Source organism: Oncorhynchus gorbuscha, linkage group LG09 (genome assembly GCF_021184085.1).
Source record: "Oncorhynchus gorbuscha isolate QuinsamMale2020 ecotype Even-year linkage group LG09, OgorEven_v1.0, whole genome shotgun sequence".
Classification (NCBI taxonomy): Eukaryota; Metazoa; Chordata; class Actinopteri; order Salmoniformes; family Salmonidae; genus Oncorhynchus; species Oncorhynchus gorbuscha.
Genome location: NC_060181.1, coordinates 50,327,173 through 50,471,351, shown reverse-complemented (window position 1 = coordinate 50,471,351; position 144,179 = coordinate 50,327,173). Strand labels below are relative to the sequence as shown.

At 42.8% G+C, this 144,179-nt stretch overlaps 3 protein-coding genes across 11 annotated transcripts in view; all 3 read right to left on the bottom strand.

Moving 5' to 3' along the window:
* Positions 1 to 68,311: 68,311 nt before the first annotated feature.
* asmtl (acetylserotonin O-methyltransferase-like) lies at positions 68,312 to 81,646 on the bottom strand. Its single transcript, XM_046362665.1, has 15 exons — positions 81,533 to 81,646; positions 80,379 to 80,487; positions 80,000 to 80,131; positions 79,822 to 79,869; positions 79,664 to 79,728; positions 79,504 to 79,568; positions 79,227 to 79,335; positions 78,389 to 78,689; positions 77,969 to 78,208; positions 77,028 to 77,196; positions 76,673 to 76,854; positions 75,709 to 75,841; positions 75,347 to 75,487; positions 70,593 to 70,715; positions 68,312 to 69,729 (listed from the first exon to the last, which is right to left on the bottom strand). Exons 1-15 carry the CDS (start codon positions 81,595 to 81,597, stop codon positions 69,524 to 69,526), a joined length of 2,088 nt encoding a protein of 695 aa, XP_046218621.1. The 5' UTR covers positions 81,598 to 81,646; the 3' UTR covers positions 68,312 to 69,523.
* Positions 81,647 to 82,041: 395 nt separating this feature from the next.
* Positions 82,042 to 109,532, bottom strand: LOC124043741 (regulator of nonsense transcripts 3A-like). 6 transcript variants are annotated; one of them, XM_046362660.1, is made up of 11 exons: positions 109,295 to 109,532; positions 105,297 to 105,403; positions 104,829 to 104,911; positions 101,985 to 102,083; positions 101,416 to 101,526; positions 101,282 to 101,337; positions 96,881 to 97,039; positions 94,582 to 94,715; positions 92,555 to 92,852; positions 86,725 to 86,817; positions 82,042 to 83,782 (listed from the first exon to the last, which is right to left on the bottom strand). In XM_046362660.1, the coding sequence occupies exons 1-11, from the start codon at positions 109,433 to 109,435 to the stop codon at positions 83,615 to 83,617; spliced, it is 1,449 nt and encodes a 482-aa protein (XP_046218616.1). In that variant the 5' UTR covers positions 109,436 to 109,532; the 3' UTR covers positions 82,042 to 83,614. The 6 variants fall into 6 exon arrangements, with proteins under 6 accessions (XP_046218616.1, XP_046218614.1, XP_046218617.1 ...); XM_046362658.1 differs by having other exon boundaries at positions 104,829 to 104,935; positions 109,295 to 109,531; XM_046362661.1 differs by having other exon boundaries at positions 86,725 to 86,802; positions 92,567 to 92,852; positions 104,829 to 104,935; positions 109,295 to 109,530.
* Positions 109,533 to 121,184: 11,652 nt separating this feature from the next.
* LOC124043740 (cell division cycle protein 16 homolog) overlaps positions 121,185 to 144,179 on the bottom strand; it is a 28,452-nt gene continuing 5,457 nt past the window's right edge. For 3 of the 4 annotated variants that reach the window (XM_046362656.1, XM_046362657.1, XM_046362653.1), the window contains exons 5-18: positions 143,972 to 144,106; positions 143,400 to 143,559; positions 139,333 to 139,427; positions 138,781 to 138,914; positions 136,656 to 136,735; positions 136,506 to 136,555; positions 136,257 to 136,330; positions 135,910 to 136,035; positions 135,498 to 135,650; positions 134,393 to 134,456; positions 134,159 to 134,220; positions 123,403 to 123,538; positions 123,151 to 123,259; positions 121,185 to 122,046 (exon numbers count right to left, since the gene is read on the bottom strand). In XM_046362656.1, the coding sequence (XP_046218612.1) occupies positions 121,787 to 122,046; positions 123,151 to 123,259; positions 123,403 to 123,538; positions 134,159 to 134,220; positions 134,393 to 134,456; positions 135,498 to 135,650; positions 135,910 to 136,035; positions 136,257 to 136,330; positions 136,506 to 136,555; positions 136,656 to 136,735; positions 138,781 to 138,914; positions 139,333 to 139,427; positions 143,400 to 143,559; positions 143,972 to 144,106 (1,638 nt within the window). In that variant the 3' untranslated portion in view covers positions 121,185 to 121,786. The remainder of the gene's footprint in view (positions 122,047 to 123,150; positions 123,260 to 123,402; positions 123,539 to 134,158; positions 134,221 to 134,392; positions 134,457 to 135,497; positions 135,651 to 135,909; positions 136,036 to 136,256; positions 136,331 to 136,505; positions 136,556 to 136,655; positions 136,736 to 138,780; positions 138,915 to 139,332; positions 139,428 to 143,399; positions 143,560 to 143,971; positions 144,107 to 144,179) is intronic. The other variant, XM_046362655.1, reaches the window with a different exon arrangement.

Below are 144,179 nucleotides of genomic sequence, written 5' to 3'. Positions count from 1 at the left end.
ATCCGCCGTCATTGTCACAACCCCTATTACCAGCCTGTTCAACCTCTCTTTCATATCGTCTGAGATACCCAAGGATTGGAAAGCTGCCGCAGTCATCACCCTCTTCAAAGGGGGAGACACCCTGGACCCAAACTGTTACAGACCTATATCCATCCTGCCCTGCCTATCTAAGGTCCTCGAAAGCCAAGTCAACAAACAGGTCACTGACCATCTCGAATCCCACCGTACCTTCTCCGCTATGCAATCTGGTTTCCGAGCCGGTCACGGGTGCACCTCAGCCACACTCAAGGTACTAAACGACATCATAACCGCCATCGATAAAAGATAGTACTGTGCAGCCGTCTTCATCGACCTTGCCAAGGCTTTCGACTCTGTCAATCACCATATTCTTATCGGCAGACTCAGTAGCCTCGGTTTTTCGGATGACTGCCTTGCCTGGTTCACCAATTACTTTGCAGACAGAGTTCAGTGTGTCAAATCGGAGGGCATGTTGTCCGGTCCTCTGGCAGTCTCTATGGGGGTGCCACAGGGTTCAATTCTCGGGCCGACTCTTTTCTCTGTATATATCAATGATGTTGCTCTTGCTGCGGGCGATTCCCTGATCCACCTCTACGCAGACGACACCATTGTATACACTTTTCGCCCGTCATTGGACACTGTGCTATCTAACCTCCAATCAAGCTTCAATGCCATACAACACTCCTTCCGTGGCCTCCAACTGCTCTTAAACGCTAGTAAAACCAAATGCATGCTTTTCAACCGATCGCTGCCTGCACCCGCATGCCCGACTAGCATTACCACACTGGATGGTTCCGACCTTGAATATGTGGACACCTATAAGTACCTAGGTGTCTGGCTAGACTGCAAACTCTCCTTCCAGACCCATATCAAACATCTCCGAATCGCTTTCTATTCCGCAACAAAGCCTCCTTCACTCACGCTGCCAAGCTTACCCTAGTAAAACTGACTATCCTACCGATCCTCGACTTCGGCGACGTCATCTACAAAATTGCTTCAACACTCTACTCAGCAAACTGGATGCAGTTTATCACAGTGCCATCCGTTTGGTCACTAAAGCACCTTATACTACCCACCACTGCGACTTGTATGCTCTAGTCGGCTGGCCCTCGCTACATATTCGTCGCCAGACCCACTGGCTTCAGGTCATCTACAAGGCCATGCTAGGCAAAGTTCCGCCTTATCTCAGCTCACTGGTCACGATGGCAACACCCATCCGTAGCACGCGCTCCAGCAGGTGTATCTCATTGATCATCCCTAAAGCCAACACCTCATTCGGCCGCCTTTCGTTCCAGTACTCTGCTGCCTGTGACTGGAACGAATTGCAAAAATCGCTGAAGTTGGAGACTTTTATCTCCCTCACCAACTTTAAACATCTGCTATCTGAGTAGCTAACCGATCGCTGCAGCTGTACATAATCTATTGGTAAATAGCACACCCAGTTTCACCTACCTCATCCCCACAGTTTTTATTTATTTACTTTTCTGCTCTTTTGCACACCAATATCTCTACCTGTACATGATCATTTATCACTCCAGTGTTAATCTGCAATATTGTAATTATTCGCCTACCTCCTCATGCCTTTTGCACACATTGTATATAGACTCCCCTTTTTTCTCTGTGTTATTGACTTGTTAATTGTTTACTCCATGTGTAACTCTGTGTTGTCTGTTCACACTGCTATGCTTTATCTTGGCCAGGTCGCAGTTGCAAATGAGAACCTGTTCTCAACTAGCCTACCTGGTTAAATAAAGGTGAAATAAAAAATTAAAAAATAAATATAGGACCTGCCTCTCAATATTGGTAATCCAATCAAAAGACGTGCATGCACTACGCCTGCTAGCTGGCTCCTGTGTAACACTGGTGTCAGCAGGCGTACAATAGCCAACTCTAAAGCTGATTGGTTGACACTACATTTTCATTTCCATTCACTTTAAGCTACAAGCGCCCGCACTGTTGATTCTGAAGGCCTGAGGGCAGATTTTAGACCCCTGGCAACACATGATGGCTGAATACGATTGGATAAAAGATCTAGAGATGATATCTATCGTTGACCGTTTTTAAATGGGTCATTATCATATCCTTTTACTGTTCAATCTCTCTCTTCAGGCACAACCTAATCTGTCTCGCTACGCAACACTCTGGTCTTCTCTGATCCTGGTGAAAGTAGTGCTCTGTCCCAAATGGCACCCTGTTCCCTATGTAGTGCACTACTTTTTATCAAAACATTATGGACCTGGTGAAAAGTATTGCACTAGATAGGGAATAAGGTGCCATTTGGGATGCAGCCCAGGACCTTATCACTCACCTGTCTAAAGCAAATTCCTGCCAGTGTCAAGCATAGGATTGGATTTAAAGGCACTGGAGATGCGTGGGTCGGTCTACTGTCAGCAGGTCCTGGTGCCCCTACTTAGATGTCACTCCTGGAAGAAGGCTAGCTGAACCGCTATCACAAGACATTCAATGTCACTTCTAGAGAGCGCTAACATGCTAAATTGCTAGCACGGAGCATCTTAGGTCCTCAGTGACAAGTGACGTGCTATTATCTATCAAGGAGAGAAAGGAGAGAGAGAGCACTGTGTTGTCAAGTCTCTACATGTGTATCCATCACAGACGTCTGGGATCAGGCGGGTGTCGTGTTAAAAATGGTCCCTCATGAAGGTTTGAAATCTGACATGGCCGCATATACTTCCTGTATGGAGGATAATAGAAAAGCATCTTGGGAGAAGTCAGCGACGTGGCCAAGGGTAGGATTTGGGTGTTTTTGTTTTACATGTAGCTAAGCTACAGTTCAAACATAATTTAAGAGAATGGAGCGTTTCTCTATGATTCATGTATCCATTTATCAATCTTTCAATCAGAGGGCTTCCATTTTCAGGCTAGATAATCAAAGACACACAAACATGAACACACACAGAAGTGTGTTGCGCATGTGTTTGTGTGTGGGGTCGCTGACGGCAAAAATTCTGAGGGAAATAATAACCACACACAGCCACACCACCAAATCCACACAAAAAGAATCACAATGTTCGAATATAGCAAAATCAGTACAAAGCAACCCATAGAAACTCTAAGTGTATGGCTTTCTTGTCATAGCTGTATTTAAGGGCCTACTAGATTTAAGCCAGTGATTTGTGGGTCTCCCATTCCCCTTCAGGGTGCCATAGCAATGACAGAACACTGCAGCCCTACCTTCGCTAAAGCACTGTACAACACATGCCCTAAATAAAATAGCGTATAATACAGGCCTCACTAAGGAATAATCTACACCTGCTGCTGTATTCCCCCTAGCTCACTCCACTCTGAAAACACATGATTAGGTGCATCTCATTGGGGATGTTTGCACATATTATTGTTAATAATTGACGGATGCTTTTGCTTCTTGCCCCTACCTCATGTCGTTAAAGAGACAGATTGGCAGGTAGTTGCTGTGTGGTAGAAGGATGTTTACAGTATGTGTGTTTGTCTGTTGTGTGTGTTTGTTGACTCTGTGTGTGTTACAGCTACTGTCCTGTGATCTGTATCCTTCCACCTGCATTTACACGAAGCATACGGGTGCTGTAATTACTGTGTGCCGATAGACACCCCACTGAGTGTGTGTGGATGCGGTGGCTGTTGTTTTCTGTCACACTTTGTAACGCCTGCCGCAGGTCAGTGCACACCACTAACATCCATGGAAGAGCCCAGTAATTGCCGTGGTAACAGAGCTGTTTAGGGATTGGTCGTGGTCAAGGGTGAGGGATTATCCTGAAAATCTTTCCTGATTTAAATGGCTGCCTCAGCTATCTGCCTGCTTTGTTGGTTGGCCTTGAGGCATTCAAATTGACAGGATTCAAGTTTCTCACACCCCCAATTCTCTTGTCTTTCTCCCATCTTGTGCACTCTCAGTCCAAACCTGCGTGTCCATCTACTTACACTGTATCACATCACCCCTCTCTTACACCAGACACAGCTCAGAGCCACAGCAGGAGAGTGTATGTGTGTGTAATTAACTTACCTGTCTGATATCTTCTTGTGTGTTTACCTGCATGTCTTTGTGTGCATAAAATGGGCCTGTTGGCTGACAGTCTGACAAGGTTCCCCTTGTAAACAAACCTCAACAACTACCATGATCTGATCTTACCCACAGCATTGTGCTTTGAATTAGAATTAGATTGAATCCTCTGTCTGTCTCTTATTACACACACACACACACAGTCAGTACCTTTGCAGAATCTTAAGTACCTTATGCAAACTGTGTGTTTGTTGGGGAAAGCACAGGCAGAGCGCTGATGAGTGTCTCATTAAGGCAACACCAGCAGTACACACTGGGTATCGCATAATCAAAGCCTGGGGGTACGGATTAATTATCTGTTTGAATAGTGATGACATTTAAAAAATGTTCTCCTTAAGGCTCCCATCATCAGCAGATGAAACAAAGAGCGATACAGCTTGCGCAATCGGGCTCACATGTGTCTTTACATCTGTTCAGGATATTTCAATTTGGTGCTCAACAAGCTGAGACTCAGATTAAAGGACAATAGTGTGTTATCCTCTCTCACAAACATCTCTTCCATGGCGTGGTAATAGTACGTTGCTAGACAAGCAGCTCTGCTCCTGGAGAAAAGAAGCTAGCAGCTGTCACAGATGACACAGACTACAGTCACGCATGTGTCTCCTCTCCACGGCGGCTGAGGCAATGCCTCTCTCACATCACATGTATTAGTTATCGAGGAAGAGAGGGAGAAAGAGAGAGAGGGAGTTTTTGTATCGAGATTTGCTTGATATAAATATTTATGAGATGCTTTTCTTTTTAAGAAAGCATTGTCTTTAATGAACATGTTTCAGTATTGTTTCAGCATCTATACAGGTAATTTATAAGGTAAGGCTTCATTGGCAAACAGGGCTAGTTTGTAAGTGTGAATTCTTAATAATGATGAAAAAGTCCATCCTGCACAGCCGCTGCTGCACTGGAGTAGAGGGCGGCAGTAAGCCTAGCGGTTAGCGCGTTGGGGCCAGTAACTGAAAGGTTGCTAGTTCGAAACCCAGGGTGACAAGGTGAAAAATCTATTGTTCTGCACTTGATCAAAACAGTTAACCCTCCACAACAACAGCTCCCCAGGCATCCAATGTGGCAACCCCCCGCACCTCTTTCATTCAGAGTGGTTGAATTAAAAGCGGAAGTCAAGTTTCGGTTGGACCTTGTTTGCAATTGACCATAAAAATACATGTATTTATTTAAGACATTTCTGGAGCAGGGTATAATGTTCCATAGAATGACTATGTGTGTGTGTGGGCACTTGTATGTGTGTGTGTTCAAAATTGCAGCTAGGCTAAGCCAAATCCAACTAGGCTCGACCTACAAGCCAAATTCAGATAGGCTCGACCTACAAGCCAAGTCCAGCTAGGCTGGATTACAATCAAAGTCCAGCTAGGCCCGACCTATATTTCCGTACAGCTCACCAGTGATCCATAGAGAAAGCCTTTCATCTGCACTAGTGGCAATCCCCCATAAAAAAAGCCTCCCACAAAATCGAGACATTAAACTTTGTGTTTTTGAATTCAAACAGGATCCTAAGTCAAGGAGCTAAACCCAAACACAACACACATTAGACTTCCTTTGGATTTGTGTAACAAGTTTGTCTGGGTGTCTCCTTTTATGACCATGGTAGAACAGTTGGAGATACACGCTTGGTGAACAGATGAGGTTATAGATGAGGTTACAACCAATAACCAACGAATAAAAGGGAGATCAGCCTCGGCACTATAAGTCTGGAGAAACTCTATATTCTGTGTATTTGGGTGGGTGCATTAGCATAGAAAAAAAATACTATAGCTGTCAAGCTTTCACCCTGTCTAAGTTTCACTTTTAGGAGTGTCTCTCTCTATGCACACACCACACACACTGTTTGCAAGATATTCTTCCATTTGTCAGGGATGTTGGCAAACCTGTCACCCTCACAGAGAAAATCAAATGTCTTTATTTATTTGGCTTCTAAGTAATTAGAGGTGTTACTGTGGCGCCTCACCGTGACAACCCTTTCTACAATCAAGTGTCAGAGTGCGGAGAGCTAAGACATGCCAGAAGAGAACGCGAGAGTTCTCCTCTTCTAATCTTTAATGAAATTAAATAGGTGAGCACTGTTTTTCCCTTTTTTGCCCACCCCTCCCTCTCTCTCTCAAATATGTCAGAAAGTAAAAACATTGTGGAACAGCTAGGAATACATCTAGATAGCACGGAAAACATTTCCAATCAGGACTTCGATAGATGTTGGTCCTCAGGAATTGTTCAATTTGACTCACTCTGTACAAGTGAAGAAGGCACAGCGAAACACCAGTGCCAAGAATCCAATTGAAGGTATTTGTTTCCATGTCCAGCTATTTGGCAAAGACGAGACTAGATAGATATGAACGCAAAGGCTTAAAAGGAAATATGTTGATACTGTTGCCTCTTTTCTTTGACTAAAAATATTTGAACAGAGAGAGGAAGGCCTCTGCAGGGTTTACAGTATATTGAATTTTACAGTTTCACCCACATCTGTTTCACCCACTTGTCTCCACACACACACATCCCTGCATACACCAGGTGACAAAGTGCCGGTCTGTGCTTCAATTTCTTTTAACACTAACATACAGGTATGACGTGGTCAGACTCTGCTGGGTTTGGCCAGCAGTAACACACCTCCTCTACCACTAGACCCCCACGCCGCCCCAGAGCCCTGACAGGAGAGATATGACATATTAAAAACAGAGGACTGGAACAAAAACAACTTCCCCTTTTAAAGCTGCCTGTGTTCTACATCTCCCTCACACGACAGCTTCGGGGACAGTTTATGTGAGAAAGACAAAGACTTTGACACTGTCAGCTTCTGTCACTGATGCAGCAGATGGGTTGAGAGTTACAGTCATTGTTACAGCAAAGCCATACACAATTCATTCCCGCACCACTTGTGTGTTCTGTGCTGTCTTTGGCAGCTTGTAAAAGTGTGTGACTTGACTAACTCGTTTGTGCGACTGACTGAATGTCTGAGGGGTCTTATGATAATGAGTGCATGAGCCAGGTGGTAGGTTAGGTCTTCCCACACTAAAAGATTTCAATAATACATTAAACATTGCAGCTCCTGGTTGATTCACCAACATCATTGGAACGACAAGAGGAGCGGAAGAGCTTACTTTCACTTTAAGACAGCAAAGTCGAGCTTTGATACGCATTGACTATCCTAAGCCACCTAAGAGCAAGAAGAAGGTTGCTTTTCCGGGGCAAAGGGAGGATAATTTAGAGAGTCAAGTGTAAAGATGTAATCATCTGGGTTGTTGATTATCCTGATTACCATTATAAAGTAGCTTTTAAAGAAACATGACCGTGAGACATATTTACAAGGGTTGATTTATTAATCAGCAGCTATTTGTTCGAGCACACAAGAGATACAGTAGTAGAGGTATTAGCTTGGTTATACTGTTGTGTTAGGGAGAAACATACAAACAGTACAGTGGTGCAGAATAGGGGGTTCCCCAAAAGCTTCAGAGATAACAGGGATTTTTTATTTAAATGCATGATTTGCTGAGAGTTAATTGCCATGCAGGTGTTTTTTCCTGAGCAGCATACTCACAGAATGCTAGGTAGAACCAAGTATCAACAGTCTATCCATCACAGGCTGGAAGCTATCAAGCCTCGATTGGTCAATTACACATGCGATTTTGCCCGGAATTTGCATATAGTTCAGCTTCCCCAACTTTATGCATGCTCTGTTTACCGAGCTCCTCTTACTGAAAATTAATGGTACATCATTTTGTCAGCAGCCATCACCCCCAGTGGACCAGATATTGAGTACCGCATTGTTGGGAAAGAGCTTGTAAGTAAGCGTTTTACTGCACTGTTTTACACCTGCTCTATCCTGTGCACGTGTCACGTGACAAATGAACTTACCGTTTACCCCAATGTAAGGTTAGAGCTTAGGTGCCTGCAGATTGACTCTTCAAAGAGATGTTACCCACCACAGACTAGGTGGTTGTAAAAAAAATATATTAAAAAAAAGATGAAACATGGAGAAAAAAGGGAGAAAAAATATAGAATTATTTTTCCAGAAGCATGGTTGTAGTTATGAGAAGCTCAAATTAGTTACATTTGATGAGGTGATGGTATAAGGGCACAAGGCGAGACCCAGATGCAGACATGGGAGGCAGATGGTTTGAGTCTTTGATATTTATTATAATCCAAAAGGAGAATGGTCGTGGACAGGCAAAAGGTGAAAACCATTTCAGAGTCCAGGAGGTACAGAGTGGCAGGCAGGCTTGAGGTCAAGGCAGGGAGAATGGTCACGGTCTACAAGACATCTAGATAGGCTGGTACAGTCCAAAAACAAGCAAGGGTCAAAACCGGGTGGACTACCAGAAAGGGAATAGAAAACGCAGGCGCACAAGAAAAACACACTGTGACAGACGGTTTGATTTAGCCTGGATGACTCGTGACACGTGACTACACAGTGAGTCAAGAACGTAGAGAGGCTGGTGTTAGCAAAATTAGGTTTGATGATGATGTTATGGATGTTAATTATTTAGTTGTGTATTCATTAATACATTACACGTACTATGTCAATGGTAATTTTTCCAGACACTAATTTAAAAAAAATATATATATATATATATATATATATATATATATATATATATATATATATATATATATATATATATATATATATATATATATATATATATATATATATATATATATATATATATGCTGTACACTGAGTGTGTGTGGCTTAATAGTGGAAATATAGTAATAAGATGATCAAAGAATTTGTTCATTGGTTTGTCAATGTGGCAATACGCACTAGAGTATTCAGCCAGGCTCTTTCTATGTGCTGCTGTGTCCTACCCAATGATGTACATAAACCCTGGTGATGCTATGTATTGACCTATAAGAGGCTTTGAAGCCCCTGGTTGGCCATATTGGCACTCCCCCTTATGAGCGGTCCTCCATATCAATCAATCAAATTTATTTATAAAGCCCTTTTACATCAGCCGATGTCACAAAGCTCGATACAGAAACCCAGCCTAAAACCCCAGACAGCAAGCAACGCAGATGTAGAAGCACGGTGGCAAGGACAACTCCCTGAAAGGCAGGAACCTAGTTGGAAACCTAGAGAGGAACCAGGCTGAGGGGTGGCCAGTCGTCTTCTGGATGTGCCGGATTGAGATTATAACAGTACATGGCCAAATTGAAATTAATGGAATTCTACAGTATTTCAAATATATTTTTCAAGGACAAAATTATAACAATTATTTGTTGTTGTGGTGGGGAAAGTAAAATTAGCAATCTATAAAATTATACTTGAAGGAAGCTTTATAAATTCATTTTTTCAAATTGTATTTGTATGTTTAGCTCAAATAATTGAATTATAATTTAAAAGTATGCATTAACGTGTAATGCAAAATGTGGCAAAAACTATATAAATTAATTTATATAGCTTCCAACAGTGGGGTTGTGCTAAGATTGAGGCACGGTGGCTTCAACACAGTGCACCCCATTTAGTGTATAGATAAATCATTGGTCCTATCCCTCAATTTCCAGTGTCTATTTTCCTATTGCTCCAATTCATCAGTTACAGAGTTCCGGCATGGTAGAATTCCAGACATTGTCAGGATTCCCCTTACAAAAAAGATTCCAGTATTTTGGATGCAGTAATTTTTGGATCCCTTTTTCGTATCTGTACCAGATGGTAGGCATTCCGCAGGTCCAACTTGGAGAAGATGGTAGCCCCCTGGAGAGGCTCGAAAGCCGAGGTGATGAGTGGAAATGGGTAACGTTTATGAACAGTGATGTCTTTCAGGCCCGGTAGTCAATACAGGGTTTTGTCCTTCTTCTCCACAAAGAATAACCCGTCTGGAAGGACAGATACCCCCTGCAGCCAGAGAGTCCTCAATGTTTGTCTCCATCGCCTTGGTCTCCAGACCAGACAGGGAATAAAGTCACCACCGAGGCGGTGTAGTGCCGGGGAGAAGGTCGATGGCACAGTCATAGGGCCGAAGGAAGACGTCCCGGGGCAATGAGCGTGGCAGCCCTCTGCTGGGAGTACACGAGCTGGGCACCCCCAACACGGATGGCTCCAAGTGGAGGTAATTAGGAGAAAGTGCCAACCAGCCGTGGTGGCCACATAAGTGGAGCACTGTGGCACACCGTGAGGGACCGACACAGAGCCAAAGCTGAGAAGAAGGACTGAGCCAAACCTATGTGATTTTCTTTGTTATGTTTATTTATGACCTAGTAAAGTTGTTTGCTGACTAAAACCTCCCTGTCTCTGTGTTAATCTCTGCAAGCTCAACCCAACACCCCAAGGGTTACCACAATTATTAATAAAGTGACTAGTGATGCATTTATTAAAGTGGCCAATTATTTCCAGTCTGTGTATGTAGGCAGCAGCTTCTCTGTGTTAGTGATGGCTGTTTAACAGTCTGGCATTGGCATTGAGATAGAAGCTGTTTTTCAGTCTCTCGGTCCCAGCTTTGATGCACCTGTGCTGACCTCGCCTTCTAAATGTTAACGAGATGAACAGGCAGTGGCTCGGGTGGTTGTTGTCCTTGATGATCTTTTTGGCCTTCCTGTGATATCAGGTGCTAAAGGTGTCCTGGAGGGCAGGTAGTTTACCCCCGGTGATGCGTTGTTCAGACCGCACTTGCGGTGCAGTTGTCGTACCAGGCGGTGATACAGCCTGACAGGATGCTCCCAATTGTGCATCTCTAAAAGTTTGTGAGGGTTTTAGGTGATAGGCCAAATATCTTTGCTCCTTCTTCACCACACTGTCTGTGTGGGTGGACCATTTCAGTTTGTCTGTGATGTGTACGCCGAAGAACTTAAAAACTTTCCACCTTCTCCACTCCCTCTCCCTTCAATGTGGATAGGGGGGTGCTCCCTCTGCTGTTTCCTGAAGTCCACTATCATGTCCTTTGTTTTGTTGACGTTGAGTGAGAGGTTGTTTCCTGACACCACACTCCGAGGGCCCTCACCTCCTCCCTGTAGGCTGTCTCCTTGTTGTTGGTAATCAAGACTACTACTGTTGTGTCATCTGAAAACTTGATTGAGTTGATTGAGTTGGAGATGATTGAGTTGGAGGTGTGCATGACCACGCAGTCTATGGTGAACAGGAGGGGGCTGAGCATGCACCCTTGTGGGGCCCCAGTGTTGAGGATCAGTGAAGTGGAGATGTTTCCTAACTTCACCCCCTGGGGGCAGCCTGTCAGAAAGTCCAGGACCCAATTGCACAGGATGGGGTTGAGACCCAAGGCCTCAAGCTTAATGATGAGCTTGTAGGGTACTATGGTGTTGTATGCTGAGTTGTAGTCAATGAACAGCTTTCTTACATAGGTATTCCTCTTGTACAGATGTGATAGGGCAGTGTGCAGTGTGATGGCAATTGCATCATCTGTGGACCTATTGGTGCGATATGCAAATTGAAGTTGGTCTAGGGTGGCAGGTAAGACTAGTCTCTCAAAGCACTTCAGGACAGAAGTGAGTGCTACGAGGCAATAGTCACTTAGTTCAGTTATCTTTGCCTTCTTGGGTACTGAGACAATGGTTGGCCATCTTCAAGCATGTGGGGACAACAGACTTAGGGAGAGATTGAATATGTCCGTAAACACACCAGCCAGCTGGTCTGCGCATGCTCTGAGGATGTGCCTAGGGAAATCAACCAGCCTTGCGAGGGTTAACACTTTTAAATGTCTTCCTCACGTCAGCCACAGAGAAGGAAGGGGGAAGGGGCCGCAGTCCTTGGTAGCGGGCTACGTTGGTGTCACCGTTTCCTCAAAGCGGGCAAAGAATGTGTTTAGTTTGTCTGGAAGCAAGACGTCAGTGGCCGTGACATGGCTGTTTTTCTTTTTGTAGTCAGTGATTGCCTGTAGACCCTGCCACATACTGTACGTCTCGTGTCTGAGCCGTTGAATTGCGACTCCACTTTGTACCTATACCGACATTTAGTTTATTTGATTGCCTTGCGGAGGGAATAACTACACTGTTTATATTCCGCCATATTCACAGTCATCTTTCCATGGTTAAATGCGGTGGGTCGAGCTTTCAGTTTTGCACAAATGAAGCCATCTATCCACAGTTTCTGGTTAGGGTAGGTTTTAATAGTCACAGTCGGTACAACATCTCCAATGCACTTCCTTATGAACCCACTCACCGAGAATCAGCGTATAAATCGATGTTAATCTCTGAGGCTGCCCAGATCATTTCCCAATCTGTGTGATCAAATCAATCTTGTGTGTGTGTGGATTCCGATATGTCAGACCAGCGTTGAATAGTTCTTGTCACGGGCCCATCTTGTTTGAGTTTCTGTTTCTATGATGGTAGTAGCAAAATGTAGTCGTGGTCAGATTTGCCAAAGGGAGGGCGGGGGAGGGCCTTGTATGCATTACAGACATTAGAGTAACAATGATCCATTGTAATTGCCTGCTCGAGTGCTACAATCAATATGCTGGTCGAATTTAAGTAACCTTGATCTCAAATTTGCTTTGTTAAAATCCCCAGCTACAATAAATGCAGCCTCAGGATATAATTGTTTCCAATTTGCATAAAGTCCAGTGTAGTTCCTTGAGGACCGTCGTGGTATCGCCTTGAGTGAGGATATACATGGCTGTGACCATTACCGATGAGAATTGGTTACAGCCATGTATATCCTCCCACCATATGGTCAGCATTTGATTGGTCAGGTGAACAAAAGGAATGGAGTTCCTGCATGTTATGATTACACCATGAGTTGTTAATCATGAAGCATACACTCCTGCCCTTGTTCTTCCCAGTGGCTCTACCAACTCTGACAACATATCCCGAGAGAGCCATGTTTCAGTGAAACAGGGAATGTTACAATCTCTCTCTGGAAAGCAACCCTTGCCCTAATTTTGTTTATCTTGTTTACTGGAGACTGGACATTGGTGACTAATATACTCGAAAGCGGTGGGTGATGTGCACGCCTTCGAAGTCTGACCAGGAGGCCACTCTGTTTACTTCTTCTGCTGCGACGTTGTTTTGGGTCGGCCTTTGGGATTAGATCCAATGTCCTGGGTGGTGGTGCAAACAAAGAATCTGCTTCGGGAAAGTCGTATTCCTGGTCGTAACATTGGTAAGTTGATGTCGCTCTCATGCACACATGACTGTAAGTCGCTTTGGATAAAAGCGTCTGCTAAATGGCATATATATTTATATTATTATATATTATTTCCAATAGTTCTGTTGGCGCCATCTTACATCTTACGTCTAACCCACAGTCCAGTCAACAAGGGGATTGTGTCTCTGGAGCCATGAAAACCCCAACACAAAGGGAACCTGAAGGTATTCGATAAGTAGAAACTGGATCAACTCGCTGTGGTTGCCTGACACTCACAGGTTGATAGGAACTGTTATAGGAATGTGTTGAACAAGGCTTCCAGGTTCCTGGCTCTCTTGGCGGCCAACGTGCGGAAATCGAAACCGCATAGTCGGCCACGCTACAGGAGACTTGGCGTAGCCAGTGTAGCTTCTGAGCAGCCTCTCTCTCGGACAATGATGAATCAAACACTTACTTCACCTCTGCCATGAACTCCTCAAGAATTAAACAAATGGTGGCTTGTAGCTCCAACACCGCTGTAGCCCAGACGAGAGCCCTCCCGGACATCAGTGTTACAGTGGCTTGCGATAACAAGAAATAAGACAAAAAAACAGAAAACGTTGATCATGCATAACTATTCACCCACCCAAAGTCAAAATTTTGTAGAGCCACATTTTGCAGCAAGTCTCTTCGAGTATGTCTCTATAAACTTGGCACATATAGCCACTGGGATTTTTGCCCATTCTTCAAAGCAAAACTGCTCCAGCTCCTTCAAGTTGGATGGGTTCCGCTGGTGTACAGCAATATTTAAGTCATACCACAGTGTCACGCCCTGACCTTAGAGAGCCGTTTTATTTCTCTATTTGGTTAGGTCAGGGTCTGATTTGGGGTGGGCATTCTATGTTCTCTATTTCTTTGTGTATGGCCGAGTGTGGTTCCCAATCAGAGGCAGCTGTCTTTCATTGTCTCTGATTGGGGATCATACCCTTTTTCCCTCCTTCAGTGTGGGATCTTGTCTAGTTTGCACGGCAAAGCTTTTCGGTCGTTGTATTGTTTTGGTTTTTTCTCTCGCCGTAGTTGGTGAAGAAATGGTGCCTTTGCTGGATGACATGCCTTCAACAATCAAGTAGTTGACTTATTGTGGTATTCCTTCACAGCAGACACCAAACAAGCCAAACTTGCGAGGAGTTAAAAAGTAGCTGCATAAGGTCAGAAGGATGCACCTGCACCTGCAAACAACCAAATAATATTAAGATAAATTAAAAATAATTGTATCACCCCTGTTAATCTGTCTTTACGCCGCTCAGTGAAATGTACTTGCCTGCCTCCTATATATATATATTGTGACAAACTGGGCTAAGTGCTTGAGACGTGGGGGCATTAATTTTCTCCACAGATTCCTGAAGGAAGACAGCCCGACTCCACATACCTCTGTAAAATACATAAAAAATGTGAGATCAATAAAAGTAGTGCCAATCATGTTGGAAGCCAATTAAATAATGAAAATGTGTTTATGCTTTACATACCAAGTGTCGTCATCGATTCCTTGTAGAGATGCCACACTGCTGCACACTCCTGGTAATACTATTCATTATTATCTGCGTAGTTCTTAACCTCTAGCGTCGAGCAATCCCAGGTCCGGGAGCGTAATCATAGCCTCAAGCTCATTACCATAACGCAACGTTTCCTATTCATGAAAATCACAAATGAAATGAAAAATATATTCAAACACAAGCTTAGCCTTTTGTTAACAACACTGTCATCTCAGATTTTCAAAATATGCTTTTCAACCAAAGCTACACAAGCATTTGTGTAAGAGTATTGATAGCATAGCATTAAGCCTAGCATTCAGCAGGCAACATTTTCACAAAAACAAGAAAAGCATTCAAATAAAATAATTTACCTTTGAAGAACTTCGGATGTTTTCAATGACGAGACTCTTAGTTAGATAGCAAATGTTCATTTTTTCCAAAAATATTATTTGTGTAGACGAATAGCTCCGTTTTGTTCATCACGTTTGGCTAAGAAAAAGACCGAAAAATGCAGTCACTTACAACACCAAACTTTTTTCCAAATTAGCTCCATAATATCGACAGAAACATGGAAAACGTTGTTTAGAATCAATCCTCAAGGTGTTTTTCACATATCTATTCGATAAGTGGTGGCAGTTGGCTTCTCATCAGAAGCAAATGGAAAAATACTGCAGCTGGAGATTACGCAATAATTGCGACGGAGGACACCAAGCGACCACCTGGTAGATGTAGTCTCTTATGGTCAATCTTCCAATGATATGCCTATGTCACAATGCTGCAGACACCTTGGGGAAAACGTGGAAAACGTAAGCTGACTCCTAGCTCCTTCACATCCATATAAGGAGTCATTGGTATGAGGCGGTTTCAAAAAATGTGACACTTCCTGATTGGATTTTTATCTGGGTTTTTTCTGTAACATCAGTTCTATGGCACTCACAGACAATATCTTTGCCGTTTTTAAACGTCAGAGTGTTTTCTTTCCAAAGCTGTCAATTATATGCATAGTCGAGCATCTTTTCGTGACAAAATATATTGTTTAAAATGGGAACGTTTTTCATCCAAAAATTAAAATAGCGCCCCCTATATCCAAGAAGTTAATGAAGTTCACCAATCGCTGCAAATCCTCATGCTTCAGGTGTAAACTGATCTTTCTTGGGCCAGCTCTCTTTCTCATTGGAGGTATTAGGCCATTCTTCTTGTATGACTGGTGGAGAAGAGTCAGGTGTGTTCTACTGATGCTGAAAGACAAACTCCAGATACTAACGTTACACACACCTCATACATGTAAGTTAATGTTAGCTAGCAAGCCAGCCATCTAAACTCGGCTAACATTAGCTAGCTAACAGCAAGCTTTAACTTGGTATTTTGTTTAGACATGTAATGTTAACGTTAGCTAGCTAGTTCAAAAATAAACTAAAATCCCAATTCATAGAGTAACGTAACCATCGAACTCCAGCTGGCTAGCTAGCAGCAGGCTTTAACTAGCGATACAAACCGATTGTCATAGCTAGCTAAAGTTAACCAAAATAGGTTCAATGTTAGATTCTTACCCATATGGATGAAAGCTTCACGGCAGACTGCAGCCCCTTTTATTAAATAAGATGTCCTGTGTCGTTTCAGTTTAACTTGAACATGTGAGGAGTTATGTTTGGCCCGTTGTGTCAAGTCATTCTGGTTCACACTGACCGTGTGCAATGCCATAAGAATCATCAGATCTTTCTCCCTCTCTGTCACCAATGCCATGGTTGCCCTTAGTTTGAAGATGTAATCAGGAGACATGTGTTTTATACAACAGCCTTCTGTGTTCTCTTTTCGACTCCCATTTGTCTTCAAACTCCTTATCATTTGGTGCGGCAGGTAGCCTAGTGGTTAGAGTGTTGGACGAGTAACCGAAAGGTTGCACGATCGAATCCCTGAGCTGACAAGGTAAAAATCTGTCGTTCTACCCTAGATCAAGGCAGTTAACCCACTGTTCCTAGGTCATAATTGAAAATAAGAATTTGTTCTTAACTGACTTGCCTAGTTAAATAAAGGTAATATTATGTATATTTTTTAAATCATACCAGACATTCCACAGATTTCAAAACTCGGTCAACTTCTTCCATGACAGCAACACTGTTGATTGTAGCCATTTCTTCTGTATCACTGTCATCAGAAGACTCAAATGTTTTTACCTAAATCAGGGATTTCCTCGTCTGATTAATTTTCATTGTCAGAGAGAGTCAGCATGGCACGACCGTCCTACAGAAAGTAGTCCATCACAAATTTTTCCCACTGATCTTTGTTGATAGCGCCTCATAAATTCAGGGCAGTAATGTTATTGAGAGTAGTAGGAACATATTTTCAGTTTTCCATGGCTAACGTTATATCTTTTGAAAAAAACTGCAATAGAAAGGATTATCTACGCATTTCGACCAGCTCATTTTATAGACACAAGATGCTACACCGCAGACCAATCCAAACTCATCTCTCGGCATGTCCAGCCCACTCATTATCTCAGCCAATCATGGCTAATGGGAAGGTTGCCCCGTTTTTCTTTTGCTAAACCAACTAGGCTCGTAATTTAACAATTGTATTCGTATTTACAGATGGCATACAAGTTTGATATTAAGGCAAATTAAAGTTCACATGTTCGAGAAGGCATTTCTGCCAAAAAACGCATTTTGATCAAATATTTTTTACATTCAAACGGCTCTCCTGTAAAGTCGTGACTTCCGACATACACCTATTTTTCTGAATCGGGTCACATATAGATAAATATATGGCTTTGGCCCGAGCTAAGTGCAGGAGCAAACTAGCCCAACCTTTACATGATGTCAATTAAAACATTTAGAATATCACCTCATGCCCTGAATTGACATGTAATGACTGACTCTGTTTTCTACCAGTCAACATCACCAATGACTCTCTGTTTATACCTGCCAGGGAGGAAATGGAAGAATGAGAGGGTTGGTGGAACAGACATGAGGATAAGACAATGAACCGTACTGTCTCTGATTGTATCTTTGTTCATTTTCTCACATCTTTGTATCCTTCTCACACAATTTTCAAAGAGGGGACCCAATTGTTCTTCTACTCATGCCTCCTCCAATCATTTATTAGGAGGAGGAAAGACGAATTAGGACTAATATCTATTTTTTGTTTTGTTATTCTGTTATTCTTTCAGGTGATCCAAGAAGACCTGTGGGTTATTCCAAACAGGCCAAGAACTGGGAAGAGAAGAGAGCGCCTGAAGAGAAGACATTCAACTTTAGAACCCGATTGGTCCAGCAGTCTGTCAAGTGGTGGGAAGATGAACAGATTCATATACAAAGACCCAGTCTTCAAATTTGACACACCAGACCTACCTACCAACTTTAACCCTGTTGAAACTCCTGTAACTAACGAGGAGTTGGTGGAATAACGTTTCACCTTAATTTTGTAACTACCTTTAGTTGGACTAATGATGTTGTGGAATGTCATCAAAAATTGTCATGCAATCATTGGGGTTGTGTGCAATATGACTGCTGTGTAGACCACCCGGAAAAGCACTATTCTCCATCTAAGGGGTGTATTCATTCTGGTAAATTCATGGGAATAGAAATCAGAATGACTAGAACGGGCTTTGAACCGCTGACCCTGGTAAACTCATGGTATTGTCTTGAAATCAAATATTATTGTGGTTGCAAATGCTTTGTAAACAACAGGTGTAGACTAACAGTGAAATGGTTACTTATGGGCCCTTCCGAACAATGCAGAGAGAAAGAAAATAGAGAAAGTAAAACACATAATAATTAAAATAGTAAATACACAACTTGGCTATATACACGGTGTACCAGTACTGAGTTGATGTGCAGGGGTACGAGGTAATTGAGGTAGATATGTATGTATAACTAGGAATAAAGTGACAGTTAATAAACAGCAATAACAACGTATCAGTTAAGTCAGTTAAGAACAAATTCTTATTCACAATGACGGCCTAGGAACAGTGGGTTAACCGCCTTGTTCAGGGGCAGAATGACAGATTTTTACCTTGTCAGCTAGGGGATTCAGTCTAGCAACCTTTCGGTTACTGGCTGAACGCTCTACCCACTAGGCTACCTGCCACCCCAATCATGTGATAATTGAAAAAGTTTGTGCAAAAAGGGTCAGTGCAGATAGTCCGGTTAGCTATTTGCTGAACTATTTAGCGGTCTTGGCTTGGGGGGAAAAGCTGTTAAGGTTCCTGGTGGTTTCAGACTTGGTGCATCAGCATCGCTTGCCGTGCATGATGCAATAATTTCCATAGTCATGTAGAATGTTCATTCAAATCATGCTAACTGATATGGCTTATGCAATGGATTGTATTTTTTGTAATGTCAGTTGAGTTGATTCAACAAATCACAGTACAGATTGATGGGTACACTCCCTGCTTTGCTCCTCTGGGTACACTCACAATGGCCGTCAGTACACTCATTATGCCATCATTGTCTTGAATGGGAACACCCGTTCTATTCAACAAGGGGATTTGATTAATCTGGCCCGGGTAAGCATGTTTTGCACCAGATAAAAGTTTGATAGCCCATGGAGAAATGAGTAAGATTCTGAGGGAAGATCTCAGTTGCATATTCCTTGCATCCTCTCTCCACGTGTCCTTTCTCAAAACACATTGGATGAGAAAGACAAGCCAGGATGCGAAGAGTATGCAATTGGGATCTTCCCTGTGATTCACATGCAAAAGTGATTGCTTTTGACAAAAATGCTCTACCTTTCTTCCCAATGAAAACTATTTAGAAAAATCAAACATATAATTTATGTAAAAGATGTATGTTTCTGGATGATGCACCATGCTGCCTTGTTAACAACATGACCAAGTGGTGCTGCCTTGTTGACAACATGACCGCTCCTTCCTTACCGCTTTTACCCGTTCACGTCGGTGCTCCCGGCTCAGCATAATCAAATCCGCCAATTCTGTTTCTATTACCCCACAGTTCTCAAAACTTGTACCAAAATGGGTTTTCAATCTTAACCCAAACCTAGTTAAGCTCACTCGTTGGGAGTGAAAACCTACAAGACAGTTGCTGTCCAGGAACATGTTTGTAAATCCCTGGTCTAATGCTGAATGATAGTGTAAATGTAATTGTAAAAGGGTTTGTACAGACAGTGGAAAGTCAAATTCAAGTACTTTTTCAAGCACTAATATTCAATGTGTGTGTTGCTATTATACAACTGTTTCTAGTCGCCACTAGATGACAGTATATCGCCACAACCGTCATGAAAAAAACCCACCTTATTTACTACTCATCACTACCTTAAAGTTCTACTCAACAATACGAGTTTCACTACTTATTACTACATACATGAATGGTAAGTCAGAACTTATGATGTTGACTGGTTTCCTTATGTGAACTGTAACTCAGTAAAATGTTTGAAATTGTTGCATGTTGTGTTTATATAAAATCGTTTTTATGTTTAAATTGTCTTTCTATTTCAAAAGATTTGGTCCCACAGGCTGTCCCAACACATAATTACATGAAAGTGAATTGTAACAGTGGTGTAAAAGGCCTTCAGATGACTGTGAAATGTTGTGTGCTATACCCATTTGAAGAGAAACAAGTTATTAATGTGTTTGATAAGATTAAAGACTCTCTCAGGTGACCCAATTTACATTTTAGGAGACCCCACATGGGTCTCCTTGCTTACTCCAATGCTTCCTTTCTGTGCCTCCTTCATTGCAGCTTGACTCACCACTGTCTGTCTCACTATTCTCTATAAAGAAAAAATGTTCATTATGAGAACTTATAGCAGCCTATCTTTTGATTATAGCTAGCTAATTTCAGTCAACTGCTCCTGCTGGGGTCAGGCTCTGTACAACGTTAGCTTCTAACTTAATCATTTTAGCTATCTGTCTAATAGTCAAGAGCACTTGAGATACCTATCTCGCTAGACATCTGACTGAAATATCAGCGACTACCAGTTGCACACTCATTTTCAGAGAGTCGGGGTTGTTGTTTCAGTATGATATGTTACATAAAGGAATAACGACAGACACCAATGTCAGGTTCAATAGCCTTGTTTGTGCATTGTATGAATGGCAACAACTGGAGTCCCGGGGAACAGTCCGGCTAGTCGATTACCTATCAACTAGACTCCGTAACAGTTGTTTGGGGATGTCTGTTGACACCACAGGAATTGAGGGGTGTTAAAATAATTCCCACTGTCAGCGGCATCTCTGCTACTTGCCACTGTACATCTGGGCTGAGGTAGTTTGTTTCACCTCTCTGCCTATGTCGTGGGTGGAGTTTCCCGTTGGATAGAGTGGTGAATGAATGCGCTGTTAACAAGGCAAATCATGTGGAGTAGGCGAACATAACGAATGTACATGAATCAGTCATGATTCCCCTCATTCGCAGAGGTAGGCGCGATTAGAACTCAGATCATGAAGCCTTCTTTGCGTTGATCAAAACTGAGAACGCAATCAGTGGATAAACGATAATTAACAAAATAAAAAATGAGAGTAAACGCTATTTAAAAAATAAAAAGGTGCGTAAACAATGTTTACGTGCGTTTACCCTCCACTAAAATCCCTGTTTGGTTTGCAAAACCCATTCATGAACATCAATTGATTCTACATTTGCCCAGCATTTTAGCTATCGATGTGACGTTTGGCAGCGCCTAATCAGTCAGTTCTGTACCTCCCTGGCTGAGTGAAAGAGTGGATGCGAACCAGAGTGCGAAACACGTGAATAAATACAATTTCTGTAACAGGTTTTCAGTCAGAGACACAAGAAACAAAATGGTAGGAATTATGTTGCAGCTTCAGCATGGACAGCGCGGTAAACACTTGCTGTCCTGTGGTGCCTGCTCGCTGCAACAATGAGGAGAGTCGATGTGTGCCAGTCACAGACACTTACGGTAAAATAAAATAAAATACAAATGTACACAGCGTGTCGAACTGAGATTTTTGTGTTGTCTTGGACAGCACTAATAAACACACCAGTGTTGCTAACTATTTTTCAGTGAGATCCGCTATTGGCTCCTTGATTTGTCGCTAGAAGTCGCCTTGCTGCGGATTGTGTATTTAGAGGGGATTTCGCTAGTGGTTAAATGGGGAATTGGGTTTGCCAGGAAAATGTTGTCTGAGATGGCAGCAGTAACCAAGGTGGGCGAGGCTTAGCAAAGGGCTAATTACAGACTGCAATTACATATTGTTAGTTTAATGTAACTATGAATTATTACAATTAATTTATGGAACGCTGTTTGGGTCTTTCAGAGTCTAAGAAGTACACGTCAAATAACACGTTGACGTATCAAACAAGCTTGTTGACCAATCAGGACTGAATATGATTATACGTCACATAAGAATTTAACAAATTCCTACATTTTTTACGTAGTTATTACACATGGATTACACTATCACTCATATTTCGTGTGTCACAGCCATTGTGGTCCTTCTGTAGCTCAGTTGGTAGATCATGGCGCTTGTAACAGGGTTAACCACCCATCAGTGTATGCAAATGACTGTAAGTCTGGATAAAAGCAAATGGCATATTATTTATTATTATATTATTATTCACCGGGTGATTCACATTAAATCAGTTATAAAATATCTGTAGCAAATTGAGTTACAAAACCATGATGCATTAGTCTGAGGACTAAGATGTCTTGTTGCTTTTTTGTCCGAACTTCTTACATTTTCAACCCAAATTCTCATTACTGAAATGCGTCTGAATGAAATACTTAGGGTTTTCTTTTAAGATAACTGTATAAAACAGAAAATAAGTTGCCCAGGTTGGTCCCTCTGGGGGTTGAGGCAGCAGGCAGGTCCCTCTGGCGTCACCCCAGGTGAGTCTGCACCACTCTCATCCAGAGTACTCTGTTGTCCAACTGTTTGTTTTCCTGATTTTCCCCCGCATTCCCATCATAAGGCTCTCGTCGATTTATGATCCCAATTATCCCTGTGGCTAGACATTTCCCAGTGCACGCTCTGGATAGTCAACCATTGGGGTCCGGGCTAATCAGGGAAGCCACTATCTCCCTGGCCATGGTGACGCAGGGGAGTCACGAGGAGAGAATCAGTCTGTTTCTCATTGACTCTCATTGGCCTTCCCTGGTTAGCTCGTCATAACCCCACTATTTAATGGCAACAGAGGGCTCTCACGGGGTGGTCGTGAGAGTGCTCAGGGAGGTAGGTAGGGGTTTCCGTTGGTGCTACTACGGTGGAAAGTCCAGACCAGGTCTCCACTGTGCGCATCCCCCCTGAATATGCTAATTTGGCTCTTGCCTTCTGTATAAAGAAGGCGACTCAATTACCACCCCATTGACAGGGGGATTGTGCAATAAATCTCCTGGTAGACGTTGCACTTCCCAGGAGTCATGTGTATCCCCTGTCGCAAGCGGAGATGGTGGCTATGGAGACATATGTCTCAGAATCCCTGCATCAGGGGTACATTCGGTCGCCCACTTCCCCGGTCTGCTCGAGTTTCTTTTTTGTGAAGAAGAAGGATGGAGGTTTGCGCACGTGCATTGATTATTGAGGTCTCAATCAAATCACAGTGAGGTACAGTTACCTGCTACCTCTTATCGCCACGGCGATTGATTCAATGCACGGGGAGCGACTTCTTCACAAAACTGGATCTCAGGAGCACATACCACCTGGTTCGTATCCGGGAGGGAGATGAGTGGAAGGCGGCGTTTATGTTCCACCTCTGGGCATTATGAGTACCTCGTCATGCCGTACGGGTTGATGAATGCTCCATCAGTCTTCCAATCCTTTGTAGACAAGATTTTCAGGGACCTGCACATGCAGGGCGTAGTGGTGTATATTGATGACATTCTGGTATACTCCGCGACACACGCCGAGCATATGTCCTTGGTGCACAAGGTACTTCGATGACTGTTGGAGCATGACCTGTACATCAAGGCTGAGAAATGCCTGTTCTTTCAGCAAGCCGTAACTGAGCTAAACGACTACCGCCCCGTAGCACTCACTTCCATCATCATGAAGTGTTTTGAGAGACTAGTCAAGGACCATATCACCTCCACCCTACCTGACACCCTAGACCCACTCCAATTTGCTTACCGCCCAAATAGGTCCACAGACGATGCAATCTCAACCACACTGCACACTGCCCTAACCCATCTGGACAAGAGGAATACCTATGTGAGAATGCTGTTCATCGACTACAGCTCGGCATTTAACACCATAGTGCCCTCCAAGCTCGTCATCAAGCTCGAGACCCTGGGTCTCGACCCCGCCCTGTGCAACTGGGTACTGGACTTCCTGACGGGCTGCCCCCAGGTGGTGAGGGTAGGCAACAACATCTCCACCCCGCTGATCCTCAACACTGGGGCCCCACAGGGTTGCGTTCTGAGCCATCTCCTGTACTCCCTGTTCACCCACGACTGCGTAGCCACGCACGCCTCCAACTCAATCATCAAGTTTGCGGACGACACAACAGTGGTAGGCTTGATTACCAACAACGACGAGACGGCCTACAGGGAGGAGGTGAGGGCCCTCGGAGTGTGGTGTCAGGAAAATAACCTCACACTCAACGTCAACAAAACTAAGGAGATGATTGTGGACTTCAGGAAACAGCAGAGGGAACACCCCCCTATCCACATCGATGGAACAGTAGTGGAGAGGGTAGTAAGTTTTAAGTTCCTCGGCGTACACATCACAGACAAACTGAATTGGTCCACCCACACAGACAGCATCGTGAAGAAGGCGCAGCAGCGCCTCTTCAACCCCAGGAGGCTGAAGAAATTTGGCTTGTCACCAAAAGCACTCACAAACGTCTACAGATGCACAATCGAGAGCATCCTGTTGGGCTGTATCACCGCTTGGTACGGCAACTGCTCCGCCCTCAACCGTAAGGCTCTCCAGAGGGTAGTGAGGTCTGCACAACGCATCACCGGGGGCAAACTACCTGCCCTCCAGGACACCTACACCACCCGATGTCACAGGAAGGCCATAAAGATCATCAAGGACAACAACCACCCGAGCCACTGCCTGTTCACCCCGCTATCATCCAGAAGGCGAGGTCAGTACAGGTGCATCAAAGCTGGGACCATCAGGCCATCAGACTGTTAAACAGCCACCACTAACATTGAGTGGCTGCTGCCAACACACTGACTCAACTCCAGCCACTTTAATAATGGGAATTGATGGGAAATGATGTAAAATATATCACTAGCCACTTTAAACAATGCTACCTAATATAATGTTTACATACCCTACATTATTCATCTCATATGTATACATATATACTGTACTCTATATCATCTACTGCACATATGTCAGAGTCAAGGCCCGCGGGCCACATCCGGCCCGCGAGAAGGTTTTTTACGGCCCCTGGGATGATCTTGATTTGTTATTAGAACCGGCCCGCAGACCGCAGCAAGCCGGCAGCCCGCAGATCTTTTACACGCACCAATACTACATTTCCCACAATGCAACGGTGACGCACAGAGCAGTAGGCTGCTTCATTTCAATATTTATTGGCACAGCAGTTGTCAGCATCACAGTAAAATTAACTTTCAGATACCCATCAAAAATGGCAAAACGGAAGGTGGACACTGAGAACCGGGGGTTTCAAACAAGGTGGGAGTCGGAGTATTTGTTCACGGAGGTAGCTGGAAAACCTGTGTGTCTTCTGTGTGGAGAAAGTGTGGCGGTACTGAAAGAGTATAATCTGAGACGACATTATGAAACGAAACACGCGGACAAAAACAAGAATATGGACATGGAACAAAGGCTACAAAAGGCAGAGGAATTAAAACGAGGCCTCAAATCTCGACAGGCTCTGTTCAAAAAAGCCAAATCACAAGGCCAGGCTGCTGTCAAGGCCAGTTTTATTTTGGCAGAAGAGATCGCTAAATCAGCCCGGCCATTTACGGAGGGGGATTTCATCAAAAACTGCATGATTAAAGTTTGCCCAGAAAAAAGGCAACTCTTTTTAAATGTGAGTCTGAGCAGAAACACCATTGCCGAGAGAGTAGACCAGTTGTCCATCAATCTAAAAGAGCAGCTTGTGAAAAAGGGAAAAGATTTCATTGCATATTCCTTGGCTGTGGATGAGAGCACCGACATTTCTGACATTGCCCAGTTGTCAATTTTCATCCGCGGAGTGGACTCCAGCCTAAGCGTGACAGAGGAGTTTTTGGCTTTACGTCCTATGCATGGCACAACTACGGGGCATGATTTGTATGAAGAGGTGTCAAGATGTGTAAATGAGATGGAGCTGCCTTGGGAAAAACTCGTGGGTTTGACAACCGACGGAGCACCTGCGATGTGTGGACACAGGAGCGGACTGGTGGCAAAGATACGGGAAAAGATGCAAGAGGAAAACGCGACAGGTGAGCTGACAGCTTATCATTGTATCATACACCAGGAAGCGTTGTGCGGTAAAGCCTTGAAAATGGAGCATGTAATGAGCATCATCACGCGCACAGTTAACTTTATCAGAGCCAAAGGTTTGAATCACTGCCAGTTCAAGGCATTTCTGACGGAGTTAGAAACGGAGCATGGTGATTTGCCTTATCACACAGAGGTGCGATGGCTAAGCCAGGGAAAGGTGCTTCAAAGATGTTTCGAGCTTCGTGAGGAGATTTGTCTGTTCTTGGACAGCAAAGGGAAAGACACAACACAACTCAGAGACGAAATGTTTCTGTGTGAAATGGCTTTTCTGTGTGACATTACGAGTCATCTGAATGCAATGAACTTGCAGCTGCAGGGTCGGGATCGTGTCATCTCTGATATGTACAGTACAGTGAAGGCATTTAAAACCAAACTGACTCTGTGGGAGACGCAGATGCGGAAAGAAAATTTGAGCCACTTTCCCAGCTGCCAGACCATGAAAGAGAAGCTCTCTACCAGTGCGTTCCCGAGCGCACAGTTGGCTGATAAAATAGGTATGCTTGCCGCTGACTTTCGACGCCGATTTGCTGACTTTGAAGCACAAAAAGCAGGTTGGAACTGCTCGGTAACCCATTTGCTGTTGACGTGGAAAGCTCACCACCAAACCTCCAAATGGAGTTGATTGACCTCCAATGCAATGATGCACTGAGGGCAAAATATGCGGCAGTGGGTGCTGCGGAGTTCGCCCGTTTCCTCCCGACACAATGCCCCAGCTGCGCATCCAGGCTGCTCAAACGTTGTCTATGTTTGGCAGCACATACCTGTGTGAACAACTGTTTTCTTTGATGAACTTGAACAAAACATCACACAGAAGTCGACTTACTGCTGAACACCTCCACTCAATTCTGAGGATTTCCTCAGCTCAGAGCCTTACCCCGAACATTGATGAACTTGTGGAAAAGATGGGACACCACCAAGTATCACCCTCAACCTCAAACAAGTGAACATTACTGTGCAATCACATATTTAGAGTTTTTACTCAGTTCAAGTTTAAAAGTTAAAGTTTAATATTTGTTTTCACTGCATGTTACTTCTCCTTAAACAAAGTGTTGTTTTTGATTAATAGATTTTTGCACTTTATTTTATTGTATTTCAATCCAATTATATTTTTAAAATATTTCAGTTGAGTGGATGATAGAAAATTGCTATTATTGTTTTTTTCTTTGAAGTAAATTTAGCCCACTTTTGCTAAAATAGAAAATATAGGCTACTGATGGTGCCTTGAATACCGGTTTCTTTCATTTAATGTTCATGTTATGGGGATTTTTATATAAAGGAAATTTGTCTTTTGTGTCTGTTGAAAATTAAAGATTACTGACAGAGCCATAAGAAAATATTGCTTTATTTATCTGATCATATTGGAATATATTTGTTAGGTTTTCAGTAGGTTCAATTAGGTTCACTAGACTATATGCGTCATTTAAAAAATTTTCAATGAACATTCGAACAGTCCGGCCCTCGGCTTGTAGCTAAATTTTTTATTTGGCCCTCCGTCCATTTGACTTTGACACCCCTGATCTACTGCATCCTTATGTAATACATGTATCACTAGCCACTTTAACTATGCCACTTTGTTTACATACTCATCTCATATGTATATACTGCACTCAATACCATCTACTGTATCTTGCCTATGCCGCTCTGTACCAACACTCATTCATATATCTTTATGTACATATTTTTTATCCCCTTACACTTGTGTCTATAAGGTAGTAGTTTTGGAATTGTTAGCTAGATTACTTGTTGGTTATTACTGCATTGTCGGAACTAGAAGCACAAGCATTTCGACAGGGCTTTTGGGCAACTAAGGGCTCAGTTTACCTTGGCGCTAGTGCTGGCCCATCCGGATCCCTCTTTGTCGTTCATAGTGGAGGTGGACGCGTCCGAGGTGGGGATAGGAGCGGTGCTCTCAGCTCTCGGGTACACCACCGAAGCTCCGCCCCTGTGCCTTCTTCTCGAAGAAGCTCAGCCCGGCGGAGCAAAACTATGACGTGGGGGACCGGGAGCTGTTGGCTGTAGTCAAGGCCTTGAAGGTGTGGAGACATTGGCTTGAGGGGGCTAAACACCCTTTTCTCATCTGGACTGACCACTGCAATCTGGAGTACATCTGGGCAGCGAGGAGACTGAACCCTCGCCACGCAAGGTGGGCCATGTTTTTCACCCGTTTTGTTTTCGCCCTTTCGTACAGACCAGGTTCCCAAAATGTTAAGGCAGACGCACTGTCCCGGCAGTATGACACAGAGGAGCGGTCAATGGATCCCACTCCCACACTCCCCGCCTCTTGCTTGGTGGCGCCGGGAGTATGGGAGCTGGACACGGACATTGAGCAGGCGTTATGTGCAGAGCCCGCTCCCCCTCAGTGTCCAGCTGGACGTCTGTACGTTCCATCTGCTGTCCGTGACCGGATGATTGGGCCCACACATCACCCTCCTCTGGTCATCCTGGGATCGGTCGAACAGTGAGCTGTCTTAGTGGGAAGTACTGGTGGCCCACTTTGGCTAAGGATGTGAGGGTTTATGTTTCCTCCTGCTCGGTGTGCGCCCAGTGTAAGGGCTCCTAGGCACCTGCCCAGAGGTAATTCACAACCCTTACCCGTTCCACAACGGCCGTGGTCGCACCTGTCGGTGGATTTCATAACCGATCTTCCACCCTCACAGGGTAACACCACGATCCTGGTCGTTGTGGATCGTTTTTCTAAGTCCTGTCGTCTCCTCCCTTTACCCGGTCTCCCTAGGAGTCCCTGTTTACTCTTCCGGAACTATGGGGTGCCTGAGGATATAGTGTCTGATCGGGGTCCCCAGTTCACGTCGAGGGTCTGGATGACGCTCATGGAACGTCTGGGGGTCTCGGTCAGCCTTACCTCAGGTTTTCACCCCGAGAGTAACAGGCTGGTAGAGAGAGTTAACCAGGATGTGGGTAGGTTTCTGAGGTCTTATTGCCAGGACCGGCCGGGGGAGTGGGCAGCGTTCGTGCCCTGGGCAGAGATGGCCCAGAACTCGCTCCGCCACTCCTCCACTAACCTCTCTCCCTTCCAGTGTGTGTTGGGGTATCAGCCAGTTCTGGCTCCTTGGCCTCAGAGTCAGACCGAAGCTCCTGCGGTGGATGACTGGCACGCGGAGTAGATCATGTCCATCTTCAGCGCACCATGCTGCGCCAGAAAGTTGGTGCAGACCGTCACTGCAGTGAGGCTCCGGTGTACGCACCGGGGGACCGGTTCAGGCTCTCGACCCGGAACCTGCCCCTCCGCCTGCCCTGTCGGAAGCTAGGTCCGCGGTTTGTGGGGCCATTTAAATTCCTGAGGAGAGTGAACGAGGTATTTTATAGGTTACAGCTTCCCCCCGATTACCTCATTAACCTCTTGTTCCATGTGTCTCTCCTCAGGCCGGTGGTGGCTGGCCCGCTCCAGGAAGCTGAGGTGCGGGAGGTTCCTCCACCCCCTATGGACATCGAGGGGGCCCCGGCATTCTCCATTCGATCCATGCTGGATTCGAGATGTTGGGCGAGGGGCCTTCACTACCTCGTGGACTGGGAGGGGTATGGTCCGGAGGAGAGATACTGGGTTCCGGATGAGGATGTGTTGGACCCTTCTATGCTGCGGGATTTCCACCGTCTCCGTCCGGACCGCAGTGCACCTCGCCCTCCGGGTCGTCCCCGAGGCCGGTGTCAGCTTGCAGCTGAAGCCGCGCGTCAAGGGGGGACTTCACTGCTACCAGTTACGCACCCCTTAAATGAGCTCAAAACATAATCTCTTACCCAACATCATGAGCCCCAAATATTCTCAAGCTAAGCCATTCCTTTATTTGTTTATTGTTTTTTGTACGTTTTATTCAGCATTTACATTTGTGTTTGTGTTATTCTTTGTTTATCGTTCTATAACACTCTAAAGAATATAAACATCCAAACGATATAACATGTACATAATTCAAAAACATATTTATTAACATGTATGTATTAACTAACGCTGCAAAATGTACAAAATGTGTAAGAATATGTCAAAACAACAATATACACTGAACAAAAATATAAATGCAACATGTCAAGTGTTGGTTACAAGCATTTCGCTATACTCGCAATAATCTGCTGAACATGTGAATGTGACCAATACAATTTGATTTAATTTGGTCCCATGATTCATGAGCTGAAATAAAAGATCCCAGAAATGTTCTATATGCACTGAAAGCTTACTTCTCTAAAAGTGTGTGCACAAAGTGGGTTTACATCCCTGTTAGTGAGCATATCTCCTATGCCAAGATAATCCATCCACCTGACAGGTGTGGCATATCAACGGATTAAATTTCCTGATCATTACACAGGTGTACCTTGTGCTGGGGGACAATAAAAGGCCACTCTAAAATGTGACTTTTTGTCACATAGCTCAATGCCACAGATATCTCTAGTTTTGAGGGAAAGTGTGCAGTTGGCATGCTGACTGCAGGAATATCCACCAGAGCTGTTACCAGAGAATTGAATGCTAATTTCTCTACCATAAGCAACTTCCAACATCGTTTTTAGAATTTGGCAGTACATCCAACCGGCTTCACAACGACAGACCAAGGGTATGGCGTTGTGTGGGCAAGCAGTTTGCTGATGTCAATGTTATGAACAGAGTGCCCCATGGTGGTGGTGGACTTATGGTATGGGCAGGCACAAGCTACAGACAACTAACAAAATTGTATTTTATCAATGGCAATTTGAATGCACAGAAATACCGTGATGAGATCCTGAGGCTCATTGTGAGGCACAATTTTTTAAAGGTATATGTGACCAACAGATGCATATCTGTGTATTCCCAGTCATGTGAAATGCATAGATTAGGGCCTAATTAATTCATTTAAATTGACTGACTTCCTTATATGAACTGTAACTCAGTAAAATCTTTGTAAATTGTTGCCAGCTCTTATATTTTGTTCAGTATATAATATAACTTGTCCTTATTATTATTTATTGTACTACGGCAGGGTAGCCTAGTGGTTAGAGCGTTGGACTAGTAACCGGAGGGTTGCGAGTTCAAACCCCCGAGCTGACAAGGTACAAATCTGTTGTTCTGCCCCTGAACAGGCAGTTAACCCACTGTTCCCAGGCTGTCATTGAAAATAAGAATGTGTTCTTAACTGACTTGCCTGGTTAAATAAAAGGTAAAATAAAAATCTATCAGAAATAAAGAGATAAATAAGATTTCAAATAATCTATACAAGTGTGCAAAAAAGACAGTGTGCAAAATTTCAAGTCCTTTGGTTCAATCATGTCACATACAGTCATATACAGTACATCATTGGTACAAGCACCTCATCAGCACAATTTCAGTAATGTTAATTTGAAATGAAGATCTTGGTCCGTCCCTCACCAGAACACGTACGTTCCATTGACCTCCAAGTCAGGGTAACTCTGGAGGCCTAGGTCTGTTAGATGAGAAACCGGGTCAATATGAGTGGATTCTTCTTCAGCTTGTCCATCTTCCCTCTCTGCTTCCTCAGTCTTTGCTGTGCTGACAATTTCTATGTCAACTGTCTCACATTCCACGCTGGGCTCTGTGAAAGTACTGTGCCACTGCCAACAGAAAGGTAAGAGGTTAATTGAGGTACTGTAGGTCGCTACAACTCTTGTGCAACTCTGTAGAACTTAAACTCTATATGAATGGTGTTAAATAGATGTATTGTGAAGAATACCTTGTTCATTCAGGTTTTATGACTGCTTTACGTATACCCCTCAAAGTAAAGGTAAAGTAAGTGTTTACCAAACTATATTATCAACTATGAATACAACTTCAGTCTGTTACCTGAAACTGGTCCATACTGAAGAGAGTTTCACAGGTGTGTTTGGGGTCTGGAATGTGAGGTAGGAAGAGTCTTCTGACCCTGTTGGCAAACAATTTTTGCATTATGATTATATGTATGTATGACCTACTCAGGATCTACACAATTCTAAATTGCTCTTTAATTGTTAGCATATCATTGCAGAATAGAATAGACTTGACCACTTGCCTTTTCTGTGAGAAAGTGACTATCAGCAGGAAACAGATCAACAAAGGTAAAATGGTCACAACATAAACAATGGCATTTATCTCTGTGGCACAGGGACCTGTTGACAGAAAGAGTATGAGTATTTGAAAAAGTCATTTTAGCCTCATTCATCAAATATACTACTGTTCCCTTATTTTGTTAATGGGCTAAACATTTGACCTATGGTTAAATGTGAGAGAGTGAGAAATAAAAGGAAAGTGAGGGGGAGAAGGAATGGAACATAGAAAGCCAAAGGCAGAAAGAATCGCTCTACCTGTCTCGGTCTCATTTCTCCAGTATCTAGTTGGTGTCCATCCACTCCAAGTCTTCAGGTCACCAAACAGACAGTCGTATCTCATCCGTATCCTGAAGTAATATCTCCTCTTCCTGTCTGGCTTGTCCACCTGGTATGAGAACTCCTTCAGTACAACAACCTGTTCAGAATCAAACACAGTAATATACAGTGCATTCGAAAAGTATTCAGACTCCCTGACTTTTTCCAAATTTTGGTGCCTTGCAAAAGTATTCACCCCCGTGGCGTTTTTCCTATTTTGTTGCATTACAGCCTGTAATTTAAATGGATTTTTATTTGGATTTCATGTAATGGACATACACAAAATAGGCCAGATTGGTGAAGTGAAATAAAATAAAATAACTTGTTTAAAAAAATTCTAAAAATAAAAAAGAGAAAAGAGAAAAGAGGTGTGTGCATATGTATTCACCCCCTTTGCTATGAAGCCCCTAAATAAGATCTGGTGCAACCAATTATCGTCAGAAGTCACAAAACAAATTAAATAAAGTCCACCTGTGTACAATCTGTGTCACCTGATCTGCCACATGATCTTAGTATATATACACCTGTTCTGAAAGTCCTAAGAGTCTGCAACACCACAAAGCAAGGGGCACCACCAAGCAAGCAGCACTATGAAGACCAAGGAGCTTTCCAAACAGGTCAGGGACAAAGTTGTGGAGAAGTACAGATTAGGGTTGGGTTATAAATAAATATCCAAAACTTCGACCATCCCACGGAGCACCATTTTAACCCATTAATAAAAAATGTAAAGAATATGGCACCACAAAAAACCTGCCAAGGAAGGGCCACCCACGAAAACACAAGGACCAGGCAAGTAGGGCATTAATCAGAGAGGCAACAAAGAGACCAATAACCCACAGCAGAGATTGGAGTGTCTGTTCATAGGACCACTTTAAGCCGTACAGTCCACAGAGCTGGGCTTTACGGAAGAGTGGCCAGAAAAAGCCATTGCTTTAAGAAAACAATAAGCAAACACATTTGGTATTCGCCAAAAGGCATGTAGGAGACTGACCAAACATAAGGAAAATGCTATGTCTGGCACAAACCCAACATCTCTCATCACCCCGAGAACACCATCCCCAAAGTGAAGCATGGTGGTGGCAGCATCATGCTGTGGTGATGTTTTTATCGGCAGGGACTGGGCAGCGCTAAATACAGGGACATTCTTGAGGGAAACCTGTTTCAGTCTTTCAGAGATTTGAGACTGGGATGGAGGTTCACCTTCCAGCAGGACAATGATCCTAAGCATACTGCTAAAGCAACACTCGAGTGGTTTAAGGGAAAACATTTAAATGTCTTGGAATGGCCTAGTCAAAGCCCAGACCTCAATCCAATTGAAAATCTGTGTTATGACATAAAGATTGCTGTACACCATCGGAACCCATCCAACTTGAGGGAGCTGGAGCAGTTTTGACTTGAAGAATGGGCAAAAACCCCAGCGGCTAGATGTGCCAAGCATATAGAGACATACCCCAAGAGTCTTGCGGCTGTAATTGCTGCAAAAGGTGTCTCTACAAAATATTGACTTTGGGGTGGTGGATGGTTATGCAGGCTCAAGTTTTCAATTTTTTTGTCTTATTTCTTGTTTGTTTGACAATAAAAACAATTTAGCATCTTCTAAGTGGTAGGCATGTTGTGTAAATTAAATGATACCAACCAACCAAAATCTATTTTAATTTTGGTTTGTAAGGCAACAAAATAGGAATTATGCCAAAAGGGTGAATACTTTTGCAAGGCACTGTATTTGGGGAGTGTATGTAGTTTCTCCCATTCCTCTTTGCAGATCCTCTCAAGTTCTGTCAGCTTGAATGGGGAGCGTCGCTGCACAGCTATTTTCAAGTCTCTTCAAAGATGTTCGATCTGGTTCAAGTCCGCACTCTGGCTGGGCTACTCAAGAACATTCAGAGACTTCTCCCGAAGCCACTCTTCTATTATCTTGGCTGTGTGCTTAGGGTCGTTGTCCTATTGGAAGGTGAATATTCACCCCCAGTCTGAGGTCCTGAGTGCTCTGGAGCAGGTATTCATCAAGGATCTCTCTCAACTTTGCTCTGTTCATCTTTCCCTCAATCCTGACTAGTCTCTCAGTTCCAGCTGCTGAAGGACATTCTCACTGCATGATGCTGCCACCACCATGCTTCACCGTAAAGATGGTGCCAGGTTTCCTCCAGACGTGGCATTTGGCATTCAGGCAAAATAGTTCAATATTGGTTTTATTAGACCAGAGAATCTTGTTTCTCATGGTCTGAAAGTCCTTTACATGTCTTTTGGAAAACTTCAAGCGGGCTGTCATGTGCCTTTTACTGAGGAGTGGCTTCCGTCTGGTCACTCTACCATAAATGCCAGATCGGTGGAGTGTTGCAGAGATGGTTGTCCTTCTGGAAGGTTCTACCATATCCACAGAGAAACTCTGGATCTCTGTCAGAGTGAGCATTGGATTCTTGGACAGACCCCTGTCCAAGGCTCTTCACCCCCGATGGCTCCGTTTGGCTAGACGGCCAGCTCTAGGAAGAGTCTTTGTGGTTACAAACTTATTCCATTTAAAAATGATGGAGGTCACTGTGTTCTTTGGGGTATTCAATACTGCAGACGTTTTTTGCTAACCTTTCCGAGATCTGTGTCTCAACACAATCCTGTCTCCGAGCTCTACAGATAATTATTTTCACCTCATGGCTTGGTTTTTGCTCTGACATGAACTGTGGGACCTTATATGGAGAGGTGTGTTCCTTTCCAAATCATGTCCAATCAATTGACCTCAAGTGGACTCCAATCAAGACGATCATGGAAACAGAATGTACCTGAGCTCAATTTTGAGTCTGGATACTTATGTAAATAAGGTTTTTCAGTATTATGTTTAATACATTTGAGAAGATTTCTTAAAATCTGTTTTTGCATTGTCATTATGGGGTATTGTGTTTAGATTTATCAGATTATTTTTGAATAAGGTTGCAACGTAACAAAATGTGGAAAAAGTCAAGGGGTCTGAATACTTTCCAAATGCACTGTAATTCATATCTATTATCTGTTAGTATCAAAATAATCTGTTTCCACATATTTACGTAAGCTGGCAATGGCAAGATATCTGAGCCTCTATATTGGGTTGTTTTTAAACCCTTTGGCAGTGTGTGGGTATTTATATTTCTGTTCGAAACGTATGCACCTGTGACTGACCGTTTATTAGGGACTGAGAAAAATGAGCAGACAGCAACCTTCTGTTTTTATGGTAGCAACCATTTTCATTTCTTTAGCTATTATCCTACTATAGCTAACATGCGTCCTAAAATAGTTTCTCTCTGTAAGAACTTAGAAGAGCATTGAAAGTCCTGTACCTGCCAGTCCGTGTCACAGTGGTTCCTGTATTGTAGTGTGCTCTCATAGCAGTGGTCTCCTACTACACGGTTAGGGTTCCTCCACGACACAAAGACAGCATCAGAGCTGTCAGATAGGTCCAAACAAATTTTGTTTGGATTTATAGCTGGGGAAAAAATGTTGTCAGTCACTTTTAGGGTTATATAAAAAGGTTAAGGTCCCAAATAGCTTTAATACCATGGCGGATGAGGCTTCAACAGTTCAGTGTTATGGATAGGATCCGTAAGAAATAATTTATTAATTTAGGATATGAGAAAAAATGAATGCATTATTATGTCATTATGCTGTGGTTTGGCTATGCATTGTAAGACTTCATAACCATGTGTGACCCCCTAATGTCTAATTGTCATATGGTAATAATCCTGATAAATGGCAGCCATTTTTTATCAGTCAAAAATACCCTTCATATAGAGACAAAACATATATTATAATACATTATTAAAGCCCACCCAATTGTTGTTATTAAATAATTGCTTGCAAAAAAGTCAAGAAAGCCATATACAGTGCCTTCGGAAAGAATTCAGACCCCTTGACTTTTTCAACATTTTGTTAAGTTACATCCTCATTCTAAAATTGATTAAATCGTTTTTTCTCCCTCAACAATTTACACACAATACCCCATAATGACAAAGCAAAAACAGTTAGTTTTTTTATAGGGTGTGTGCTTTTATAGAGGGGTGTGTGCTTTTATAGAGAGCTGTGTGCTTTTTCATGCTCATTAAACCATTCAGTTACCACTCGTACCATGTGGATGTGGCAGTGGTGTAGAGTAACTAAGTAAAACAATGTTGAAGGGTTGTTACACATAAACTTACAACGATTGATGTCAAATATGGACCTTCTGGATGTCTGGGTGCATGACACGAACCCTGACATTCTGGTTCTCACAGAGACCTAGCTAAATGGCTCAATCATGGAGAACAACATTGAAATGGACATTGCAACATTTTCAGATGTGATAGGCTGACAAAAGAAGGGAGGGGTGGCTATATACAGTGCCTTGCGAAAGTATTCGGCCCCCTTGAACTTTGCGACCTTTTGCCACATTTCAGGCTTCAAACATTAAGATATAAAACTGTATTTTTTTGTGAAGAATCATTAGTCATTTAGGTCAACATTGGATCATTCAGAGATCCTCACTGAACTCCTGGAGAGAGTTTGCTGCACTGAAAGTAATGGGGCTGAATAATTTTGCACGCCCAATTTTTCAGTTTTTGATTTGTTACATTTGTTTTAAATATCCGATAAATGTCGTTCCACTTCATGATTGTGTCCCACTTGTTGTTGATTCTTCACAAAAAAATACAGTTTTATATCTTTATGTTTGAAGCCTGAAATGTGGCAAAAGGTCGCAAAGTTCAAGGGGGGCGAATACTTTCGCAAGGCACTGTACGTGCTACACTTGTAGCATAATGTTCCCTAAGTGTCACTATTCCCAACAGGTTTGAATGTTTGGTTATAGAGGCCTTGTTTGTACACACTTGTTTGTGGCAGGGATTTATCACCCCCCTTCTGCACTGGCGGATGCTGTTTGGCACTATCTTGGAGTATATAAAAACTTTTCTGTCATCTACATTATTGCCTTATTCTAAAATGTACTAAATTAAATTCCTTATCAATCTACACACAATACAAAGCAAAAACAGGTTTATAGAAATGTTTGCAAATGTATTAAATATGAAAAACATGAATACCTTATTTACATAAGTATTCAGACCCTTTGCTATGAGTCTTGAAATTGAGCTCAGGTGCATCCTGTTTTCATTGATCATACTTGAGATATTTCTACAACTTTATTGGAATCCACCTGGGGTAAATTCTTGTTGATTAGACATGATTTGGAAAGGCACATAACTGTCTATATAAGGTCCCACAGTTGACAGTGCATGTCAAAGCAAAAACTAAGCCATGAGCTCAAAGAAATTGTCCGTAGAGCACAGAGACAGGATTGTGTCGAGGCACAGATCTGGGGAAGAGTACTAAATAATTTCTGCAGCATTGAAGGTCCCCATGAACACAGTGGCCTCCATCATTCTTAAATGTAAGAAGTTGGGAAACACCAAAACTCTTCCTAGAGCTGGCCGCCTGACCAAGCTGAGCAATCGGGGGAGAAGGGCCTTGTTCAGGGAGGTGACCAAGAACCCAATGATCACTCTGACAGAGTTCCTCTGTGGTAATGGGAGACACTTCCAGAAGGACAAACATCTCTGCAGCACTCCACCAATCAGGCCTTTATGGTAGAGTGGCCAGACAGAAGCCACTCCTCAGTAAAAGGCACATGACAGCCCACTTGGAGTTGGCCAAAAGGCACGCAAAGGACTCTCAGACAATGAGACACAAGATTCTCTGGTCTGATGAAACCAAGATTGAACTCTTTGGCCTGAATGCCAAGCTTCACATCTGAAGGAAACCTGGCACCATCCCTACAGTGAAGCATGGTGGTGGCAGCATCATGCTGTCGGGATGTTTTTAAGCAGTAGGGACTGGGAGACTAGTCAAGATCAAGGGATAGGTGAACGGAGCAAAGTACAGAGAGGTCCGTGATGAAAACCTTCTCCAGAGCACTCAGGACCTCAGACTGGGGTGAAGATTAACCTTCCAAAAGGACCCTAAGCACACAGCCAAGACAATGCAGGAGTGGCTTCGGGAGAATAAATGTCCTTGAATGGCCTTGAATGTCCTGAATGTCCTGAATGTCCTTGAGTAGCCTAGCCAGAGACCAATCAACATCTCTGAAGAGACTTGAAAAAAGCTGTGCAGCTGACGCTCCCCATCCAACCTGACAGAGCTTGAGAGGATCTGCAGAGAAGAATGGGAGAAACACCCCAAATACAGGTGTGCCAAGCTAGTAACATCATTCCCAAGAAGACTTGAGGCTGAAATCGCTGCCAAAGGTGCTTTAACAAAGTACAGAGTAAAGGGTCTGAATACTTATGTAAATGTGATATTTCTTTCTTTATACAGTGGGGAGAACAAGTATTTGATACACTGCCGATTTTGCAAGTTTTCCTACTTACAAAGCATGTAGAGGTCTGTAATTTATATCATAGGTACAATTCAACTGTGAGAGACGGAATCTAAAACAAAATTCCAGAAAATCACATTGTATGATTTTTAAGTAATTAATTTGCATTATATTGCATGACATAAGTATTTGATACATCAGAAAAGCAGAACTTAATATTTGGTACAGAAACCTTTGTTTGCAATTACAGAGATCATACGTTTCCTGTAGTTCTTGACCAGGTTTGCACACACTGCAGCAGGGATTTTGGCCCACTCCTCGATACAGACCTTCTCCAGATCCTTCAGGTTTTGGGGCTGTCGCTGGGCAATACAGACTTTCAGCTCCCTCCAAAGATGTTCTATTGGGTTCAGGTCTGGAGACTGGCTAGGCCAACTTGGGACCTTGAGATGCTTCTTACGGAGCCACTCCTTAGTTGCCCTGGCTGTGTGTTTCGGATCGTTGTCATGCTGGAAGACCCAGCCACGACCCATCTTCAATGCTCTCACTGAGGGAAGGAGGTTGTTGGCCACGATCTCGTGATACATGGCCCCCTCCATCCTCCCCTCAATATGGTGCAGTCGTCCTGTCCCCTTTGCAGAAAAGCATCCCCAAAGAATGATGTTTCCACCTCCATGCTTCACTGTTGGGATAGTGTTCTTGGGGTTGTACTCATCCTTCTTCCTCCAAACACGGCAAGTGGAGTTTAGACCAAAAAGCTCTATTTTTGTCTCATCAGACCACATGACCTTCTCCCATTCCTCCCCTGGATCATCCAGATGGTCATTGGCAAACTTTAGATGGGCCTGGACATGCGCTGGCTTGAGCAGGGGGACCTTGCGTGCGCTGCAGGATTTTAATCCATGGCGGCGTAGTGTGTTGCTAATGGTTTTCTTTGAGACTGTGGTCCCAGATCTCTTCAGGTCATTGACCAGGTCCTGCCGTGTAGTTCTGGGCTGATCCCTCACCTTCCTCATGATCATTGATGCCCCACGAGGTGAGATCTTGCATGGAGCCCCAGACCGAGGGTGATTGACCATCATCTTGAACTTCTTCCATTTTCAAATAATGGCACCAACAGTTGTTGCCTTCTCACCAAGCTGCTTGCCTATTGTCCTGTAGCCCATCCCAGCCTTGTGCAGGTCTACAATTTTATCCCTGATGTCATTACTCAGCTCACTGGTCTTGGCCATTGTGTAGAGGTTGGAGTCTGTTTGATTGAGTGTGTGGACAGGTGTCTTTTATACAGGTAACGAGTTCAAACAGGTTGTCATTATGGGGTATTGTGTGTAGATTGATGAGGGAAAAATAACTATTTAATCAATTTTAGAATAAAATAACATAACAAAATGTGGGAAAAGTCAAGGGGTCTGAATACTTTTCAAAATAAACTGTATTTCACCATAATAAGATACGATATTTAATTCTATTATAATATGATTTGTAAACTTACCATGAAAAAGTACCATGATGATTTAGTGTCCATATAGCTGTTATATGAAATTTGCACTGCTACTAAGTAAGTTCTCCAGTATTTCACCTGCTAAAACCTCCCCCCATCCCAAGTTGGGTTGTTGTCCCAGGGACAGGCAGACCACCCCTGTCCACCTGGATCCTAGGGCCTTTGAGAAATGGGGACCCATCCTTTAAAAAGAGCACACAGTGCCACTCACAGAACAGAAGCAGATTAACTGCCAACATAATTTCCAACGCCCTCCTCGATTGTATTGTATACAGTTATTTAACAAATACAGCTATATATATTTAAAAAATTGGCATATCTTAATCTATTTCCACAATTAACACAATTATTCATAATAATGTAGACAGTTCATATGAAAGAGTTAAACATGCAATCCTAAAACCAGGATTGCCATTACAAAAATTACATTTTGGAAAGCAATTATTATTTTGGCGAACAACTATTGTGATTCATCCTATATCCAAAGACCATTACCCCATAGCAACAGATGTGGGATACACACACGACTCATACACACTCCCCACCCTTCCCCCCAAAATGACCACAAGCTCAGATGTTCAACAGATGTTCCATCCCCAAGCCCAACTGAAGAGAAGACTTGATGTGGAAATGAATATACAGTTGTAGCTGTTTGGGAAGGAATGCAAAATTGAGAATGAATGCGGAGATTTGATTAACCAATGTCAAGTCCTAGCTGATGGAGCTCAGATACACCCCTAATTACAAATCATTTGCAGACTGCAAATGGACCGCAAGAAGCCCAAACAGATACAATTTTTTTAACTTCTCCAGGCTAGGGTTATTTTTTCTCAATTTCCGCCTGACTGACATGCCCAAAGTAAACTGCCTGTTGCTCAGGCCCTGAAGCATGTATAATATAATTGGTACCATTGGAAAGAAAACACTTTGAAGTTTGTAGAAATGTTAAAATAATATATGAGACTATAACACAATAGATATCTTAGGAGGAAATCCAAAGAAAAACCAACTGGAAATGTTTTGTTTTTGAGAGACCAGCTCTTACAGTGGAAAGTATAGGGAAATAATGAAATATACCTCCCAGTATGCAATTCCTATGGCTTCCACAGTGTGTCAGCACTCTATGTTCAAGGATTCAGGCTTGTTTCTTCCAAAATTAGTAAGAATAATTTGTTTTAGTACTGGGACACACTATTGGAAATTCATGTGTGCGTGCGATGAAGACAAGATGTACCTGCTAATATCGGTTTCCTATTGAACATAATTCTTTCCGTATTAAATATTATAGTTTGATTACGTTGTAGGGTATCTGAGGAGTCAATGGAAACGTATTTTGACTTGTTTCAACCTCTTGGTGTTAGGGGGCAGTATTTTAATTTTTGGGAAAAAAACGTTCCCGTTTTAAACGGGATATTTTATCAGGAAAAGATGCTAGAATATGATTAATTGACAGCTTTGGATAGAAAACACTAACGTTTCCAAAACTATAAAATATATTGTCTGTGAGTATAACAGAACTGATGTTGCAGGCAAAAGCCTGAGGAAAATCCAATCGGGAAGTGCACCAGGTTTTGAAAGCGCTGCGTTACAATAACTCACTATTCTGCTGTGAATGTACCATCAACGAGCTTACGCTTTCTACGTATTCCCCAAGGTGTCTAAAGCATGACGTAGTTTTACGCATTTCTGTTGAAGAATAGCTGTAGGCGGCCACATTGCGTAAGTGGTCACATGGTGGCTCCGAGAGAGATTCTCGCGTAAAATACAGAGGTAGCCATTACTCCAATCGGTCCTAGTGAAAAACTAATTGTCCCGATGGATATATTATTGAATAGATATTAGAAAAACACCTTGGGGATGGATTCTAAACAAAGTTTGCCATGTTTCTGTCGATATTATGGAGCTAATTTGGAATATTTTTCGGCGTTGTGGTGACCGCAATTTCCGGGCGATTTCTCAGCCAAAGGTGAAGAACAAACGGAGCTATTTCGCCTACAAAAATAATATTTTGGGAAAAAATGGGAGTCGAGTGTGTGAAAACATCAGAAGTTCATCAAAGGTAAATGATTTAATTTGATTGCTTTTCTGATTTCCGTGACAAGGTTGCCTGCTGCTAGCAAGGCACAATGCTATGCTAGGCTATGATAAACTTACACAAATGCTTGTCTAGCATTGGCTGTAAAGCATATTTTGAAAATCTGAGACGACAGGGTGATTAACAAAAGGCTAAGCTGTGTTCCAATATATTTAACTTGTGATTTTCATGAATAGGAAGATTTTCTAGGAAGATTTATGTCCGTTGCGTTATGCTAATTAGTGTCAGATGATGACAACGGTCCCGTTCACGGGATGGGGTGTCACTACAAGTTAACAAAGTTTAGCGGTAGATTTTAGGATTCCTTTCTCTGCATGTTGAACAAGTGGATTACTCAAATCGATGAAATCGATGGTGCCAACTAAACAGACGTTTTGGGATATAAAAAATGATTTTATCTAACAAAACAACATAACATGTTATAGCTGGGACCCTTTGGATGACAAATCAGGGGAAGATTTTCAAAAAGTAAGTGAATATTTAATCGCTGTTTGTGAATTTATGAAACCTGTGCCAGTGGAAAAATATTTGTATGTAGGGCGCCGTCCTCAAACAATCGCATGGCATGCTTTCGCAGTAATGGCTACTGTACATCGGACTGTGCAGTTAGATTAATACGAATTTAAGCTTTCAACTGATATAAGACACTTGTATATACCTAAATGTTTAATATCCATAATTTTTATGATTATATATTTGAATTGCTCGCCCTCCAGTTTCACCAGAAGTTGTCCTGCTAGTCCATATTATGGCAAGAACAGCTCAAATAAGCAAAGAAAAACGACAGTCCATCATTACTTTAAGACATGAAGGTCAGTAAATCCGGAAAACTTCAAGAACATTGAAAGTTTCTTCAAGTGCAGTCACAAAATCCATCAAGCGTTATGATGAAATGTACTCTCATGAGGACCGACACAGGATAGGAAGACCCAGAGTTAGCTCTGCTGCAGATAATAAGTTCAGCCTCAGAGATTGCAGCCCAAATAAATGCTTCAGAGTTCAAGTAACAGACACATCTCAACATCAACTGTTCAGAGGAGACTAAAGGAATCATGGTAGAATTGCTGCAAAGAAACCACTACTTAAGGACACCAATAATAAGAAGAGACTTGCTTGGGCCAAGAAACAGCAATAGACATTTAGACCGGTGGAAATCTGTCCTTTGGTCTGATGAGTCCAAATTTTAGATTTTTGGTTCGAACCGCTCTGTCTTTGATAAGATGCAGAGTAGGTGAACCGATGATCTCCACATGTGTGGTTCCCACGTGAAGCATGGAGGAGGAGGTGTGATGGTGTGGGGGTGCTTTGCTGGTGACACTCAGTGATTTATTATGAATTCAAGGCACACTTTAACCTGCATGGCAACCACAACATTCTGCAGGGATACGCCATCCCATCTGGTTTGCGCTTAGTGGGACTATAATTTGTTTTCAACAGGACAATGACCCAACACACCTCCAGCATGGTTATGGCCTATTTGACTAAGAAGGAGAGTGATGGAGTGCTGCCTAAGTTGAGTTGAGGTCTGGTAATTGTGGAGGCCAGGTCACATGATTCCATGTGTTATTTCATAGTTTTCTACAATGTAGAAAATAGTAAAAAATAAAGAAAAACTTTTGACTGGTACAATACACTGAGTGTACAAAACCATTAGGAATGCTCTTTCCATGACATAGACGTAGATTGACCAGTTGAATCCAGATAAAAGCTATGATCCCTTATTGATGTCACCTGTTAAATCCACTTCAAATTAGTGTAGCTGAAGGGGAGAAGACAGGATTTTTAAGCCTTGAGACAATTGAGACATGGATTTTGTATGTGTGCCATTCAGAGGGTGAATAGGAAAGACAAACGATGTAAGGGCCTTTGAACGGGGTATGGTAGTAGGTGCCAGGGGCTGCTGGGTTTTTCAACAGTTTCCCGTGTGTATCAAGAATGGTCCACCACACAAAGGACATCCAGTCAACGGCAGGCCAGTGGTCAAAAGCAGGTCATTGATGAAAGGAGGCTGACACATTGTGCAGAGAAACAGACGGGCTACAGACAGTCAACTGACAGTCCAGTACATCACTGGTGCCCAAAGACCCATAAAAGAATGCACAACTCATCGTACCTTGACTTGAATGGGTTATGGCAGCTGACGACCTTATAGATTTCCACTTTCAGCTAAAATCAAGAAATCGCGGTTGCAGTGGGCTAACGAACGAAAACGTTGGACACTGGAGAATTGGAAAAACATTGCCTAGTCTGATGAATCCCGGTTCCTGCTGTTTCACGCTGATGTGAGGACTAGAGTATGGAGAAACCCACATGAGGTAGGTGAATACATCATGCCACCTGTCAACATTGCAAGCTGGTGGTGGTGGTGGTGTGATGGTGTGGGGTGTGTTTTCATGGCACACATTTGGCCCTTGATAAAAGTTGAGCAACGTTTTGAATGCCACAGGATATCTGAAAATCATTGCCAATAAGGTGCATCCCTTCATGGCAGCAGTGTATCCATCTGCAATTTTTTTTTCAGCAGGATAATGCCCCATGAGAGTGAATTCAGCTTAATGCAGTGACCTGCCAGGTTACCAGATCTCAATCTAATTGATCGTCTGTGGGATGAGATGGAACAAGCTATTCAGAGTAGTGATCCACTAGCACTAATGTAAAGGATTTGGGGATTTTTTTTCACCCAACTTTTAACCAAAATCTAAAGACATGGTGACATATTTTTGTTGATTTCATATTGAATTCATGTTAGTTGACAACTCAACCAAATGTAAATCAAAACTAGACATTGAAATGATGTCTGTGCCCAGTGGGTGTCACTTTGTAATCATGAACCTTTAATAAATAAACTTTTTCATTGTACATACCTGTCTCTGTGGCTGTGTTTGCCTTGGGATCCTAGAACTCTGCTGCTTTTGACATACATTTACGCTAAGTGCAAATATTATTTGTTTTCTTTCAAATATTTTGAGCATGTTGAGCATTGCACGTTTGGGACTATTGCATTGATTCCATTGCGCTGGGCAAGCTCAATCAAGCACAGAAAAGATACAGTATTTGAAAGAAACTGTATGCTATTTGAGCACAGGTATGCAATCCGCGATCATGAAAGAGAGGGGGAAAGGAACGAGTTTTGGAAAACAGACTTGTGTATTTTGTTTGGAGATGGTTTGCTGTGGCAACCTGATATATTTTGCAGGTAACTCATTTTGTGTTAACTACTGTGCACATTATTCCTAAAGACCATAGCTGATTCTTACCATGGCACAGTATAGAGTGGCACCAATGTGTGAATAGTTTCATCATAAAATGCTAATTATGAACGGTAACCTGATCATTTACAGTAAAGCACCTCTTACCTTCTCTAATGGACTTTTGATGATCTAATGGTATTCTTCTTTCTTTGGTCTTCTTTGGATGGTCTTTCCTAGCTTCGGAGCAGAGCACCAGCATAGACAAGAGCCAAGCGAAGAGAGCACTGGTACACATGGCATGCTACCCTAAAAAAATATCCCTACACATACACAACACTCCACACACCTGCCCCCCTTACTCTGCAGATAAACACTCCAGAACCCTCTGTATGCAGGCACAAACACGTGAAGGCACCTGCCCTCTGCTCCTAAAAAAACTCTATATCCTGAACGTTAGATTCACAAACACACACTCAAAATCTGAGCTACTGTCACTAGTCCCCACAGAAGGACACAGTCTCAGCTACTGAAGTCAGTGTCAACCACATCAAGACACCTCCACCTAACTCAGAGGTGGCTCATATTCTGACGTGTGATGCCTCACCAGTCAAATGTCATATTTAATATTTTCCCATGCCTCCCACTGCCTTCCTGTAGTACCCATGATGCTACAGTGTATTCCTGCTCTTCTGCCTATAAAAGGGCATCCGTACCCACACACAGGGGTCTCCCCAGATACTTGATGCCCACCTTGTTACCCCCTATCAAAGGCCGGTAGTAGGGGAAAAAATGTGTTAGTGTTAGAGGTAAACAAAGGCACAATAACCTTGCAGTGATTCGACGTGTGACGAGGCTCTCTTCTTCGCTCACAAATACCAGTATTAGGGGCAAAATGACCCCTCAAAATTAGGGGTCAACGGGATAGGACACAAACCATTTTGATTTCATATTGACGCTTTGTTGTATCAAAGCTCCCCTAACTTCTTCTCTCAAGATTTTCAATCACCTGACCTGAGCAGACTGGACAGTCTGCGAGTGAAAAGTTTGCTCTCCATCACAGCACCACTGATATGAGAGATATCGCTGTGGGAGTGACTATAGAATGTTATGGGAGGGAACCTACTGAGTAAAGTATTTGTTATTTACTTTTTGAGAATCAAATGACTGCAAGGCTTGGTTCAGGAACTTGTGGTGTGCTAGCAAAAGCATTCCCCTTGGCCTCAAAGAGAGACAAAACTACAGGCCCTACCATACTATGGCTTCACTGAGGAGAAGAATGACTACACCCTTTAAATCGGTGGTTGATGTGTGTTGCGCTTGTGGGGAATACTATCCCAATAAGAGTTACAAACACAATATCTTTAATGCCAAGATGTTGGACCGATATGACAGAGGTGTACAAGACAAGTGAGGGAAGGTGTTGTAGAATATGATTGGTTGGTAGATTTAGCCGATTAAACCAATTCCTATCATGGCAGGAGTTTCACAAGTCTTTCTTATTGGCTAACAAAGGCCAAGTCTGACGCATTGGTCCACCAGTTTCTCCTCACAATTGGGGTGGAAGTGAGTCTGGGAACAAGATTATCGATATGCTAAGATTCCATTTTTTGTACAACCTCTAATATATATGATCGAATTCACAGCTAGGCAATTTTTTAAGAAGCTATTGTTCCTCTGTGGCTAATTATAGACATTTTCATGATGTAGTAGGCTATTCTAAATTATTTCATTTCTTTCTGAACAGATAGCAGTAACTCTATAACTTTAGCAAATTTACTTCAATTTATCACGGGTGCTGCAGCACCTCCAGAACCCTTCACGCGGCTATGATTCTATAAGGAAATAAATGATGAAGTGCAACGCTGTAGAGATGAGAGTTGTAGGCTCACGTCTATCACAGCATAGAGAGATCATAAAAAGTGAATCTCAAATTGGTTCTGGAAAGAAACAGTCCAAAATGGAGAGGTGCAGGATCCAGCTCAAATTAAGCACTGGGAAAAGCGCAATTGCACATTCAGGTGACACCTTCTCAGTATGGATGAGTAGTATGTTAGTATTTGTTGCTTACTGCATACGTTTTCCCTAAACAGTATGTTCTAAATAGTATGTAGCAAAATGAGTACACAGTATGCAGTTTAAATAAGTAGTAGGCAAGACCAATTTCAGACACCACCACTGTGAAATGGCTGCACAAGCAGATGCTACCTACAATTGTGCCCAAAGCTGTAAAATCACTAAGGCATTTTTATCCTAATGTGAATGAGTATGATAGTAATCATACATCGACATAAAAATAATCCTTATCCTCTTCAAAAAAGTATTTAAATGTTTTCAATTATGATTTTTTTGTTCCATGACTGATAACACAATGCATGTTCACCCTGGCCACCCATTCTCAATCAAACCATCAACACTTGGATGGAAACCAAACAATTCCAAAGGCGCTTGTGATCAAATCAACAAGAGGACAACAATGGAAATACATTTTTAAATGTTTTTGTGTTATCCTCAAGGAATTTTAAATGCATTGCATGTTTAGTTTTTTTTGGTCAAATAAAAACATTTCCCCACAGTTTCCACAGCCACTAATTACAGTTGACTCTGTGACATGCAGGAGGCTGAGTGTGAACCGTTTATCTCCACAGCCCATCAGACAGTTCTGTGAACATCTCACCTCAGCCAGACAACAACATTACTTAGAAGCTGTCCCCAGTATTAGGAGGAGGAAGAGGGGGGAAGACAGAGATGATAGCCAAGCTCTCGTTCTCTCTTTCTCTCTCTTCCCCTCTCTTCCCCTCTGTAGGATGGGGGCAAGAGGTGTGTCGCAGTGCTCTAGTCATATCAGTTGTGATATTTTAATGTGGTCTGGAAATGTGCCTGTTGTGTTAATGCATGTACTTAGCATTTGACTTCTGTGCATTTAACTTCTGTTTGGTAGTGTTGAGGATATGTAGATCTGTGTTGCTGTAACAGAAACCACTACATGGTATTGCAAATTTTCAAATTTGACTTCTCTGGGGTCATCTATGGGAATTGTCTTTTTGGGCTAGATTTCAGCTAAACTACAATACTGGAGCTAGCCTGTAGATGCAGTGGAAAGCGTGCTTCCAGACCCGAACCCTGGGGCCTTCCTTGCACGCTACACTTTCTATTACACACTCACTGGCTACTCTTAGTTTTCACACTGGACTGTGAATCCAAACCAAAACATACAAACAATTGTGACAATTTAAAATACCCAACATTTTTTTCCAGTTCAGCACCCCTGTCTCAAATAATAAACTAATCATAATCGTCCAAAAAGATCTCAATCAAGTTGAAAACAATTAAGAGCTAGGCTGGAACAAACACCTGCACACCAGGGCTGCAGTTCCTCAGCCTTGACTATCTACTCATGCTACTCCTGGGCTAGGCTGTGGGTTCGGGATGAGAGGCGTCAGACACTCACAGACAGAACAGGTCAACGTAGGGAGGGGGAAGGAAAGCAAAGAGTCAAAGAAAGAAAACGGAGAGGATAGGTAAAGTCTTTGAATCCCGCAGACTTCCTCTCCTCCTCCACTGCATGCATCGTCTGGGAAGAGATTGGAGCCTGTGGTGAGAGCAAGGTAAGACAAGGCCTGTCAGGAACAAAGCTCCAAATTCACATGATGTGTTTAGCGAAAAGGGTGAAAGAGAAAATGAATCAAAGCTTTGGCAGGATAAGAGACGACGGAACAATAAAGACAAGGCATTTGCCGTGGGACCAGCAGGAGATGAACATCATTAAGTTCTCTGGGTGGGTTGGGGGTTAAAAATAGTATGGGGGTTAAGAGCAGGGGTCAGCGTATCACAGCGAGAGAGAGCTACTGCCTCGTCTGTTTTAACCAGCAGCATTCTGTTATCTGTGGCTGAGGGCCACCAACTTCACTTGCACTTGCACAAAAACAGATTCACAGTGCACTCCGTAGCCAACATAAATATCCCACTCAACACAAACCACATAGGCTAAGTTGTCTATTTGTTTTGTGGTATGCGAAGGGTTACGAATGTTCTTGTGAATTATTTGAAAGGAAATTACATCCTGCCAGATGTAGTAAAAGAATTATGTTCATACATGTAACTATAGATTTGAAAAGCAGAATATTGTTGCCTATTGATGTAGTTCTCTGCATACACAGTAAAATTCACCATATTTGATAGAGATCAGATTATAATCATTGTCATGGGAACAGTGACGTCATGACAACTTGTGTTTAGTGTAATAGTTCCACAGGTGTCAACCACAACCCAGACCTCAGGTTCCTCTCAGCAGACAAGACGGAGCTCGAGTTACAATATACGTCAAAAAAAAGAACAAAAAAAAAGCCTAGAACAAGTCATATCTGTTGCTGTGTTTCCTTCCGTTATTGGGGGAGGACTTACATTTTTGGCAAAATATCCAGAAAAAAAGACTAATGATACAATGCTTTCAGAAAGTATTCATACAGCTTAACTTATCCCCTTTTCTGAACAATCTCCACACAATACCGCATAATGACAAAGTGAAAACATGTTTTTAGAAAGGGTAACAAATGAATTGAAAATTACATACAGAAATATCTCATTTACATAAGTATTCACAACACATTGCTATTGATCCTTCTTGAGATGTCACAACAACATGATTGGAGTCAACCTGTGGCCAATTCAATTGTTTGGACATTATTTACAGTATAATTGGCTCATTCATCCCCCTCCTCTCCCCTGTAACTGTTCCCCAGGTTGTTGCTGTAAATGAGAATGTGTTCTCAGTCAACCTACCTGCTAAAATAGCGCTAAAATAAAATTTGGAAGGAAACACACGTGTCTATATAAGGTCCCACAGTTGACAGTGCATGTTAGAGCAGAAACTATGCTATGAAGTCCAAGGAACTGTCCGTAGATCTCCAAGACAGAATTGTGATAAGGCAAATATCTGGGGAAGGGTATGAATCAATTTCTAGTGTGTTGAAAGTTTCCAAGAGCACAGTGGTCTCATCATTTAAAAAAATATGCAACTACCCAGACTGCCTAGAGCGGACCATCCGACCAAACTGAACAACCGAGCAAGAAGGACCTTGGTCAGGGTGACCAAGAACCCAATGACCTCTCTGACAGAACTGGAGAACAGAAGGACAACAATCTCTACAGCACTTTACCATTCTGGCCTTTATGGGAGAGTGGCCAGACGGAAGCCACTCCTGAGAAAAAGGCACAGAGCATAAGGCAAAATGTTCTGTGATCTGATGAGACAAACATTTTACTGCAAAGCACCATGTCTGGGGGAAAAAACAGGCACAGCTCATCACCCGTCTAACACCATCCCTACGATGAAGCGTGGTGGGGGCAGCATCAGTGCAGCAGGGACTAGGAGACTGGTAAGGATAATATAATAATATAATAATAAATAATATATGCCATTTAGCAGACGCTTTTATCCAAAGCGACTTACAGTCATGTGTGCATACATTTAACGTATGGGTGGTCCCGGGGATCGAACCCACTACCCTGGCGTTACAAGCGCCATGCTCTACCAACTGAGCTACAGACCGATAGATGAATGGAGCCAAATACAGGCAAATCCTTGATGAGAACCTGCTTCAGAGTGAAAACGACATTAGAATGGGGCATAGATTTACATTCCAACAGGACAATGGCCCCAAGGTTACAGCCAAAGCAACACATAATAAGAATGTGAAAGTCCGGGGCCCAGCCAAAGCCCAGACTTGAATCCCATTGAAAATCTGTGGAACGACTTGAAGATTGCTGTTCACTGCCGCTCCCCATCTAACTAACAGAACCTGAGAAAATCTGCAAAGAATGGGAGAAAATCACCAAATCCCGATGTGCAAAGCTGATACAGACATACCCATGATGACTCAAAGCTGTAATCGCCACCAAAAGTGCTTCTAAAGTATTGAGTCAGGTTTAACTACTAATGTAAATGAGATATTTCTGTGTTCCATTTTCAAAAAAGGTAATTGTGATGTATGGGTAATTAATGTTACTATTAGGCTACATAAATAACTTAGCAGTTTCTAAGTCAAATGATGTAGGTTAGTAGAGCGTTCAATATGTGTATTGTGTGGTTAAGGCAAAAGTAGTATGTGAAGCAGTATGAAAACGATATAACATGTTCCAATTAAAGCTCTGAAAATATAAACCAATTGGCCCAAATACTAAAAGGCAACTATTTTCATTTTCCATCCTATAGTCGAAAGTGACAGCAATGAATCAATGGCCAAAATAATGAGAGGTAAACAGGTGATTATATTGAAAGCACAAAATTAAGAAATACAGTGCTTTCAGAAAGCAGTCACACCCCTTGACCTTTTCCACATTGTGTTGTATTACAGCCTGAATTTAAGATATTTTGTGTCACTGACCTTTGTCACAATATACCACAATGTCAAAGTAGAATTATGTTTTTTGAATTCTTACAAATTAATTAAAAAATTTAAAAAGCTGAACATTTGGACATTTGGACTTGGTGTGCAATAATAGTGTTTAACATTATTTTATGAATGACTACCTCATCTCTGTACCCCACACATAAAATTGTTTATAAGTTCCTTCAGTCGAGCAGTGAATTTCAAACACAGGTTCAACCACAAAGACCATAGAGGTTTTCCAAATGCCTCGCAAAGGGCACTTATTGGTAGAAGTAAAAATGTAAGCAGACACTGAATATCCCTTTGAGCATGGTGAAGTTATTAATTACACTTTGGATAGGGTATCATAAACCCATTCACTACAAAGATACATGAGTCTTTCCTAACTCATTAGCCCGAAAGGAATGAAACAGTAAAGAAATTTCATCATGAGGCCAATGGTGACTTTAGGAGTTTAATGGCTGTGTTAGGGGAAAACTGAGGATGGATCAACAGCAGTGTAGTTACTCCACAATACTAACATAATTGAAAAGAAGGAAGCGTGTACAGAATAAAAATATTCCAAAATATGCACCCTGTTTGCAACAAGGCACTAAAGTAATACCGCAAAACATATCGCAAGGCAATCCTCTTTTTGTCCTGAATAGAAAGTGTTATGTTTGGGGGCAAATCCAAATCTGAATTTTTTTATTTATTTCACCTTTATTTAACCAGGCAAGTCAGTTAAATGAAGTACCACTCTCCATATTTTCAAGCAAAGTGGTGGCTATACCATGTTATGGGTATGCTTGTAATCGTTAATGACTGGGGAGTTTTTTAGGATAAAAAGAAGTGGAATGGAGCTGAGCACAGGCAAAATCCTAGAGGAAAACCTGGTACAGCTTGCTTTCCGCCAGACAAAGGGAGATTTATTCACCATCCAGCAGGACAATAACCCAAAACACAAGCCAAATCTACACTTGAGTTTCTTACCAAGAACACAGTGAATGTTCCTGTTACAGTTTTGACTTGAATCTGCTTGAAAATCTATGGCAAGACCTGAAAATGGTTTGTTTTGAAAATAATAATGGCCGAATGTTGCACAATCCAAGTTTGGAAATCTCTTACAGTCTTACCCACAAAGACTCACAGCTGTTATCGCTGCCAAAGGTATGTATTGTAAGCTAAAATGTATTGAGTCAGGGGTGTTGAATACTTAACTAAGGAAGATATATTAGTGTTTTACTTTTCATAACATTTTGACATGTTAGAATTCTTCTTCCACTTTCACATTGCATAGTAGATTGTTGACAAAAAAATGACAAATCCATTTTAGTCCAAAATGTTGAAAAAGTCAAGGGGTGTGAATACTTTCTGAAGGCACTGTAAGTCAAAATACACCTAACACACACTCCTCTCCACCACAACATGCAAGCTGGTATGATTGACAGTCACAGTGAACATGTTGCAGCGTATTGTGTGTGTGTGTGTGAATGAGTGGAGATTGGACCAAGTCTGTCTGCTGCTAGCTGAGAATGCCCCCGTGAGAGATCCAAAATAACAAGAAAGGGGCCCTCAGTGGGTCGGATGAAAGCCTGTCTCCAACCATTTCAGCACGGAAAGAAACGGAAAGTCCCTTCCCCTACTGTAGGTCTGACTAACTGACATCACACGCTTCATACTCGTCGCCAAACCCACTGGCTCCATGTCATCTACAAGACCCTGCTAGGTAAAGTCCCCCCTTATCTCAGCTCGCTGGTCACCATAGCATCTCCCACCTGTAGCACACGCTCCAGCAGGTATATCTCTCTAGTCACCCCCAAAACCAATTCTTTCTTTGGCCGCCTCTCCTTCCAGTTCTCTGCTGCCAATGACTGGAACGAACGACAAAAATCTCTGAAACTGGAAACACTTATCTCCCTCACTAGCTTTAAGCACCAACTGTCAGAGCAGCTCCCAGATTACTGCACCTGTACATAGCCCACCTATAATTTAGCCCAAACAACTACCTCTTTCCCTACTGTATTTAATTTATTTATTTATTTTGCTCCTTTGCACCCCATTATTTTTATTTCTACTTTGCACATTCTTCCATTGCAAATCTACCATTCCAGTGTTTTACTTGTTATATTGTATTTACTTTACCACCATGGCCTTTTTTTGCCTTTACCTCCCTTATCTCACCTCATTTGCTCACATCGTATATAGACTTGTTTAAACTGTATTATTGACTATATGTTTGTTTTACTCCATGTGTAACTCTGTGTCGTTGTATGTGTCGAACTGCTTTGCTTTATCTTGGCCAGGTCGCAATTGTAAATGAGAACTTGCTCTCAACTTGCCTACCTGGTTAAATAAAGGTGAAATAAAAAATAAATCAAATAAAAAGTCTTTAAGGAAAGGAAAGAGAGGAAATCTCTAGTTATCTGTTTGACTATGATGTGTTTTTCCCAAATACAATGTTACTGTCAGGACCCGGTTACGAACCCGGGTCTCCGGAGTGAGAAACAGTCACTTAACCAACTGAGCCACGAATAGTCGGCAGAATCCAGAAGATGAGGCAGGCACAGCAGTACTTGAGACGGTGTATTTAATGAAGTAAAAAGTGAAATTCTTCAGGAAAACATGTAACTCCACAACCTCAAAAGGAATTCCACAAGAACAAAGGTAATCCTCCAAGACAAAAAAGGTAAATCCACAAGGTGGAAGGTAAAGCACAAAAAGCCTCAAAAGATACTCAAAAACAAACAAACAAGAACAAAAAACAGAATTCTACAAGAGAGTCCACCAGGATCAACAAGAGTTCACAGAGTACTAGGGCTGGGTGCTAACATACAAACACAGAGCAAAGAACTGAGGAAAACAAAGCGTTTAAATACAATCAGGGGAAACGAGGCACAGGTGCAAATAATAATGGGGATCAAGGGAAAACAAAAGGTCAAAAGGCACAATGGGGGCATCTAGTGACCAAAAACCGGAACAACCCTGGCCAAATCCTGACAGAATCCCCCCCCCTAGGAACGGCTCCTGACGTTCCTACCAGCTCTCTCAGGGTGGAGGGCCCTGAACTGACGAATGAGGTCAGGGTCCAGTATGTCTTTGGCAGGAACCCAGGAGCGCTCCTCGGGACCGTAGCCTTCCCAGTCCACCAGATACTGCCAGGACCGCTGCACCCGGCGGGAATCCAGTATCAGATGGACGGTATAAGCCGGCTGGCCTCCAATGACACGAGGCGGAGGGGGAGGTCTGTCTGCCGGGACAAGGGGAAAAAAAACAGGTTTTAATAAGGAAATGTGAAACGTGAGATTAATTTTAAGGGATCTGGGTAAGTGTAGGCGATACGAAACTGGGTTAACTCTCCTGGCAACCTTAAAGGGACCGATGTATTTTTGGGACAGCTTGCGAGACTCCACCCGTAGTGGTAACTCTCTTGTGGAGAGCCAGACTCTCTGGCCAGGGCGCAGGGTAGGCCCGGGACGGCAGGACGGTGAAGTCTGTTGGTACCTCTGTGAGGAACGCATAAGATTAAGACAGGTCTTCCTCCACATAAGCCGACAGCGTCTGACGAACTTCAAGGCTGAAGGCACTCTGACTTCTGCCTCCTGGTCCGGGAACAATGGAGGGGCATAACCAAACTGACACTCGTGCGGGGACATACCAGTGGAGGAGGAGCGCAAGGTGTTGTGCGCGTATTCAGCCCAAACAATGAAGGACGACCATGTGGACGGGTTGTTACGAGTCATACATCGGAGGGTGGTTTCCAGCTCTTGATTCATCCTCTCAGTTTGGCCGTTGGACTCCGGATGGTACCCTGAAGATAGACTGGCAGAAGCCCCCATGAGTTGGCAGAAGGCCTTCCAAAACCTAGAGGCGAACTGGGGACCTCTGTCAGAAACCATATCTTGAGGAATGCCGAAGACTCGGAACACATGATTAATGATCAACTCAGCCGTTTCCTTGGCAGAAGGTAACTTAGTCAGAGGGACGAACCTGGCCACCTTTGAAAACCTGTCGATAATGACTAGGATAGTAGTATTGCCATGGGATGGAGGAAGGCCAGTAATGAAGTCCAACGAGATATGGGACCAGGGTCTGTGGGGAACAGGTAAAGGGTGAAGGAGTCCTTGCGGGCGGAGGTGAGGAGATTTGCCCTGGCAGCACACGGGGCAGGCATTGACGAAAGTGGCAACGTCTTCTCTTATGGTAGGCCACCAGAACTTACGCTGGATGAACTCCAAGGTGCGACCTACGCCCGGGTGACAGGTGAGGCAAGAGGAGTGCCCCCACAGAAGGACCTGAGTCCTCACTGCCTTGGGGACAAACAACCGATTGGCAGGACCTCCTTTCGGGTCCGGTTCAATAGCTTGAGCTCGTCTCACGGTATCCTCAACTTGCCACGAGATCAGAGCCACGATCTTAGCAGCAGGAAGGACAGGCATGTCCGTGTCATCTCGAATGGCAGGAGCGTAGACTCGGGACAGGGCATCCGGTTTGAGATTCTTCGACCCGGGCCGACAGGTGAGGATAAACTGGAATCGATTGAAGAAAAGAGACCATCTAGCTTGTCTAGAGTTCAACCGCTTCGCCTGCTGGATATACTCCAGATTTTTGTGGTCCGTAAGCACTTGAAACGGGTGAGAAGCCCCCTCGAGCCAGTGTCTCCATTCCTTCAATGCCATCTTAACCGCTAGGAGTTCACGATCCCCCACATCGTAGTTCTTCTCAGCCGGGGTAAGCCGGTGTGAGAAGAAAGCGCACAGATGAAGCTTCTTGTCTTCACCCATCTGAGACAGGACACCTCCAACACCAACCTCTGAGGCGTCTACCTCCACCACAAACGGTTCATCCGTAGTCGGTAGTATCAGGATGGGAGCAGAGAGGACGCGCTGCTTGAGTCCTTGGAAGGCCGTCTCAGCTTCTCTTCCCCACAAAAACCTTGCATTGTCACCCTTGGTTAAAGCTGAGAGAGGGGCTGCCACCAAGCTGAAGTTCTTGATGAACTTGCGGTAAAAGTTAGTGAAGCCCAGGAAACGCTGAACTTCCTTAACGGATTTGGGGGTGGGCCAATCCGCTACTGCCCCTACCTTCCTGGGGTCCATTTGGACTCGACCGGGTTCCACTACAAATCCCAGGAATTGTACTCGGGATGAATGGAATTCACATTTTTCCGGCTTAACGTACAGATGGCTGTCTAGGAGGCGTTTGAGTACTTGACTGACATGCTTTGTGTGTTCTTGAAGAGAGCTCGAAAAGATGAGGATGTCATCCAAGTAAACAAACACAAATATGTTAAGCATATCCCTAAGCACATCGTTTATGAGCGCTTGGAACACCGCTGGGGCGTTGGTCAGGCCGAAGGGCATCACCAAGTATTCATAGTGACCAGTAGGCGTGTTGAAAGCGGTCTTCCACTCGTCACCAGGTCTGATCCGCACAAAATGGTATGCGTTCCGCAGGTCAAGCTTAGTGAAAACAACTGCTTCCTGGAGCAGCTCGAAGGCTGTGGCCATAAGGGGTAGCGGGTAACGGTTACGGACGGTTATGGCATTGAGTCCCCGGTAGTCGATGCAAGGACGTAATCCACCCTCTTTCTTGGCCACAAAGAAAAACCCTGCTTCCGCCGGGGTGGTGGATGGATGCATGAGGCCTGCTTCCAGAGCGTCCTTGATGTAGGTATCCATAGCAGCTCGTTCGGGTGGAGATAGGGAAAAGATCCGACCCCTGGGGGGGCAAGTGCCCGGAAACAGTTCGATGGGGCAATCATAAGGTCTATGGGGTGGTAGCATGGTGGCCCTCTGTTTGCTAAATACCAGTTTGAGGTCATGGTAACACTCGGGAACTCGGGTCAGGTCGATGGATTCTAAAGACTCGGGAGTAGAACTCGGGGAATTCGGGTAAATACAAGTAGCTTGGCACGTAGGACCCCACTGCTTGATAGTGCCCACAGACCAGTCGATGTGAGGGTTATGGCTGTGAAGCCAGGGGTATCCAAGGACGAGAGGGAACTCGGAACAGGAGATCAAATGAAAGTTCATCAATTCCTGGTGTTGTGAAACTGAAAGTCGCAAGGAGGTAGTGACATGAGTGACAAGTCCAGATCCCAAAGGGCTTCCATCCAATGTAGTAACCCTCATGGGGTCACTTAGAGGTTCAGAGGGAACGCCATTCCCCTTCGCCCAGACACCATCCATGAAGTTACCTGCGGCTCCAGAGTCTACCAAGGCTTGAAGGTGAAGCTTGTGGTTGTCCCAGGAAAGGGTGACTGGAATGAGCAGACGGGAGTTGGACGGATGGGAGGAGGTTATGTTTCCCGTTACAGTTCCCCCCGGTCTGTACGGGACAGAGCGTTTCCCTGGAGCCCGGGACACGTGGAACGGAAATGGCACGGTTTGCCCCAATATAGACAGCGTCGCTCCCTCATCCAGCGGTCTCTCTCAGCCTGGGAGATGCGTCCAATCTGCATGGGTTTTGGTGGAGCCAGCGAGGATAAAGTGGGGACTCGGAGCTGGGACTGATAGGGGATAGAGGTCTACGGTTGAGTTCTCTCGCTCTCAGACGCTGGTCAATGCGTGAGGCCAACTTGATCAGGGACTCGAGATTGTCTGGTGGTTCCCGAGTGGCCAGTTCATCTTGGATAGTGTCGGAAAGGCCTTTCAGAAAGCACACCGTGAGCGCCTCGTTGTTCCAGCCACTCGCTGCTGCCACCGTGCGGAACTGGATGGCATAGTCCGTCACGCTGCGCCGACCTTGGAGGAGAGTCAGGAGCTGTTTGGCTGAGTCAGGACCACTGCTTGGGCCTTGAAACACTCGTTTGAATTCCTCAGCAAAGGCAGAGTAGCTGGCACAGCAGGAACTATGGGCATCCCACACAGCAGTAGCCCAGGCCAGGGCTTTTTCCGACAGCAGGGTGATGATATATGCGATCTTAGACCGGTCGGTGGGGAACGACGAGGGTTGCAGCTCGAAGGAGAGAGAACATTGGGTGAGAAACCCTTTACAAGCACGTGGATCACCTGAGAACCGTTGGGGAGGTGGAAGACGAGGTTCAGCCAGAGGGTTAACTGCCATGGGTACGTGAATCTGAGGTACTGGGACGGGAACTGTTGCCGGGTTAAGTCGATCAGATATCTGCTTTATGGAAGTCAGCATCTCCGACAGAAGATGAGAATGTCTAGCCATTAAGGCCTCTTGCTGAACCAGGGCAGCTTCGTGGCGTTGGACAGTCTCCTGGTGGTGGGACAGCATGGCAACAAGGTCCTGGGAACTGGCTGCCTCTGGGTTCATTATGGGCTCTGTGTTTCTGTCAGGACCCGGTTACGAACCTGGGTCTCCGGAGTGAGAAACAGTCACTTAACCAACTGAGCCACGAATAGTCGGCAGAACCCAGAAGATGAGGCAGACACAGCAGTACTTGAGACTGTGTATTTAATGAAGTAAAAAGTGAAGTTCTTCAGGAAAACATGTAACTCCACAACCTCAAAAGGAATTCCACAAGAACAAAGGTAATCCTCCAATACAAAAAAGGTAAATCCACAAGGTGGAAGGTAAAGCACAAAAAGCCTCAAAAGATACTCAAAAACAAACAAACAAGAACAAAAAACAGAATTCCACAAGAGAGTCCACCGGGATCAACAAGAGTTCACAGAGTACTAGGACTGGGTGCTAACATACAAACACAGAGCAAAGAACTGAGGAAAACAAAGGGTTTAAATACAATCAGGGGAAACGAGGCACAGGTGCAAATAATAATGGGGATCAAGGGAAAACAAAAGGTCAAAAGGCACAATGGGGGCATCTAGTGACCAAAAACCGGAACAACCCTGGTCAAATCCTGACAGTTACCTAATGAGATAATATCAAAATGAAGACTCAATTCTCTCCATTTACTCTATTCTATTTTTCACATGTTCCATCCTACATGGGTGAGTGAGTGAATTGAGAAGGGCTCTGAGCATTTTACACAAATTAATGTTAGTTGAGGAGCTCGCTATCATCTCACTTATACTCATTGTTTGCTGAAGTATTGGTCTAGTCACTAATTATTTACAGTTGAATTCAGAAGTTTACATACACTTAGGTTGGAGTCATTAAAACTCGTTTTCAACCACTCCACAAATTTCTTGTTAACAATCAATAGTTTTGGAAGGTCGGTTAGGACATCTACTTTGTGCAGGACACAAGTCATATTTCCAACAATTGTTTACAGACAGATTATTTCACTTATAATTCCCTCAATCACAATTCCAGTGGGTCAGAGGTTTACATACATTAAGTTGACTGTGCCTTTAAACAGCTTGGAAAATTCCAGAAAATATGTAATGGCTTTAGAAGCTTCTGATAGGCTAATTCACATCGTTTAAATCAATTTGAGGTGTACCTGTGGATGTAATTCAAGGCCTGCATTTAAACTCAGTGCCTATGTGCTTGACATCATGGGAAAATCAAAAGAAATCAGCCAAGACCTCAGAAAGACAATTGTAGACCTCCACAATCTGGTTCATCCTTGGGAGCAATTTTCAAATGCCTGAAGATACCACGTTCATCTGTACAAATAATAAAACACACGTATAAACACCATGGGACCACGCAGCCGTTATTACCACTCAGGAAGGAGACGCGTCTGTCTCCTGGAGATGAACATACTTTGGTGCAAAAAGTGGAAATCAATCCCAGAACAACAGCAAAGGACCCTGTGAAGATTCTGGAGGAAACAGGCACAAAAGTATCTATATCCACAGTAAAATGAGTCCTATATCGACATAACCTGAAAAGCCGCTCAGCAAGGAAGAAGCCACTGCTCCAAAGCCGCCATAAAAAAGGCAGACAACGGTTTGCAACTGCACATGGGGACAAAGATCGTACTTTTGGGAGAAATGTCCTCTGTTCTGATTTTAAAAAATGGAACTGTTTGGCCATAATGACCATTGTTATGTTTGAAGGAAAAGGGGGGACGCTTGCAAGCCGAAGAACACCATCCCGACCGTGAAGCATGGGGGTGGCAGCATCATGCTGTGGGGGTGCTTTGCTGCAGGAGGGACTGGTGAACTTCACAAAATAGATGGCTTGGTCGCAAATGGGTCTTCCAAATCAACAATGACCCCAAGCATACTTCCAAAGTTGTGGCAAAATAGCTTAAGGACAACAATTTCAAGGTATTGGAGTGGCCATCACAAAGCCCTGATCTCAATCCTATAGAACATTTGTGGGCAGAACTGAAAAAGTGTGCGAGCAAGGAGGACAAGTTAAACATTTTAAAGGCAATGCTACCAAATACTAATTGAGTGTATGTAAACTTCTGACCCACTGGGAATGTGATGAAAGAAATAAAAGCTGAAATAAATCATTCTCTCTACAATTATTCTGACATTTCACATTCTTAAAATAAAGTGGTGATCGTAACTGAATTTTTACATGGTTTAAATGTCAGGAATGGTGAAAAACTGAGTTTAAATGTATTTGGCTAAGGTGTATGTAAACGTCCGACTTCAACGGTAGGTGCCTTTTTGTTCCATTTTAAAGAATTATTAGACAATTAACTAATTGATTGTCTAAAAGCACACATGAATAACAGTGATACTGTACTTAACAAATTATTGTAAAAAATGTTGATCATCACACATTTATTTGAATTGATAGTTTTGTCAACTCTGAAAAATAGCACAATATAGTACGACATAATAATAATTGCACAACAATTAAACAAAATGGGAGTAGACAGACAATTTCAAAATGTATATTTTTTTAGTCCAGTTCCCGAGTGTCGCAACGGTCTAAGACATAGCATCTCAGTGCTTGAGGCGTCACTACAGACACCCTGGTTCAAATCCAGACTGTATCACAACTGGCTGTGACTCAGAGTCCCACAGGGCTACGCACAACTGGTCCAGTGTCGTCCAGGATTGGCTGGTGTAGGCCGTCATTGTAAATAACAATTTGTTCTTAACTGACATTGCTAGTTAAATTAAATAAAGAAATCAAACGCTCTGTCGCAGCTGGCTGCAACCGGGAGATGGCACACAACTGGCCCAGAGTCATCCGGGTTAGGGGAGGGTTTGGCCGGCAGGGATGTCCTTGTCCCATCGTGCTCCAGCCACTCCTGAGGTGGGCCAGGTGCATGCATGCTGACACAGTCGCAAGGTGTACAGCGTTTCCTCTGACACTTTGGTTCAGCTGGTTTCCGGGTTAAGCGGGCATTGTGTCAAGAAGCAGTGCGGCTTGGCTGGATTGTGTTTCAGAGAACGCACAGCTCTCGACCTTCCCGAGTCCGCACGGGAGCGGCAGCGATGGGACAAGACTGTAACTACCAATTGGATACCACAAAAAGGGATACAAATGATTTATTGTTAACCATATTTGTGTAAGAACTTGTTCCTTTTGATGTTTACATTTTTTGCAAAGAGAAAAATAGCACTATATTGGTGAAGACATACTGTATATTGGTGTAGCTTCACTTTAACTCTAAAAGATCCACGTTGCTGTTTTCTTGGCCAACATTGCCCTCATGTGGGTAAACTATGGGGTGCACTAAATGCCTCACTACACAACAAAACAGGTCCATGTGTCTATCTATACTGCTCAAAAAAATAAAGGGAACACTAAAATAACACATCCTAGACCTGAATGAATGAAATATTCTTATTAAATACTTTTTTCTTTCCATAGTTGAATGTGCTGACAACAAAATCACACAAAAATTATCAATAGAAATCAAATTTATCAACCCATGGAGGTCTGGATTTGGAGTGACACTCAAAATTAAAGTAGAAAACCACACTACAGGCTGATCCAACTTTGATGTAATGTCCTTAAAACAAGTCAAAATGAGGCTCAGTAGTGTGTTTGGCCTCCACGTGCCTGTATGACTTCCCTACAACGCCTGGACATGCTCCTGATGAGGTGGCGGATGGTCTCCTCCCAGACCTGGACTAAAGCATCCATCAACTCCTGGAAATTCTGTGGTGCAACGTGGCGTTGGTGAATGGTGTCCCAGATGTGCTCAATTGGATTCAGGTCTGGGGAACGGGCGGGCCAGTCCATAGCATCAATGCCTTCCTCTTGTAGGAACTACTGACACACTCCAGTCACCTCATGTGACTGGAGTGTCTAGCATTGTCTTGCATTATAAGGAACCCAGGGTCAACCGCACCAGCATATGGTCTCACAAGGGGTCTGAGGATCTCATCTCGGTACCTAATGGTAGTCAGGCTACCTGTGGCGAGCACATGGAGGGCTGTGCGGCCCCCTAAAGAAATGCCACCCCACACCATGACTAACCCACCGCCAAACCAGTCATGCTGGAGGATGTTGCAGACAGCAAAATGTTCTCCACGTTCTCCAGACTCGGTCAACTCTGTCACATGTGCTCAGTGTGAACCTGCTTTCATCTGTGAAGAGCACAGGGCGCCAGTGGCAAATTTGCAATCTTGGTGTTCTCTGGCAAATGCCAAACGTCCTGTACGGTGTTGGGCTGTAAGCACAACCCCCACCTGTGGACGTCGGGCCCTCATACCACCCTCATGGATTCTGTTTCTGACCGTTTGAGCAGACACATGCACATTTGTGGCCTGCTGGAGGTTATTTTGCAGGGCTCTGGCAGTGCTCCTCCTGCTCCTCCTTGCACAAAGGCGGAGGTATCGGTCCTGCTTCTGGGTTGTTGCCCTCCTACGGCCTCCTCCACGTCTCCTGATGTATTGGCCTGTCTCCTGGTAGCGCCTCCATGCTCTGGACACTACACTGACAGACACAGCATACCTTCTTGCCACAGCTCGCATTGATGTTCCATCCTGGATGAGCTGCACCACCTGAGCAACTTTTGTGGGTTGTAGACTCCGTCTCATGCTACCACTAGAGTGAAAGCACCACCAGCATTCAAAAGTGACCAAACCATCAGCCAGGAAGCATAGGAACTGAGAAGTGGTCTGTGGTTGCCACCTGCAGAACCACTCCTTTATTGGGGGTGTCTTGCTAATTGCCTATAATTTCCACCTGTTGTCTATTCCATTTGCACAACAGCATGTGAAATGTATTGTCAATCAGTGTTGCTTCCTGAGTGGACAGTTTGATTTCACAGAAGTGTGATTGACTTAGAGTTACATTATGTTGTTTAAGTGTTCCCTTTATCTTTTGAGCAGTGTATATACCTTAGGAATACCATACTTGATATGGTGTACTTTAAGTACACCAAGTAAATATCAGAAAATAAAGTGTGAAATGTCATAAAAGTCCACACAAAAGTAAGTACCAATCAAAAGTTTGGACACACCTACCCATTCAAGAGATTTTATTTATTTATTACTATTTATACATTGTGGAATAATAGTGACATCAACGTTATGAAATAACACATATGGTATCATGTAGTAAACAAAACGTGTCAAACAAATCAAAATATACTTTCTTCAAAAGTAGCCACCCTTTGTCTTGATGGCAGTTTTGCACACTCTTGGCACACTCTCAACCAGCTTCACCTGGAATGCTTTTCCAACAGTCTTGAAGGAGTTCCCACATATGCTGTCACTTGTTGGTTGCATTTCCTTCACTCTGTGGTCCAACTCTTCCCAAATGATCTCAATTGGGTTGAGGTCGGATGATTGTGGAGGCCAGGTCATCTGATGCAGCACTACATCACTCTCCGTCTTGGTCAAATAGCCTTTACACAGCCTGGAGGTGTGTTTTGGGTCATTGTCCTTTTAAAAAAACAAATGATAGTCCCACTAAGTGCAAATCAGATGGGATTGAGTATCACTGCAGAATGCTGTGGTAGCCATGCTGGTTAAAGTGTGCCTTGAATTCTAAATAAATCACTGACAGTGTCACCAGCAAAGCACCCCCACATCATCACACCTCCTACTCCATGCTTCAAGGTGGGAACCACACATGCAGAGATTATTCGTTCACTGACTCTGCGTCTCACAAACACATGGAGGTTGGACACAAAAATCTAAAATTTGGACTCTTCAGACCAAAGGACAGATTTCCACCGGTCTAATGTCCATTGTTCATGTTTCTTGGCTCAAACAAGTCTCTCCTTCTTATTGGTGTCCTTTAGTAGTGGTTTCTTTTCAGCAATTTGATCATGAAGGCTTGATTCGTGCAGTCTCCTCTGAACAGTAGATGTTGAGATGTGTCTGTTACTTGAACTCTGAAGTATTTATTTGGGCTGCAATTTCTGAGGCTGGAACTTATCCTATGCAGCAGAAGTAACTCTGGGTCTTCCATTCTTGTGGCGGTCCTCATGAGAGCCAGTTTCATCATAGCCCCTGATGGTTTTTGCTACTGCACATTCAAAATTCTTGACATTTTCTTGACATTTTCTGGATTGACTGACCTTCAAGTAATGATGGGCTGTCATTTATCTTTGCTTATTTGAGTTGTTCTTGACATAATATGGTCTTTGTCTTTTACCAAATAGGGCTAGCTTCTGTATACCAGACACAATAAGGAAATAAATTCCACAAATTAACTTTTAACAAGGCACACCTGTTAAAATTGAAATGCATTCCTTGTGTTTTATTTCATAGTTTAATGTCTTTTCTACAATTGTCAAAATAATGAAAAACCTTGGAACGTGTCGGTGTGTCCAAACCCTTTGACTGGTACTGTATGTATATACACATACAGACTGAACAAAAATATAAACGCAACATCTAAAGTGTGGGTCCCATGTTTCATGAGCTGAAATAAAATATCCCAGAAATGTTCTATGGGCACAAAACGCTTATTTCGCTCAGATTTTGTGCACAAATTTGGTTACAACCCTGTTAGTGAGCATTTCTCCTTTGCCAAGATATCCATCCACCTGACAGGTGTGGCATATCAAGAAGCTGATTAAACAGCCTGTGCTATGGACAATAAAAGGAAACACTAAAATGTGCAGTTGTCGCACAACTCAGTTGGCATGATGACTGCAAGAATGTCCATCAGAGCTGTTGCCAGATAATTGAATGTTAATGTCTCTATCATAAGCCGCCTCCGGCGTTTCCAACCGGCCTCACAGTCGTAGACCATCTGCAACCAAGCCAGCCAAGGATCTACACTTCTTACCTGCGGGATCGTCTGCGACCAACCACCCGGACAGCTGATAAACTGTGGGTTTGCACAACCAAACAATTTATGCACAAACTGTCAGAAACCACCGCCAGGAAGCTCATCTGCATGAAGTTTTGAACAGAGTGCAGTTCGGCATTGTAACAGACTTCAGTGGGCAGTGAAAGTTTCAATCAATAAACCTATCATCAAGACCTATCTCATATCAAATCGTATTGGTCACATACAAGTGTTTAGCAGATGTTATTGCGTGTGTAGCGAAATGGTTGAATTTCTAGCTCCGACAGTGCAGCAATATCTAACAATTTCACATATACCCAATACACACAAAAAAGGAAAGGAATGGAATTAAGAATATCTAAATATATGGATTAGCAATGTCAGAGCAGCATAGACTAAGATACAGTATATACATATATGAGTAATGCAAAATATTGTGAGCGTACCAAGTAATTAGGCGTCACTCTAAAGCGGGAAGGTGGAATAAACGAGTCAGGAGTAGGTTTTTCTGATTGAACACGGTTCTGAGGGTATTTTGTCAACAAAAACATTAACATAATCAATGAAAAATCTTCCAAGGAAAAAACACACATCTTCTCCAGATGAAACAAGAACACAATAGGATAATCTTTAAACTACAACAAACATAAATCACAGGTTTGTCACCGTCTTCGTGGTTCTTTCAGCACAGCTTCTCTCTCTCTCAGTGGCCATCTTCCAGAGATAGTTTTCTCCCTCTCTGCTGGTTCCATTCTCTCTTTTATAGGGGAAGGAGAGTATCTCATTAGTACCGTCAGCTGTGCTTAATTGACTCTGGTTACCTTGTCTCCCATGCTTTGTTGGGCTACTATCCATGAGCCCAGTCTGCCCTCTAGTGGTCCTTCCACAATATGTAAACATTATTAAAGTGTCTAGTATTCCATTTCTTAAAGTGGCCAGTGATTTCGGGTCTATGTAGATAGGCAGCAGCTTCTAATGTGCTAGTGATGGCTATTTAACAGTCTGATGGCCTTGAGATAGAAGCCTCTCGGTCCCATCTTTATGCACCTGTAATGACCTCACCTTCTGGATGATAAGCGGTGTGAACAGGCAGTGGCTGGGGTGGTCCTTGAACTTTTTGGCCATCCTGTGACATCGGGTGCTCTAGGTGTTCTGGAAGGTAGGCAGTTTACCCCAGGTGATGCGTTGGGCAGACTGCACCACCCTCTGGAAAGCCCTGCGGTTGCGGGCAGTGCAGTTGCAATACCTGGCAGTGACACAAGCCCGACAGGATACTCTGAATTGTGCATCTGTAAAAGTTTGTGAGGGTTTTTAAGGTACCAAGCTAAATTCTTTCAGCCTCCTGAGGTGGAAGAGGCTCTATTGTGCCTTCTTCACCATACTGTCTGTGTGAACCATTTCAGTTTGTCAGTGATGTGTATGCTGAGGAACTTCAAGCTTTCAAACCTACCACTGTTGTCATCTGCAAATTGATGATTGAGTTAGAGGCATGCATGGCAACACTGTCATGAGTACAGCAGTGGGACTGAGCACACACAGGGCCCCAGTGTTGAGGCTCAATGAAGTGGAAGTGTTGTTTCCTACCTCACCACCTGGGTGCAGCCCGTCAGGAAGTCAAGAACCAGTTACACAGGGCAGGGTTCAGACCCAGGGCCTCGAGCTTAATGATGAGTTTGGAGGTGTTGAATGCTGAGCTATAGTCAATGAACAGCATTCTTATACAGGTATTCCTCTTGTCCAGATGAGATGGGGCAATGTGCAGTGTGACGGTGATTGCATCGTCTGTGGATCTATTGGGGTGGTAAGCAAATCGAAGTGGGTTTAGGGTGACAGGTAAGGTGGAGGTGATATGATCCTTGACTCGTCTCTCAAAGCACTTCATGATGACAGAAATGAGTTCTAGGGGGCGATAGTCATTTAGTTCAGTTAGCTTTGCTTTCTTGGGTACAGGAACAATGTTGGCCATCTTGTAGCACGTGGGGACAGCAGACTGTGATAGGGAAAGATTGAACATGTCCTTAAACACACTAGCCAGCTGGTCTGCCCATGCTGTGAGGATGTGGCTAGGGGTGCCGCCTGGGCCGGTAGCCTTGCGAAGGTTAACACGCTTAAATGTCTTACGTCGGTCACGGAGGAGAGTCCACAGTCCTTGGTAGCGGGCCACGTTGGTGGCACTGGGTTTTCCTCAAAGCGGGTGAAGGAGTTTAGCTTGTCTTAGCTCATCTTAGTTTAATCAGGTGTGAGTGCTGGGCTGGAGTAAAATCCTGCACACCATAGCTTTCTGAGACCAGGATTAGGTGATCACTGCTCTACACAGTTGCATTAACATTTAATGAAATGTTAATATTACAACATTGTTATTCAAAACACGGGGACAAATCAGATTTCAGACAAGCCCCGCAAAAGCAGAAATACTGCAAACACATGGTTACAAATAGTGTACACAGAAGAGAGAAAAAAAACAACAGCTGAATTATTTCAGACAAAATATTTATTTCATTATTGAAACAATTCAGACAGGAAAATTGTCAAACGGCAAACAACGAAGTGTTGTGGTGGTCTCAAAATGTTGGGAAAGCGGTCAGTTAATTATTGTTGGTTGTCTTTGCTGTCATCAGCTGTCATGACAGTTTTATGCTACCAGCTCTCACAGTCTCAGAATTAGAAGTCCATCCATGTTTCTCAAACGACAAATTTAGAAGTTGTTCCAACTTTTTGAAGTGATTCAGGTCAAGTTTAGATATTAACTCTGAATTGTTAAGTTCAGGCATTATCTCCAAATGGTTAAGGTTCGGGATAGGCTTACGCTCATCCATAATCCCCAACACCCTTAGTACAGCGTTTCCAAAACTCAGTCCTCGGGACAGCAGATTAAAATGATCAATGCTTGATGATTAGTTTATTATTTGAGTCAGCTGTGTAGTGCTAGGGCAAAAAAACGAAACAAGCACCCCTTTGGGGTCCCGAGGACCGAGTTGGGGAAACCCTGGCCTACCAAAACCTACTTGAAGGTAAAGGCACTCACTGTTGCCACCAGTGGCCGGTTTCCACGTCATCTCCCTGCGTCCTCAGAAATGGACAGACATCGAATACTGACTTATATCACAGGTGACCTGGCTGGCTTAATGACAGAGACTTCAAGGATTACTGTGAGATCAGAGTCAGCCGCATAGACATACCTCTGATAGAGTCTATATTGCAGTGTTTGAAAGAAATGCCTTCAATGTGGTCCATTGAAATTCACAACATTGTGGTCCATTTTTATAATGAATTAAAAGTCAAATTAAACTGTCTTGGTCATTGTGGGGAACAGTAACATGTCTCACAGCCAAGGGAGGTGGCGGCTCCGTAGTCACAGAATCTATCATCCAGAATAAATCCCTAGCCCCATTTCCACAACATTTCCTGACCCCTTTGAAGATCAACATGAAATGGATGGGTAAAAGTAATATGGAGTGAGGCCCTGTTTGAACAGTTCTAAAAAGAGTCCTTCCTTCCTACCTTTCTTGAAGTAATCATTGATCTGACATGACAGGATGGCTGTAAGCAGTTTGCGATCAGTGAATCTTTAGTATTTAAACAGGGCCTCAGTGTCTAGTGGTTGGGGCAAGAGTTTGATTCTAGACTGGGGAGGCATTTCATTGATTTATATTCTTTATTGGTTTCAAGGTTGTTTGTCTCCAAGTCACTCAGTGACACACAGGATGGCATCCAGGAGGTTGTGTGTGTGTTTGACTTGTGCTGCGGTGAAGCCGTGGCTCTTCAGTAGGAGGCTGTATTCGGAGGCACTCCTTTGTCTCCCCTCAGTCATACTGAGGGCTTGAAGTAGGCCTCTGCTCGGGCCCTTCCTGTCCTCATCCAAAAAGATCTCACTCACCAGCACGCAGCAGCCTGGGACGGAGATGGCGTACACAGGATGTATGCATACATATTTAACGTTGTGTATACAAACAGTATTTACATTAGCATGTGAAAGTCACATTCATAATATGCAATAAAGGCATTTTGAACTACGATACACATAAATTGGACTAGTCAATTGGTCGTTTTTTTAATAAAGGCAATAATGTAGTATTTCTTAAAAGCAGAAACAGTCAGGTACCTAGGCTAGTCAATGATGTGTGCCCTCTGCTTTTCACTTTTGATTTGAAGAGTTTAACATGCAACTTGCACACTGTTAAAACACTACGCTGTTATAACCTTGTGGTTCATTCCGTTTAGGCTTGAGCCAACTCCTCTGTGTTCATTCAAGTTCATTAGAACTTATTTAATCTGCCTAATAAACTTTTGCTTTTTGCACACTTTGGTGGGGGCAACATAACAGAACAAATCATCACGTGACTCAAAGTTTACTTTGACATGATGGTTGTTATTACCAATATTTGCGTATATGAAAGCATTTACAACGCAAATGTCACGATCTATTTCACCGACTAAAATGTCAACACTAGGACATTTTATCGAAAAGTTTTCTGTTTTTATCAGGCCTGTCGTGAGTTTTTTTTATGGGTCAGGTAATTCATCCACATAAAATTGTTGGATGGAAATGTTAATTCTGTTGCTAAATGTATGAGTGATGTATGGCATGACAACAACAGATGAGTTGGCTTTGGCAAATACAGCATGGGACCAGGCTAACTCTTTACACAAGCACAAGTGATCCACAAAAAAATGTCTAGCCAATGTGTGAATCATTATTCTTATCAGGGTCAGAAATCAGAATCCCAAAATAATATATTGTTTTTCACTCTTACCAGGATTGCATGCTTTCGCAATTTTACTCAGCAAAATGTGTACTTTCTCATCCGACCAGTCGTGGAGAATTCTTGCCAATATGTATACGTCTGCCTTGGGAAGCTCATCTTTGAAGAAATCTCCTGTTCAGACATTAAAAAGAAAAACCATTCATTACATTTTACATGTACCCTGACAGAAAACAAATTAATGATCAAAATGGCACTTATTGCTAAATGGTTCAAATTAAATAAAAAAACTTTTTTATTATGAACACAACAAATACAAAAAAACAGAAATATACAAACAAGAGTACATAAACCTACCAGACAGGGGTATTACATATCAAGATTCATTTTTAATTTGTTAAATATTTTTATGGTGCGTATTGCTTTTTGGTTTTTACATTTACTGATAGAATTTAAATATGATTTTGAAATTATCTTAAATAATGTGAAGAGGTGTTTGTTCTCTGCCCACTTCATTTTATGGACAAAGAATCTTCCATGAAAGATAAACAAATTAACACTAAAAGTTGAATCAGGGTCCATATCATTTGATTCAAAGTAAAACATAATATCAGAGTCTTTCAAATTAACATTAATAGTTGTTTCTTTTAAAATAAAATCTTCTGACATAAGAGCAGTCCCAAAGTAAATGGTCAAGAGTCTCTGGGTCACAATCACAAAATACATTTGAAATCAATAGTTATTTTAAATCTGTGTATAATAAAGGTCTTTACAGGGTAGATTCTATGAATGATACTTCTTTCTTATTAGATATACAATATTTACCAGATAACAACTCAACTTTTTTTCCAGTTCACTTATCCGAGGGCTGCACTCCAGTACATTTTAGCAGAGGGAATAGTAACATATTGACATAGTTTCCTTATATACCTGTTATTACATTTATAGTTTAAAATGTAAATTCCTTCTAGTTGTATTGAGGCTACAAAATCCTCAACAGTTGCACTTGGAGTACTGTTATATTCTCCCAAAAGAAGAATAGCACCTTTAGGGACAGCTCTAACAACAATTTGATACTCCTCAGGGGTGAATGTATCATTGTGTGTTCTAATAAATTCTGGATAATCATATAGTTGTCCATCATTATGCAATAATTGTTTAACCTATGTCAATAATTGTTTAACATAATAATGTTGTCAAACCAGTTCTGGAAAAACAAAGACTTGTTTTGTATTTTATGTCTTTATTATTCCAGATTGTATACCTATGAGGGGAAAAGTGTGTTTGTACATGAGGTTCCAAGTTAGAAGTACTTGTTTATGAAAGTTTGCAAGCTTAATAGGGATTTTACCCCTATCAAAGTTGCATTTGAGTAAGAATTCAAGCCACCAATTTGTTGCAATATTAAATTAGGGATGATATTCCAGATGCAATCCTTATTTCTTAAATAGTTTTGTATCCATTTAATCTTAAATATAATATTAGAGGTTTTAAAATTCAGAGCATTCAACCCTCCCTCACATTGGGTGCTACATATTACCGCTTTCCTTAAATAATGAGGTTTATTCCACCATATGAAGTTAAATAATTTAGTATCAACCATTTTAGTTACTGACAGAGGAACATCCAAGGTAAGGGAGGTATAAACTAATCTGGACAGACCTTCAGATTGTGATAAAAGTACACATTCAGATAAAGAAAGATCTCTTAATAACCAGGAGTTAAATCACTTTCCAATTTTCTCTACAATAGGAGAGAAATTTAAGTTGGCCCTTTCTTTCTGATCTTTGCTAATTTAAGTTGGCCCTTTCTTTCTGATCTTTGCTAACTGTAATACCAAGATAAATGATCACATATTTTACAGGGATATTATATAATGAGTTTAAGTCACATCTTTTCAACACAAATAATTCACATTTCCTAATATGATCTTTCAAAAAAAATGGTGGGGTCGTGAGCCAATTGTGAACATTTTATCTCTTTGTCTTGTATCTGAATACCCCTAAAACTATCCTTATTTATATGAAGTGCCATAACATGTGTGACCAATACATTTGGTCCATTTCTAGTTGTAAAGAGAATAAATGACCCTTTCCTTCTTCATCAAGGTCCTCCATAGAGATTAGAGAAAATATTTCCTTAACAAGTTTATCTATTTCCCATAAGACTTAAATAGTTGGGCTTTCCTCCAATTATCTTGTATAATATCTTTGGCATCCATCTTAAAATGATCCTCTTCCACCAGTCTACTATTGAGTTTTCAATAACTCCGATTCGGTTTAACTTCAGATCCATTCATATTTAAAGATAAGAATATAACTTTATGATCAGTAATAATTGATGGTTCAATTGACACCTTGACTACAGAATTATCTAATGAATTAGAAATGAACCAGAAGTCAATTCTTGACCGTCTGGACATGTCCATGTTACTCCAAGTGAATTCCTTAGATCTCCAAATATCTACTAATCCAAGACCAATACATAGGTTATTAAACTCAGGATTAACTATGCTGGATCTGTTAGGAGGGGGATATCTGTCATTAGATACAGAATTAAAATCTCCACCTAAGATAATTTTGATATCCTGAAATAAGGTCATCGGTAGTAAGACTCACCACTCTGGACGTTGGGTAAATTTCAAATATATTTCAAAATTCTATGGTAACCTTTATACCAGTAATGCCTGTCCTACTAGTGACATATCTGCCTTTCTAGACTCTGTCAAAGACTGTGCAAAATTCATAGATGAAGACATCCAAAAGTCTTGTGATTAATTTATTTATATTAATGAAATTTTTAAAAATTAAATCGGCAAGTTAAACGAGAACAAATCTCTAGCAAATGATGGCATTTCGTTGGAAATTAATTTCTTTTTCAAATTCTTGAAATAATATCCTGTTGTTTTGTTTGTTGTTGGATGCATAAATATTCCCTAATAAAAACATTTCACTGTTGAAATTTACCCAACGTCCAGAGTGGTGAGTCTTAATACTGATGACCTTCCCTTTAAATGCACCTCTTAAAACTGCTACACCCACAGAGTGGTTGTTGCCATATGATAACTAGATATGGTTATCTCGTTGATTTTTCAAAAAAAAAATCAATCGGAAGAACAAGCATGAGTCTCTTGTAAAAAAGTAAAAGTCTGCATTAAACCGTTTACTCAGCCTTACGCTTGAGTAAATTTCGAATACCCCTGACATTAATTGAACAAAGAGATAAAGACAAACTTCAACCAACAACCTTGTTATGCTAATATAAGCTTTTCCTAAGGATATGTAACTCAAAAGGATTTCCATCCCATTATTTAACCTCTACAACAAAAAACAAATATTGGTCATAAAGTTACCAAAGTATTCTTACTCCCACAAGGGGGAGACATTGTGTAGATTTTACAATAAGCAGTTATTCACCTATAGTTAGTGTTTAGCTTACCAGTTCTCAGGTCAGCCTATTCTCATTCAAGTGTTTGTGTACATTTTTATAATAAAAGGCTACTTTCCACCTGGTAATCGTTTTTTTGACCTGACAGTTCTGTCCGAGTTAGACTCTGGCTCTCACTCAAATGTTCTGATTTGGCCGCATTTCTTTCCCATCGATGATCACTCTTGCACCGATAAAAATTAAGTTTTCCCTGCCTTTCGAGCTGCAGCCACCATCGTCCACAGTTTCTCTCTTGTCACTTTGTCTGCTGAGTTCAGATCCTCTGTGAACCTCAATTTTTGCTTGATGAGGAATTCACAATTCTTCGCTCGCCTCCAAAGAAGATCCCGTGTAGATCTGTTGGTGAACCGGATGATGGTCGTCCTCAGTCTCTTCTCTTGATCCTTAAGTCTTCCCAAACGATGGACGATGTCTACATATTCCTGAAGTTTGGCTTTTGATTCAGGAATGACAGCTCCACAGATGTCAACAACTCTGCATTTGATGTCCTCACCCACCTGCTCTGGAATTCCATGGAGCCTCAGGTTCCACATGCGCTGGTATCTCTCCGCCTCATTCACCTTTTTCTCGAGTTCAGCCACCTTCTTTTAATTTTCCTGGCAGATATCTTTCACTTTCTTCATGTCACTTTTGAGGGTTTTCACTTCTCCAAAGAAAGTCAACAGATCTTTTAATGGCCTCAATTTTCATCATATTCTCCCTAACCATGAGCTCCAAGCCATTTGCCCTTTCATCTATCTTTGCTGTCAGCATTACAATATTGTTTTGCATCAAGAAATGACATACCCTCTTGGCCTCATCTTTTTCCCCTGGGGCTTGACTGGAGTGCCGGAGTCGTAAGGTAAAGGCCTGAGCTGGGTACTGGAGGTGCGCAAGTTGTGAGCATTGTGGCTCACCACATTTTCATCACCCATCACCACATTTTCATCACCCATTGCAGTATTTCCCCCCAGTTACATTCTGAAGAGGAGTACCCAAGATCATACCATCTTTTGTGGTTAATTGTCCATCTGACGATCTTTCCATTTCTTTCCTTTTGGTTCTGGTCGTGGCAGTTTCCATGTACGTTCGACAAGCTCGTTCTTGAGCTAGCTAGCTTATCAGGCTATCTAGTGTTGTTGCAAACTTTGTTTTAGAGGTGAATAACTTGCAGAAAGTAATCAATTACTTGGGTAAATAAACTAAACCATATTCATAGAGTTTTATGACCGTAGAAACAATCCAAAACAAATTATCTGCACTGACCGCCGTCTTGCGCACCCAACGTAAAATGTTATTGTGTATCTACAGACCACATTACCCATGATGATAACAGTACTCTAAAATCCATTCCACCCGCTGTAAGTCATTAAACAAACCTGCTACAAACGATACTCTGTCATCTGCGTCATGTGGCCGGAAGTGACCGCTCATCTCAATGACTTCGGGTAAGTCGAACATTGTCACAGACAACCCCGGGTGTGCTTTGGCAAACTCATACGCCATGGCCCCAGTGCATCCTAGGTGAAGGAAAAAAACACTGATGATTGGTATGGATTGATTCTGATAGGCTACACCCGATTCCCTATTTAAGGGCATACTTCTAGCCAGAGGCTTTCTAATGTGAATCACATTGAAGATAATAACGGAAGGGCCATTTGAGATTTTACTACAATATTGTAGAAACACAATGTGATGGCCATTTTAAATGGAATTGAGGTTCAGGTTACTATGACCTCACCTCCCAGGTCGCAGGCCGTCTTATATTTGGAGAGGTCAAAGGCCGTCGCCACGTCTCTACCAGAAACCTTTGCGATGCTGTGCATGGCCTTCATGAATCGCAGCTTCACTTCATGTCTGCTGTAGTAGGAATCCTATAACAACGAACAACAAGGACGAAAACAAAAACAGTTACCACTCCAATACTCAGTTCTACAGTGAGAAAACAAAACATTAGGAACACTTTCCTAATATTGAGTTGCACCCCCTTTTGCCCTCATAACAGCCTCAATTTGCCAGGGCATGGACTCTACAAGGTGTTGAAAGCATTCCACAGGGATGCTGGCCCATGTTGACTACAATGCTTCCCACAGTTGGCTGGATGTCCTTTGGGTGGTGGACCCTTCTTGATACACAGGAAACTGTTGAGCGTGAAAATCCCAGCAGCGTTACAGTTCTTGACACAAACCGGTGCACCTGACACCTACTACCATACCCCATTCAAAGGCACTTAAATATTTTGTCATGTCCAGTCACCATCTGATGGCACACATACACAATCCATGTTTCAATTGTCTCAAGGCTTGAAAATCCTTCTTTAAACGGTCTCCTCCCCTTCATCTACAAGGATGAAGTGGATTCAACAAATGACATCAATAAGTGATCATAGCTTTCACCTGGATTCACTTGGTCAGTCTATGTCATGGAAAGAGTAGGTGTTCTTAATGTTTGTTTATTCAATTGTTTACTTATAAACAATAATACAAAACCATTCTATCTAGTGTTAACTGGAGAGCTGCATTGACTGTACATTTTAATCCCAGTTTAGTGCCTTCACACCTGATACAACTAATCAACACGTCTCCCACACCTTGACTAGCTGATTCTGCTAAGCTTGAACAAAAAGCTGCCCAGGAACAAGACTGATCTGTTGAATAATTACCAAGGTAACTGGAATGTGACATGAAACTTGAGATTGTTATTACCTGGAAAAGGTTAGAGGTTTTCCCGAAGGCCTTCTCGTGCTGGTTGGTACCCTCCCTCACAGCAGTCTCCAGGTGGGTGAATAGAGGCCACACCAGTTCGTTACAGTGCTGGATGTACCCCTCCAGAGAGAGGGGACCGTCCGACAGCAGGAAATGCCTGGACATCGCTGTGTTTGTGTACTCTAGGGAGAAATTGGCATGTCAGAAGGCATGTCATAAATCACTCCTTGACACACACAACTTAGACGCCATGAACATTCTAGACATGAACAATGTCTAGAAAAAAGAAAGAATGTGTCTAACAAAAGGAAACAAATTATAGAGGGAGACAATGTGAGAAATTGAGACAGTATACCTTTTCCCGATCTTTGCAGGAGTCCCAGAGAGACGCAGGCCTCCAGCAGGCGTTCGGTCCCCTTAATAGATGCTTTGATCTCCTGGGCCACATCCTCAGCCTGCAGCTCCCCTGTCTTACTGCTCCTTAACACGTCAAACACACGCAGCTTGGATGCTGTGAACAACACCTAGGATGCAAAACAAAGGGAAAACGTTCAATGCGAGACTAGAGAAAGAAGAGGAGTAATAGAAAATTCCAATTCATGTTTTAACCTACCTCAAGCAAAAGTAGTTTGATTAATAAGCCTAAAATTAAACTTCCTGCAACCTCAGCTTGAACATGACTACATGAACGACATAAAACCTAGCTGTATGGAGAATTAAAACACAATAGCAAGGAACTCAATGTTTTGTTATAGTATATACAGTTGAAGACGGAAGTTTTGTACCTGTATCCTCAAGCATCTTCACAAGGTCCTTTGCTGTTGTTCTGGGACTGATTTACACTTTTCGCACCAAAGTACGTTCATCTCTAGGAGATTGCACTTACTGTATATAGACTTTTTTTGTTTTCTTTTTCTCTACTTTATTATTGACTGTATGTTTTGTTTATTCCATGTGTAACCCTGTTGTTGTATGTGCCGAATTGCTATGCTTTATCTTGGCCAGGTCGCAGTTGCAAAAAGCTGTTTAAAGGCATAGTCAACTTAGTGTATGTAAACTTCTGACCCACTGGAATTGTGGTACAGTGAATTATAAGTGAAATAATCTGTTTGTAAACAATTGTTAGAAAAATTACTTGTGTCATGCACAAAGTAGATGTCCTAACCGACTTGCCAAAACTATAGTTTGTTAACAAGAAATTTGTGGAGTGGTTGAAAAACGAGTTTTAATGACTCCAACCTAAGTGTATGTAAACATCCGACTTCAACTGTAAATACATATCCATCCACAGGATACCTTTGAGGCTTTAAATCCATCCATGAGCTCGATCATCTTGCTAAACTTTTCCTTGCCGTCTTCTGTCTCGTGCTCCCTCACATTCTGCATCTGAATGGTGCCCCTGCTGGTCAAGTCTGGTGCTGCAGGGTCGCTGATGCCCTGGGGCTCAGCCTCCCCGTTCTCAGAGCACTTAGACAGGTTGTTGACCAACGTCCAGGGCACCTCGCCCTCTCCACACCCACTCTCCTCCCGTTTCACCTAGATGGATGGATGAATTATAAATTATAAATGGATTCAATTCAATTAACTTTATTGTCCATGTAACACATTAAAAACAATTAATTGAAAACACCAACACTGACATATGACAAATTAAGTGTTGTGCAATAATTGCTAAGGGCAAAAGACGTATTTCAATGCATTGACATGTGTACTGACATTATGGGCTGTACTGGCTGAAGGGATGTTTTGTCCTTGGCTGTCCGGAGGGCCGTTATGGGTTGGGCTGCCTGGGGGGCTGCTGGCGACTGGCTCGGCTGGTGGGACCGTGCCGACAGGGCTGCCTTGGGGGCTGGTCTGGGTGCTGTTGTGTGTCAGACTGCCTGGGGGGCTGAAGATGAGACCCAGCTTCTTGCAGAACTGGTTGAGCGGGAAGCCCACCACATTCAGGAAGTCTCCGTGTACATACTCCACCAGCATACCACCCAGAGCCTGGATACCATAGCCACCAGCCTTGTCCCTGTGACACACACACATACAGAGAGACCCAGACGCATGCAAACACAAACAGAGACACAACAAACACACACGTCTCACATAAATTGACAGACAGTGAGACACACAGAGACAGAGAGCGATAGAGAGAGGGCCACATAGAAAGACAGGACACCAAGACACAGGGAACACACACACACAAACACACAGAGGTGACAATCATGTGACGTGTCAGGCAATACTGTGTCAGAACTGGCCACGGTACACAAGACCACACAGCAGAACATGCTTCTATGATTGAACTAAGGCTCATTGACCCTCACTTGTATCTTTCAGGCTGAAATTAGATAACAAAATCCATACCTTATCTCAATAAAGCGACACAAAATGGACTGGTTGGCTGTATCAAAGTCCACAAAACCATGGGTTCACAAGGTTTGAATTCAGGGAAGTGACCCCAATTGCCTCTGCGAGAGGTGAGGCGAGGTTCTAAACTTAGAAAAATCTATTGGCATTACACCATAGCCAGTAATGCAAACAGAAGAAGAGAGGTGAAACTCACATGGGTTCTCCGCTATTGATGTACTCCCAGAGTAAATCATCAGACAGATCTGCAAACTTCACCTTGGTCTCCTCATAGAAGTCAATAACTTGATAATCAATCTCTTCATCTGGAAAGAACGGGACCTAGTCAGTTGTAAAACTGAATGCATTCAACTGAAATGTGTCTTCCCATTTAACCTAATTCAAACCAACCATTGAAATAAATAAGCATGTACAACTTTAAAGCAGGCAACTTCCCAACCTACCCTTTTACCTATTTAATGTTTAAGGCATACCTTCTTTCTCATGGCAGAGAATGATCGCCACTCCGGTAAAAACACTGTGTTCTTTACCACTCAACCTGTTCAGAAACACAAAAACAAAGATAAAATGGGATAACTACGTTTTCCTGTTGTTATTATTCTTTTTTAAATGTACACAGAATTCTCTCAAAACCTTGAAAGCATTCGGTAGGCATCTTGCTTGTCCACTGGCTTCTCAAGAATCAGTCCATCCACTGTCTGGGAAAAGAAGACAACCAATACAGTGTAAAGGAAATAATAACCACTATGATATGAAGGATAGAAGACATTGATATAGCTGACTTTGCTTACAACAACAGTGTCTGCTCCGATCACAATGTCTGGAGTTTTCAGGTGTTTCTAGAACAAATTAAGAAACCACAGACATTCAAAAGTATATATTTGTTTCTTCAGTGAGGTAAGAATATCAACAGACAAATATGGTAATGATATTGTAATAATAATAACAGTAAGCAAAGGCTTCACTGACAAACGGCATCCTCTTGGCCACCTCCAGGGCCTTCTGCTTGGCAGTCTCCACAGCATACTCATGGGGTGTTTTGAACAGCCTCTTGTCTAACGTTTCCTTGAACCAGGATGGGACAACCTCAAATCGTAAACCCTGTGACATAAATGGAATAACAAGGCATCATCACCATCAGATAATTACATATCATTACTGTACCTTAGAGGCTCAGTTTGATTAGGCTTTAAAAAAAGTTTGCTTTCTTACTCCCTTAACGGAAGTAATCATTGAACTTTCATGACATGGATAGGTGATTGCAAATGTCCAATATTGTAGAAACCTTGCTTTCACTTATTTATCCTATCAAAGCAGAAGAGGGTAAGGAAGGAGGCCTCGGTCTTACCACATTGGTGAGTATCTCCAGCCTCCTTGGAGATGCACTAGCCAGGACGACCAGCTTACCGGTCAGCTTGGAAATGACAGGATTCATCAACACCATGGTGACCTCCTCACTGCACATATACAAGTTAAACATTAGGCTACTAGTTTGTCTCAGTCAGCTGTTTGGTGTCAGATGCCTGTGACTTTGCCTTGAAGTAGGGTACATACCATTTGCGGTCACACTTTACTGCCTACATACAATGCACGTATTCAGGTCAATATGCTTTTGTATGCTACACCCCATTGTTCTCTTGTATCAAAAATACACTGATGTGGAATTTGTGGCAAGGGATCAAAGGGCTATCCTAGAATGAACCTATACATTGATGCGAAATACCTTTCGCACATATTGGCAATATTATCTTCTGGCTGGTGTAGCTTTGTTGACAGCCCCGAAGATCGTTCTGAACGTTAAAACACATTGCACGCGGTACGGTTTTGGAAACACAAGGAACATACCTTTGATATCAGCTATACATTTTGTTTTTTAACACACGACCATTTGTCCATGTTACTGCACTTGTTTACAAAAAATACTGCTGCAACTGTGTTAAAACAGTGTACAGTATCTGTATATTTAACATTTGTGAAATTATTTTATTGCATTTGTGAAATCATGCAGAGCGTTTTATGTTTATAGAAGCATCCCGCAATTAAGAATCCATTCACGTTTAGATTGAGTGTTTTATCTGCCAGAGCCATTTCCCATTTAAAAAGAAAATGTAAGGTCACTGGACAATAAGGTCGGAGTAACGTAAGGCTCCATTTAGTGCTTTATTGGGCTATCCTAGAATAAGCCATGAATAGACCGAATTATTATGTTAGCTGAGTTAGAAGTTAGTTGACAACTTAAAAGGGAAAGGTCTGGTTAGTGTTTGTATGGATCAGTGATAATTATTGACATGGAAACAAGTAACGTTACCATGTTGCACATTTCACTGCTTAGCTTGAGAAACTCTTCCTCAGATCATGCAAGTTCAGCTATTCAGTTACGACATCTCAATCCTCAAGAAATGTTTACAACATGCAGCATACAACCTTGAGCAAAGCTGCTTTGAAGTGTAATTCAATAAATTACACTTTGAAATCTACGGCCGCTAAATGAAAAAACATTACCTGCAGATCTTCCATGCGAATGAATTCCTTGTTGCGCTTACAAGAGACAACGCATGCGCAAGCATAGCGGAAGAATAATCGAGAGATTCAGCCAATCCTATGACATCTTTTTGCGTGTCATCATAAAACGTAACAGGGGGCGTACATCAAGTAAGAGAAGAATGAATGGAGTTCAATGGATATTCATGGCAATCAACCCTCATTGCACAAACAATGCGTTAGAATATGGATTATATCATTTAGCTTTCCAAAACATTGTGCTGTCTTTGTCGGCTTGTAATGCTTTATTAATAGAACAGCCATGCACCTATGTTGAGCACCATAATGCCAGTATGCATAGCCCATGAGGCATTACAATGTACTCATCATGAAGAGTGTATTCATAGAAAGTGTAATGGAAATATTTTAAGATATTACTGAGTGGATATTATACATGTACTCCTAGTCATAAAAGAACATCCTTGTTTTTTCCAAACAGAAAAATTATTAATTCAATCGAGGAACAGGAAAACCTCTATTGGATCATTTTATTTAACTTTTTTTTCAAATCTCTTCATGAAAACAAACAACAAACAGAAGGAAAGTGTCTTAACCAGAATGTGATTTTACTGTCATGTGCAAAAAATATCTAAGGCATGTTACACATATCTATAACATACCGCAGTTCAGGAATCAGCTGAATCAACAGTTCACAATTTGGTAGAAAACCGTGCAAACAGTTTAGAAAATGTAGACTTTCAACAGCATCAAACTCAGCACCTTTAATGTTATTTTGCCTCCTTTTCATCGTGACATTTAAGTGGCAGAAGTTTTTGTTGATCGTGTAACCTGACCAGGAAAAACTCTGGGCTCTAAATCCATGATGAATAATTTTGTTCTTCTTGGCTCAAGTGTGAAATACTGTTTTATAAGACAGTTCACGTCACCTTGTTTCCTAACACAAATAGCTACTGTCTATGACAACTAGAAACTCGATGATGTTAGAATTGTCATAAGTCACATTATACAAGGGAACAATTGACAAAGCATATTGTTGACAACCTAAACATTTTATTCTCTGTCTCCTATCACACACTCAAAACACTGAAACACACACGCACATATGCACACACAATTATTTGCTTAATATATTCTAAAAGGTTCTACATCCAACACTGCAAATACATTTTGAATATCTTAAATATAATTCTCACTACTTCATATATTTTCGTTGTGATAAAATCTATAGACTTTCTTTGAAAAACATCCCAGTCAAATGGAATCACTAAAAAGGCTTATAAATATGATCTCACTTGCTGAGATATTCCTTAGTAGACAGACACATAGGGGAAATTTACAGGACACAGATACATTTTAGCCCTGGACTAAAAAGCTTCTCCGTTGACCATGCTTTTTTATTCCAGGACTAGGCGTAATCTGTGTCTGGGAAACTGGCTTGTAATGTGCTGCCTCAGGTACGCTCTCATTAAAACAATGACACAATGTCTCATGTGGAATATACAAAATATAACTATAACATATATATAAATAACTGTTATCAGGCAGTGGTTTCTGAAATGAGTGAATGTACCAGACGTGTAAACACCACGGATTAACTATCCTGTCATGAAACAACTGTACATATAGTGTAAAAAAAAAATTTTTTTTAAACATAATGAAGGTCATTATTGTGCTATTGTACCCAAGGGTGAACCAAGATGGGAATAACACACAGGCAAGAAACAAACAACTTCCTATAACCTCGGTCCCATCATGCTTAGAGAACATTCTCTTGTGATGCACAGTATACAACCAAATGGGAACACAATGAAAATGTTCCCATTATGTCCTGGGAATGTTTGATTTTTGTTACCCTCCTCCTCCTGTCAGGGCAGGCCAATCTTACAAGCCTTTCACATTATTTGCACAAAGGTTTTGATGCAGAAGTGTCGGAAAGTTCAAATGATGTGACCTGTGAGTGCAGCTCCATCAACCCCAAAGCCTTGCGCATGCGTGTTGTTTAGTAATGCACAAGTCTACAATCTGGCAGCCCAATACGCATAAAGAATGTGAAAGGCCTATCAGAGCGGACTACGGACTGGACTAATCTTCACTACTCTTTTCCGAGCCTGTTCCCATGGCAATGGCCTCATTGCAGTGATCTACCGCAACGTGTTCTGGCGACTGGCCGATGGGGAGCTCGTAACCTTTGCTCGCTGAGCCCATGCATTTGCGAGTGCCAGGCTGGTAGAGCTGCATGGCCGGTCTGTCCTGTATGGAGAGGCAGGAACATGGGAGAGAAAAGCGACACAATCTGGTTCACAACAACAACAAGCAAAATGGCTGCTAAACTATCAGAGTTGTTTTCCTTGACACACATTGAGCCTAGTTCTGGACAAAAAAAAATATTTCAATGGAGATTCTACATTGGGAGTGCTTTTAATCCAGGACTAGGCTTAATCTTTGTCCGGGAAATCATCCATAAGAGGGCTATTTACAGTAAGTGAATAACGTTCAGGACAGAAAGAAAATAAAACCTGTCTAAGTTTACTGTAAGATTCTGATATTGTCAGAGTTTTGTGCCTACTCTGTACTATCTACATTTTTATCATTGAGAATGGGAGTGTCTATATTAATTAATTAATTAATTAAACGACTTTGGGTAATTGAAAAGCTCTATATAAGTCCCATATAAACAAAAAAATAAACACTCACTGTCAACTGCGTTTATTTTCAGCAAACTTAACATTCAACAACTGATACACAAACTGAACAATTTCACAGACATGTGACTAACGTGCAAATTTAAAAGTAACAGTCAGTATCTGGTGTGTCCACAAACTGCATTAAGTACTGCAGTGCATCTCGTCCTCATGGACTGCACCAGATTTGCCCGTTCTTGCTGTGAGATGTTACCCCACTCTTCCACCAAGGCACCTGCAAGTTCCCGGACATTTCTGGGGGGGGAATGGCCCTAGCCCTCATCCTCTGATCCAACAGGTCCCAGACATGCTCAATTGGATTGAGATCCGGGCTCTTCGCTGGCCATGCCAGAACACTGACATTACTGTCTTGGAGGGGAAAGGAAATCACGCACAGAACGAGCAGTATGGCTGGTAGCATTGTCATGCTGGAGGGTCATGTCAGGATGAGCCAGCAGAAAAGGTACCACATGAGGGAGGAGGATGTCTTTCCTGTAACGCACAGAGTTGAGATTGCCTGCAATAACAACAAGCTCAGTCCGATGATGCTGTGACACACCGCCCCAGACCATGACGGACCCTCCACCTCGATCCGGCTACAGAGTACAGGCCTCGGTGTAATGCTCATTCCTTCAACAATAAACGCGAATCCGACCATCACCCCTGGTGAGACAAAACCTTGACTCGTCAGTGAAGAACACTTTTTGTCAGTCCTGTCTGGTCCAGCGATGGTGGGTTTGCGCCCATAGACGACGTTGTTGCCGTGATGTCTGGTGAGGACCTGCCTTACAACAGGCCTTACAAGCCCTCAGTCCAGCCTCTCTCAGCCTATTGCGGACAGTCTGAGCACTGATGGAGGGATTGTGCATTCCTGGCTGTTGTTGCCATCCTGTACCTGTCCCGCAGGTGTGATGTTCGGATGTACCGATCCTGTGCAGGTGTTGTTACACAGTCTGCCACTGCGAGGACGATCAGCTGTCCGTCCTGTCTCCCTGTAGCACTGTCTTAGGCGTCTCACAGTACGGAAATTGCAATTTATTGCCCTGGCCACATCTGCAGTCCTCATGCCTCCTTGCAGCATGCCTAAGGCACATTCACACAGATGAGCAGGGAGCCTGGACATATTTTGTTTGATGTTTTTCAGAGTCAGTAGAAAGGCCTCATAACTGTGACCTTAATTGCCTATCGTCTGTAAGCTGCTATTGTCTTAACGACTGTTCCATAGGTGCATGTTCATTAATTGTTGATGGTTCATTGAACAGCATGGAGACAGTGTTTAAACCCTTCACAATGAAGATCTGTGAAGTTATTTGAATTTATCTTTGAAAGACAGGGTCCTGAAAAAGGGACATTTCCTTTTTTGCTGAGTTTATTATTATTAGGGGTTCAGCGCCTAAGCTGGTGAAGTCCTATTGTATTTGTTGCCGTTGATTATTAGTGGTTCAAGCAGTGAAGCTGGTGAAACCATTTTTGTATTTCTCGTCATTATTATTATACCAATTCTGCAAATTTGGTGAGAAAAAAAAAAGATTCCCAGTGAGATAATAAGGCCTATGAGGAAGTACATTTGCATGGTGGTAAATGGCCATGGGCCACACCCACTGATGCAATGCCATTAGCCACATGGTCGCGCTACAACAAGCGATTGAAAATGCAACCTTTAAAAGGTCACGCCCCTCAGCTCATAATTCGGTACATTGGTCCCTCTCCTCACAAGGAACACATTTGCCTCATGAACCCATAAGGTCCACCATAATGGATTTTCTGCCATTTTGAATTTTGTGAAAAACACTTAAATGACATCTACACTGGAACCCTGGACAGATCTAGAATAAATGTAATATATAGCATCTATGGATCAATGTCTCTCAACACATTATGTTCCAGGTTAGCATCTCAAACCACATGGTCGTTAGTGACCAATACACATTTATATTCTAAACACTGTCAAGACTCAAAATATGCAATCACATTGACACAGTGGTGCTATAATGGGGACGTTTATATGTCTTGTTCTGTTTGCGTCAGAGTGATACAATTTGTCATAAATGCTTAGGGATATGAATCTAGCTAACCTGTAAAGTATGGTTCAGTTCGGCAGCATGGTGGTACTGTTGGACAGGAAAAAAATATTCATGCAAGCTCATTGGCTTATAGCGGCCATATTGTTTCAGCTACAGTCTTGGAAATATTGAAGATGTGTATCCATAGATGCTATATAACGAATTTGGTGCCGATTGCTCCAGTGATTCTGTAGAAGAAGATGTTTAATATTTTTTTTCTCCAAATTACATCAAAAGCACATTGTTAGATGTTGACATGTTAGATTCTAGCAGATGCCCCAACCTCCGGCCCCCACCGATCAGACCTGGGTTTAAAAAGTATTTTGTCTTTCTTTATCTGCTTTTAATTGAGCTTGCCTGGCGCAATAAATAACCCCCCCCCCCTCATCCCCCATGTAGAAAGCCTAGCTGTACCTTAGCTGGTTGTGGAAAGGATAGCTGACTGTACCTTGTTTGGCAGGGCCCCTCCTATCTGGTGTGGCCCCTCTGACTGGGACGTCCCTCTGTCCTGATGGGCTAACACAGACTGAGAGACACAAGCCTGGATTAATAGGAGTAACATGTAGATATGTAATGTTCTTACGTGTGGTGCATACAGTGGGGCAAAACAGTATTTAGTCAGCCACCAATTGTGCAAGTTCTCCCACTTAAAAAGATGAGGCCTGTAATTTTCATCATAGGTACACTTCAACTATGACAGACAAAATGAGAAGAAAGAAAATCCAGAAAATCACATTGTAGGATTTATTATGAATTTATTTGCAAATTATGGTGGAAAATAAGTATTTGGTCAATAACAAAAGTTTCTCAATACTTTGTTATATACCCTTTGTTGGCAATGACAGAGGTCAAACGTTTTCTATAAGTCTTCCCAAGGTTTTCACGCACTGTTGCTGGTATTTTTTCCAATTCCTCCATGCAGATCTCCTCTAGAGCAGTGATGTTTTGGGGCTGTTGCTGGGCAACACGGACTTTCAACTCCCTCCAAAGATTTTCTATGGGGTTGAGATCTGGAGACTGGCTAGGCCACTCCAGGACCTTGAAATGCTTCTTATGAAGCCACGCCGTTGCCTGGGCGATGTGTTTGGGATCATTGTCATGCTGAAAGACCCAGCCACGTTTCATCTTCAATGCCCTTGATGATGGAAGGAGGCATTCACTCAATCTCACGATACATGGCCCCATTCATTCTTTCCTTTACACGGATAAGTCGTCCTGGTCCCTTTGCAGAAAAACAGCCCCAAAGCATGATGTTTCCACCCCCATGCTTCACAGTAGGTATGGTGTTCTTTGGATGCAACTCAGCATTCTTTGTCCTCCAAACACAACGAGTTGAGTTTTTACCAAAAAAGTTATATTTTGGTTTCATCTGACCGTATGACCTTCTCCCAATCTTCTTCTGGATCATCCAAATGCTCTCTAGCAAACCTCAGACAGGCCTGGACATGTACTAGCTTAAGCAGGGGGACACGTCTAGCACTGCAGGATTTGAGTCCCTGGCGGCGTAGTGTGTTACTGATGGTATGCTTTGTTACTTTGGTCCCAGCTCTCTGCAAGTCATTCACTAGGTCCTGGGATTTTTGCTCACCGTTCTTGTGATCATTTTGACCCCCGGGGTGAGATCTTGCGTGGAGCCCAGGATCGAGGGAGATTATCAGTGGTCTTGTATGTCTTCCATTTCCTAATAATTGCTCCCACAGTTGATTTCTTCAAACCAAGCTGCTTACCTATTGCAGATTCAGTCTTCCCAGCCTGGTGCAGGTCTACCATTTTGTTTCTGGTGTCCTTTGACAGCTCTTGGGTCTTGGCCATAGTGGAGTTTGGAGTGTGACTGTTTGAGGTTGTGGACAGGTGTCTTTTCTACTGATAACAAGTTCAAACAGGTGCCATTAATACAGGTAACGAGTGGAGGACAGAGGAGCCTCTTAAAGAAGAGGTCTGTGAGAGCCAGAAATCTTGCTTGTTTGTAGGTGACCAAATACTTATTTTCCACCATCATTTGTAAATAAATTAAAAATCCTACAATGTGATTTTCTGGATTTCTTTTCTTCTCATTTTGTCTGTCATAGTTGAAGTGTACCTATGATGAAAATTACAGGCCTTATCTTTTTAAGTGGGAGAACTTGCACAATTGGTGGCTGATTAAATACTTTTTTTGCCCCACTGTACGTACTGTAAGTTTCACTGTTTTCAACATGATGTAGGATGACAGTACATACGATCAACTTATGCTGTAAATCATCTTCTCGCGCACAATAAAGTTGTATTCAAATTAAAATGTCTCCACTGCAAACAGTATAACAATGTCTTCACAGCTGACGAAACACAGACTTGGGTATACATGCTGCGTGACAAGCAACTGGAAATGTTTTCAGTGGTTCCTCCTTTAAAAGTTGTGTCTTACTGTGGCACACCTTGTGTGCTGCCGCAGCATTCTGTGGCACTGCATTTAATTCTCAACCATTTTTTGTTACTGCAAGTTATTGTTCGTTTGACCACCAGAGGGCATCTTTGAGAAGCATTTTATCGTGTTCCGTATTCGCATTACCAGATAATTTAAAACCTTTTTGTAATAACATAGAATATGGGAATGATTTTAAGAAATTTGGCTTAATTCATTTTATTAATGTTATGGTGTTTCTATTCAGAGAAAAACAAAACCCTCAGGGTTTCCGTTAGGATGGAATGGAAAATACGGCGATGTACACCATGACTGTTGGGAGTAGGCTACAGGACTGGAGGATTCTAAATTGTTTGCCTTCATTAGATTCCTCTTCTGTCAACAGAACTTGACCAACTGCTCACCAGGCACAGCAAGGGCCGCCCGGACCGTTATGCTGTTCTGCTATTCCAAGGATGTGTAACCGAAGAGAGATACCACGAGTGGGCACAGAATGCATAGCCGCTGTGGTTACAACTTTGTTCCAATATTTCTGTAAATCAGTGATATTTATTCCCATAGTAATTCATTATGGATCCATAACTAAACCAACATCTGCATTTTGAAAGAGTACCATGTTAACTACAGTATGTATTGTAGACTGCAAAGTGCCTAATAAACTAACACATTTCGTTAATAAAATAATTCTAAAAAAACTATTTCAAAATGCAGATGTTGATTTAGTTATGGATCCATATGAATTACTATGGGAAATAAATATCACTGATTTACAGAAGTATTGGAACAAAGTTGTAACCACAACGGCTATGTATTCTGTGCCTACTCGTGGTATCTCTTCGGTTACATATCCTTGGAATATGTAAAACAGCATAACGGTCCGGGCGACCCTTGTTGTGCCTGGTGAGCAGTTGGTCAAGTTCTGTTGTCAGAAGAGGAATGGAAATGTCAGGGTGAACCGACGACCTGACGAACCTGCCACGTTCTGTATGTTGACTCTGCCTGTCAGAGGTGGAGTTCCAGAGCTCACAGGTGTGCCTGGCATGGATTGTGACGCCATCTCGTTCCTTTTCAACGCGTGAGTGAGTCAATGACGATTCAAGCGATTGACTCACTGATGAATGAAGATGATGAGCGATCGGCAAAGGCAATCTGTAATCTGCAGGCATCACGGCTCGGTAAGAAATCTATTTTTAATTCTCAGAACATTAACTGTGTGTTTTCTTGTTTTGTACTGTTCTGTAGTTTCGACCCAATGATTCGTCTGACAAACAAAGAACTTTGCGTCCTGCAGGCCCAGATCAAAGCTGGCGAGACATTCAATAATGTCATCTTCACAGATGAATCAATCGTCAGACGAATCAACCGTGGCCCTTGAGCAATTTGCTCAAAATTGCTACAGAAAAGGGAAGATCAAGAAGATTAACGAAAGCATAAAGATGTTGATAAATAAATGCTTTTTTTAGTTAGAAATGTAACACTTTAGAGTACTTCAGCATCGAATACATTGCAAGTTGAGGGATTTTAACAACAGTAGCCGGGCTATAAAAAGTATATTGTCCTGCTAATAGGAATCATTTGCATGATGGGCTACATTCTTTATTGTAACCACAATGTCACACATAATTTGTATCTACCTTTTCAATTACTTTTAGATTTTGGGAATTACAAATGTGCACTTTATTTTTAGTTACATTGTTTTAGTTCGAACGTGCAGCCTTTTTTTCTTTAAATGATTGATCTATGTAGGATGCTACATTTTTTGACCGGTTGCAATTGTAAGTAGGCCTAATAAAGCCTCATAGCCTACCTCAGCCAGTTAAGTTATTTTATATAGGTCTAGGCTCTGAAAAAAATAGACTCCAATTAAGCCCTCTTGTTGTTTGTAAAGTAAAATTCAAAAAGGCACTCGCACATCTGAGCTATCTTTTTTGCAGGTGCATGGCAACAGCGGGATAAAGATGAGGAAAAAGAAGAAGGAACCCGCACACTGCTCTTGATCGTATCACTGATCTTTAATAAGATTTACGTATTGGCCTCACAGCCTTCGTCAGATCTTTTATGAGTTTTTTTTTTAAATTAGCACCCTTATGTAGACCTAGCCACACCCACATCCGTTCCACACATTGAAAGGGGTTGGAGGCAAAGGAAAAACAAATAAGTGCTACCAAATATAACAATATCCATTTCAATAAAGTGTTCACATAAAACGTATTAAACACGTCTGTAAAACCACAATGAGGACATCGACCTACCAAGCAAGTTTTCATAAATCATTGGGTCCCGTGTAAGTAAAACATCAGAGTAATCTGAAATAGGGGCATAATTCATGTTCAAATTTACCACGTAACACACATAGGCATTTCATAATTAAGACCTTTGGGAAATAATGTCTGGAGGGTGAAAATCCAAAAACATTCTGGCTGATTTTCTTTTGTGACTGGCAGTTGGCATGGACCAATTTATCGCGTGAATAAAATATGCCAGTGTTTCTTGACCGCATCTCCCACTTTTCGTGTGTTCAAAGTATATATGGTTGTGAACATTACAGACTGTTCTTTAGCGGGTCTTTTTTGTAGCAGTTCATTGTCGTGGTTTCCCCAATGCCAAATTAAGAGCTTCATCCACACATTGTGGAGAACAGCCTCCTCTTAGAAACCTATTGCGCATCTCCGCTGCTTTTTCTAGATAGTCCTGAAAATGATTTGTTGCAAGCTGGGGAGGAGGGGGTTTCACACCTATCTCAGCAATTAGACAGTTCTTTAGTAAAGGTTGAATAGTCTATTGTTCAGCTAATAGCCCATCCTGCTATGCTTGTGAAAAACTAATAATAATACTTTTCCCCCTTTCCATGTTAAAGATTCCAATTGACCCAGTGTCTTTAGCCACAATCGACCCCAACCCAAATTAATACATTTGGCACAGTCAATAGCATGCTGGACTTCAGGCAAGAATGTTGAGGGTTTGAAAATCTGCTCCCTGCTTGCTAAAAATGAATGAGTTTGATACACCTGGTATTGGATATGGCTGGGGGGGAAAAACTTGCTAAATAGAGATTTTGGTAAATTAACTTTATAACAAAAAAAGTATTCACAATCGTTAGTCTTTACATTAACTAACATATTCCTCTCAATTGTAATTGTTTTGCTTGACTCGTTTTGATGTTATAACTACATACACTTTGCTTCCAGTAATATTTTGTCAGCCATCTTTGCTGAAGTCACCAGGGACGGGTGGCCCGCGTCAAATTCGTCATTGGAACCATTCAATATGATTGGTCATATAAAAACCTTTGGACCCAAATGCATAATGAGTTCTCTACCTCCCCCTGTGGTGGTCAGGAGCAATGAAGCTGTGACGCTGAGTACCTCTAAGTCCCGCAGTGTAAGCTCAAAACCTTTAAAGGAGAAACCACTGTATGGTGGGGTTATATTCTAAAAAAAAACAGAATATATTACAAGAATGTAAAACAACCTTTGTTAACTTAAAAATACTTAAAAGTACAAACAAATCCAACCTTATAACATTTTTTTTTACCTTTATTTACCTAGGCAAGTCAGTTAAGAACAAATTCTTATTTTCAATGACGGCCTAGGAACAGTGGGTTAACTGCCTGTTCAGGGGCAGAATGACAGATTTGTACCTAGTCAGCTCGGGGGTTTGAACTTGTAACCTTCCGGTTACTAGTCCAACGCTCTAACCACTAGGCTACCCTGCCACCCCAACAATACTTTTTACAGTGTACGCACAGGAATAATTACACAGTAATAAAGGCACTGTAATGTAAAACGTAACCTACTGTACATTACCAATGTTATTTCAATAAAAATTAACCGCAAAAAGAACAACCTACCCCAACACCAGAACCTCTCTTGCTCACCTTGTCGCTCACCTTGTTCCGGGTGCGGTCCTTCCTGCTAGCGCCAATGCCTTCCCTGTCCTCCTTACCCACCTTGTCACCCGTACTGGGGCAGTAGGAGTAGGAGCCGTGGTGGTGGCCATCTTTCTTGGCCCGGTCCTGGCAGTAGCCTTTGCCCCACTTGGTCTCCTCCTTGCGCCGTATGAACTTGTCAAACTCATAGTGGTGGCGCTGTCGTTTCCTCTCCTCGTCTCTTCCTCTGTGGTCTTTGTCTCTCTGCCTGCGGCCGTGTTCTCCCTTATCGCTCTCAATCTGACCCCTAGTGGCAGGAAAGGGAAGAACAGTTAGAATGGTTATCACACTGGAGGGTTGTGGTATCAGTTTAAGACCTTGGCCCTGAATAGAAACATTTGTTTTGTAAAGGTAAGGTTGTAGGTGGGTCATGGCCAAAGTTGGCATCCCACTGTGAAAAGGAAGTTTCGCTCAAAGTAAAAGGCTCTTTCTCACCAAGTCCGTGATTTGGCCGAAAAAAAATTATACGCGCACCTCGTGGTTTTTTTTCCCCACCCCTTTTCTCTCCCCAATTTCGTGGTATCTAATTGGTAGTTGTTACAGTCCTGTCTCATCGCTGCAACTCCCGTACGGACTCGGGAGAGGCGAAGGTCGAGAGCCATGCGTCCTCCGAAACACAACCCAACCAAGCCGCACTGATTCTTGACACAATGTCCATCCAACCCGGAAGCCAGCTACTGAATATTGACCCAGCTCTGATCACCGAGATCATTTCCTGGTGCTTCTATTACAACTATATCTATATCCTATTTTTCTAATGAATAATACTGATGTACTGATCCAATGAAAACAGCCTGTAGGTTTTCTCATGTAGTTGAGGACCGTTGGAGATGCGTTCTCTCCTATAATCAGAGTACGGCTGGAGATGTTTTTCTGGGATAAAGATTATTAGATACAGATCCTTCAGCCAACCCGGAAGCCAGACAAAATCCGTCGGCGTTTACCCTAATCAATAAGTGGTTGCACAGATTTAGATAAAACACTCAAGTTAAAATGAAGTGTTAAAATAACCACACTGCTTAAAAAAATGGCTGATCATTAGGCTATGGAAAGGTTGAATGCATGCGTTATTTTCTAATGGTTGTCAATTTCATCTTCATATAGCCTATATCAACGCTGTCTCTATATCTCCCACTTAAAACTTTCCTAATCAATTTTAATGATAGGCTTCATTGATTGAGCACTACTCTATAATGTAGACTAGTTTTTGATATCCAACAGAAATGACTTCGAAGTTAATGGATAAATGTGATTTGCTTATGTGTCTGAGTAAGATGCGCTGCAGGAGGCTTTGATTGATGGGTCCTTTTCAGTCTGTGGGCAGGTGGGTATATGTGTAGGCTATGAGTTCATTCATTCTTTATGTCCATTCATATAGTTTAATAAAATAGACCTAGCCTGTCTGGACTTCATCTCTTTAATCAGATAGAAAGAAAACTGTAGTTAGCAAGCATCATGATGGTCAGCATATTGTATGTGTGAGAAATGATGACAGGTGCCAGTTTTACTTTTCCTCTCTAATTAAATGTGCCACTGAATGAAACGTAGCCAATAATAACATATTGAGTCATGATCCATCCTATAGATGAATAGCCTATCCTAATATTTTCAGTTGCATATTGTTTTTCCAGTAGTGTAATATTTTTCTCATTACTTCATCCTCTCCAGCTACTATGAACAGCATATTAGTACTGAGAATGACCACGGCAGCATTGGTGATATACAAATTGTTTGGAAAAGTGGAAGGAAATATGCATCAGATTTTATGTGAATGGTTTAGTGCGTCAAAATCTGAATCTGTATTTTTGGTGAATTCGGATGAAAAGATTGTGATGCAGTTGGTGAAAAAAGGGCTTAAGGCATAGAAAACATCCCACCACAAGCTAACTCCAATTTTGGTTTGTTATAACTGAGAAAAAAACAACAAAAAACAAGAGTTATCTACATGAATAGTTCACTTAAAAAAATGTACTTACTTGTCCTTGGCTTCCTTGAACTTCATTTGTCCACTGGGTTTGTCCCACTTGGCCCTCTCCGTATCCCCACTGTCCCCTTTGTCCTTGAGCCTGTCAGAGTCCATGTCATCGTCCCGGTCACTCTTCTTTAGGAGCTGAGGCAAGCCCAAAACACACTTACTACCCAAAAACTATGAACACTTATTTGCACAACACAGTAACTAACTATCTGTTCTTTCTTTAAGCCTTAAATGGCCAGTTGCTACATAGATTTGACTTATAAGTGATATTTGATTCTTGAAAAATCCATAAAAAATGCCTCATGAGCTGAATTCAACTCTTCTACCCAATCAGAATCCAAAATACAGTTGAAGTCAGAAGTTTACATACACCTAAGCCAAATACATTTAAACGCAGCTTCACAATTCCTGACATTGTAATCCTAGTAGAAATTCCCTGTCTTACATCAGTTATGATCACCACTTTATTTTAAGAATGTGAAATGTTAGAATAATAGTAGAGAGAAGGATTTATTGCAGCTATTATTTCTTTCATCACATTCCCAGTGGGTCAAAAGTTTACATACACTCAATTAGTATTTGGTAGCATTGCCTTTAAATTGTTTAACTTGGGTCAAACGTTTTGGGGGGGGCCTTCCACAAGCTTTTTGGCCCAGTCCACCTGACAGAGCTTGTGTGGATGAGTCAAGTTTGTTCGCACAAGCTTTTTCAGTTCTGCCCACAACTGTTCTATAGGATTGAGATCAGGGTTTTGTGATGGCCACTCCAATACTGTGACCGGGTTGTCCTTAAGCAATTTTGCCACAACTTTGGAAGTATGCTTGGGGTCATTGTTGATTTGGAAGACCCATTTCCGACCAAGCTTTAACTTCCTGAACGATGTCTTGAGATGTTGCCTCAATATATTCACATAATTATCCTCCCTCATGATGCCATCTATTTTGTGAAGTGCACCAGTCCCTCCTGCAGCAAAGCACCCCCACAACATGATGCTGCCACCCCCGTGCTTCAAGGTTGGGATGGTGTTCTTCGGCTTGCAAGCGTCCCCCTTTTTCCTCCAAATATAACAATGGTCATTATGGCCAAACAGTTCTATTTTTGTTTCATTAGACCAGAGGACATTTCTCCAAAAAGTATGATCTTTGTCCCCATGTGCAGTTGCAAACCGTAGTCTGCCTTTTCTATGGCGGTTTTGGAGCAGTGGCTTCTTCCTTGCTGAGCTGCCATTCAGGTTATGTCGATCTAGGAACCGTTTTGCTGTGAATATAGATACTTTTGTACCCTTTTCCGTCAGCATCTTCACAAGGTCTTTTGCTGCTGTTCTAGGACTGATTTGCACTTTTTGCACCAAAGTACATTTATTTCTAGGAGAGAGAACGTGTCTCCTTTCTGAGCGGTACGACGGCTGTGTGGTTCCATGGTGTTTATACTTGCGTACTATTGTTTGTACAGATGAACGTAGTACCTTCAGGTGTTTGGAAATTGCTCCCAAGGATGAACCAGACCTATGGAGGTCTACAGTCTTTTTTCTGAAGTCTTGGCTGATTTCTTTTGATTTTCCCATGATGTCAATCAAAGAGGCACTGAGTTTGAAGGTAGGCCTTGAAATACATCCACAGGTACACCTCAAATTGACTCAAATAATGTCAATTAGCTTATCAGAAGCTTCTAAAGCCATTACATCATTTTCTGGAATTTTCCAAGCTGTTTAAAGGCACAGTCAATTTAGTGTATTTAAACTTCTGGCCCACTGGAATTGTGATACAGTGAATTATAAGTGAAATAATCTGTCTGTAAACAATCGTTGGAAAAATTACTTGTGTTATGCACAAAGTAGATGTCCTAACTCACTTGCCAAAACTATAGTTTGTTAACAAGGGCGGCAAGGTAGCCTAGGTGGTTAGAGCGTTGCACTAGTAACCGAAAGGTAACCGAAAGGTTGCAAGTTCGAATCCCCAAGCTGACAAGGTACACTGTTCCTGGGCCATCATTGAAAATAAGAATTTGTGCTTAACTGACTTGCCTAGTAAAATAAAGGTAAAATAAAAATGTGTGGAGTGGTTGAAAAACAAGTTTGAGAGTGATTACATTTCTCCATCCCCATCACTCAGTTTTTTACCGAAACCGGCTGGGAGGGCGATTTATTATTATTTTTACTGCTGATTGCAGCTTTAACTCTCGGTCCCAAGTTTACTAACTAACTAATACTTCAAACTAACAAAACCCAGGACACAAAGGGCTTCCTAAACTCTTGAATTTGGTGAATGTGCATATACCACTCAAAATGAACCAGTGACCACCTTTATCTTGATCTCCTTCTCCGACAGCTTCTTCAGTTTATCCGCCTCCTTGCGTTTGCGTCTCTCCTCCTCCCTCCGCTTCCTTTTCTCCTCCTCCCTCTGGCGTTTCTTCTCCATCTCCCTGCGTCGACGCTCCTCTCTCTTCTCCTCTCTTATCCTCTGCAGAAAAATGGCATCTCATAGTGAGAGTTAATCTACAGTGGTTCCTAAATTAAAAGTTTTGAGTTTATGTTGTAGAGCACAGAGCTAGATTGTGGTATAGTGTGGTACTTTGCAGCACTGCAAGGGGGAGCTAGAACACTGATTATGCATTTGGGTTCGGAGTAAAGCGCTGGTACCCAGGTGCTAATTTGTCTCTCTTCTCACTGAATGATGTGCATTGATGAATGGGTGATAGAAACTAATAATTGCCTCTTGAAAGACAAACAAAAAATGTAATGTTATATTCCATTATAGTCTTAAAATATATATGTGTTCACCATATAGCCTCGGCTACTAAGCAGGGGTAAATAATACTCAAAACATGCTATTCTGTTATTTTGAAATACATTGTCATAGTATCATATCAATGGACCTGTCACGCCTTGGTCATTGTATCTTGTGTTTTTGTTATATGTTTGGGTAGGCCAGGTTGTGACATGGGTTTATATGTTGTGTTTCGTATTGGGGTTTGTATTAATTGGGATTGTGTATTATTAGGGGTATGTCTAGTTAGGCTTGGCTGCCTGAGGCGATTCCCAATTGGAGTCAGCTGATTCTCGTTGTCTCTGATTGGGAACCGTATTTAGGTAGCCTGAGTGCGCGTTGTATTTTGTGGGTGATTGTACCTGTCTCTGTGTTAGTCACCAGATAGGCTGTAATTAGTTCACGTTCCGTTTGTTGTTTTCTTCTTCAGTTATTTCATGTACCGTATTTATCTTCATTAAAGTCATGAGTAACCTACACGCTGCATTTCGGTCTGACTCTCTTCATACAACAGACAAACGTCGTTACAGAATCACCCACCATTCACAGACCGAGCAGCGTGTGAACTGGCAGGATCTGAAGGAGGACGTTATGGACAGCAGAAGCAAGGAGTATACTACGTGGGAAGAAATCGACAGGTGGGCGGCCGACCCAGAGCGAGTGCAGGAGCCCGCCTGGGATTCCCTACAGCAATGCGAAGAGGGCTATACACGTATGGAATCGAAAAGGAAAGCACAGCTATACAGAGCGAAAACCGAAGGTAACGGGGAAAGCGCAGAGAGAGAGTGGCTGAGTCAGGAGTCAGACCTGAGCCTACTCTCCCTGTTCATTGTGAGGAGCAGCAATATGAGGACATCTGGTCTTGGGAGATGATATTAGACGGTAAAGGACCCTGGGCGCAGCCGGGAGAATATCGCCGTCCCAAGGAGGAAATAGAAGCAGCTAAAGCGGAGAGGCGCAGGTATGAGGAAGCAGCACGGCGACGCGGTTGGAAACCGGAAAGTCACCCCAAAAAATGTATTGGGTGGGGGGGCTAAAAGGGAGAATAGTTATGCCAGGTAGGAGATCTGCGCATACTCCCTGTGCTCACCGTTGGGCTAGAGAGACCGGGCAGGCACCGTGTTATGCTATGGAGCGCACAGTGTTTCCAGTGCGGGTGCAGAGCCAGCTGGGACACATACCAGCTCTTCCTATTGGCCGGGCTAGAGTGGGCATCGAGCCAGGTAAGCTTGGGCAGGCTCGGTGCTCAAGAGCTCCTGTGCGCCTGCACGGTCCGGTCTATCCAGAGCCACCTCTACACACCAGTCCTCCGGTAGCAGCTCCCCGCACCAGGCTTCCTGTGCGTGTCCTCGCGCCAGTACCACCAGTTCCAGCACCACGCACCAGGCCTCCAGTGCGCCTCGCCTGTTTAGCGCAGCCAGAGCCTTTCTCCTCTCCTGCGCTGCCGGAGTCTCCTGTCTGTCCAGCGCCACCAGTGCTCCCAGTCGGCCCAGCGCGTCCAGTGCGCCTCGCCTGTTTAGCGCAGCCAGAGCTGTTCTCCTCTCCTGCGCTGTTGGAGTCTCCCGCTTGTTTAGCGCAGCCAGAGCCTTTCTCCTCTCCTGTGCTGCCGGAGTCTCCTGTCTGTCCAGCGCCGCCAGTGCTCCCAGTCTGCCCAGTGCTCCCAGTCTGCCCAGCGCCGCCAGTCGGCCCAGCGTCACCAGTCTGCCAGGATCCGCCAGAAGTGCCAGTCTGCCAAGATCTTCTAGATCGGCCAGACAACCTGAATCATCCAGTTCCACCAGCCAGCCTGGATTTACCGGAGCCTACTACCTGCCTGAGCTTCCTCTCTGTACTGGGCTTCCTCTCTGTACTGGGCTTCCTCTCTGTACTGGGCTTCCTCTCTGTACTGGGCTTCCTCTCTGTACTGGGCTTCCTCTCTGTACTGGGCTTCCTCTCTGTACTGGGCTTCCTCTCTGTACTGGGCTTCCTCTCTGTACTGGGCTTCCTCTCGGTCCCGGGCTTCCTCTCGGTCCCGAGCTTGCCCCTCGGTCCCGAGCTGCCCCTCGGTCCCGAGCTGCCCCTCGGTTATGTGGGGATCAGGGTGAGGACTATTAGGCCATGGTCGGCGGAAAAGGTGGATTATCCCAGGACGCGTAGGGGAGGAACTAGGACATTTATGGAGTGGGATCCACGTCCCGAGCCAGAACCGCCACCATGGACAGACGCCCACCCGGACCCTCCCTATGCTCTTGAGGTGCGTCCCGGAGTCCGCACCTTAGAGGGGGGGGTTCTGTCACGCCTTGGTCATTGTATCTTGTGTTTTTGTTATATGTTTGGGTAGGCCAGGGTGTGACATGGGTTTATATGTTGTGTTTCGTATTGGGGTTTGTATTAATTGGGATTGTGTATTATTAGGGGTGTGTCTAGTTAGGCTTGGCTGCCTGAGGCGATTCCCAATTGGAGTCAGCTCAACAGCGAGTGTGGCCTCTTTGAAGCTATAGGAAATCAACAACATCCCTCTTTCACAATAGCTGTTATCTGCAGTTTTGTGCTGGGAGCTGTCCCACTCCGTGATCAATAGCTCCCTCTCCACAAGGACCCACTCTTTGTTTATATAATGGGCTGTAAGGCACAAGTATCCTTTTTTTTCCCTCTCTCGCTCAACTCCAGGACCACCCGCCAACTGATTTTTGGGCTGATGAGATAGCTCTTTATTTTTATTCATGGTAATTCACTACGAAGCTGTATTTTTGCAAACCTCTATAGTGTGAGAGGAGAGACTCTCGGACAGAAACATTCACACCACCAATAACTCGGCAAGGTGTTAAAACCCCAATTTGTGCCACAGTTTAAGCTACCGCTAAATGCAGTCATCTGAACGAGGATAGGAGCGAGCGCAGTGTGCCTATTGATTTTGACCTTCTGAATGAATAGATTTATGGAATGTTACCAAAAAGATAACAACAATAGAAATAAACATCTAGTGGCATCTCGATTTACAGAATATCCCTCCCTCGTTTACACAACAAATATACAAAAGTATCCCAATTAGCGGGAGAGATAGGAGCATCTTGTCACACAGTGCTGAAGTTTATAATGGCTGTCAGTCAAAACCCATACAGTGCTGTGAATAAGAGAACCATCTACAACTAAAATTATCGTAAATAAAGGCCAGGATATAATGTTCACATATGAATAGATTTCGGCCTATAACCATCCAAATATTTCATTCTGCCTATAAGTCATATATATATATATATATATATATATATATATATATATATATACACACACACACACACACACACACACACACACATATATATATAAATAAAATTCAATTTTAATCATGAAGTGTATTCACAGATTGCATGTCATGGTGATCTTAAAAGGAGCATTTAACGGCAAGCACTGTAAAAGGTGCTGCATGGTCAATCGGACGTCTGCATTGGCCACAGCATTTACTGGTGATGTGGCCTCCGCAGAAGTCAGAGCAAACATACTTTTGGAAGTTTTGGTATTTATTAGGATCCCCATTAGCTGCTGCAAAAGCATTAGCTACTCTTCCTGAGGTCCACATGAAACATAACATAATACATAGTACAGAACATTATTAATTGTCAAGGAAGTGAGTTTGTATAGGACCTCCCACCCTCACCTACCGTCAACCAATTATGTCAATGCGGAGCTATACAGAGCACTCCGTATTGTTACAAAATTTGAGAGGTGCACAGCGATGTGGTACGGAGCTCAATTTGGTCTCTCTATGACTCCGGAGACTCCGTAATTGCGTTACACCATCCATACGGCACCTCCGACCACATTTTCAGATCAAGAATAATTTGGCTTTACCGTGGTATAACGCAACTTTTAATTGAGGAACCACTGTATGTCTGGATAAGAGTCCACAATGGACAACTATAAACACATTATTTTTCACTGTTACATTGCGCTTACCTGCTTCTCAAGTTTCTTATTCTTGATGTACTCCAGAAGAGGTGTTGTTCTTTTGGCTGAAATTAAATCACATATAATGAAAAGTCAGATTGATTGAATGCCTGACTTATTGGTTGACTGATTGATCCTAGTACCTATGAGTTCCCTTGTCTTGGCCTCTATCTCTCCCAGCAGGGTTTCAGGGTTGGCCATGGACTTCTCCTCATCACAGGAGTAGTTCTCCAGAAACCGACAGTACTCTGGGTCTGCGAGGGGAGAAGGATTAGGATGAGTCAAGAAGAGGGATGAGGTCCATCAGTCACATTGTTACCAAGGATGTGGTGGTAAAGAATAAGGGGGGTAAAATATAGGGTTAAAGCCTCAGATGACAGGAGGGGATGTTATCAAAGCTAAATATGTTCATTTGGTGTAATAGGTATGTATCTCTATTCAGAAAATAGAAAGGTTTGTTATCTGCATTTGTGTGCATTTATCTTCACTACATCCCAGATTTTTTTTTTGCGTTATTTATCAGATGCTAAAATAAATCCATAAAGTACAATGAGAGGGCTAAAACCCCATATACTATAAATGTAAAGGGTGTCATGGGTTCCAGTCTGTGTTTGCCAGTCCCGACATGTTTTGACATTGAATGCAGAAACAATCAGGCATCCAGGCTATATGGCTGAATAGTTTCTAAAAAAAAGACAGGTCCAGCACCCACCTTCTTCAATGCTTCCGGCTTTGGCATCTTTCTTTTTGAGTTTCTTCTTGGATACTTTCTGAAAGGGTGCAAACTCTACCACAGCTGGGTACTCCTGGCCTGAGCAAATATTGACATGGAGACAGATCATCATTAGACAACACCTGACACAATGATCAAACCATTACCATGGCATCTGGGGTTGTGAAACCCTCCTGTCTCATGACAGATTAGATCCTACACACACACACACACACACACAATAAAGCACCACAAAAAAAGAAGCATCACAAGAAAACACTGAGCGTTGACCATTGAGGATGTGTTTAATTGCATTATATATATCCAGCAGCACTATACTTCTACCCACTATTTACAGTGCCTTCGGAAAGTATTCAGACCGCTTTACTTTTTCCAGAATTTGTTAAGTTAAAGCCTTATTCTAAAATAGATAAAAGTTTTTTCCCCTCTCAATCTACACACAAAACCCCATAATGACAAAGTAGAACCAGGTTTAGAAATGTTTGCCAATTTGTAAAACAAAAAAACTGAAATATCACATTTACATAAGTATTCAGACCCTTTACTCAGCACTTTATTGAAGCACCTTTGGCAGTGAATACAGCCTTGAGTCTTCTTGGGTATGACACTATAAGCTTGGCACACCTGTATTTGGAGAGTTTCTCCCATTCTTCTCTGCAGAACCTCTCAAGCTCTGTCAGGTTGGCTGGGAAGTGTTGCTGCACAGCTATTTTCAGGTCTCTCCAGAGATGTTCGATCAGGTTCAAGTCTGGGCTCTGGCTGGGCCACTCAAGGACATTCAGAGACGTGTCCTGCCTTGTCTTGGCTGTGTACTTAGGGGCGTTGTCCTGTTGGAAGGTGAACCGTCGCCCCAGTCTGATGACATGAGCACTCTGGAGCAGGTTTTCATCAAGGATCTCTGTACTCTGCTCTGTTCATCTTTGCCTCGATCCTGACTTATCTCCCAGTCACTGCCTCTGAAAAACATCCCCACAGCATGATGCTGCCACCGCCATGCTTCACCATAGGGATGGTGCAAGGTTTCCTCCAGACGTAATGCTTGGCAATCAGGCCAAAGAGTTCACGTTTGGTTTCATCAGACAAGAGAATCTTGTTTCTCATGGTCTGAGAGTCTTTAGGTGCTTTTTGGCAAACTCCAACTCATGTGCCTTTTACTAAGGTTTGGCTTCTGTCTGGCCACTCTACCATAAAGGCCTGATTTGTGGAGTGCTGCAGAGATGGCTGTCCTTCTGGAAGGTTCTCCCATCTCCACAGATCAACTCGAGAGCTCTGTCATCGGGTTCTTGTACACCTTGACCAAGGCCCTTCTCCCCTGATTGCTCAGTTTGGGGCAACCAGTCCTGGTGGTTCCAAACTTCTTCCTTTTAAGAATGTTGGAGGCCACTGTGTTCTTGGGGACCTTCAATGCTGGAGAAATGTTGTGGTACTTTTTCTCAGATCTGTGCCTCGACACAATCCTATCTCTGAGCTCTACGAACAATTCCTTCGACCTCATGGCTTGGTTTTTTCTCTGACATGCACTGTCAACTGTGGGACCTTACATAGACAGGTGTGTGCCTTTTTCAAATCATGTCCAATCAATTGGATTTACCACAGGTGGAGTCCAATAAAGTCATAGAAACATCTAAAGGATGATGAAAGGAAACATGATTGACCTGAGCTCAATTTCGAGTCTTACAGCGAATGGTCTGAATAATGTAAATAAGGTATCTGTTTTTTATTTTACATATATTAGCAAAACATTCTAAAAACCTGTTTTCACTTTGTCATTATGGGTTATTGTGCGTAGATTGCTGAGGAATTATTTGTATGTAATACATTTTAGAATAAGGCTGTAAACATAAAATGTGGAAAAGTCAAGGGTTCCGAATACTTTCCAAAGGCACAGTACTTCTACCTACAAGACTATCTGCTCAAAAACATTGTGCAAACACTAACTACTAAGCACTAAGACATTGGTAATAGGAATTATTTAGGATAGGTTTCCCAGACATAGATTAAGCCTAGTCCTGCACTAAAAAGCAAGATCGATGGAGAATCTCCAGAATAGGAAGAAGAGTGGCAGGCCCCGGTGCACAACTGAGCAAAATGACTAGTACATTAGAGTGTCTAGTTTGAGAAACAGACGCCTCACAAGTCCTCAACTGGCAGCTTCATTAAATAGTACCCGCAAAACACCAGTCTCAACGTCAACAGTGAAGAGGCGTCCCCTGGGATGCTGGCCTTCTAGGCAGAGTTCCTCTGTCCAGTGTCGGTGTTCTTTTGCCCATCTTAACCTTTTCTTTTTATTGGCCAATCTGAGATATGGCTTTTTCTTTGCAACTCTGCCTAAAAGGCCAGCATCCTGGAGTCACCATTTCTCAGAACAAGAATAGAATGGCAAGTTTCAATAGAAAGGTCTTTGTTTCTGGACATTTTGAGCCTGTAATCAAACACACAAATGCTGATGCTCCAGATACTCAACTAGTCTAAAGAAGGACAGTTTTATTGCTTCTTTAAATCAGGACACCATTTTTCAGCTGTGCTAACATAATTGCAAAAGGGTTTTCTAATGATCAATTAGCCTTTTAAAATTATAAACTTGGATTAGCTAACACAACGTGCCATTGGAACACAGGAGTGAAGGTTGCTGATAATGGGCCTCTAAGCCTATGTAGATTTTCAGCTACAATAGTAATTTACAACATTTATAATGTCTACACTGTATTTCTGATCAAATTGTTGTTATTTTAATGGGCAAAAATGTTTTGCTTTTCTTTCATAAACAAGGACATTTCTAAGTGACCCCAAACTTTTGAATGGTAGTGTACATAAAAAATATACCTTTGTTATCAATGAAAACATAGCCATCAAAGCGGTCTCTGAAGAGCAGGATGTCCTCTGGGTTTTTGAAGTTGATGTAAGCTCTGGAGAACAAGTGTGGGTAGAGGCTGCATGGAATTAACAGGTTGTTTTAGAAAGCCATTCCATCAAGAGCAGCCTATCTAAAATGTGGAGTTAAAAGAGTGATGATGACATATTCTCTGTTACACCCTGATTTTAGGTGGTAACCTAATGATTAGATTACTGTGCTAGTGTTTTAGCAAGATCATTTAGAAATCATTCAGTCAGGCTGAATCGGCATTAACAGCAAAGGCGGTATGGACCAATTTTTGGTGAAGCCAATTGTTTAATATCTGTGGGTAATGTCAACATCATGATGTTGGCATCACCCGATGCAGATCTGAGAAAAACAATGATCTGTGCAGGCACCCTGTCCCAACACATGGAGTATCCTACTAAAATATTCACCTTTGATCTGCAGGGAAGAACTCAAAGTAGTCAAAGGATGGAAGAGGACTGAGCTGTTCTTCCAGCTGGTCCTTGGACAGGTTGGGTGGAAGTCGCCTTATTACTACCTGGAACCGAGAAGGACATACATGCACAAACACAAAATAGTGGGTTGAAATTACACTAAAATTGGCAAGACACCAAAGACATTCATGGTCACATTAATAGTTGGATGGAATTGACTCTTAAATCAATGAATTTGTACTGTGTGTCTTGGTTGTTTGATTACATTTCAACTATGACAGACAAAATGAGAAAAAAAATCCAGAAAATCACATTGTAGGATTTGTAATGAATTTATTTGCAAATTATGATGGAAAATAAGAATTTGGTCAATATCAAAAGTTTCTCTCAATAATTTGTTATATACCCTTTGTTAGCAATGACAGAGGTCAAACGTTTTCTGTAAGTCTTCACAAGGTTTTCACACACTGTTGATGGTATTTTGGCCCATTCCTCCATGCAGATCTCCTCTAGAGCAGTGATGTTTTGGGACTGTTGCTGGGCAACACGGACTTTCAACTCCTTCCAAAGATTTTCTATGGGGTTGAGATCTGGAGACTGGCTAGGCCACTCCAGGACCTTGAAATGCTTCTTATGAAGCCACTCCTTCGTTACCCGGGCGGTGTGTTTGGGATCATTGTCATGCTGAAAGACCCAGCCATGTTTCATCTTCAATGCCCTTGCTGATGGAAGGAGATTTTCACTCAAAATCTCACGATACATGGCCCCATTCATTCTTTACACGGATCAGTCATCCTGGTCCCTTTGCAGAAAAAACAGCCCCAAAGAATGATGTTTCCACCCCCATGCTTCACAGTAGGTATGGTGTTCTTTGGATGCAACTCAGCATTATTTGTCCTCCAAACACGACAAGTTCAGTTTTTCCCAAAAAGTTATATTTTGGTTTCATCTGACCATATGACATTCTCCCAATCTTCTTCTGGATCATCCAAATGCTCTCTAGCAAACTTCAGACAGGCCTGGACATGTACTGGCTTAAGCAGGGAGACACGTCTGGCACTGCAGGATTGGAGTCCCTGGCGGCGTAGTGTGTTACTTATGGTAGGCTTTGTTACTTTGGTCCCAGCTCTCTGCAGGTCATTCACTAGGTCCCCCTGTGTGCTTCTTGCATTTTTGCTCACGGTTCTTGTGATCATTTTGACCCCACGGGGTGAGATCTTGCGTGGAAATCCAGATCGAGGGAGATTATCAGTGGTCTTGTATGTCTTCCATTTCCTAATAATTGCTCCCACAGTTGATTTCTTCAAACCAAGCTGCTTACCTATTGCAGATTCAGTCTTCCCAGCCTGGTGCAGGTCTACAATTTTGTTTCTGGTGTCCTTTGACAGCTCTTGGGTCTTGGCCATAGTGGAGTTTGGAGTGTGACTGTTTGAGGTTGTGGACAGGTGTCTTTTCTACTGATAACAAGTTCAAACAGGTGCCATTAATACAGGTAACGACTGGAGGACAGAGGAGCCTCTTAAAGAAGAAGTTACAGGTCTGTGAGAGCCAGAAATCTTGCTTGTTTGTAGGTGACCAAATACTTATTTTCCACCATAATTTGCAAATAAATTCATTAAAAATCCTACAATGTGATTTTCTGGATTTTTTTTTCTCATTTTGTCTGTCATAGTTGAAGTGTACCTATGATGAAAATTACAGGCCTCTCATCTTTTTAAGTGGGAGAACTTGCACAATTGGTGGCTGACTAAATACTTGTTTTGCCCCACTGTATGTTCATTGAATTGAGCAATGTGATGTAGGCATTCTTTGGGGCAGAAGTGCACCGCCTATACCTTTGCAACTTTATCAACATAGCATAAGCTACAGTAGCGTTACATGCATACAATAGTACAGCAAACATACATATTACTTTGTTCAAACATAGGCCTACTACTTCAGATACACTATATATACAAAAGTATGTGGACACCTCTTCAAATGAGTGGAATCGGTTATTTCGGATGGTTCCGACCTAGAATATGTGGACATCTATAAGTACCTAGGTGTCTGGCTAGACTAAACTCTCCTTCCAGACTCATATCAAACATCTCTAATCTAAAATCAAATCTAGAGTTGGCTTTCTATTCCGCAACAAAGCCTCCTTCACTCACGCCGTCTAGTAAACTGACTATCCTACCGATCCTCCACTTAGGCGATGTCATCTACAAAATAGCGTCCAATACTCTACTCAGCAAACTGGATGCAGTTTATCACAGTGCCATCCGTTTTGTTACTAAAGCACCTTATGCCACCCACCACTGCGACCTGTATTCTCTAGTCGGCTGGCCCTCGCTACATATTTGTCGCCAGACCCACTGACTCCAGGTCATCTACAAGTCCATGCTAGGTAAAGCTCCGCCTTATCTCAGTTCACTGGTCACGATGGCAACACCCACCCGTAGCACGCGCTCCAACAGGTGTATCTCACTGATCATCCCTAAAGCCAACACCTCATTTGGCGGCCTTTCCTTCCAGTTCTCTGCTGCCTGTGACTGGAACGAATTGCAAAAATCGCTGAAGTTGGAGACTTTTATCTCCCTCACCAACTTCAAACATCTGCTATCTGAGCAGCTAACCGAGCTGTACATAGTCCATCGGTAAATAGCCCACCCAATTGACCTACCTCATCCCCACACTGTTTTTATTTATTTATTTTCCGCTCTTTTGCACAACAGTATCTCTACCTGCACATGACCATCTGATCATTCATCACTCCAGTGTTAATCTGCTAAATTGTAATTATTCGCCTACCTCCTCATGCCTTTTGCACACAATGTATATAGACACTTTTTTTCTACTGTATTGACTTGTTTATTGTTTACTCCATGTGTAACTCTGTGTTGTTGTCTGTTCACACTGCTATGCTTTATCTTGACCAAGTTGCAGTTGTAAATGAGAACTTGTTCTCAACTAGCCTACCTGGTTAAATAAAAGGTGAAATAAAAAATAAAATACATTTCAGCCACACTCGTTGCTGACAGGTGTATAAAATCAAGCACACAGCCATGCAATCTCCATAGAAACATTGGCAGGATTATGGCCTTACTAAAGAGCTCAGTGACTTTCAACGTGGCACTGTCATCAGATGGCACCTTTCCAGTAAATCAGTTCGTAATTTTGGGGGGGCAGATACCAGGAGAACGCTACCTGCCCGAACACATAGTGCCAACTGTAAAGTCTGGTGGAGGAGGAAAAATGGTCTGAGGCTGTATTTCATGGTTGAGGTAGGCCCCTTACTTCCAGTTACATTCTAGATGATTCTGTGCTTCAACTTTGTGGCAACAGTTTGTGGAAGGCCCTTTCCTGGTTCAGCATGCTACCATGCACAAAGTGAGGTCCATACAGAAATGGTGTGTTGAGATTGGCGAGGAAGAACTTGACTGGCCTGCACAGAGCCCTGACCTCAACCCCATCAAACACTTTTGTGATTCAATTGGTAAGCCGACTGCGAGCCAGGCCTAATCGCCCAACATCAGTGCCCGACCCCACTAATGCTCTTGTGGCTAAATGGAAGCAAGTCCCCACAGCAATGTTCCAACATCTAGTGGAAAGCGTTCCCAGAAGAGTGGAGGCCGTTATAGCAGCAAAGGGGGAGAAACAACTCCATTTGAATCATTTTGGAAAGAACTGTTCAACAGCAGGTGTCAACATACTTTTGGTCATGTAGTGTGTGTTGTTGACATATTGTATGCACCTAATGCAGATCGTTAGACAATTTGGTAGGCACATGGCGATGCAGTACAGAGAGCTCAATTCGGCCTCTGCGTGCCTTCCAGAGGCTCCATAAATGCGTCACACCCTCCATAAGGAGAACCGACAACATTTTCGGATCAAGCATAAATTGTATCTTAGCATACCTCTCGCGTTCGCTGCCTGTGGTGCCGATTATGTTGCCTCGTCCATATCTGCGGCCGACTGCAATAACAAGCACGCCATCACAGCGCTCTGCCTACCTTAGTAAATACCTCCTTCTTCTCTTCTTTCTGCTTTGAGTTGACAAAGACGGCGTCCTGTTCCCTCGGAATGTCTCTAAATTGTATCTCGACGACACTTTTCTCCCTACCTCCGGGCACTTGGTCCTTTTCAGACCTCATCTCTCTCCATCTCTCTTCCTCTCCTGTGGAAGTCACTATGTCCCCTCGCGAGAGTTCTAAACCAAGTACCGCGATTATTCAATGCCTCAGCAACGACGCTGTCTGCAAGAGTTTGTGCTGCTGTGTTGTTTATGTCGTGCGCACTTCTCATTTATCAGTTTGAGAAAATATCAATTAAAAAATACGTTGTTAATATGCAATAAGTGCGACTTCTATAGTTTATTGATTTATTTAGTATTCACATGTTATAAACAGTCTTTACAGGTCTGAGCTGCGAATAGGACAATAGTATGTTAGTAGGCTGGTCGCTGGTGGGATGTGTGAGGAAGTAGGTCTACTGCATCTTAATAAGATGTTTTAAGAAATACTGTGTTCATTCCCGGGAGATTATTGGCAATAAACGATAACATCAGTGACATCCATAAGGGAAATCAACATAAAAATATATATAATTTTGATTCCATGTGGACCTTAGTGCGCGTTTTATTTATTTCACAAGGTAAGTCAGTTAAGAACAAATTCTTATTTACAAGTGACGGTCTAGTTATTTTGACCTTGTCAACTCAGGGATTCGATTATGCAACCTTTCAGATTACTGGCCCTAGCTCTAACCACTAGGCTACCTGCCTTGACAGAAATAGTGGATGTTGAACTTTGTCGCACACATATCCACAAAAATGTTTACATGATGAAAAAGTTTGACTGCAGAATGTATTACTCAGCATTGATGCCAAACACTGTCTGTATGATCAAGGAGTTTAGTCTCATCACACCTACAGCTCCTTGCGTTTTGGTACACCAGAAGTACATTTATTTTCAGTGGAACGTTTGCCTTGCAGCATTGCATTGCAGGGGCAATGTGTTGGATTTATCAAACATATGCCTCCATCACACAGATAGCAATTAGCGCAAAATGGTATGCAGCATCATCTGGATATGTGTGCAACAAAAGTTCAACATTCACCTTCTGCTACCATTTCTATCAAGCCATCTACGCATAGTCAATCTATTCATACAGTTTCGATAAATCCAGTGTACAGCTGAAGTCGGAAGTTTACATACACCTTAGCCAAATACATTTAAACTCAGTTTTTCACAATTCCTGACATTTAATCCTAGTAAAAATGTACTGTCTTAGGTCAGTTAGAATCACCACTTTATTTTAAGAATGTGAAATGTCCGAATAATAGTAGAGAGTGATTTATTTCAGCTTTTATTTATTTCATCACATTCCCAGTGCGTCAGAAGTTTGCATACACTTAATTAGTATTTGGTAGCATTGCCTTTAAATAGTTTAACTTGGGTCAAATGTTTTGGGTAGCCTTCCACAAGCTTCCCACAATACGTTGGGTGAATGTTGGCCCATTCCTCCTGACAGAGATGGTGTAACCGAGTCAGGTTAGTAGTCCTCCTTGCTCGCACATGCTTTTTCAGTTCTGCCCACAAATGTTCTATAGGATTGAGATCAGGGATTTGTGATGGCCACTCCAATGCCTTGATTTTGTTGTCCTTAAGCCATTTTGCCAGAACTTTAGAAGTATGGTTGTCATTGTCCATTTGGAAGATGCATTTGTGACCAAGCTTTAACTTCCTGACTGATGTCTTGAGATGTTGCTTCAATACAGTGCCTTGCGAAAGTATTCGGCCCCCTTGAACTTTGCAACCTTTTGCCACATTTCAGGCATCAAACATAAAGATATAAAACTGTATTTTTTTGTGAAGAATCAACAACAAGTGGGACACAGTCATGAAGTGGAACGACATTTATTGGATATTCCAAACTTTTTTAACAAATCATAAACTGAAAAATTGGGCGTGCAAAATTATTCAGCCCCCTTAAGTTAATACTTTGTAGCGCCACCTTTTGCTGTGATTACAGCTGTAAGTCGCTTGAAGTATGTCTCTATCCGTTTTGAACATCGAGAGACTGACATTTTTTCCCATTCCTCCTTGCAAAACAGCTCGAGCTCAGTGAGGTTGGATGGAGAGCATTTGTGAACAGCAGTTTTCAGTTCTTTCCACAGATTCTCGATTGGATTCAGGTCTGGACTTTGACTTGGCCATTCAAACACCTGGATATGTTTATTTTTGAACCATTCCATTGTAGATTTTGCTTTATGTTTTGGATCATTGTCTTGTTGGAAGACAAATCTCCGTCCCAGTCTCAGGTCTTTTGCAGACTCCATCAGGTTTTCTTCCAGAATGGTCCTGTATTTGGCTCCATCCATCTTCCCATCAATTTAACCATCTTCCCTGTCCCTGCTGAAGAAAAGCAGGCCCAAACCATGATACTGCCACCACCATGTTTGACAGTGGGGATGGTGTGTTCAGGGTGATGAGCTGTGTTGCTTTTACGCCAAACATAACGTTTTGCATTGTTGCCAAAAAGTTCAATTTTGGTTTCATCTGACCAGAGCACCTTCTTCCACATGTTTGGTGTGTCTCCCAGGTGGCTTGTGGCAAACTTTAAACTACACTTTTTATGGATATCTTTAAGAAATGGCTTTCTTCTTGCCACTCTTCCATAAAGGCCAGATTTGTGCAATATACGACTGATTGTTGTCCTATGGACAGAGTCTCCCATCTCAGCTGTAGATCTCTGCAGTTCATCCAGAGTGATCATGGGCCTCTTGGCTGCATCTCTGATCAGTCTTCTCCTTGTATGAGCTGAAAGTTTAGAGGGACGGCCAGGTCTTGGTAGATTTGCAGTGGTCTGATCCTCCTTCCATTTCAATATTATCACTTTCACAGTGCTCCTTGGGATGTTTAAAGCTTGGGAAATCTTTTTGTATCCAAATCCGGCTTTAAACTTCTTCACAACAGTATCTCGGACCTGCCTGGTGTGTTCCTTGTTCTACGTGATGCTCTCTGCGCTTTTAACGGACCTCTGAGACTATCACAGTGCAGGTGCATTTATACGGAGACTTGATTACACACAGGTGGATTGTATTTATCATCATTAGTCATTTAGGTCAACTTTGGATCATTCAGAGATCCTCACTGAACTTCTGGAGAGAGTTTGCTGCACTGAAAGTAAAGGGGCTGAATAATTTTGCACGCCCATTTTTTCAGTTTTTGATTTGTTAAAAAGGTTTGAAATATCCAATAAATGTCATTCCACTTCATGATTGTGTCCCACTTGTTGTTGATTCTTCACAAAATAATACAGTTTTATATCTTTATGTTTGAAGCCTGAAATGTGGCAAAAGGTCGCAAAGTTCAAGGGGGCCGAATACTTTCACAAGGCACTGTATGTCCACATCATATTCCTCATGATGTCATCTATTTTGTGAAGTGCACCAGTCCCTCCTGCAGCATAGCACCCCCACAACATGATGCTGCCACCCCCGTGCTTCAAGGTTGGGATGGTGTTCTTCGGCTTGCAAGCGTCCCCCTTTTTCCTCCAAACATAACGATGGTCATTATGGCCAAACAGTTCATTTTTGTTTCATCAGACCAGAGGACATTTCTCCAAAAAGTATGATCTTTGTCCCCATGTGCAGTTGCAAACCGTAGTAGGCCTTTTTATGGTGGTTTTGGAGCAGTGGCTTCTTCCTTGATCAACGGCCTTTCAGGTTATGTCGATATAGGACTCGTTTTACTGTGAATATAGATACTTTTGTTTCCTCCAGCATCTTGACAAGGTCCTTTGCTGTTGTTCTCGGACTGATTTGCACTTTTTGCACTAAAGTGCATTCATCTCTAGGAGACAGAACGCGTTTCCTTCCTGAGCTGTACGACAGCTGCGTGGTCCCATGGTGTTTATACTTGCATACTATTGTTTGTACAGTTGAACGTGGTACCCACAGGTGTTTGAAAATTGCTCCCAAGGATGAACCAGACTTGTGAAGGTCTACAGTTTTTTTCTGAGGTCTTGGCAGTTCTTTTGATTTTCCCATGATGTCAAGCAAAGAGGCATTGAGTTTGAAGCTAGGCCTTGAAATACATCCACAGGTACACCTCCAATTGACTCAAATGATGTCATTTAACTTATCAGAAGCTTCTAAAGCCATGACATAATTTTCTGGAATTTTCCAAGCTGCTTTAAAGGCACTGTTTAAAGGCACTGTTAAACTTCTGACCCACTGGAATTGTGATACGGTGAATTATAAGTGAAATAATCTGCCTGTAAACAATTGTTGGAAAAATGTCATGCACAAAGTGGATGTCCTAACCAACTTGACAAAATGATAGTTTGTTAAACAAGAAATTTGTGGAGTGGTTGAAAAATTAGTTTTAATGACTCCAACCTAAGTGTATGTAAACTTCCGACTTCAACTGTATGTCCCACACAGAACGCACTGCAACTGCCTCTGCAAGGCAATGCTGCAAGGCAAATGCAAAGTTCCATTGGAAATTAATGTACATCTGGTGTACTAAACTGCAAAAACACTATCGGTGTGATCAAGGCGTTATGAATCAAATTGTATGTGTAGACGGCTTGACAGAAATGGTAGCAGAAGGTGAATGTTGAACTTTTGTTGCACCCATATCCAGATGACGCCTTCATCATACTTACAGTGTTTTGTGTAATGACGCTGTAGGTTTGTACAAGGCGTAAGGCGTATCCCACTAGGCAAAAACTTGTTGAATCCATATGGTTTCCATGTAATTTCAACCAAAAAATGTTGGGCATTTTGTATTTTTTCACCCAACTTTTAACCAATGACATTGTGAATTTGTATGTTAATTTCACATTGAATACATTTTCCTCCTCTGTCTCTGCTGCTAAAGCCACTTTCTACCACTCTAAATTCCAAGCATCTGCCTCTAACCCTAGGAAGCTCTTTGCCACCTTCTCCTCCCTCTTGAATCCTCCTCCCCTTCCCCCCCTCCTCCCTCTCTGCAGATGACTTCGTCAACCATTTTGAAAAGAAGGTCGACGACATCCGATCCTTGTTTGCTAAGTCAAACGACACCGCTGGTTCTGCTCACACTGCCCTACCCTGTGCTCTGACCTCTTACTCCCCTCTCTCTCCAGATGAAATCTCGCGTCTTGTGACGGCCGGCCGCCCAACAACCTGCCCGCTCGACCCTATCCCCTCCTCTCTTCTCCAGACCATTTCCGGAGACCTTCTCCCTTACCTCACCTCGCTCATCAACTTATCCCTGACCGCTGGCTACGTCCCTTCCGTCTTCAAGAGAGCGAGAGTTGCACCCCTTCTGAAAAAACCTACACTCGATCCCTCCGATGTCAACAACTACAGACCAGTATCCCTTCTTTCTTTTCTCTCCAAAACTCTTGAACGTGCCGTCCTTGGTCAGCTCTCCCGCTATCTCTCTCAGAATGACCTTCTTGATCCAAATCAGTCAGGTTTCAAGACTAGTCATTCAACTGAGACTGCTCTTCTCTGTATCACGGAGGCGCTCCGCACCGCTAAAGCTAACTCTCTCTCCTCTGCTCTCATCCTTCTAGACCTATCGGCTGCCTTCGATACTGTGAACCATCAGATCCTCCTCTCCACCCTTTCCCGAGTTGGGCATCTCCGGCGCGGCCCACGCTTGGATTGCATCCTACCTGACAGGTCGCTCCTAACAGGTGGCGTGGCGAGAATCTGTCTCCTCACCACGCGCTCTCACCACTGGTGTCCCCCAGGGCTCTGTTCTAGGCCCTCTCCTATTCTCGCTATACACCAAGTCACTTGGCTCTGTCATAACCTCACATGGTCTCTCCTATCATTGCTATGCAGACAACACACAATTAATCTTCTCCTTTCCCCCTTCTGATGACCAGGTGGCGAATCGCATCTCTGCATGTCTGGCAGACATATCAGTGTGGATGACGGATCACCACCTCAAGCTGAACTTCGGCAAGACGGAGCTGTTCTTCCTCCCGGGGAAGGACTGCCCGTTCCATGATCTCGCCATCACGGTTGACAACTCCATTGTGTCCTCCTCCCAGGGCGCTAAGAACCTTGGCGTGATCATGGACAACACCCTGTCGTTCTCAACTAACATCAAGGCGGTGGCCCGTTCCTGTAGGTTCATGCTCTACAACATCCGCAGAGTACGACCCTGCCTCACACAGGAAGCGGCGCAGGTCCTAATCCAGGCACTTGTCATCTCCCGTCTGGATTACTGCAACTCGCTGTTGGCTGGGCTCCCTGCCTGTGCCATTAAACCCCTACAACTCATCCAGAACGCCGCAGCCCATCTTGTGTTCAACCTTCCCAAGTTCTCTCACGTCACCCCGCTCCTCCGCTCTCTCCACTGGCTTCCAGTTGAAGCTCGCATCCGCTACAAGACCATGGTGCTTGCCTACGGAGCTGTGAGGGGAACGGCACCTCAGTACCTCCAGGCTCTGATCAGGCCCTACACCCAAATAAGGGCACTGCGTTCATCCACCTCTGGCCTGCTCGCCTCCCTACCACTGAGGAAGTAGTTCCCGCTCAGCCCAGTCAAAACTGTTCGCTGCTCTGGCTCCCCAATGGTGGAACAAACTCCCTCACTACGTCAGGACAGCGGAGTCAATCACCACCTTCCGGAGACACCTGAAACCCCACCTCTTTAAGGAATACCTAGGATAGGATAAAGTAATCCTTCTCACCCCCCTTAAAATATTTAGATGCACTATTGTAAAGTGGCTGTTCCACTGGATGTCATAAGGTGAATGCACCAATTTGTAAGTCGCTCTGGATAAGAGCGTCTGCTAAATGACTTAAATGTAAATGTAAAATGTAGAATTCACATTAGTTGACAACTCAAACAAATGTAAATTAAAGCTAAACATTGAGCTTACGTCTGTGCCCAGTGGGAGATCTGTCTCGTGTAGATCGTATAGACCATACAGCGGTAACTTGCCGCACATGCATCTATTTATCCAATGTTATCATGATTTGTTATGATATATATTATAGTTTAGTAAATCAACAATGACCTGGTGATGTAAAAGTCTAATAATTATGTTATCTTCCATATTCCTACAGATACCTTGCAACTGAAGATTCCTTCAAGACGAATGCCTACAGTAACTATGTAGGGCACTGCACCATCGCAAGTGTGACCAAGGCCATCTGTGACTGCCTCGAGGGGAATTCATGCCTGTCCCAACCAAGGATGACTGGAGGCCGATAGCTGCTGGCTTTGAAAAACAGTGGAACTTTTCTCATTGTCTGGGATCAATGGGAGGCAAGCATGTCGTCCTGCAAGCCCCCCCAAACTCGGATTCTTATTCCACAACTACAAGGGGACATTTTCCATTGTCCTCTTGGCGGTTGTGGATTCCAATTACCTCTTCCTGGTAGTGGATGTCAGCAGCTACGAGAGGACGAGCGACTGAGGCACTCTGGCCAACTCTGCCTTTGGTCCTCAGATCACTCCCGGAACCTCCCCAAAGACAGCCTGATTCATGGAGCAGAGCCCCAGGGACCTCAGCCCCATGTGTTCATCAGAGACAAGGCCTTTCTTCTCCAGAGAAACATCATGCAACCCTTCCCTGGAGCGAACATCCCCTGGAGGAACAGGGTCTTCAATTACTGCCTCTCCCGAGCCAGGCTGACCATCGACTGCACCTTTGGCATTCTTGCCGGATGTACCAGCGAGTGATCGGGGGCCACCTGCTAATGCAGAGGGGTGTATGAAGGCTACCTGTGTCCGCCATTGTAAATAAGAATTTGTTCTTAATCGGTCTTCTCAAGACAACAGCTGTAGCGTCCAAACGGTTTAGCCTACAAACTGTTACGAAAGATGAGACTCACGAACACGATGGTGGTCTTCAAAAGTAACAGTCAGTATCTGGTGTGGCCACCAGCTGCATTAAGTATTGCAGTGCATCTCCTCCTCATGGACTACACCGGATTTGCGAGTTCTTGCTGTGAGATGTTACCCCACTCTTCTACCAAGGCACCTGAAAGTTCCCAGACATTTCTGGGGGGAATGGACCTAGCCCTCACCCTCCGATCCAACAGGTCCCAGACATGCTCAATGGGATTGAGATCCGGGCTCTTCGCTGGCCATGGCAGAACACTGACATTCCTGTTTTGCAGGAAATCATGCACAGAACAAGCAGTATGGTTGGTGGCATTGTCATGTTGAAGGGTCATGTCAGGATGCCACATGGTCATGTCAGTACTACACGAGGGAAGGGGATGCCCTCCTTGTAACGCACAGAGTTGAGATTACCTGAAAAGACAACAAGCTCAGTCCGATGGTGCTGTGACACACCGCCCCAGACCATGACGAACCCTCCACCTCCAAATCGACCCTGCTCCAGAGTACAGGCCTCGGTGTAATGCTCATTCCTTCAACGACAAGTGTGAATCCAACCATCATCCCTGGTGCGGCAAAACCGCGACCCGTCAGTGAAGAGCACTTTTTGCCAGTCCTGTCCGGTCCAGCAACGGTGGGTTTATGCCCATAGGCGACGTTGTTGCCGGTAATGTCTGGTGAGGACAAGCCTACAAGCCCTCAGTCCAGCCTCTCTCAGCCTATTGCGAACAGTCTGAGCACTGATGGGGGGATTGTGCGTTCCTGGTGTAACTCAGGCAGTTGTTGTTGCCATCCTGTACCTGTCCCGCAAGTGTGATGTACGGATGTACCGATCCTGTGCAAGTGTTGTTACACGTGGTCTGCCACTAAGAGGATGATCAGCTGTCCGTCCTGTCTCCCTGTAGCGCTTTCTTAGGCATCTCACAGTGCGGACATTGCAATTTATTGTCCTGGCCACATCGGCAGTCCTCATGCCTCCTTGCAGCATGCCTAAGGCATGTTCACGCAGATGAACAGGGACCCTGGGCATCTTTCTTTTGGTGTTTTTCAGTCAGTAGAAAGGCTTTTTTAGTGTCCTAAGTTTTCATAACTGTGACCATAATTACCTACAGTCTGAAAGCTGTTAGTGTCTTAACGACCTTTCCACAGGTGCATGTTAATTAATTGTTTATGGTTCATTGAACAAGCATGGGAAACAGTGTTTAAACCTTTTAGAATGAAGATCTGGGAAGTTATTTGGATTTTTAAAGACAGGGTCCTGAAAAAGCGACGTTTCTTTTTTTGCTGAGTTTAGAATAACCATCCCTTCCATCTCAGCATCTGACCTTTGAAGTGTGTGTGTGACGTCTTGTCTCTGCTCTCCTAAGATATGGTGTAACACAAACAGACAGACAACCCGAGAGTTGCTCTTTTCTATTACATGGCTGTGTAAGTAGGCTTGAGAAGTACAGTGCCTACAGAAAGTATTCACACCCCTGAATGGCACACAAGTATTTATTGTTTTGAAGTAGTAGGGGTAGTGACGGCAGTAGTAGGGTTTTCAAAGGCTGTGTGTTAGGTCACAAAAACTATTTGGGGGTGGTTTGTAGATGTGGAGTTATTATAGTGGGCTAGTATAGTAGGCTAATGTGAGTACCATATGTGTTTTAAGCTCAAAATGTTTGTTTGAACATTCAACATTTTTTTGTGGCAGTGATTTCAGTTTTGAATGTTGAAGCCTGCATTCCGCCATTTAAATGAATGGGGATACAACAAGCTATATAGTCTATGAAGTGGGAATGATAGTAAAATCCTGTGTTGAAGCCATCTAAATTGAGCCAGTCAGCACATGTCAACGTTGTAGTTGTGGTCAGTAGTTGTGTGGTTAGTAGTGGTCAGTAGTTGTGGTCAGTGGTTGTGTTTCTCAGTAGTTGTGTGGTTAGTAGTTGTGGTCAGCTATGTGGTTGTGTTCAGTAGTAGTGGTCAGTTATGTGGTTGTGGTCAATAGTTGTGTGGTTGTGGTCAGAAGTGATGTGCAGTCGTTGTGGTCAATAGGTGTGTGGTTGTGGTTAGTAGTTGTATTCATTCAGTAGTTGTGGTCAGTGCACACTACTCCAGACTGGTCTGCACATTTTAAAGTTTGAATGGCATTTCTAAGGCACCTGAAATACATTGGGATTCATGCAAATATGGTGTAGTAGTATAACATTTTTTTTTTTTACAATCAACAGTACCAGTACCAATTTTTAAGTTGTTTTTGTGTTGGTAGCTTTAACAGTTTATGAGGAGTGGCATATCCAAATATTTTCCATTGGGGTCTATGGAGTTCCAAAATAATAAATGGTATCAAAAAGCTGTACTGTTGTTGGCCAAAAGTTTTGAGAATGACACAAATATTAATTTTCACAAAGTTTGCTGCTTCAGTGTCTTTAGATATTTTTGACAGATGTTACAATGGAATACTGAAGTATATTTACAAGCATTTCTTAAGTGTCAAAGGGCTTTTATTGACAATTACATGAAGTTGATGCGAAGAGTCAATATTTTCAGTGTTGACCCTTTTTCTTCAAGACCTCTGCAATCCGCCTGGCGTGCTATCAATTAACTTCTGGGCCACATCCTGACTGATGGCAGCCCATTCTAGCATAATCAATGCATGGAGTTTGTCAAAATTGGTGGGTGTTTGTTTGTCCACCCGCCTCTTGAGGATTGACCACAAGTTCTCAATGGGATTAAGGTCTGGGGAGTTTCCTGGCCATGGACCCAAAATATTGATGTTTTGTTCCCCGAGCCACTCAGTCATCACTTTTGCCTTATGGCAAGGTGCTCCATCATGCTGGAAAAGGCATTGTTTGTCACCAAACTGTTCCTGGATGGTTGGGAGAAGTTTCTCTCGAGAACCATTCTTTATTCATGGCGGTGTTCTTAGGCAAAATTGTGAGTGAGTCCACTCCCTTGGCAGAGAAGCTACCACACACATGAATGATCTCAGGATGCTTTACTGTTGGCATGACACAGGACTGATGGTCGCGCTCACCTTGTCTTCTCCAGACAAGCTTTTTTCCCCGGATGCCCCAAACAATCGGAAAGGGGATTCATCAGAGAAAATTACTTTACCTCAGTCCTCAGCAGTCTGTCCCTGATGTTTTTCCTGGAGAGAAGTGGCTTCATTGCTGCACTTCTTGACACCAGGCCATCCTCAAAGTCTTCGCCTCACTGTGCGTGCAGATGCACTCATACCTGCCTGCTGCCATTCCTGAGCAAGCTCCCGATCCCGCAGCTGAATCAACTTTAGGAGACGGTCCTGGCGCTTGCTGGACTTTCTTGGGTGCCCTGAAGCCTTCTTCACAACAATTTAACCGCTCTCCTTGAAGATCCGATAAATGGTTGATTTAGGTGCAATCTTACTGGCAGCAATATCCTTGCCTGGGAAGCCCTTTTTGTGCAAAACAATGATGACGGCATGTGTTTCCTTGCAGGTAACCATGGTTTGCAGAGGAAGAACAATGATTCTAAGCACCACCCTCCTTTTGAAGCTTCCAGTCTTTTATTCAAACTCAATCAGCATGACAGAGTGATCTCCAGCCTTGTCCTCATCAACACTCACACTTGTGACATGATGTCAGCTGGTCGTTGTGGCAGGCCTGAAATGCAGTGGAAATGTTTTTTTTTTTTTAGGATTCAGTTTATTTGCATGGCAAAGAGGGACTTTGCAATTCATCTGATCACTCTTCATATCATTCTGGAGTATATGCAAATTGCCATCATACAAACTGAGGCAGCAGTCTTTGTGAAAATTAATATTTGTGTCATTCTCAAAACGTTTGACCGAGACTGTATACAAGCAACCTATTCCAGACCACATCTTAAAGTTTGAATGCCGTTTCTAGCTTAAACGGTGGAAGACTAGTTACGACCAGAATTTCTCTCATTCATGTCTATAGCAATTGAAATGCATTGGGATGTATACAAATATGGTTGGTAGTGTGAAAAGTATTAGTGTCAACATCTTTTTTTTTTAAAGCAACCTGACAAAGACTGCAATGATCACAAAAAAAGAATATTAAAAGATAAACCATACGTTTATTGTAAGTATTACCAGTATTTTCATCAAAACGCTCTTGCATTCAGCATTTTTTGTTTGTTTATTCAAAGTAAAAATCCACAGGTAGCAACACACGTTCCTGCTAGTGGGCAGGAGTAGGGGGCACAGTCAGTTACTGCTGCATTCATTCCATTCTGTTAAGCATCAGAGTACCATGTCTTTGCTTTCCCCACTGTCTTCAGACTACCCGCCTGAGGCACAAATCCAAACCAAGCCCACACCTCACATCCCCAGGTCCCTTTCAACCTCCCTTGGGAATATGAAAGGATTGAAATAGTGTGAGCAATATTCATTCAGCCAAAAAATATATATTTTACAATATGGTACTGAGCGTGACATCTTTTTCCAACAAAACAAATTGGACTGAAGGTCAAATTCATGCTAAAAAGCTCTGCCTTAACCTCTTCCCCATCGCTTAGTCTATTCCAATCCCATCATTTCAAATCCCCAAGAGGGGAACACGACGAGAAACCTATAGATAAGTGCCAACTGTCTGGTTGGTAATGGGTCCCGAGGCTGGGACCAGGCAACCTGCCACTACTATGATATCATCGGTGACATCACGCGCTGGTGTCGGACATCGAGGTCTCGAGCATCATGTCACTCTCGTACATGTTGCATTCCAGGGGCAGCGAGCTCCGCAGGGGCGTGTCCAACGAGGCCTTGTCCTGATTGGACTGCGGCGACTCCAGGGCCATGATGCCGCTCTCCTCCAGAAGAACCGTGGTTCGAGCGTTACTGGGTTCCGTCGACGTGTTCAGCATCTTCATCAACCCCGGGGTGCTCAGCGTCCCACGGACTTTGTCTTTTATGTCCGTTCCTGAAAGACACATACACCATTAAATGCTTTACACACACACACACACACACACTTATGTGGACACCTGCTTATTACAAAATTATGAGCATTAACATGAAGTTGGTCCCCCCCGTTTGTACGCGCTACACACTTGGTTGTCCACTCGGTTGTCCTGTTCTGTGAGCTTGTGTGGCCTACATCTTTGTGGCTGAGCCGTTGTTGCTCCTAGACGTTTCCACTACACAATATCATAACTTACAGTTCACCGGGGCAGCTCTAGCAGGGCAGAAACTGATTTGTTGGCATATGACAACAACAACTATGACAGTGCCACATTGAAAGTCACTGAGCTCTTCAGTAAGGCCATTCTACTGCCAATGTTTGTCTATGGCAATTGCAAGGCTTTGTGCTCGATTTTATACACCTATCAGCAACGGGTGTGGCTGAAATAGCCGAATCCACCAATTTGAAGGGTTTTCCACATACTTTTGTGTGTGTGTATATGTCTTGTATCAAACCGGCTTGACACTAGTTTTCCGCTGTTCTTTGAGCATGTTAAGAAATAAGAAATCCAGCGCTAACCTGCAGGTGCACGTTAAGTTCTGCCTGTTCGCTGCAATCCACCCATATGGTTTAACATTAAAACAACGTATACATTCCAGACTGAAATTATTATGCATATTCCCATTGTACATCTGTCATTATGGTGTTGACTCATTTTAAAAATTACAAATATTTTATGATACATTTTTATAGAAAATATACTCATCCAACTACTATTCATTCTTCTTCTTGTTTGTTAGAATTAAACCTTTGACAGTGGATCACTGACTTGCAGGGTCTTTCTAACAGATGACACAGGGGCTCGGGTCACAATCCCAGCGCATAATGCACATAGTATCCAAAAGTGTCCCTCAGAAAAAGCGACATTATTTCTTAACACAATTCGCCGGCAATGCACACACTGGCAACAAGACTCGGAAAAAGCAAAAAAGAAATGCAAAATCAACAGTACTTAAATGTCTTATAAGTAATTGATGTTTACAGGCAAAAATATAACAAATGCATCCACAAATGATTGTCGCAAATCTGTTTTAGCGTGGGTTGCAAAGGAAGTCATTTTACCTATGTAGGAAGTTTTACCTATGTAGGCATCCGTATCGCCAATGTACATCTCAATGCAGTGGCCGAGCATTGTCACAGAAAACGTGTCATCTCGCTTAAGACCGAGTGCCTGTCAGAAAAACAAGGAAAAACTCACATCAATTGCTGTAATAACATTGAAATGCACAGCAATATTTATTCAACGTGTCACACAGGTTCTGTGTCTATGGATTTAAAATGTAAATAAAATGGACAGCAAAAAAAATACAGTACCGTGTGGAAGTAGTCGATGGCGCTCTCAAAGTCTCCCATGAGGCTGTGCACATATCCGATGGCGGAGTAGGTTGACGCGTGCTGGGGTATGAGAACCAGGGCCTGGCGGTGGTACTCCAACGCCTGGACATACTTCCTATTGGAGGACAGAACAAAACAACCATTTGGACAGTTCTCTAATGACCAGAGCCAAATAAAGAGTTCTGCCTCAGCTGGGTGGGTTCAGATAGACAAAAAAAAGGATGTAATCAAACAATACCTTCCTATCAGAACTAGGTAAAAAAAGTATTTGTTTTATTTTTGATATTGTTCCATAGTTGCCATGGCGCCTAGTGGCAGCCTTGGTAATTTACTCTTGCAAACTTAATCCTTAGAACAGCAATTAGAAGTCAAAATAATAAATATGCTGAGCGATAGAGCTGGAGAAATGTAAGCACTCAAATTCATACAGAGCGATGGATACCAATAATGGAAGGACTGACCAATAATAGTTTAAACCAGTTATAGTTTAAACCATGTTGAGGCTTTATAGTGTTGCTTGTTTAGTTTTACATTTATTCACAAACAATGGAGTGAAACAAGCTTGTATTTTGGGTTCTGATGGGGTACAACAGCTGACAGCTTTGGTAGCAAATGGATCTTCCAAATGGACAATGACTCCAAGCATACTTCCAAAGTTGTGGCAAAATGGCTTAAGGACAACAAAGTCAAGGTGGTGGTTGAAGATATCCCTCTCGTGGTGTGGGGTCTGTGCTTTGGCAAAGTGGGTGGGGGGTCTGTGCTTTGGCAAAGTGGGTGGGGTTATATCCTGCCTGTTTGGCCCTGTCCGGGGGTATCGTCAGACAGGGCCACAGTGTCTCCCGATCCCTCCTGTCTCAGTAGTTTGTGTCGGGGGTGCTAGGATCAGTCTGTTATATCTGGAGTATTTCTCCTGTCTTATCTGGTGTCCTGTGTGAATGTAAGTATGTTCTCTCTAATTCGCTCTTTCCTCTCTTTTTCTTTCTTTCTCGCTCTCGGAGGATCTGAGCACAAGGACCATGCCTCAGGACTACCTGGCCTGATGACTCCCTGCTGTCCCCAGTCCACCTGGCCGTGCTGCTGTTTCAGTTTCAACTGTTCTGCCTGCGGCTGTGGAAACCTGATCTGTTCACCGGATGTGTTACCGGTCCCAGACCTGCGGTTTTCAACTCTCAGATTTTCTCTACCGTTCCTGCTGTCTCTAGAATGATTGGCTATGAAAAGCCAACTGACATTTACTCAAGAGGTGCTGACCCGTTGCACCTTCGACAACCACTGATTATTATTATTAGACCCTGTTGGTCATCTATGAACATTTGAACATCTTGGCCATGTTCTGTTATAATCTCCACCCGGCACAGTCAGAAGAGGACTGGCCACCCCTCACAGCCGGGTTCCTCTCTAGGTTCTGGCCTTCCTAGGGAGTTTTCCTAGCCACTGTGCTTCTACACCTGCATTGCTTGTTTGGGGTTTTAGGCTGAGTTTCTGTACAGCACTTTGAGATGTCAGCTGATGTAAGAAGGGCTTTATAAATACATTTGATTGACTGAAGGTATTGGAGTGACCATCACAAAGCCGTGACCTCAATCCTATAGAAAATTTGTGGGATGAACCGAAAAAGTGTGTGCGAGCAAGGAGGCCTACAAACCTGACTCCGTTACACCAGCTCTGTCAGGAGGAATGGGCCAAAATTCACCAAACTTATTGTGGGAAGTTTGTGGAAGGCTACCCGAAACATTTGACCCAAGTTAAACAATTTAAAGGCAATGCTACCAAATACTAATTGAGTGTATGTAAACTTCTGACCCACTGGGAATGTGATGTAAGACCATGGTGCTTGCCTACGGAGCTGTGAGGGGAATGGCACCTCAGTACCTCCAGGCTCTGATCAGGCCCTACACCTAAACAAGGGCACTGCGTTCATCCACCTCTGGCCTGCTCGCCTCCCCACCACTGAGGAAGTACAGTTCCCGCTCAGCCCAGTCAAAACTGTTCGCTGCTCTGGCCCCCCAATGGTGGAACAAACTCCCTCACGACGCCAGGACAGCGGAGTCAATCACCACCTTCCGGAGACACCTGAAACCCCACCTCTTTAAGGAATACCTAGGATAGGATAAAGTAATCCTTCTCACCCCCCCCTAAAAGATTTAGATGCACTATTGTAAAGTGGCTGTTCCACTGGATGTCATAAGGTGAATGCACCAATTTGTAAGTCGCTCTGGATAAGAGCGTCTGCTAAATGACTTAAATGTAATGTAAATGAAATAAAAACTGAAATAAACCATTCCCTCTACTATTATTCTGACATTTCACATTCTTAAAATAAAAGTGGTGATCGTAACTGACCTAAGACAGGGAATTTTTACATGGATTTGGCTAAGATGTATATCAGCTCCAATCCTCCTAGGATGACAAATAGCCTAGCGGTTAGAGTATTGGGCTAGTAACTGAAAGCTTTAAATATCCAAGCTGACAAGGATTTTTTTTTGTTGCTCCAGGGGCTCTGTACTACTATGGCTGACCTTGTAACACAACACATTTCACTGCACAAATCCAGAGTGCTATTATATATATTTAAAAAAAGGTTTATCATTACATTTACATTTAAGTCATTTAGCAGACGCTCTTATCCAGAGCGACTTACAAATTGGTGCATTCACCTTATGACATCCAGTGGAACAACCACTTTACAATAGTGCATCTAAATATTTTAAGGGGGGAGGGGGTGAGAAGGATTACTTTATCCTATCCTAGGTATTCCTTAAAGAGGTGGGGTTTCAGGTGTCTCCGGAAGGTGGTGATTGACTCCGCTATCCTGGCGTCGTGAGGGAGTTTGTTCCACCATTGGGGAGCCAGAGCAGCGAACAGTTTTGACTGAGCTGAGCGGGAACTGTACTTCCTCAGTGGTAGGGAGGCGAGCAGGCCAGAGGTGGATGAACGCAGTGCCCTTATTTGGGTGTAGGGCCTGATCAGAGCCTGGAGGTACTGAGGTGCCGTTCCCCTCACAGCTCCGTAGGCAAGCACCATGGTCTTGTAGCGGATGCGAGCTTCAACTGGAAGCCAGTGGAGAGAGCGGAGGAGCGGGGTGACGTGAGAGAACTTGGGAAGGTTGAACACAAGACGGGCTGCGGCGTTCTGGATGAGTTGTAGGGGTTTAATGGCACAGGCAGGGAGCCCAGCCAACAGCGAGTTGCAGTAATCCAGACGGGAGATGACAAGTGCCTGGATTAGGACCTGCGCCGCTTCCTGTGTGAGGCAGGGTCGTACTCTGCGGATGTTGTAGAGCATGAACCTACAGGAACGGGCCACCGCCTTGATGTTAGTTGAGAACGACAGTTTGTTGTCCAGGATCACGCCAAGGTTCTTAGCGCTCTGGGAGGAGGACACAATGGAGTTGTCAACCGTGATGGCGAGATCATGGAACGGGCAGTCCTTCCCCGGGAGGAAGAGCAGCTCCGTCTTGCCGAAGTTCAGCTTGAGGTGGTGATCCGTCATCCACACTGATATGTCTGCCAGACATGCAGAGATGCGATTCGCCACCTGGTCATCAGAAGGGGGAAATCATCATCTTGTCTCCCATCTACAGGACCAAAGGCTGGACCAAAAGATACAGAAATGGGACCAAAGGCTGGAACTGTCGTTCACTACACCCAAGGATTCCTCAGATGTTTTGGAACATTTGAAAAGAAAACCTGTGCAGGAAACTGAAGAAAAGCCTATACGGGATCCTCCAGAAAAAAATGCAGACCGCAAGGATAAGTGGGGTGGTAGACTAAAGAACAAACCTATTGTAAGTCTATACACTGCCCAGTTCAATACAACACAGTACATCATGCACACCGGAGGTGGATGATGGACACTGGACAGTTCTGTATGCTGTGTCTCAGGCAACTTCCAAAGTAAGTCAACTGGTGCTTTTAAATGGAAGATCCCATAAACAAAGGCTTACTACTGAATGACATCATTGCTGATAGAGGTCTTGGTCTCAGTCCCACAGACTTGGCATCAGCCCAATGAGCATGGTGCCTTCAGAAAGTATTCATACTCCTTTGACTTTTACAAAATTTTGTGTTACAACCTGAATTAAACAATTATTAAATTGAGTGACACTGGCGCACCCATAATGTAAAAGTGGAATAGTTTTTTTGACATTTTTACAAATGATTATACAATGTAAAACTGAAAAGTTTTGAGTCAAGTATTCAACACCTTTGTTATGACAAGCCTAAATAAAGTTATTTTGAACAGACTCACGGTGTGTGCAAGTGTTTAACATGATTTTTGAATGACTACCTCGTACAGATAACTGTAAGGTCCCCAGTCGAGCAGTGAATTTCTAACAAAGACTCAACCACAAAGATCAGGGAGGTTTTCCAATTTTTTTAAGCAGACACTGAATATCACTTTGAGCATGGTATTAATTACACTTTGGATAGTGTATCCTAAACCCATTCACTACAAAGATACAGGCATCTTTCCTAACTCAGCTGCAAGAGAGGAAGGAAACCATCAGGGGTTGTACCGTGTCGGAGATCTTTGTGGGCTATACTCGGCCTTGTCTCAGGATGGTAAGTTGGTGGTTGAAGATTTCCCTCTAGTGGTGTGGGGGCTGTGCTTTGGCAAAGTGGGTGGGGTTATATCCTTCCTGTTTGGCCCTGTCCGGGGGTGTCCTCGGATGGGGCCACAGTGTCTCCTGACCCCTCCTGTCTCAGCCTCCAGTATTTATGCTGCAGTAGTTTGTGTCGGGGGGCTAGGGTCAGTTTGTTTATCTGGAGTACTTCTCCTGTCCTATTCAGGTGTCCTGTGTGAATCTAAGTGTGCGTTCTCTAATTCTCTCCTTCTCTCTTTCTTTTCTCTCTCTCGGAGGACCTGAGCCCTAGGACCATGCCCCAGGACTACCTGACATGATGACTCCTTGCTGTCCCCAGTCCACCTGGCCATGCTGCTGCTCCAGTTTCAACTGGCCTGGGCCCTAGGACCATGTCCCAGGACTACCTGACATGAGGACTCCTTGCTGTCCCCAGTCCACCTGGCCATGCTCCTGCTCCAGTTTCAACTGTTCTGCCTTACTATTATTCAACCATGCTGGTCATTTATGAACATTTGAACATCTTGGCCACGTTCTGTTATAATCTCCACCCGGCACAGCCAGAAGAGGACTGGCCACCCCACATATGCTCTCTCTAATTCTCTCTTTCTTTCTCTCTCTCGGAGGACCTGAGCCCTAGGACCGTGCCCCAGGACTACCTGACATGATGGCTCCTTGCTGTCCCCAGTCCACCTGACTGTGCTGCTGCTCCAGTTTCAACTGTTCTGCCTTATTATTATTTGACCATGCTGGTCATTTATGAACATTTGAACATCTTGGTCATGTTCTGTTATAATCTCTACCCGGCACAGCCAGAAGAGGACTGGCCACCCCACATAGCCCGGTTCCTCTCTAGGTTTCTTCCTAGGTTTTGGCCTTTCTAGAGAGTTTTTCCTAGCCACCGTGCTTTTACACCTGCATTGTTTGCTGTTTGGGGTTTTAGGCTGGGTTTCTGTACAGCACTTTGAGATATCAGCTGATGTACGAAGGGCTATATAAATAAATTAGATTTTTTTATTTTTTTTTTTTATTTCACCATGAGGCCAATGGTGACTTTAGAACAGTTAAGAGTTGAACGGCTGTGATAGGAGGAAACTGAGGACGGATCAATAATATTGTAGTTACTCCACAATACTAACCCAAATGACAGATGTTTATTTATTTATTGCAAAACATGCATTCTGTTTGCAATAAGGCACTAAAATAAAATTGCTAAATATGTGGTCAAATAAATTAACAATTTCCTGAATACAAAGTGTTATGTTTGGGGCAAATCTAACATCACCGAGTACCACTCTTCATATTTTCAAACATGGTTGTGGCTGCATTGTGTTATGGATATGCTTGTCATCTGCAAGGGAGTTTTTATAAGCTAAAAAGAAAGAGGAAAACCTGGTTCAGTCTGCATACCAACAGACACTGCGAGAAATTAATCTTTCAGCAGAATAACCTAAAACACAAGGTCAACTATACACTGGAGTTGCTTACCAAGAAGACTGAATGTTCCCGAGTGGCCTAGCTACAGTTTTTTTTAAAAATCTACGGCAAAACTTACATTTCTGTCTAGCAATGACATGGCTTGAATATTTTTTTTAAAGAATGTGCAAATATTGTACAAACTAGGCGTTCAAGGCTATTAGAGAATTACCCAGAAAGACTCTCAGCTGTAATTGCTGCAAAAGATGATTCTACCATGTATTGGCTCAGGGGAATACTTATGTAAATCAGATATTTCTCTCTCATTTTTCAATACATTTGCAAACATGTCTAAACATGTCGTTTTTGCTGGTGATGTCTGGTTGAGGACCTGCCTTACAACGGGCCTACAAGCCCTCAGTCCAACCTCTTTCAGCCAATTGCGGGCAGTATGAGCAGTGATGGAGGGATTGTGCATTCCTGGTGTAACTCAGGCAGTTGTTGCCATCCTGTACCTGTCCCGCAGGTGTGATGTTCGGATGTACCAATCCCGTGCAGGTGTTGTTACACATGGTCTGCCACTAAGAGGATGATCAGCTGTCCGTCCTGACGCCCTGTAGCACCGTCTTAGGCGCCTCACAGTACGGACATTGCAATTTATTGCCCTGGTCACATCTGCAGTCCTCCTGCCTCTTTGCAGCATGCCTAAGGCACATTCATGCAGATGAGCAGTCAGTAGAAAGGCCTCTATCGTGTCCTAAGTTTTCATAACTGTCTCAACAACCTTTCCACAGGTGCATGTTCATTAATTGTTTATTGAACAAGCATGAGAAACAGTGTTAAAACCGTTTATTACAATAAAGATCTGTGAAGTTATTTCGATTTTTACGAATTATCTTTTAAAGACAGGGTCCTGAAAAAGGGACGAGTTTATAAGTACCAGTCAAAGGTTGGCACACCAAGTCATTAAAGGTTTTTTTTTTTTACCTCATTGTAAAATAATATTTAAGATGTCAAAACTATAAAATAGCACATATGGAATCACGTAGTAACCAAAAAATATATTTTATATATGAGATTCTTCAAAGTTGCCACCCTTCGCCTTGATGACAGCCTTACACACTCCTGGCATTCTCTCAAACAGCTTCATGACTGTCAATCACAACATTCTTATTGGCAGACTCAACAGCCTTGGTTTCTCAATTGATTCCCTCACCTGGTTCACCAACTACTTCTCTGATAGATTTCAGTGTGTCAAATTGGGAGGGCCTGTTGTCCGGACCTCTGGCAGTCTCTATGGGGGTGCCACAGGGTTCAAATCTCGGGCTGACTCTTCTCTGTATATATCAATGATGTTGCTCTTGCTGCTGGTGATTCTCTGATCCACCTCTACGCAGATGACACCATTCTGTATACATCTGGCCATTATTTGGACACGGTTAACTAACCTCCAGATGAGCTTCAATGCCATACAACACTCCTTCCGTGGCCTCCAACTGCTCTTAAACTGATCGCTGCCCGCACCTACTCTGGACGGTTCTGACTTAGAACTTAGAAAGCCAATTCTTCTTTTGGCCGCCTCTGCTGCCAATGACTGGAACAAACTGCAAAAAACAAAACAAAAAAAAACTAAATCTGGAGACTTAAGTCCCTCACTAGCTTTAAGCACAAGCTGTCAGGGCAGCTCACAGATCACTGCTCCTGTACATAGCTCATCACTAAATAGCCTATCCAAGCTACCTCATCCCCATACTGTATTTATTCATTCAACTTGCTCCTTTGCACCCCAGTATCTCTACTTGCACATTCTACCATTCCAGTGTTTAATTGCTATATTGTAATTACTTCGCCACCATGGCCTATTTATTGCCTTTACCGCTCTTATCCTACCTCATTTGCACATGCTATATATAGACTTTTTTTCCTACTGTATTATTGATTGTATGTTTGTTTATTCCATGTGTGTTGCTGTGTGTCGAACTGCTTTGCTTTATCTTGGCCAGGTCGCAGTTGCAAATGAGAACTTGTTCTCAACTAGCCTACCTGGTTAAATAAAGGTGGAAAAAAGCAATTAAATTAACAGGTGCGCCTTGTTAAAAGTACATTTGTGGAATTTATTTCCTTCTTAATGTGGTTGAGCCCATCAGTTGTGTTTTGTCAAGGTAGGGGTATACAGAAGATAACACTATTTGGTAAAATACCAAGTCCATATTATGGCAAGAACAGCTCAAATAGGCAAAGATAAATGACAGCCCGTCTTTAATTTAAAAGACACAAAGGTCAGTCAATCCAGAACATTTCAAGTTTCTTCCAAGTGCATTCGCAAAAACCATCAAGCGCTACGATGAAACTGGCTCTCATGAGGACTGCCACAGGAAAGGAAGACCCAGAGTTACCTCTGCTGCAGAGGATAAGTTCATTAGAGTTACCAGCCTCAGTATTTGCAGCCCAAATAAATTCTTCACAAAGTAACAGACATCTCAACAACTGTTCAGAGTAGACTGTGTGAATCAGACATTCAAGGTCAAATTACTGCAAAGAACCCACTACTAAAATAACACCAATAATGAGAAGAGACTTGCTTAGGCCAAGCAACAAGGTCAATGGACATTAGACCGGTCAAAATCTGTCCTTTGGTCTGAGGAGTCCAAATTTGAGATTTTTGATTCCAACCGCCATGTCTTTGTGAGACGCAGAGTAGATGATCTCCGAACGGGTGGTTCCCATCGTGAAGCATGGAGGTGTGATGGTGCCTTGCTGGTGACACAGTCAGTGATTTATTTAGAATTCAAGGCATGCATAACCAGCATGGCTACCACAGCATTTTGCAGCGATACACCATCCCATCTGGTTTGCGCTTCGTGAGACTATCATTTGTTTTTCAACAGGAAAATGACCCAACACACACCTCCAGGCTGTTTATCAAGTTTATAATTTTAAAAGGCTAATTGATCATTGAAAATCAGAACAGTTTTTAGCTGTGCTAATATAATTGCAAAGGGGTTTTCTAATGATCAATTAGCCTTTTAAAATGATAAACTTGGATTAGCCAACACAACGTGCCATTGGAACACAGGAGTGATTGTTGCTGATAATGGGCCTCTGTACTCTTATGTAGATATTCCATTAAAAATCTGCCGTTTCCAGCTACAATAGACATTTAGGACATTAACAATGTCTACACTGTATTTCTGATCAATTTCTTTTTCTTTCAAAACCTGGAAATTTCTAAGTGACCCCAAACTTTTGAACAGAAGTACAAAGAATAATTTGCACCTTGGGTGTGAGAAGTGATTTACAAATTAAATTAATTATTAATATTATAATTATTAGCAGTTCTTGATTGAGATTGGCACAATGGAACCAATTGAATAGTCCCAAAACTGCAAACCCTGCCTCTCACTCCACTCAGGTTCAATTAATGGCTCAATAGTTTACCATAATCAAATTCACCACATAGGAAAACATCCCATCATCTCTTGAACGAACAAATCAATTACGGAACCATGTGCATGTTGTTTGCAGGGCTTTACCAGCTGATTAATTCAATAGATCAGTGAACACTGCAATCCTGTTAAGAAGCCTTCATTAAAATAAAAACACGCATTAACTGCAAGGTGTGGATTTCCAAATATGCCCCTTTAGATATGAAGTACCCAAACAGTTTCAAAACAGCCACTTGCACTGCAAAGCCTCTCTAGATCTGCTTAGTGGCTACTATGCATTATTCATTAACAGATCTGTACATTAATACTCAATGAGTCCTACTTATACAGAAGGACTGGAGAAGAGCAAATGCGTGTCTGAAAATATTGCGAGGAGAAAGAAAAAGAGAGAAATACAGTAGGTTAGGGATCATCAATTAAATTCAGCCGCAGGCCGATTTTATGTTCAGCGGGTGGTCTGGGGGCCATAACATAATTACAAATCATTTGTAGACTGCCAATTGACTGTAAGAAGCCTAAACAGATGTGTTCGAATAAATCAATAATTTCAAGCCTTGCTTACATTTGTACACAATCACATTTCTCTCCATTATGAATGGGAAAATATTTCTTAAATTAAAATCAGTTGGAACGGATTTCCTGGTGATTCTACAGTATTCCATGTCCAACAAAGACACATTTCTTCTTTTTTTCCCCCCTTGCATCACCTCAGACTCTCCTCCTGAAATACCACTCAGGAAAATGTTTGGATCCCTGTCCTTTAACAATGCTTTATCAGGTACCTGGGAGACAACAGAGAAATGCCTGCCTGTCGAACTACCTAATCCTGAACTTATAAGTGAGATGAGAACAAGGACAGGACAACAACAACGATGTCATAGGAGATACAGAGATACTGCATATGCCAGTCAGAACTTCCATTCTGTTCAGTTCCATCCCCTCAAAAGGGGTGTGTCACAAGCCAACTAGAAATATTCTGGATTAGTTTAGGCCAACTAGTTTCAGTTAACGCCACATTCCAGCTCACAAAGGTGGATATTTATCAAACAGCTTCCACTAATTCAAACCAGGCTTGTAACTGCATGTGCATGTCGCACATGGAAAACCCAGAGTCCAACAGTTACCCTAGTAATTTACCTGGCTAAAAAGAGTTGACCCCTACGTGACAATAGTTATCCCAAGTTAAATTCAGAATAAACCAAAGTGAGCTCGCAACTCCATCCTGCTTCGTGACATACCCCTCTGGTGTCCTGATGAGTAAATACATGCGGAGGATCTTTATACTCACTTCAGTTTTCGACATACGTGACCCAGGTTGTTCAGGAGTGGCTCCCACTTGTCCACTGTTACCTGGAAGAAAACACAACATTTACTAAAAGAGGAATTTTTGCATTGAAAATAAACACACAGCTACTACACTGGCTGCCAGTTCTTCTTAAAGAAGTTTTTTTTTTAAATGTAAGAATGGCATATGACACAGTACATGTGGGGCTAGAGTTAGTCGAGTCAAATGATCAGCTACCTCATTCCCAATGGCTTTGATCTTGTCCATTGCGTCCAGGAACAACTTCTCAGCTGTTTTCCAGCTGAAAATGGCAGAATTGAGCACATTTCAGCACAATCAAAGCCAACACATGAACAAATAAAAAAGGCATAAGTACCCTTTCACACACACTATCGCGTCAACCCGAACCATACGGTGCCAGCACAGATTTCTTCATTACAAATGGTCCTTTCCGGCACGGTTCCAGCAACTATGATGGAGGCGTGGCCAGGTGCAGCTAAACCTCAATAAATAGACAGAATCCATGTTTATCGTCATGACCCAAACCGAATCATTCGTGGCCCTACCTGTGGATTTAAACCCATCGTTAGGAGAACACTCTTCTAACCCATTTGCTAATGGCTATGATGAGAGCCCTCAAGCGTGTATGTGTGCATGTGGGGGTATTGCAGAGTTTGTTAAACACAAAACACTCAGTGTATTTCCATGACATAGACTGACCCGGTGAAAGCTTTGATCCTTTTAATGTCACTTGTTAAATCCACTTCATAATCAGTGTAGATGAAGGGGAGAAGACAGTTTAAATATTTTTAAGCCTTGAAACAATTGAGACACGGATTACGTGTGTGTGCCCTTCAGAGGGTGAATGGGCAAGACAAAATATTTAAGGTGTCTTTGAACACGGTATGGTAGTAGGTGCCCAGGTGCACCGGTTTGAGTGTGTCAAGAACTACAACACAGCTGTGTTTTCACGCTCAACAGATTCCTGTGTCCCAAGAATGGTCCACCACCCAAAGGACATCCAGCCAACTTGACACAAACGTGGAAAGCATTGGAGTCAACAAGGGCCAGCATCCCTGTGGACTGCTTTCGACACCATGTGGAGTCCATGCCCGACAAATTGAGGCTGTTCTGAGGGTAACAGGGATAGAAACTCAATATTAGGGAGGTGTTCCTAATGCTTTGTACACTCAGTGTAGTATGTGAGCACGTGAGGGTATTACAGTGTATGCTATATATCCTCTTGGGTGTACGTGTGTGAGTATGCACATATGTACATTTTCCTAATGTGTGGGCGTTTGCATACACATCATCTCTGTATGTATTTGTGTGTGTGACTCACTCTCCATTCTGAAAGGCCACAACGGCCACCTCATGCATGACAAAGGGGTCTTCTGGTGCTATGCTCAGGGCCTGGCTGAAGAAGCGCTCGGCCAGTTTAGAGTTGTTTGTAAGACCGTACTCCAGCCCTATGTACAACATGGGGAGATGACATCTGGACAAGAGATGAGAGCAAGGGTTAGGGGTCAAGTCTAATGGGCAAGATTGTGAAGGTACATGCTATATATATATATATAATGTTATGATACTGTATACTACATGTTTTCAATGACTAAGGCACACCTGCTTTTGGCAAGATACATCTTTGAACAGACGCTAACAAATGTGTTAATGTTCAATATTGCTTTTCAGCACGTGACAGCCCTGTTCTGTGGATGTGTGGTGTTGTGTCTGGGAACAATAACAGTACATACCCCTTCATCAGTTGAGCAGCAGTGAAGTAGGCAGCCATGGCCTGGTCGTGTTCACTCTCCACTGCAAACGAGTGACCGTAGGCGATCCATGCCGGACCGTACGTCCGCTCCAGAGTGGTCGCCTTGCTGTGGGAGACAGCATAAGGAACATAGTGTAAATAAGAGATATTCTAGTCTGAGTGAATGATAATCAATTATGTTTTTTTTTTTATAATACTTTGAAATTTGTAGATTTGATTCAGCAGCAAGTGAACCAAAATATTTGAATTTACAATATATAGAATATCAATGTCTGACTGCAGAATATAAAATACACTTGGTGATAAGAAGAACATGATATCTGGTACCTGAGATATCTACGCGCGTGTTCATTTTTGTGACCAACCATTAGATAGTAGCATCCCACAGCAAACCAAGAGACCTGGATAAAAACATTTACCATTTGTCTAGTGGTCAAAAAATAAAATACACACAAAAGAAAATCAGAGCTTGGATATGTGGAATGGCAAGATTTGGGGGGGGGGGGGGGGTGTATTCATAGCAGAGCAGGCAACACTTTGCACTATATAGCTATATAGGGCAAGGACTATACTTACTGGGTTGTTGGGATACAAGTCCACAAGCCTGTGCGAAAGGTAAAACAGTTCTGTGGTAGTAAAAAGAGGAGAATCATGGTACACATTCAGATGTTAAATGTATCTTTCACATGTATGGATAACCAAACTTAAGAGTTTCAACGGTCTTACCATTTGCTTTGCTGAGTTCCACCAGTGTTCCTATATGAACAGGTAAACAGTTGGCATGGAATGGGTCTTTCACCATCACCCTTGAAGAAACACAAAACATTCAGGTTTTACAGACAGGACCAAATGATGTGTGAAATGTATATCCTTTTTACACAACTGAGCCGAGCCGAGAGAGAATAATATTCCACTAACAAACCATACGAATATCACAACAGTTCTTATTTAAAAAAATAATTAATGTTAAGATTGGCCAGTTAACGCTTGCAGACTGCCAACAAACCTCAATTTGTAGTTAAAAGGTTAAGGTGGGCCAGGTTAAGGTGTCAACCCTCGCAAGGCTGCAGGCCCAGACGGCATCCCCAGCCGCGCCCTCAGAGCATGCGCAGATCAGCTGGCTGGTGTGTTTACGGACATATTCAATCAATCCCTATCCCAGTCTGTTGTTCCCACATGCTTCAAGAGGGCCACCATTGTTCCTGTTCCCAAGAAAGCTAAGGTAACTGAGCTAAACGACTACCGCCCCCCGTAGCACTCACTTCCGTCATCATGAAGTGCTTTGATAGACTAGTCAAGGACCATATCACCTCCACCCTACCTGACACCCTAGACCCACTCCAATTTGCTTACCGCCCAAATAGGTCCACAGACGATGCAATCTCAACCACACTGCACACTGCCCTAACCCATCTGGACAGGAGGAATACCTATGTGAGAATACTGTTCATCGACTACAGCTCGGCATTTAACACCATAGTGCCCTCCAAGCTCGTCATCAAGCTCGAGACCCTGGGTCTCAACCCCGCCCTGTGCAACTGGGTACTGGACTTCCTGACGGGCCGCCCCCAGGTGGTGAGGGTAGGCAACAACATCTCCACCCCGCTGATCCTCAACACTGGGACCCCACAAGGGTGCGTTCTGAGCCCTCTCCTGTACTCGCTGTTCACCCACGACTGCATGGCCACGCACGCCTCCAACTCAATCATCAAGTTAGCGGACGACACAACAGTGGTAGGCTTGATTACCAACAACGACGAGACGGCCTACAGGGAGGAGGTGAGGGCCCTTGGAGTGTGGTGTCAGTAAAATAACCTCACACTCAACGTCAACAAAACTAAGGAGATGATTGTGGACTTCAGGAAACAGCTGAGGGAACACCCCCCTATCCACATCGATGGAACAGAAGTGGAGAGGGTAGTAAGTTTAAGTTCCACATCACAGACAAACTGAATTGGTCCACCCACACAGACAGCATCGTGAAGAAGGCGCAGCAGCGCCTCTTCAACCTCAGGAGGCTGAAGAAATTCGGCTTGTCACCAAAAGCACTCACAAACTTCTACAGATGCACAATCGAGAGCATCCTGTCGGGCTGTATCACCGCCTGGTACGGCAACTGCTCCGCCCACAACCGTAAGGCTCTCCAGAGGGTAGTGAGGTCTGCACAACGGATCACCGGGGGCAAACTACCTGCCCTCCAGGACACCTACACCACCCGATGTCACAGGAAGGCCATAAAGATCATCAAGGACAGCAACCACCCGAGCCACTGCCTGTTCACCCCGCTACCATCCAGAAGGCGAGGTCAGTACAGGTGCATCAAAGCTGGGGCCGAGAGACTGAAAAACAGCTTCTATCTCAAGGCCATCAGACTGTTAAACAGCCACCACTAACGTTGAGTGGCTGCTGCCAACACACTGACTCAACTCCAGCCACTTTAATAATGGGAAATGATGTAAAATATATCACTAGCCACTTTAAACAGTGCTACCTAATATAATGTTTACATACCCTACATTATTCATCTTATATGTATATGTATATACTGTATTCTATATCATCTACTGCATCCTTTTGTAATACATGCATCACTAGCCACTTTAACTATGCCACTGTTTACATACTCATATGTATATACTGCACTCAATACCATCTACTGTATCTTGCCTATGCCGCTCTGTACCATCACTCATTCATATATCTTTATGTACATATTCTTTATCCCCTTACACTTGTTGGTTATTACTGCATTGTTGGGACTAGAAGCACAAGCATTTCGCTACACTCGCACTAACATCTGCTAACCATGTGTATATGACAAATAAAATTTGATTTGAGTTACCAAACTTACATGGAAGTGAGTTTGTAGCACATTTTGAAGTCACAGTTGTAATAATGCCTCTCAGCAAGGGAGACCACCACGTCCAAATTGTCCTGGAGACCATTGACCATCTCTGGGACCACCATATCACTGGGTTTGTTATACTGAGGGAAAGAAAGAAGAAAGGATGGAGAAAAAAATGTGGATAAAGGGAGGGGGAAACAAATGTGGAATTGGAACAAAAGCACCATCAACACTAATTTGAGACAAATGACCACATAACTTTAGTAAAATCAGAGAGAACATTTCTGGGTTGTTGTTATTGTTATCGTTAGGGGCAACTGTAGACAACCAATATTAACCAAATATGAGTGATTGTAATATTTAGAAAATAATCATATGGTTCATTCTGAACTATAGGGCAAAATCCAAAGTCACACGATGACATGATGGCCTGTGTATTCCAACAAAGAAACACAACATAGTGATCAACATTGCACATGCAAATGTAAAATACTGAAACTTAACATGGGAATCTGAACGCAACTGATGTCCTGACATGGAGGATAACAGTGGACGTACCTTCTTCAATTTATTCTCAAACAGGAAGTGAAGTAATTTGTCTTCTTCCTCTGTGCACTGTTGGCTCAAAGGAAGCAAGTCCAGGAAGTCCTTTTCTACAAACACAAAAATGACAAAAGGTCTTCAAAATAAGGGGTTTGGGGAAAAAAATGTAATACATTTACCCTACAGACACATCTATAAACCGCTAATGGCATAAAACAAAGCAACATACATACCAATATTTCAGGGATGCAAACTGTTAAGGGCCCGAAAAGGGGCACAGAAACACACAAAAAATCTGTATATACATTATCAGAGTGGGGTTGTCACAATACCAACATTTTAGTAACGATGTGATACCAGGCCAAGGCCCATATGGCGGCCCAAGAAGCAAAAAAAAAGTTAGCAATAAAAAAGAAAAAATATATATATAATCACACACAAACGCCCAAAGGTTTTAGAACACCCCCATGTTTTTATTTAAGCAGCTCAAGTCCAATGAATAACCTGAAACGGTACAAAGATAAGCAGTAAACTGTCAGAGGTTAATAAAATAAAAAAAGTTTAGGTTACAGAAAAACAATGTACATTTCAGAGTTACAAAAAAGTCCTTTTCAGGGAACAAATTACAGCTGTTCTGCAGCAATTGAAGTAAATTAAGCCTTGAAAGTTGATGCTAACAATTCCTACCGGTGTCGCAACTTTTGTTGACTACTTACAAAACCTCTGTCTGTTTAAAAGCAGTGTTAGAACAGACTGTGTTCCTACTAGTCGTTGACCGAATATGATTTTTTCAACGCCGATACAGATTATTGGAGGACCAAAAAAGCAGATGCCGATTAATCTGCCAATTTTTTTAATGTATTTGTAATAATGACAATTACAAGAATACTGAATGAACTTTTATTTTAAATTAATATAATACATCAAAAAAATCAATTTAGCCTCAAATAAATAATGAAACATGTTCAATTTTGTTTAAATAATGCAAAAACATAGTGTTGGAGAAGTAAAAGTGTAATATGTGCCATGTAAAAAAGCTAACGTTAAGTTCCTTGCTGAGAACATGAGAACATATGAAAGCTGGTGGTTCCTTTTAAAATGTGTCTTCAATATTCCCAGGTAAGAAGTTTTAGGTTGTAGTTATTATAGGAATATTTCTCTATACGATTTGTATTTCATATACCTTTGGCTATTGGATGTTCTTATAGGCACTTTAGTATTGCAAGTGTAACAGTATAGCTTCCGTCCCTCACCTCGCCACTACCTGGGCTCGAACCAGGAACACATCAACAACAGCCACCCTGGAAGCAGCGTTACCCATGCAGAGGGGAACAACTACTCCAAGTCTCAGAGCAAGTGACATTTGAAGCATTGTGAAGAGCTGCTGGCAAAACGCACGAAAGTGCTGTTTGAATGAGTGCTTACGAGCTTGCTGGTGCCTACCATCGCTCAGTCAGACTGCTCTATCAAATCATACTTAATTATAACACACAGAAATACAAGCCGTAGGTCATTAACATGGGTCGAATCAGGAAACTATAATTTTGAAAACAAAAAGTTTATTCTTTCAGTGAAATACGGAACCGGTCCGTATTTTATCTAACGGATGGCATCCCTAAGTCTAAATATTGCTGTTACATTGCACAACCTTCAATGTCATGTCATAATTACGTAAAATTCTGGCAAACTAGTTCGCAATGAGCCAGGCAGCCCAAACGGTTGCATATACCCTGATTCTGCATGCAATGAACGAAAGAGAAGTGACAATTTCACCTGGTTAATATTGCCTGCTAACCTTTCTTTAAGCTAAATATGCAGGTTTAAAAATATATACTTCCGTGTATTGATTTTAAGAAAGGCATTGATGTTTATGGTTAGGTACACATTGGAGCAACGACAGTCCTTTTTCGCGAATGCACACCACATCGATTATATGCAACGCAGGACACGCTAGATAAACTAGTAATATCATCAACCATGTGTAGTTATAACTAGTGATTATGATTGATTATTGTTTTTTATGAGATAAGTTCAATGCTAGCTAGCAACTTACCTTGGCTTCTTACTACATTCGCGTAACAGGCAGGCTCCTCGTGAGGCAGGTGGTTCGATCATTGGACTAGTTAACTGTAAGGTTACGAGATTGAATCCCTGAGCTGACAAGGTAAAAATCTGTCGTTTTGCCCCTGAACAAGGCAATTAACCCACCGTTCCTAGACAGTCATTGAAAATAAGAATGTGTTCTTAACGGACTTGCGTCGTTAAATAAAGTTGTAAAAAATCTAATTAAAAAAAAGGCAAAATTGGCATCCAAAAATACTGATTTCGGATTGTTATGAAAACTTGAAAATCGGCCCTAATTAAAATCGGCCATTCCGATTAAATCGGTCGACCTCTAGTTACTACATACACCGTCTTAAGCATTATTTGGACAGTATTGTTTGAGATTGAACAACTTGCATGATAGGTGGCTCACAGTGCAACAGCTTCAAGCACAGCTTAACACTGGTCGAAGTAAGCAAATGTATTTACACTTATTTAACTAGACAAGTCGGTTACAGAACCTCTTAAGGATCCACCCCATTTCCCCCAATTTTTTGCTAAAAATGACATACCCGAAATCTAACTACCTATAGCTAAGGCCCTGAAGTAATGATATGCATATTCATGGTACCATTTGAAAGAAAAAACTGAAGTTTGTGGAAATGTGAAAGGAATGTAGGAGAATATAACAATAGATCTGGCAAAAGATAAGAAAAAAACCCACATTATTTTGTATTTTTTTTGTACCATCATCTTTGAAATGCAAGAGAAAGGCCATAATGTATTATTCCAGCCCAGGTGCAATTTAGATTTTGGCTACTAGATGGCAGTATGTGGAACGTTTAAGACTGATCCAATGAACCATTGCATTTCTGTTAATTTGTGTCTCAAGACTGCCCAAATGTTCCTACTTTGTTTATTAATAACTTTTCATGTTCAAAATTGTGCACTCTCCTCAAACAATAGCATGGTATTTGTTCACTGTAATAGCTACTGTAAATTGGACAGTGCAGTTCGATTAAGTAGAATTTAAGCTTTCTGACAATATCAGATATGCCTATGTCCTGGGAAATTCTCTTGTTACTTACAACTTCATGCTAATCGCATTAGCCTACATTTGCTCAACCGTCCCTGGGACGGGACACCAATCTCGAAGAAGTTTTAAGAACAAATTCAACCCCAGCCAAACCCCAACTACGCTGGGCCAATTGTGCAAAGCACTATGGGACTCCAATCACGGCCGATTGTGATACAGCCTGGCATCGAACCAGGGTCTGTAGTTACGCCTCTAGCACTGAGATGCAGTGCCTTAGGGCTCCCGAGTGGCGCAGCTGTCTTAGTCTCAACTGTGAAGAGAAGACTTCGAGCTGCAAGTTTGACAGGTCAAGTGGCAGTAAGGAAGCCATTGCTAAGATGGCAAAATAAGAAAAAGAGGCTTGCCTGGGCCATGAAGCACCGCCAGTGGACTACTGAAGACTGGATGGTCTTCTGGAACAATTAATCAAAATCTTTGGTTCATCATGCAGGGTTTTTGTACGCCATATTGTGGGCGAAAGGATGGTTCCACATGGAGGAGGAAGCGTGGATCCAGAGTCGGTGACTTGCACAGAGTGGGTGGCACATAGAACCAAAATGGCTACCACATCATTTTGCAGCACCATGCAATACCCTCTGGTGTACACCTAGTTGTCAGGGGTTCATCCTACAGCAAGATAATTCACCAAAACATACCTCCAGGCTATGTCAGAACTACCTTAGAAGAAAATAACAAGATGGTAGGCTTCAAATCATGGAATTAGCCAGCACAGTCTCCAGATTTAAACCCCATCAAGCTAGCGTTTTTTTCCCCTGAGAGATCTACACGATTCCAGTGGAGGACCTACATTTTGAGATCAAAACTGCAAATATCTCCAAAAAGTGACAAGTTCGCATCCCTGTACATTACTTCTGATGCACACGTGCACAAAACGTTACTCTTATTTTTTGATTCGACAGTCCCCTTAAGTCTGTTTCTGTTCTAAGTCTTGCTCTGGCCTCACCTTCCTGAGCGGTCAGCATGTGGTGGGACGTTAGAAGGTCGAAGGCTTCAAAGCAGTACACATCCAGTTTCAAGGCCTCTTTGTAGCTGGACGTGGCCAGAGGCCGGTTGTCCATGGCATCATAGATCTTCCCCCGCAACAGGCAGATGGAACTGTTGATCTGAAAAAGAGAGGGAAAGAAAGACGTTAAAGGGACCACAAGGGGTCAGAAACACTAAAGCACCATCAGTCGGAAAACTCGAGAGGACTCGGACATTCAAAAAAAGACCCACACATTAGTTTTTAATGAATATGGCAGGTGATGTGGCTACCGGGTGAATGACAGGACCCCTTTAATAATATGATGGTGAGAATGACAAAAGGACATTATTATAGCCAAAGGGTCTTTGACATGGCAACATGGTATTCAATCTCTGCCTCAGTCACATACAGTACAGTATCTAACTAGTTAACCTGTAATCACAACACCATAAATGTGAAGAGACTGGAAAATCCCATTGAAAGACCACAAACGTGGTATTACAGGGCCACAAAAATACATGGGACCCTATTATGTCAAAGCTGAGACTCACAGAGGCAGGGGTCATCTCCCAGTCTGACTCTTGTATCCTGTTCTCCTCTTTGACACTCCGGTACAGCAGCTTCTTGCTGGTTGGCTCCTCCATGTCCAGGATGTCTAAGGCCTGCTGGAACTCTTTGGCAGCATACTGTACAAACCACAAACAATAGGTTAGTGCTTCCAATGGCACAGCTCAGTTAAGAGTATGGTGTTGGGAAATT

Coding starts and splice junctions, on each gene's coding strand:
- LOC124043741 (XM_046362658.1), bottom strand. CDS start 109,435: ATGAGGTCTGAAAAGGACCAAGTGCCCGGAGGTAGGGAGAAAAGTGTC. Junction 94,716..96,880: donor AGAAGGAGATCAAGATAAAG/GTGGTCACTGGT, acceptor GGCTTGCCTCAG/CTCCTAAAGAAGAGTGACCG. Junction 83,783..86,724: donor GAGGGGCCCTGCCAAACAAG/GTACAGTCAGCT, acceptor CTCTCCATACAG/GACAGACCGGCCATGCAGCT.
- asmtl (XM_046362665.1), bottom strand. CDS start 81,597: ATGCTTGCGCATGCGTTGTCTCTTGTAAGCGCAACAAGGAATTCATTC. Junction 79,569..79,663: donor GCCTACCGAATGCTTTCAAG/GTTTTGAGAGAA, acceptor GTTTCTGAACAG/GTTGAGTGGTAAAGAACACA. Junction 79,336..79,503: donor TCTCTGCCATGAGAAAGAAG/GTATGCCTTAAA, acceptor CGTTCTTTCCAG/ATGAAGAGATTGATTATCAA.